Genomic DNA, 122,522 nt, shown 5'->3' with positions numbered 1-122,522 from the left:
TTTCCGAAATTCAAACCCCTAACCGTCCCAGGACCCGATGAGCCGCCCGGCCTGCGCACCAACCCGAGCCGAGCCCGAGTGCGCCCAGCCCGACCCACTGCGACCGAGTTGTGCGCTTCTCCGTGGGGGAAAGGACAAAGTGGCGCTATGGAGGCTGCGGCGGGGAGCTGCAGGACGTACGCCTCGCTTTTGGGGAGATGCGTGCTGGCCGGGGACAGCGAGGAGTTTGTCCGGCTGTACGACCGCTTGCGGGGGCAGGAGGGGCGCACCGAGGAGCAGGTGAGCCGGGGAAGGAGGGAGGGAGAGAGAGAGGCAGTGACTGTGGCTGCAGGGAACCGGCTGTGCCGCTAGAGGGCAGCACGCCATTGCCGTTGCCTCTGGTATGTCCACTGCTACCTGCTGCTCTCGGGGTCGGTCTGTCTGGTTTTGTTTGCAGTAGTAGTTATATAATGCACGCTTAATATAACACGGGTCTTCCTAGTGATAGTCACGCATTGGGCTGTTGTGTCTGTATATCTGTATTTTAGTGTGTGATTCTCTATGTATCTCTCTACCTGTCTATATGGTCTGTGTCTGTCAAGGGCTCTCTACATAGTCTGTCTGCCTGCTTCTCTATTAAAACCAAATGTATTAATCTAATATCTTGTCTTTAATGAAAAGGTATTATATTTTTTATTTCATTGTCATTTTAACATCTGTTGAGAGATTGAGATAGAAGACATAGAAACTGGAGCCAGCGCTGTGTGGACTGTAGTATAGTATAGTATAGTATAGTATAGTATAGTATAGGGGCCAGTATGGAGCCAATGCTGTGTGGAGTATAGTATAGTATAGGGGCCAGACTGGAGCCAGCACTGTGTGGACTGTAGTATAGTATAGTATAGTATAGTATGTATAGTATAGTATAGTATAGTATAGTATAGGGGCCAGACTGGAGCCAGCACTGTGTGGACTGTAGTATAGTATAGTATAGTATAGTATAGTATAGTATAGTATAGGGGCCAGACTGGAGCCAGCACTGTGTGGACTGTAGTATAGTATAGTATAGTATAGGGGCCAGTATGGAGCCAATGCTGTGTGGAGTATAGTATAGTATAGGGCCAGACTGGAGCCAGCACTGTGTGGACTGTAGTATAGTATAGTATAGTATAGGGGCCAGTATGGAGCCAATGCTGTGTGGAGTATAGTATAGTATAGGGGCCAGACTGGAGCCAGCACTGTGTGGACTGTAGTATAGTATAGTATAGTATAGTATAGTATAGTATAGTATAGGGGCCAGACTGGAGCCAGCACTGTGTGGACTGTAGTATAGTATAGTATAGTATAGTATAGTATAGGGGCCAGTATGGAGCCAATGCTGTGTGGAGTATAGTATAGTATAGGGGCCAGACTGGAGCCAGCACTGTGTGGACTGTAGTATAGTATAGTATAGTATAGTATAGGGGCCCGACTGGAGCCAATGCTGTGTGGACTATAGTATAGTATAGTATAGTATAGTATTGTATTGTATTGTATAATATAGGGGCCACACTGGAGTTTCTTGTCAGTAATTGTTCCTGTGTGTTAACTGTGTGTTAAACAGGTAGAGGAGATCGTGAGACAGACCAGAGAGATCTGCCGACTCTCTACCACTGAGCTGTCTGCCCTGGAAGCCGAGAGAGAGAGGGGGGAAGGCACAAAGAGAGAGGGGGAGAAAGAGAGGAAGAGAGGAGGACAGCGCGAGGGAGAGGGAAATTGCGGAGAGAGGGAGGCAAAGGCAAGGAGCGGCGAGGCAGAAGAGAAGGGTGCCCTAGAGGGAGAGAGGAAGGGGGGAGAGAGGGAAGGGGATGGGGCAGGGATGGGGGGAGGGACTGGAGGAGAAGCTGATAGAGAGACAGAAGAGGGGGGGGGAGAGAGAGAGACAGAGACTTGCGGCCAGAGACCAGGAGAGAGACAAGAGGCAGAAGAGATAGAGGTGACAGAAGAAGGAGGGAGGGAGGCAGAGGGAGGAGAGAGAGGAAGTGAGGCTGGGTGGGAGAGAGAGAGGAGGTCTGTACACATAGATACAGAGCAGTCTATACACACAGACATAGATCAACCAATACACAAAGATATAGACCAGTCTATACGCACAGACATAGACCAGTCTATACACACAGATACAGACCAGTTCATACACATAGACACAGAGCAGAGAATAGAAGATTGTACTGAAGACCGGCCTCAGGGGAGACAGACAGAGAGTGGCCAGAGACCTCCTGTAGGAAACTGTGGTGAGTTTTGCTTTTGTGTCTCCATCTGTTCGTCTGTCTGTTTGTGTGCCTGTCTGTCTATTTGTCTTTTACTTTGTGTGGCTGACTGGTGTGTGTGTGTCTAAATGGGTAATTGTATAGGTCTGTATATCTGTGTGTTCCTCACTAAGTGTCTGTGTGTATGACTGTGTGTGTCACTGTGTGTTACTGTCTGAGTGCGTGTCTGTGTGTCTTTCAGAAGAGACCAGCAGTAGCGCTGGGCCAGGGAGTGAGACAGGCAGACAGATTGACGCCCCTCAGAGAGAGAGAGATGGGGAGGAGGGGAGCGCAGAGGCAGAGAGACAGAGAGAGGGCAGGGGAGGAGAGCTGCCAGTCTGGGGGTGGGCACAGGGGAGGCAGGGGCTGGGGGAGAGGGGGAGAGGGAGAAAGAGGGATTGGAGACAGGAGAGAGGAGTAGGAGGGGGTAGGGTGGTTGAATTTGTGGTGGATTTCAGGCTGCTCCTCACTATGGAGCCCCCTCCCCTGCACCCTCACTGTAGCTCGCCTCTGACTAGGAGGTGCTCTAGAAGGGGGCGTTCCTTACTGGACATTCTAGAACGACGAAGAGGAGAAAGGAGAAGGGGGCTTTCCCAGAATTCCCTAGAGGGACAAGCGAGAGAAGGGGAGGAGGAGGGAGGAGAGAAAGAGAGACAGAAGTGGCCCCAGGAGAGAAGAGGAAGAGGGGGAGGGAGGGATGTATTGACAACATGCAACCTCAGTTTAGACGGAGAGAAAGAAGGGAGGCAGAAGATAGAGAGGAGGGGGAAGGCAGGGGGCAAAAGCAGGGCCCTCAAGGCAGGGCAGGGGCCATCGCAGAAGGGTCTAGAAGAACTGCCCAGCACAGCTCAGGGAGGTGGGGACAGAGGGAGGCCGAGGGTGGGGAGGGAGGAGAAGCGGGGGAAGAGAGGGGAAAAGGGAGAGGAGTGGGGATTGGACAGAGAGGGAGGGAGAGAGGAGGAGAAGGGAAAGGAAAATAAGAAGAAGAAAAAGAAAAAGAAGACGGGGAGTAGGGGTGCGACAGGGGGGTGGGTAGAAGAGGGCAGTGTAGAAGAGAGGGAGTCAAAGAGCACACCAACACTGCAAGAGGAGGGAGGACTGGGAGGGGGGGCTCTAGACCAGCCTGCGATACCAGTGCTTCAGGAACAGATAGAGGACGGAACAGGGTTACTAGCGGAGGGGGTTCCAGAACCGAGTGGGGGACAGGAGGAGAGCCAGAGCGACGTTTTAAAAGAGAGAGAGGACGGAGGGAGGGACGATCTCGAAGTTCTCGTGGAAACCAGCCCGGGGACTGGGAGAGAGACAGAGACAGGGGATAAGGAGTGGGGGGTGTTGTGGAGTGAGCTTCTGGAACTGCAGGAGGAAGATGCAGAAAGAGGGGCTTCTGAGGTTCTAGAACAGAAAAACGCTGGGCCGTGTCCCCAGCCAGAGATGTTCCAGACTGGCATTCCAGAAGAGAACAAGGAGGCAAGAGGCCCGGAAACATGGGATCCAGCTGAGAGACAAGTGAGGAGTCCTGACGTTCTAGAGCCAAAGAGCAGTGGGACAGACCTCTCTGCCGTGGTTCCAGAAAAGATATGGTGGGGAGATCTTCCAGAAGAGGAAGGGGAAGAGTTGGTGGATTTGTGGGAGGGCAGGGTGGGTGCCAGAGGATTGGCTGTGCTAGAAAAGGAGATCTGCGGCGGCGCGCTAGAAGCCAGACACTCCCACAGGGGGGATAGAGGGAGAGAGAGGGGGAGAGGAGGAATGGGATGGGAGGTGAAGCGGGAGAGAGAGAGGGAGTGGGAGAGATGGGGCCGGGCGAGGGGGCGGGGCGACAGGCAGAGCAGCCAATGGCGATGCGCGGGCTGGAGGGGCGAGCCAGTGAGGAGAGGGAGGCGGGACGTGTGGCGGCCAGACTGCAGCCCGGATTGGAGGAGCCGACGCAGGGGCGGAGCCAGAGGACAGGCAGGGGGCGGAGCCGGGTCTGGCAGGCAGAGACAGGGTGAGAGAGACTGAAGTTTGAAAAATAGAGCAGTTAACGGCAGCGAACGGACTGAATAATTCACTGTGCGCGTCAGGGTGGACGTCACGCCGCACACTATAACTAATATAGAAACACCCGTAAATGACACAAATCCTGCGTATCGGCCGAGTTGCTAACAAAAGCGACCGTTTATATCCAGCCAGTGAGCGGCGGCGTCTCCCCGCACTCGCATACCTCAGCAGGGTTTATGTAATCGTAGCGGAAGAGGCCCGAATCCCCGCCCTCGCCCGCTCCCTCCCGCCCCTCCTGCCGCTTCTATAACCGGGCGGAGCGCTGCCTCCCCTCTCGATTCCAACGCGGCTGCCCGTACCGCTCTGGCCTATTCCTCCGCTCCTCTCGCCGAGACGCGCACACCAACCGCAACAACACGGAATTCCCGGCCTCCCACCTCGGACCACAGAAACCCGCCAAGATGCACATTAAAGCAGGTAGCTACCGGGCCCGTTTGTTTCCCCGTCCGTCCGTCGGCCAGGCGAGTTGCGCCCGGCGGGGACGGGGTCGTGTGTTTGTGTGTCTGAGGCGGAGAGGTGACGAAACTTTTTGTGGAGGCTGTCGTCGGTGCGAGCGCTGCTGTGGCGGGGGTTTTATGTAACGTATAAAAGGACATGAACTTATTTAACGCGTCGGCCAACTTGCCGGCGCTGGTGTGTAGTGTTGTGTAATCTCTGGGTGTGTTTATTTGCCGTTCAACTTGGCCAGCGCATCGGGGACGCAGACCCCTCGCCCCGGGTCCGTTTTAATCCAGAGGCCGGCTCTGGAGTCGCGGACGCCCGAATGAAAACGGGATGAAAGGTGTTGATAAAGTGGCGCCGATGGCAGCGGCCGCCCGGCTCTGTGGGAACCAGCCCGGCCGCCTAACTTTTCTGGAACTCTCTGCCGGGGGTGAACTTCACTCGGGGCGGAAAAGCGCCGCCGCTTGGCCGCACTTCGCACCGGGGGACCGGGGAGCGAAAGGCGGCGGGGAAGTGACATTTTCTAGCGAGGTTTAAAATGGAAGCGAGTGGAGCCGGGGTGCTCGGCTGCGGTGTTACTGCCGCTCCGGCGCCCCCAGCCTGGCCGCCTGGGTCCTGTTACACGCTGTGTGGACGGCGGTGCGGTGGCTGTTGTGTCTTGGCACCATTTTGAGGCCTGCTTCGAGGTGGAGCTAGGATTGGTTTTTGGATCACGACCCCGAATATTATTGCGGGCCGCGTTTCTCGGTAAAGATGGACTTTTCGGTTTCTTTTTCCTGCTCTGGCCGAGAGGCGGAAGCGGTTTGTGTTTGTGGTGGTTTGTGTGGCGCAGCGCTGCGTGGATCTGCACAATCCCGCTCTCCCATTGGCGGAGCCGGCAGGTCTGCGCAGCGCGGTGTGTGCGGGGCTCTGGCGGCGCAGACGGGCATCGCCGCTCCAGTATGTAGGTCAGTGTACTAACCCCGGGCTCGGGTAACCCCGGCCTGCTGCGCACTGCAGTTGTGGTCGTGCCTGTATTGGGTTTGTTTTAATGAACAACTCGGAGTGTTTTTGGTGGCACAGACTAAAAACCACTGACGAGCAATGCGCCTTTTAAACTAATTAGAAACAATCGGGTAATTCTCATTTGTAATAATGGATGATGTTCAAATCCTCTTCTCCACATTGAAGTTGTAATCCAGTAAAGTAGGCTGACCGCAAATGTGATGCCACTGCCCGAAAAACAGACACGCCTCTGATTCATTGTGAATTAAAAATAAATTGCATCCCAGGAAGCCATTCCGCGTTTAAACCGCTGTGTGGACGGTTTCGAAATCGGGCCAAGGGTTTGTATCGATTACGTCCTGAGATGTGTCGTTTGTTTGTTGGTGTCAATGGGTTTTTCTCGTTTTTTGTGTAACTGCAGTCTGCCCATCCGATCCCCGATCTCTTTTGCTTTTAGGGCGAGTCGTGGTAAGTTTGTCAGCTCAGTTTGTGCCCCCCACCCCCCCAGACTTGCGAAAGATACCGTCCTGCACGATAACCACCTGGACGACCCCCTAATAGGTGACTGATTAATAGTGCTGCTCGATTCCAAGTGGAGTAAACGCATAGGGAAATAAATGTAACTCAATCTGTTATGGCAGGTTATTTTACTTGCTTTGCTTTTTTAACACGCATTGTCCAGAATACTCTCTCAATTGGGACAGAGGTTTGCAGGAGTGCATTGATATTTCTTGGTCAGTTTCGCCACAGTGCAGAACTTTGCCCCTTGAGACTTCACCCCAGGAGTCAAGCTGTTTTTCTCAGGGTACTGGGCAGCCCCAGGTGCACTTTCATCTACATGACATCGGTTTTGGGATTTTGCTGGGTATCCTGTTTAAATGGGCAAAGGGACCACAAGCAATAATGTATTATAATGAGTAGATTACACTAACATGACTTTAAACAGTCAAAGGAATGTTTTGCTTTGGTACAACATACTTAATTGTTTGGCAATTTATTAAGCCTTTTAGCTTCTAATTAACATGGGATTTTTTCCTGGTATCTGACTGTTAACTCATTACATTTTGACTTAGCCCTGCCCTCAGATCAAACGGCCCATACATCCCAGGTGGGGGTTTCTGGTGAGGTATTCAGTGTGGGCTTTCTATGTGCAATCGCACAGCAACAGCAAGGACACATACAGATTTACTTTGATCAGTTTATTACATTTTACATGTGCGTGTGACGCAGGGGGAAAAACAATAAGCGGCTGCTTGAGTAGAAGATGCAATCTGAGATTCTTGCGCATATACACATTTCTGCCCGTGAGTGATGCTCTTAAGGATCTTTGATTGAGCTGTAAATGGATTTGCTAAAAATACAATAGCACTGCTACAGCTAGCCTACTGCATATAACTGGTGCTAGTATTGATCACCATTATATCCAATCCTCTAAAACAAATCATGTGAGAACCCGGAATGATTCAATATACTTATTTATAAGTGGAAAGGCCTACTCCATAGCAATGTTAAACGCTGACGTGGAAACAATTGAACAAACCTGCGGGTCCTGCCCGATGCGCTCCTCGGGAGGGTACATTTTCAAAAGTTTCTGCATAGAAATTGCTGGAGTATATGCAACACCTTTTACACATTTGGCGTTTAACTCTTCCTTTCCTCCCATACAATACATTGCACTTTCCCACAGTTTAAAATGACGTAACCAGCCTTAGTGTGAGGAAGAAAATCTCATCTTTGGAGGTGGCTTGAATAAGGTCTGGAGTTTTTAGTTTTGTTTCCCCCACACCTAAAGAAGTTAAAGTGGCCAATTAATGGACAAAACTGCGCATAAAACTGGGTGGGGCTGTACCACTCGTCCAGGCTACATTGAAGAACTGGTTCTGTATCCCAGTGGGGGAGCTCTAACAGTAGTGGGTGGAAGGGAATGCTTCCATTTAAAGTCCCATTGCCACCTTCCTGCAAGAGGATACAATGGCTTTGAAATTTAAAAAGAGAGCAACAAGTGATTTATGTAGGCAAATATAGTGTGGAGTTCACTTCTACTGGCGTCTGAGTAATGTGCCTGTGCTCAGGGTGGCTCCAAATGCCAGGTGCTTGTGCTTGCATTTCACTGCAAACCCCTTTTATTATTCAGCCTTGGTTCTGGAGCCCCAGTCCACTCGGTTCTCCAGCTCAGCCCTTTCAGTCAGTCTGTATAATCTACAGCCTGGAAAACATGGGCCAGCGAATGAGTTGTGGAGCTGGAGGGGATTTGGGTTTGTATCCCACTGATCTGACCTATAGGACTTGAAAGTGATTTAATCGGTCTTCTACTGTGTTAGGGGGTGCTCTGTTTGGTGCTCAGTGTTGTGTGTGTGTGGGGGGGGGTCGTTGTGAAATGGCTGTATGGGGGGGGAGTTAATCGGCTGTCTGCCTCCCTTTGCTGCAGACAAGGCAGGAGGCTGCTGACGCTGTGGGAGTCCAGTACTGTTAGTGCCAGTAAGTCAGGGTGTCTATATAAACACAGTCAGTGTGTTGCCATGTCCAGTGGGTGTCTGCCCTGTTTTAACTCCCTCCCTCCTCTCCCTCAGGTGCCTGGGAGCCCAGTGTGTGTGACCCGGCCCCGGAGTTGGATCCCCTGTCCGACCGTGGCCCCCTGGCCCCGGCCGCCACCCCACACATCCGCAATCGCCGGCTCTCCCCGGTGGGGGGCGGCGGCGGTGGGGGATGCGCTGAGAGGGGGTCTTCGAAACAACACGGCTCGCCCCCCACCTACCCCCACAGACACCCCGCCGGCCCGCACACCTCCACCCGGGAAAGGCGGTGGGTGTACAGGGGCCGGCCCGCGGACAGAGGCCTGGAGAGACACCAGAGAAGAGGGCCCCCCCAGCAGCCTGCCAGCCCCCCGCCCCCTGGGACCCCCAAGAGAGAGGGCGAGATAGCGGTGGGGGGGACCTGGACCTTGCTAAAGCCCCCCCCCTCGTTCCCCGTTCAGGACAGTCCAGCCAAGCTGCAGCCTACTGTGAGCTACGCCTCCAAGGTGAAGGGGGCCGGACGAGGCGGGCAGGGGGAGCCTGCCAGTCTGGGGGCCCTGCTCCGTAACCAGTGGGGGCTCAGCTTCATCAGCGACGGCCCCCCTGCCCCCCAACCGCCCTCCTCCTCCTCCTCCCCCTCTCCGCCGTCCTCCTCTTCCTCCTCCTTCTCCTCCTCCCCCCCCAGCCTGCGCTCCTCCCCGGCTGCCACCCTTCCCCAGTTCGGCTGCGTCGCAGTCCCCGACACGCCCCCCGCCCCCCGCACCCCGGACTCTGACAGGCTGGCCCCGGCCAAGCCCCTGCTGCCCGTTGGCCGGCTGCCAGAGGAGGCGGGGAAGGGGGCCGAGAGCTCCGGGGAGCTGCTGCTGAGCTGTCGCCACCTGGTGGAGGCCCTGCGCTACCACAGCTACGGTGAGTCCCGTCCCCCGCTGGTCTGTGTGCGACAGTTGAAGCGCAGGTTGCTGTGTGTGTCGTGTGGTGCTGTGTGCTGACTGTGTGCTCTGTGTTTCAGAATGGGAGCGGGCCTGCACTGCACACAGGAGAGGTGAGTACACCGTCTGAACTGAAGCCCGCAGCCCTTCTCGCCCCCCACAGATCAGAGTAACTCGGTTTAAGATTGTGTGTAAGGGCTTAAAAACCAAACCAACACAATGCCGATGCTTACCGCATCCCCAGCTAACCTAGATATTTAGCAACGCCCAAAAACTAAACGCAGAATCGCACTGACTGGTCAGGTGACACTATGCCTTTCACTTCCCTCTCTTCAGCCAATCGGAGTTCACTGTGCTATGTGATCACATGCGTCTGCAGTAATCACTCTGTTTAGGAAGTACAGCCCGAATCGACTTCAAGCGACTGTTGTATAATGAGCTTATTACTTTTGCTGGAATTATTGAATTTCGGTATGTTACATTGTATAGTTGAGTATGCACAACTGTTTTAATGTACAGTAACTAAATATGCGTTGCTCCCAGGGACCACTAAGAGGGTGAAGTTTCTATTCCATTGTTCTAGTGTTGGCTTCCCAAGAAGAGTCTGTGGTACAAAATGGGTTGATCTGATCTCTGCTTCCTCCACAGATCCAGCCCGGGTACTGTGGTACCAGGAGCCACTAGAGAGGCCGGCCTAGCACACATACACATACACACACACACACACACAGATGCGCACGCCACCGACTGAACAACACTGTACCGACTGAGACGCCCACCTGAGTGATATGACGACACGCGTACCAAGAGTACGCACCGAGCCTGACGCTGACCAATGCCGTGCCGTACCGACGCACTGGCCATGTACTGTACACCCCGAATGGACAGACCGACACACACACACACACACATTCGACAGACGGTCCTAAACATTTGACACTGACACCCTCCTCCATATACAACCGACAGACTCATGCTCCCCCAACACACTCGCTCGAGACACTGAAATCTGCACCTGCACACTTTGGAGTTAACCCCCAAACCGAGAGAGGGATGAGAGGACGGACTGTAAGACCCGGACTGCGGTGTGTCCGGCGCACCCCACGGAGAGACTGCCTCGGACCCTGGACCGCTACTTCTGATGTAGAATGCATCCGGGCTTTTTTTTTTATTTTTTGGTTTTATATACTTATTTTCCCCTCCGTCTGTCCCTCTCTGACCGTGGAGTGATTTTTGACGACTCTGGGCCCTAGAGGTGTTGGCGACCTGAGGGTGGACCCCCACTCCAGTCTGACTCCTGGACCACCCCCCCCCCCCCCCCCCCCCACCACCATTGTACAGCAGGCTTTTTATCCAGAAATGTCCATAAATGAATAAATAAACTCAATCCCACGGTGCTACACTGCTGGTTTTCTAGCAGATTTCAGTGGCTGTGTCTGTTTTGTGCTTCAGCGTCTCATTGCTACGGGTGGTGCGGGAGAGAAGATATTGACCTCGTTTTTAATCATTTGGACCCGTCTGATTCTATTAAGGTCTCCAACCCATCTGAGACACTTAATTTTAATTGGGGTTTGTTTTGAGATGCATCAAACTCTTTCAGTTCATCTGCTCAATCAGTGATCCACACTTTGAATGCTGTATTCTTGTGTGTGTGTGTGTGTGTGTGTATATAAAAACACAATGGCTTTAAAACAATTCCATATGGGTAAGTGGGGGGGGGGGGACATGCAGGTAAACTGAATTTCAAACTCTTAATATTACAAAGTCCTTCTTCAGTGGGTGAGGAGAGTCCCTGTGCGGCCCTGTGGGTTGCAGAGCTCTGATTGTTGCAGTTGACGTTGGTTAGGACATTAATGTCTCAGTCCATGGTGCCGCTCGATTCTGCTTGGTTGCCATATTTGTCTGGATGGGAGAATCCCAATGCTAGGACTTGCAGAGGGCCACGGGCCAATTTCAGTCACTTGAGGCCGATCAATTTGATTAAGGCTGTGGAAGTCAAGCTGGAGGAGGGCATGACCACGGGGGGACGAGCCGGTACGTCCTAATCAAACCCACTTCCAGGTAGGGGTGCGTGTCTGTCCCACCATAAACTGCTAGAGCTGGATTACAATTGGCAGTAGTGTGTTACTTCCATCGTCCTTCACACTGCAATTCAAAACGAGCTTTATTGGCATGACGAGCTGGCACAGAGCACAGTAGCAGACTGTATTTCCTGTGCTATAACACGGTTAGAGCACTCGTCACTCTCCCCTATTGTCTTTCCTTCCCCTCCCCCCCTCCCTCTGAAGTCGGCCGCTCCGTTACACTACTCTCTCTGGCTCTCTAGCCACCCCCCCGTCCCTCCCCCACTCTCCCAAACAGCTGATCAGAAAGAGAAAGAGAGAGAATGCACGCCACATGATTAGAGAGAAAGAAAAACAGAAAGAATGTGAAGCCGAGCAGTCCGGCAATCCCTCAGTTTTAATCGGTGCGCTTTTTAACACTGTGCATAACCGGCACCTCGTCTGACTGCGTGTGTGCGTGTGATCTTTATTTGTCAGTGCAACTCACAACACACCAGCTACCATTGTTCCTCAGCGGGGCTCAGTGGCAGGTCCTATATGTCGGAAACGATCGCCGACTCCCGGAGCCGGTTTATCGATTACCCGGGACACGGGGGGACGGGCTCGGCGGCGGCAGTGTAGCGCACTCCCCGGCCGCGGATCTGTGCGGACGGTTCGGCGACCTTCATCATGGACCTCCGGGGGACGGGGTTTGTAGTGTAACCACGACATTGCTTGACAAATCCTGCCCGGGGTCTGCTGCCCAGGTTTGGGCTCGGTGTACGCTGATTAATTGGAGTATATTTAGTTTAATATGAATAAATAATCATAATGGCTTCTAACTGCGTGCTGGACGGCGGCTTCCTCCTCTGCCTGGAAAGCCGGCTGTGGTCTGAGTTCCCTGAGCCCGGTATGTTCTTCTAACAAAGCCCGGAGAGACCCGGACACTTTTCTCCCTCGTCTCCCTCCATCCTTCCCTCTCCGGATAGTCTACCTCCGCTCGGGTGTCGTTTCTTTCTGTCGCCGTGGGCCGCCTCGTCTTTTTCGGTTTTTTTTTTTAACTCGTTTTCGGCGGCCGCACAGCCCCGTCTCCGGCCGGGAGACAATGGAGCGATTTGAGGTCGCCGTGAGTCCGGCGGCTCCGCACGGCCACAGCGCCTACCGATGAAAATGAAAAACACCTTCTTTATTTTTTTTATTTTTTAATATTTTTTTTTGGTTGCTCTTTTTAAAGATTTAAGTTATTGTCGGGGTTTGTTTTCATATTTATGAATAGTCGCCGTCATAGAGAGAGAGAGAGCGGGGAGTCTTGCGTTTCATTATCTGAGGGTATTGGTGTTTGTTTTGTGTTTTTATTAAGTTTATTTTTGTGTTTTAATTTATCGAGGTTGCTGTTTTGTAACGTCTCCCCTGGAAGCTGGCTTAAGCTACCTCACATTGTGTCGTGAACGACGCGTTGTTTACATTTTATTTTTTTGAATAACTTTTCTTTTTTTAATGACCGTCTCCAATATTATTTTTTAAAATGGCTTTCCACGGAACAAGCCACCAGTCTGTTTGTGGCAACTTGTTCGGAGGCCCGGAGTTGGGCCCGAAATTCTTCTGTATACCGGCGAACGCCTCGACGGCGGGGGCTTCCACAGGCCTCAGCGCGACCCCGTCCTCGAGTGGGCCCAATGCCCCGGCCGGGACGCCTCGCCACCTGCCCGCGCTCGGCGGAGGCACCGGGGGTGGAGCGGCGGTTCCGCAGCAGCACAGTAACCCCGGGAGTGAGGTTCCGAGCCCGGCCGATGTCGAACCGGACCGTCCTATTGGCTATGGAGCTTTCGGTGTGGTTTGGTGAGTATTTAAAAGAACCGTGATATTTGCTGTAATAGACATCAATAACATATCATTGCATCGAATGTATTGCATCTTTTAATTATTAATAAGAATAATCCTAATAATATTACGTCCAGTCTTATTATATTGTTTGATGTTTCGGCAAACCAATAAGCTTTTTATAACGAAACTGTTGATACAAAAGGGAAATTAGATGTGTAGAAGAATTACGTGTAGTATGCGTGTTTACAGTAAAGACTGTGTGTGGGTACAGTGTGGGTACAGTGTGTGTGTGTGTGGGTACAGTGTACAGTGTGGGTACTGTGTGTGGGGGTACAGTGTGTGTGTGTGGGTACAGTGTGTGGGTACAGTGTACAGTGTGTGTGTGTGTGTGGGTACAGTGTACAGTGTGTGGGTACAGTGTGTGTGTGTGGGTACAGTGTGTGTGTGTGGGTACAGTGTACAGTGTGTGTGTGTGTGGGTACAGTGTACAGTGTGTGTGTGTGTGGGTACAGTGTACAGTGTGTGGGTACAGTGTACAGTGTGTGGGTACAGTGTACAGTGTGTGTGTGTGGGTACAGTGTGGGTACAGTGTACAGTGTGTGTGGGGGTACAGTGTGGGTACAGTGTACAGTGTGTGTGGGGGTACAGTGTGGGTACAGTGTGTGTGTGTGGGGGTACAGTGTGTGTGTGGGGGGGTACTGTGTACAGTGTGTGTGGGTACAGTGTGGGTACAGTGTACAGTGTGTGGGGGTACAGTGTGTGTGTGTGTGGGGGGGGGTACTGTGTACAGTGTGTGTGTGTGTGGGTACAGTGTGGGTACTGTGTGTGGGTACAGTGTGGGTACAGTGTACAGTGTGTGTGTGTGGGTACAGTGTACAGTGTGTGTGGGTACAGTGTGGGTACTGTGTGTGGGGGTACAGTGTGGGTACTGTGTGTGGGGGTACAGTGTGGGTACAGTGTACAGTGTATGTGGGTACAGTGTACAGTGTGTGTGTGTGGGTACAGTGTACAGTGTGTGTGGGTACAGTGTGGGTACTGTGTGTGTGGGTACAGTGTGGGTACTGTGTGTGGGGGTACAGTGTGGGTACAGTGTACAGTGTATGTGGGTACAGTGTACAGTGTGTGTGTGTGGGTACAGTGTACAGTGTGTGTGGGTACAGTGTACAGTGTGTGTGTGTACAGTGTACAGTGTGTGGGTACAGTGTACAGTGTGTGTGTGGGGGTACAGTGTGGGTACAGTGTGTGTGTGGGTACAGTGTACAGTGTGTGTGTGGGGGTACAGTGTGGGTACAGTGTGGGTACAGTGTACAGTGTGTGGGGGTACAGTGTGTGTGTGGGGGGGTACTGTGTACAGTGTGTGTGGGTACAGTGTGGGTACAGTGTACAGTGTGTGGGGGTACAGTGTGTGTGTGTGTGGGGGGGGGTACTGTGTACAGTGTGTGTGTGGGTACTGTGTGTGGGTACAGTGTACAGTGTGTGTGTGTGGGTACAGTGTGGGTACAGTGTGTGTGTGGGTACAGTGTACAGTGTGTGGGGGTACAGTGTGTGTGTGTGTGGGTACTGTGTACAGTGTGTGTGGGGGGGTACTGTGTACAGTGTGTGGGGGTACAGTGTGTGTGTGGGGGGGTACTGTGTACAGTGTTTGCGGGTACAGTGGGGGTACTGTGTACAGTGTGTGTGTGGGGGTACAGTGTGTGTGGGGGGGTACAGTGTGGGTACAGTGTACAGTGTGTGGGGGGGGTACAGTGTGGGTACAGTGTACAGTGTGTGTGTGGGTACAGTGTACAGTGTGTGTGTGGGTACAGTGTGGGTACTGTGTGTGGGGGTACAGTGTGTGTGTGGGTACAGTGGGGGTACAGTGTACAGTGTGTGTGTGGGGGTACAGTGTACAGTGTGTGTGTGTGGGTACAGTGTGTGTGTGGGGGGTACTGTGTGGGTACTGTGTGTGGGGGTACAGTGTACAGTGTGTGCTTGTGGGTACAGTGTGGGGGTACAGTGTACAGTGTGTGTGTGGGGGTACAGTGTACAGTGTGTGGGGGTACAGTGTACAGTGTGTGCTTGTGGGTACAGTGTGGGGGTACAGTGTACAGTGTGTGTGGGGGTACAGTGTACAGTGTGTGCTTGTGGGTACAGTGTGGGGGTACAGTGTACACTGTGTGTGTGGGTACAGTGTGGGTACTGTGTGTGTGTGGGTACAGTGTACAGTGTGTGTGGGGGTACAGTGTGGGTACAGTGTGTGCTTGTGGGTACAGTGTGTGCGTGTGGGTACAGTGTACAGTGTGTGGGGGGTACAGGGTACAGTGTGTGTGGGTACAGTGTACTGTGTGGGTACAGTGTACAGAGCATGTGTATGTGTGTAGGTACAGTGTGTGTGGGTACAGTAGTGTGCGTGTGTGGATAGGTACAGAGTGAGTGTGGGTACAGTGTGTGGGGGGGTACATTATATAGTGTGTGTGGGTACAGTGTACAGAGCATGTGTGTGTGTAAGTACAGTGTGTGTGTGTGGATAGGTACAGTGTAGTGTGTGTGTGGTTGTGGATAGGTACAGTGTAGTGTGTGTGTGGTTGTGTATAGGTTCAGTGTAGGGAGGGTGTGTGTGAAGGTGCAGTATAGAGAGCGTGTGCGGTCGGGTACAGCATGGAGAGTGCGTGCGCGGGGGGGGTTCACAGCGTGGAGAGTGCGTGTGCGTGGGGGGGGGTTTACAGCGGGGGGGTTTACAGCGTGGAGAGAGTGCGTGCGCGGGGGGGGTTCATAGCGTGGAGAGTGCGCGGGGGAGGGGGTTTACAGCATAGAGAGTGCGCGCACTGGGGGGTACAGCATGCAGAGTGTGCGCACAGGGGCGTACAGCGTGGAGAGAGCGCGTGCACGCGGTGGGGGTACACGGGGGTAAAGCGTGGAGAGTGCGCGCACACGGGGGGGTGGGGGGTACAGCGTGGAGAGAGTGCGTGCGTGCGTGGTGGGGTACAGCGTGGCGTGAGAGAGAGTGCGCGCACGCGGGGGGGGTACAGCGTGGGGAGAGAGTGTGCACGGGGGGGTACAGCGTGGAGAGAGTGTGCGCACGGGCGTACAGCGTGGAGAGAGCACGCAGGGGGGGTACAGCGGGCAGCGAGTGCGCGCACAGGGGGGTACTGCGTGGTGAGTGTGCGAGCACGGGGGGGGTACAGCGTGGAGAGAGTGTGTGCACGGGGGGGTACAGCGTGCAGAGAGTGCGTGCACACGGGGGTACAGCGTGGAGAGAGTGCGCGCACGGGGATACAGCGTGGAGAGAGTGTGTGCACGGGGGGGTACAGCGTGCAGAGAGTGCGTGCACACGGGGGTACAGCGTGGAGAGAGTGCGCGCACGGGGGGGGTACAGCGTGGAGAGAGTGTGTGCACGGGGGGGTACAGCGTGCAGAGAGTGCGTGCACACGGGGGTACAGCGTGGAGAGTGTGCACGCACGGGGGGGTACAGCGTGGGGAGAGAGTGTGCACGGGGGGGTACAGCGTGGAGAGTGTGCGCACGGGCGTACAGCGTGGAGAGAGCACGCAGGGGGGGTACTGCGTGGCGAGTGTGTGCACGGGGGGGTACAGCGTGCAGAGAGTGCGTGCACACGGGGGTACAGCGTGGAGAGTGCGCGCACAGGGATACAGCGTGGAGAGAGCACGCAGGGGGGGTACTGCGTGGCGAGTGTGTGCACGGGCGTACAGCGTGGAGAGTGCGCGCACGGGGATACAGCGTGGAGAGAGTGTGTGCATGGGGATACAGCGTGGAGAGAGCACGCAGGGGGGGTACAGCGGGCAGTGTGCACGCACGGGGGGGTACAGCGTGGGGAGAGAGAGTGTGCACGGGGGGGTACAGCGTGGAGAGTGTGCGCACGGGCGTACAGCGTGGAGAGAGCACGCAGGGGGGGTACAGCGGGCAGAGAGTGCGCGCACAGGGGGGTACTGCGTGGCGAGTGTGTGCACGGGGGGGTACAGCGTGCAGAGAGTGCGTGCACACAGGGGGGTACAGCGTGGAGAGCGCGCGCGCACGTGGGGGGGGTACACGGGGGTACAGCGTGGAGAGAGAGTGTGTGCACGGGGGGGTACAGTGTGGAGAGAGAGAGTGTGTGCACAAGGGGGTACAGCGTGGAGAGAGAGTGTGTGCACGGGGGGGTACAGTGTGGAGAGAGAGAGTGTGTGCACAAGGGGGTACAGCGTGGAGAGAGTGCGCACAGGGGGGTACAGCGTGGAGAGCGCGCGCGCATGTGGGGGGGGTACACGGGGGTACAGCGTGGAGAGAGAGTGTGTGCACGGGGGGTAAAGCATGCAGAGTGCGCGCACAGGGGGGTACAGCGTGGAGAGAGCACACGGGGGGGTGGGGGGTACAGCTTGGAGAGAGTGCGTGCGCGCGTGGTGGGGTACAGCGTGGCGTGAGAGAGAGAGTGCGCACACATGGGGGGGGTACAGCGTGGAGAGAGTGTGCGCACAGGGGGGTACAGCGTGGAGAGAGTGTGTGGGGGGTGTACCCTGTGTCTTTACTATATTAACTCTCTCTCAGGTCAGTGACTGACCCTCGTGATGGGCGCAGGGTGGCCCTGAAGAAGATGCCCAACGTGTTTCAGAACCTGGTCTCCTGTAAGAGGGTGTTCAGGGAGCTGCGCATGCTCTGCTTCTTCAAACACGACAATGTGAGTCACACACCCACCGACGCACAGAGAGGAGGCTGCAGTGTACCGGGCTACACACAGGCTGACTGGACACTGCAGTACACAGACACTGCACTGAGAGAGTCAAATCAGATTACGTTATTTCAATTCATACATCTAGACAAACAATATTTTGATTTGTTCTAACATTATTTGGCGTTAATCATTATGTTTCAAGTATGGGCGGATACAGAACCTCCAGGGTTGAAAATGCCCCGTTTAAAACGCCGGGTAAGATTTTCAGGCATATTCATAGCAACGGACTTCGCAGCATTCCATGCCCTGAGTTCTGCATGTGCCCAGCTCCAGAGCCCACGCGTCATCTTAACTGCTGTCGAGAGTTGGGCTTCATTAATTAAAGCGAGTGAAGGTCACTTTGACGTATCAGAAGCTGTGAATTAAAACTCTTTGGTGGTTGTTTTCACTCTAGCGATAATGACATGATGTGAAATATTTCAGTGCGTCAGTGCTCTGTGCTTGACTGTTCTTTCAGGGCTCTGTGCGTGACAGTGTTCAGTGCTCTGTGTGTGTGTTCAGTGCACTGTGCATGACAGTGTTCAGTGTTCTTTCAGTGCTGTGTGTGACCGTGTTTAGTGCTCAGTGGGTCAGTGTTCAGTGCTCTGTGTTCCAGGTGCTGTCTGCGCTGGACATCCTGCAGCCGCCACAGATCGACTGCTTCGAGGAGATGTATCCTCCTCAGACAGTGTGTGCAGGGCAGGGGGTGTGAAGAGATGTGTGTGAGTGAGTGTGTGCGGTACAGTGGGGTGTGTCCAGTCCAGTGTTTTCCTGAGCCCAGGTGTCAGCTATGTGATCACAGAGCTGATGCAGAGTGACCTGCACAAGGTGATCGTCTCCCCCCAGGCCCTCACCACCGACCACATCAAGGTCTTCCTCTACCAGATACTGAGAGGTCAGTGCTGTGCCAGGAACTAGGTGTCTTGATGTCAGTGTGTGCTGTGTTGTGTGTGTCCCGATGCATCACTGCGATAGGGTGGTTTTCAGTGTGTGTGTGTGTGTGTGTGTCAGTGGTGACTGCTGGTGTGTGTGTGTGTGTGTGTGTCGGTGGTGACTGCTGGTGTGTGCTGGTGTGTGTGTGTGTGTCAGTGGTGACTGCTGGTGTGTGTGTGTGTGTCGGTGGTGACTGCTGGTGTGTGTGTGTGTGTGTGTGTGTCGGTGGTGACTGCTGGTGTGTGTGTGTGTGTGTGTGTGTCGGTGGTGACTGCTGGTGGTGACTGCTGGTGTGTGTGTGTGTGTGTGTGTCGGTGGTGACTGCTGGTGTGTGTGTGTGTGTGTGTGTGTGTCGGTGGTGACTGCTGGTGTGTGTGTGTGTGTGTGTGTGTCGGTGGTGACTGCTGGTGGTGACTGCTGGTGTGTGTGTGTGTGTGTGTGTCGGTGGTGACTGCTGGTGTGTGTGTGTGTGTGTGTGTGTGTGTCGGTGGTGACTGCTGGTGTGTGTGTGTGTGTCGGTGGTGACTGCTGGTGTGTGTGTGTGTGTGTGTCGGTGGTGACTGCTGGTGTGTGTGTGTGTGTCGGTGGTGACTGCTGGTGTGTGTGTGTGTGTGTGTGTGTGTGTCGGTGGTGACTGCTGGTGTGTGTGTGTGTGTGTGTCGGTGGTGACTGCTGGTGTGTGTGTGTGTGTGTGTCGGTGGTGACTGCTGGTGTGTGTGTGTGTGTGTGTCGGTGGTGACTGCTGGTGTGTGTGTGTGTGTGTCGGTGGTGACTGCTGGTGTGTGTGTGTGTGTGTGTCGGTGGTGACTGCTGGTGTGTGTGTGTGTGTGTCGGTGGTGACTGCTGGTGTGTGTGTGTGTGTGTGTGTGTGTCGGTGGTGACTGCTGGTGTGTGTGTGTGTGTGTGTGTGTCGGTGGTGACTGCTGGTGTGTGTGTGTGTGTGTGTGTGTCGGTGGTGACTGCTGGTGTGTGTGTGTGTGTGTGTCGGTGGTGACTGCTGGTGGTGACTGCTGGTGTGTGTGTGTGTGTGTGTGTGTCGGTGGTGACTGCTGGTGTGTGTGTGTGTGTCGGTGGTGACTGCTGGTGTGTGTGTGTGTGTCGGTGGTGACTGCTGGTGTGTGTGTGTGTGTGTGTGTCGGTGGTGACTGCTGGTGTGTGTGTGTGTGTGTGTGTCGGTGGTGACTGCTGGTGTGTGCTGGTGTGTGTGTGTGTGTCAGTGGTGACTGCTGGTGTGTGTGTGTGTGTCGGTGGTGACTGCTGGTGTGTGTGTGTGTGTGTGTGTGTCGGTGGTGACTGCTGGTGTGTGTGTGTGTGTGTGTGTGTCGGTGGTGACTGCTGGTGGTGACTGCTGGTGTGTGTGTGTGTGTGTGTGTCGGTGGTGACTGCTGGTGTGTGTGTGTGTGTGTGTGTGTCGGTGGTGACTGCTGGTGGTGACTGCTGGTGTGTGTGTGTGTGTGTGTCGGTGGTGACTGCTGGTGTGTGTGTGTGTGTGTGTGTGTGTGTCGGTGGTGACTGCTGGTGTGTGTGTGTGTGTGTCGGTGGTGACTGCTGGTGTGTGTGTGTGTGTGTGTCGGTGGTGACTGCTGGTGTGTGTGTGTGTGTGTGTGTCGGTGGTGACTGCTGGTGTGTGTGTGTGTGTGTGTCGGTGGTGACTGCTGGTGTGTGTGTGTGTGTGTGTCGGTGGTGACTGCTGGTGTGTGTGTGTGTGTGTGTCGGTGGTGACTGCTGGTGTGTGTGTGTGTGTCGGTGGTGACTGCTGGTGTGTGTGTGTGTGTGTCGGTGGTGACTGCTGGTGTGTGTGTGTGTGTGTGTCGGTGGTGACTGCTGGTGTGTGTGTGTGTGTGTCGGTGGTGACTGCTGGTGTGTGTGTGTGTGTGTCGGTGGTGACTGCTGGTGTGTGTGTGTGTGTGTGTGTGTCGGTGGTGACTGCTGGTGTGTGTGTGTGTGTGTGTGTGTCGGTGGTGACTGCTGGTGTGTGTGTGTGTGTGTGTGTCGGTGGTGACTGCTGGTGTGTGTGTGTGTGTGTGTGTGTCGGTGGTGACTGCTGGTGTGTGTGTGTGTGTGTGTCGGTGGTGACTGCTGGTGGTGACTGCTGGTGTGTGTGTGTGTGTGTGTGTGTGTGTGTCGGTGGTGACTGCTGGTGTGTGTGTGTGTGTCGGTGGTGACTGCTGGTGTGTGTGTGTGTGTCGGTGGTGACTGCTGGTGTGTGTGTGTGTGTGTGTGTGTGTCGGTGGTGACTGCTGGTGTGTGTGTGTGTGTGTGTCGGTGGTGACTGCTGGTGTGTGTGTGTGTGTGTGTGTCGGTGGTGACTGCTGGTGGTGACTGCTGGTGTGTGTGTGTCAGTGGTGACTGCTGGTGTGTGTGTGTGTGTGTGTCGGTGGTGACTGCTGGTGTGTGTGTGTGTCAGTGGTGACTGCTGGTGTGTGTGTGTGTGTGTGTCGGTGGTGACTGCTGGTGTGTGTGTGTGTGTGTGTGTGTGTGTGTGTGTCGGTGGTGACTGCTGGTGGTGACTGCTGGTGTGTGTGTGTGTGTAGGTGGTGACTGCTGGTGTGTGTGTGTGTGTGTGTCGGTGGTGACTGCTGGTGTGTGTGTGTGTGTGTGTGTGTGTCGGTGGTGACTGCTGGTGTGTGTGTGTGTGTCGGTGGTGACTGCTGGTGTGTGTGTGTGTGTGTGTGTGTGTGTGTCGGTGGTGACTGCTGGTGTGTGTGTGTGTGTCGGTGGTGACTGCTGGTGTGTGTGTGTGTGTGTGTGTGTCGGTGGTGACTGCTGGTGTGTGTGTGTGTGTGTGTGTCGGTGGTGACTGCTGGTGTGTGTGTGTGTGTGTGTGTGTGTCGGTGGTGACTGCTGGTGTGTGTGTGTGTGTGTCGGTGGTGACTGCTGGTGTGTGTGTGTGTGTGTCGGTGGTGACTGCTGGTGTGTGTGTGTGTGTCGGTGGTGACTGCTGGTGTGTGCGTGTGTGTCGGTGGTGACTGCTGGTGGTGACTGCTGGTGTGTGTGTGTGTGTCGGTGGTGACTGCTGGTGTGTGTGTGTGTGTGTGTGTCGGTGGTGACTGCTGGTGTGTGTGTGTGTGTGTGTGTGTGTGTGTCGGTGGTGACTGCTGGTGTGTGTGTGTGTGTCGGTGGTGACTGCTGGTGTGTGTGTGTCGGTGGTGACTGCTGGTGTGTGTGTGTCGGTGGTGACTGCTGGTGGTGACTGCTGGTGTGTGTGTGTGTGTGTGTGTCGGTGGTGACTGCTGGTGTGTGTGTGTGTGTGTCGGTGGTGACTGCTGGTGTGTGTGTGTGTCGGTGGTGACTGCTGGTGGTGACTGCTGGTGTGTGTGTGTGTGTGTGTCGGTGGTGACTGCTGGTGTGTGTGTCGGTGGTGACTGCTGGTGTGTGTGTCGGTGGTGACTGGTGACTGCTGGTGTGTGTGTCGGTGGTGACTGCTGGTGTGTGTGTCGGTGGTGACTGCTGGTGTGTGTGTCGGTGGTGACTGCTGGTGTGTGTGTGTCGGTGGTGACTGCTGGTGTGTGTGTGTGTGTGTGTCGGTGGTGACTGCTGGTGTGTGTGTGTCGGTGGTGACTGCTGGTGGTGACTGCTGGTGTGTGTGTGTGTCGGTGGTGACTGCTGGTGTGTGTGTGTGTGTCAGTGGTGACTGCTGGTGTGTGTGTGTGTGTGTGTGTGTGTGTGTCGGTGGTGACTGCTGGTGGTGACTGCTGGTGTGTGTGTGTGTGTCGGTGGTGACTGGTGTGTGTGTGTGTGTGTGTGTGTCGGTGGTGACTGCTGGTGTGTGTGTGTGTGTGTGTGTGTGTGTGTGTGTGTGTCGGTGGTGACTGCTGGTGTGTGTGTGTGTGTGTGTCGGTGGTGACTGCTGGTGTGTGTGTGTGTGTGTGTCGGTGGTGACTGCTGGTGTGTGTGTGTGTGTGTGTCGGTGGTGACTGCTGGTGGTGACTGCTGGTGTGTGTGTGTGTGTGTGTGTCGGTGGTGACTGCTGGTGTGTGTGTGTGTGTGTGTGTCGGTGGTGACTGCTGGTGTGTGTGTGTGTGTGTGTGTCGGTGGTGACTGCTGGTGTGTGTGTGTGTGTGTGTGTCGGTGGTGACTGCTGGTGTGTGTGTGTGTGTGTGTCGGTGGTGACTGCTGGTGTGTGTGTGTGTGTGTGTCGGTGGTGACTGCTGGTGTGTGTGTGTGTGTGTGTCGGTGGTGACTGCTGGTGTGTGTGTGTGTGTGTGTCGGTGGTGACTGCTGGTGTGTGTGTGTGTGTGTGTCGGTGGTGACTGCTGGTGTGTGTGTGTGTGTGTGTCGGTGGTGACTGCTGGTGTGTGTGTGTGTGTGTGTCGGTGGTGACTGCTGGTGTGTGTGTGTGTGTGTGTGTGTGTGTGTGTGTGTGTGTCGGTGGTGACTGCTGGTGTGTGTGTATATGTGTGTGTACGTGTATATGTATGTGTATGCCAGTGCTTGACTGCTTGTGTTGCTGCAGGGCTGAAATATCTCCACTCTGCTGGGATTCTGCACAGAGACATCAAACCCGGCAACCTGCTGGTCAACAGCAACTGTCTGCTCAAGGTAAGAACTCTATCTGTCCCTGCCTGTCTCTCTGTCGCTCTCCCTCTCTCTCTCTCTCTCTCTCCGCCTGTCCCTGCCTGTGTTTGTCTCTCTCTCTCTCTCTCTCTCTCTGTTCCTGCCTGTCTCTCTCTCTCTCATGCATATTTTGTAAAGTATATATCGCAGTGCCCACAGAGCCTGTTCTCTCTGGCCACCCTGGTCAACCATTTTCAAGGGCACTGCATGCATTGTTCGGGGTATTTCTCTGCAGAACTCTTTCTGTGGTGTGCCTGTCCCGTTTTGTGTCCTCCTGCTTGATGATTGCCCCCTGCACCTCATTGCCCCCTCTCAGATCTGTGACTTCGGGCTGGCGCGGGTGGAGGAGCGCGACGAATCGCGTCACATGACCCAGGAGGTGGTGACGCAGTACTACCGCGCGCCCGAGATCCTCATGGGCAGCCGGCACTACAGCAGCTCCATCGACATCTGGTCTGTGGGCTGCATCTTCGCCGAGCTGCTGGGCCGCCGCATCCTGTTCCAGGCCCAGAGCCCCATCCAGCAGGTCAGTGCCGGGTACTGCTGCGACGGGGGCGTGCAGGGCTGTGTAATGCAGTCGGTGCGTCCGTATTGACACTCGCCTCTCCCTCCCTCAGCTGGACCTCATCACAGACCTGCTGGGGACGCCTCCTCTGTCTGCCATGGTGTCGGCCTGTGAGGGGGCACGGGCACACATCCTGAGAGGTCCCCACAAAGCGGTAAGGCAACACCTGAAAATTGACAATATTTTCTTCTTTGTCAGCGTTTATCAATGTCTCTAAGCATTTCTCTCCTCCTCTCTTCCCTATCTATCTCTTCCCCTGCCAGCCCTCTCTCTCAGTGCTGTACATGCTTTCGGATGGCGCGACCCACGAAGCCGTTCACCTGCTGTGTCGGATGCTGGTGTTTGACCCGGTGAGTGGGGCGGAGAGGAAGGGGTTAATGCACTATAGGCACCACAGACGTGTACAGCCGCCATCTTGTGTAGGTCTGTTGCCTTGTTGCAAATGTAAACGAACTACGCTGATGCAGGTCATAAAATAACAAAATCTGTGGCGGGTTAGCTACTGTGCTGTGTAGAAATAAACATTTTAGCTGTAAATGTTTTCGTTGTATATTATTAGTACGGTATTTATGGCACTATTGTTTTGTTCAGCTGGTTTGGACCCTAAATGCCTACACAGGTCACAGCTATTTTGAGATTATACTCTTTATTAATATGTATACATTTAATTTAGTAGTGTAAAGGACCCTTTTAATTCTGAACACCAAAACCTACAAACATTAGGCCTCTACATTAATGACACAAATGTCTAGAAAAATATTGATGGCTAGTTAATCGCAATGTATAAAATTTAAACTCCCCTGTAATTATATATCTTACTGCACAGGTACTCACAAAAAGCAGATTTTTCTTGTTTCTGTTAAATTCAATACCCCCCCAAAGACATCTTTGAATATTTATTATTGGTTTTCACCAATAGTGTTTATTTCTGTGAGAGAAAATTGGTTCTCGTTTTCTATACATTTGACTGGGTTATTTCTGTGGATAAAATGTTAAAAACATTGAGTAGGAACTGAAAAGCATTCGGAAGCTGAAGATTAAGGTACAGCCTTTTAAAACATTTGTTTTTCACAATTCACATTAGGGATATGGATACATCCATCGTTATACCTGTTGCTACCTATAGATCAGGGGTGGGCAATTTTCATAAGTGGGCCACTGTATGAATGTCAGTATGGCATCTCGGGCCACATATCTATTTTGTCATGAATTATTATTATTATTATTATTATTTAATTTTTTTAACATATTGTAGTGACCTTGCCTTTTGATGGTCCCTGTTGAAATAAAAGCAAAAGAAACAGAAGTCTTCCAAAACAAACTGGCGTTTATTAACCGTTTCAAAGAGGTACATCGACTTTCCTCTTTTTTCTTCAGATTGCAATAAACTTTTACTCATTCAATGTGAAGAAGAGGAGTCTCTCTTGGACATTAACCAGGGAGGTGAAGTCAGGTGTCAATTGCGATATTGCAATGTGCAGCACTGCTGCAAGGTGGGCGTCACTAATGGAGGATCTGTTCTTTGATTTATTGAATTTCATCACCGAAAATGTCTGTTCACATACCTAGGTTGAACAAAGCAGTACAAGCATTTTATGAGCGTGGGCCCCAATCTTTTGAATGGTCTGTTCATTGAGAGATGCATAAAACCTCAGTGGCGCAGATTTGAATTGTTCGCGAGCAGTGCGTCAGACTGCAAGTCCATAAGCTCAAGCTGGAGATCAATAGCAGCGTTGTCCACACTGAATGTGAAAGGGGACAGAATCAAAGCCATGTCATTTTCTAACATTTGAAAATCAATAAACCGGTGTGAAACCAGTGTGTCCAACACTTTCAGCACCTTCCCCAAACTGAGCCATCGGACATTTATTTGATAGGGAATATCCGTGTGCTCTGTTTCAGACTCCAGTAGAGAGACAAACTGCCTGTGGTTTAATGCTCTTGCTTGAATAAAGTTCACTAGTTGTGTAACTGTGTCCACAACATGGCTAAGTTTTAGAACACATTTGCAGAGAACCTCCTGGTGAATAATGCAATGCAAAAAATGTAATTTCTGTTCTGGGTTAGTTTCGGTCACTTGGTCTTGTATCCTTTTTAATAACCTAGCATTTTTCAAGTTTGGACACCCATCAGTGGTCACACCAGCCAATTTCTGGCAACTCAGTCCAAGTTTTGAGACACGCTCATTAACTTCGTCCATTAAATCCTTGCCTGTAGTTGTGTTTCTCATTGACTGCACTGACACAAGTTCTTCAGTCAATGTAAAATCTGTAGTAATGCCTCGTATGAAAATCAACGGCTGGTCTTCAACGTCACAGCTCTTGTCAAAGGCCAGAGAACAATAAGAGAAATTGTTTACCCTACCTTTCAACTGTCGTTCCAAGTTCTCCGAGATTCCTTCAACACTTCGCGTCACAGTACGTCTTGACAGTGAAAGTTTTTCAAGAAGCGCTTTCTTGTCAGGTCACAATATTGCAGCAGATTCAACCAAACATTCCTTGATGAATTCTCCCTCTGAGAATGGCTCGCTGTTTTTTGCGATTTTGTGAGCAACCACACAGCTTGTTCTGGTAATTCCATCTTGAGCTGAATAAAGTCTCATGAAAAAGCTTTGTTCCTTTTGCATTTGTGAAACCATCTTGTGCGATTTGTCTACCTTTCTCTTCCGAAGACATGCTCTCATATTTGGCTGCATGTTTCGTTTTGAAGTGACGTTTCAAGCTGTACTCTTTGAATACTGCTACAATTTATTTGCAAACTAAGCACACAGCTTTTCTTGTGACATCAGTAAAGAAGTATTTTGATGTCCATTCTTTCATAAACACTGTGTGTTCCGCATCTGTTTTTCTCTTCTTAGATAAGCTCATGTTGCAGTGGTAAATGTGCTGGTGAATGTGAAATCACTTCCCGCACTGTGCTGAACCATAGCCACGCATCACAGTAACCAATCAGAGGCCTGTGTCAAGTACATACTGATGAGGACTCTTACACTATTTTATTAAAGTTTTCACAAGCTACGTGAGTGTATATTATTCAAAATGATGATTTAGTCTGGAGGTCATAACGGGCTGGAGTGAGGTAAGGAATGGGCCGGATCTGGCCCGTGGGCCGTATTTTGCCCAGACCAGCTATAGATGCTTTACATTGCTAAAACAACACAAGATGGATACATATCTCCTGTTGCTTTGTCTGTTTGGTTGGTTGTCTTGCTGCAGTTTTTTCATACAGTATTTATATCAGTTATCAAAGAGATTGAAGTTGTCAGACCTTCATAAGATGGCGCCCGCTTGACATACTCTGGTCAGGAGCAGGATCGCTTCTAGAATAATGGAATTCTATGATCGTCACCATTCCATTCAATTCAAATGGTGCTTTATTAGCATGATGGGCATCCGTAGTGTTTTGCCAAAACCATTGCATATACACATGCATCAATGCACCGACTGACTAACTGGATACCTTTCTTCTGTCTTCACCCCCCAGTGTAAGCGTATCTCAGGCAGCGACGCCCTGTCTCACCCGTACCTGGAGGAGGGCCGGCTGCGCTACCACACCTGCATGTGCCAGTGCTGTTTCTCGGTGCCCAGTGGGCGCGTCTACACCCGTGACTTCGAGCCGCCCGCCGCCCGCAGCTTCACTGACCAGTACGAGCACAGCCTGGCCTCCGTGTGGCAGGGCAAAGGTGAGGGACAGAGGAGGGAGGGGGACCAGCTCGAGCGCAGCCTGGCCTCCGTGTGGCAGGGCAAAGGTGAGGGGGAGGGGAGCAGTGCGGGCACAGCCTGGCCTCCCTTGGGCAGGGCAAAGGTGGGGAGTCGGGCAGGGTGTCTATCCTTTATTAACCTCCTTCCCTCTCCTCTCCTCTTTTTATTCACTCTCCCCCCCTCCCCATCAGAGCTGATCCACAGGTTTATCTCCGAGCACCAGCAGGGTAAGAGAGTGCCGCTGTGCATCAACCCCCAGAGCGCCGCCTTCAAGACATTCATCAGGTACGGGGGGAGAGGGAGAAGGGCAGAAGAGGGAGAGGGAGAGCGAGCGAGAGAGTGGGGGTTAATACAGTAGAGAGACACTGACTGGACACTATTCCCTGGCTCTCTCCCTCTACAGGTCCACTGCTTGGCATTCCTCTAAAGTGTCCAGGAAAGAGGAGAGATGAGGCGGGAGGGATGGAGAGATTGAAAGAGAGAGAGAGAGAGAGAGAGAGAGAGAGAGAGAGGTGGACTATGGATGGGAAGAGAAGGAAAACTTAACATTCAGACACTGAAACCTGTGCCGAGTGAACGACGCAAAACCTCTGGAGAGAGGAGAGGAGAGGAGGAGGAGGAAGGGGAAAGAGGGAATCTAGACTCGCTTATGCTGCTGATAAACTTGAGAAACGATTAAAAGAAGGACGGACGGACGGAAGGAAGGTAAAAGATACGGGAAAAGAAACAAGAAGATTAAGAACAAACCCAGGATGCTGCCGCTCGGTGTCCGAAGCCTGGTCGTTTTCTTACTGTTTTGTTGTAGGTTTTATTTTGTGATGATGATGATGATGATGATGATGACGATGATGCTGATGATTTATTTGTGGTTGTTGCCGTTGCTGTTGTTCGATATTTAGGGCCCCGGTACATAGTGGTTGCTTAATTATTTCGCCTGACTCGCTAACGAGGTAACTTGTCTAATAAAGCACTGTAGACTGGGGCAGGGGGCGGGAATGGAGGCCCCACTGTCCAATCCCGGTCTCCCTATAGGACCACAGCCCTCCCAGACCACACCCCCTCTCCCTATAGGTCAACAGTCCACAAACTACACCCCTAGAGAACTGCACTATTTAACCACACCCCATTAAACCACACCCCATGGTCAAGTGCTGTCTCCCCATTGGACTGGACTGCCCACCCTGGTCCCTCCCCCTTATCACCAGCCCACCCCTCCCTCTCCCATTACTCTTCTCAGGTTTCCAAGTTTTGTTCTGATGTTTTTAAGCTGTTCTCAGTAGTAGTGATGTTAATAACTGTAGTAAGGCTTTGTGTCCGCAGTCCTCCTCTGCGAACCAGTAGGTGCTACACAGATGCCCTTGTCCCACCCCCATCCCCCCCCAACCAACTGAGCTCTGAGATGAAGGACAGTCTGGATCCCTGTAGTAAACGACACAGTCTGGGCCCCTATACTATACTATAGTCTTAGACAGTGCTGGCTCCAGTCTGGCCCCTATACTATACTATAGTCCACACAAGTAAAATAATCATGCTGAATCCCTGGTGAAACGGATATTCTAATATAGTGCGGTAGAATGTGGATTTGTGTAACTTCAGGTATATTATTTACAGAGGGTGGCGGAGGAGGGGAGGGGAGACCAGCTGCAGTCCCCCCTGGGCAGCTCAGGGGTCAGTCACAGCAGCTCCCCTGTCTCCCACCCGCCCAGCTGCTTTGCCCTGGGCTGTATTTGTCTTGCTGCAGACTCTTGACAGGATGTTATAAACGCGCCCGGTTTCGCCAGCTCCCCAGGGTGCATCACAACTGTAGTCAAAATAAAGGCTTAAAATAGGCCCATATATTCTGTCTGTGTCCCCTGCAGTCCTGATGTGGGAGTGTCTCTGCTCCCTGGGCGTTGTGAAGGCTCTGAAGTCCTTCTGTCACACCAGGCCTCATTGCCCAGGGACCCTGATGCCCACCTCGCTGGCCGTGCTGAAAGAGTGTAGGGGAATCCTGTGTAAACGCAGCTTTCTCTTCAGTATGTTTGCCTGGCTGAATTCCGCCTCTTTCCACGCAAATAATGATGGAGTCTGACGAGGACAAACTGCCTAGATGCATCCGAGGGGGTGTCTGTGCTGGAGACCGATCGCCCCTCACTTTAGTTGCGGAGAATTCTGCGGGATACGCGATCATTTTAGGCCTTTGTTTGATTTGACTACAGACCCCCTTTCACAGCTCTCTGTTTCAAGCCCACTGCAAAATCCAGCATCTCCCAGCGGACAAAACTGCCCAGGCTGACTTGTGATTGCGTTGTCTAATATGAATATGAAAACTGCGCTGTTGGACATTTGAGGGCAGCTCCTCTCTCTCTCTGTGAGCCCAAGGGGATCCCCCTCCGCACTCCGATCTGTCCGTCCCGTTCGCCCCACGCAGGCAACATCTCCCAGACTCCCCGGCTGCCTGGCTGGCGCTGGTGGATGACATCACTGTGGCGCCGGCGTGGGCGCAGTTAAGGGCTGGAGCGTTTAATCGACGGTTTTAGATCCAATTCTTCAGCTGTGTTTGGGGTTTCTCTCATTAGAGGACACCCTGGTCCAATATGAGAGAGAATGCTTCACACTCGCATACGTTCTCTCACACAAACTCACAGATGCGCACTCGCACGTTTATACTCACTCGCAAAAACTCGCGCACTTTATTTCAGCCTAGCAAATACAAAGGCAGTGACCAGGGTTTATTCTGAACCTGTGCTGTTCTGGTTGATGTCACTGGGGCGCCTTGCGAGTCGGCCTGGGAAGTTAGGGCTGCGGAATCCTGTATATGCAGAACGGGAGCGAATCTTTAAAATCGGCCGCTTGAGATAATCCTGTGAAGGGTGAGTTTTTCTTTTCTGCTTCAAACCATTTCAGTACCAGCTGTACTTATCCACTCTAGATCATTCCTCCTCTTTGTCTGCTTGGGACGTGTCCTGTCCCACAGAGGGGAGGATGAATCGTACACTTGGCGCTGAGCACTCCATGTCCCATGCACAGGCTTGCACTGATTTGTGTTACTTTTTGGAGGAACTGAAATGGTTTCTGTGATTGGGGAAGAAAGAAACTCACGCTGTCCAAGCTGCTGGTTTGTGTCTGTCTGTGATCGGGGGCCCATTCGGGACAAGGGGCGGTCTTCCCCTCAAGCTATTGGCCCCTGAATGGCCGTGGGGCGGGCCTCCAGGCCCCTAATGCAGCTCTGTGTTTGGCTGTCGCTGCTGGGTTGTCTCTGTAGGTCATGTGTGTAGAGCAGATGTAGTGAACAATGGGAGATACCACTTGTTTTTTTTTGCTGGGGGCGGGTGGGGTAGAAATTGGGAGAGATCATGTGTTATGATTTTCTGTAGGGGCGTTTTATATCTTTGTGAGAAAAATGTGAGATGGGAGGGGGGAGAGTGTGGTTTGGATAATGGTGACCAATTAGCCGTGTGTGTATGGTGTCCGAGTGAGTGAGTGTGTGTGTGTGTGAGGGAGTGAGTGGTGGATGTGTGTGCTGTCTGAGGGAGTGTTTGGCCTCATTGACTTGGTCCTGGTTTCTCAGTGTCAACCGCTTTTACTTTCACCTTTTTGGCTCTTCTGTTGCTGTGTTCAGTTTTTGTTTTTCGCTTTGTTTGTTTCCCGACCGATACTTGAATTTTTTCGTATGAAAGCGAGCGACTCGCCGAATAATTTACCTGATGAACGAATAGACACTGGAAAATGAAAAGTACCCTGACGTGTGCGTGTGGTTTTTGTGTGTGTTAATTGGGACACTAACGAGGTAGGAGGGAGGGGGCTGCTAAATCATTTATTCCCTCTTTTTTTTTTTTTTTGCGTTTTCTTTCTTTTATCTGACGCACACACCACAACACACCAACACACCACCCCCGACAACTGTGCTGTCATTTCTCTCTTCTGTCCCCCTCTCTCCCTCCACATGTCTGGCAGGAACTTAAAAAATACACCAGTAGCTGAGCTGACTAAGAAAAAATAAATTATGGTCTCAGTGATTCTGAACAGTTAAAGATTTTAAAACCAGGTGAGGAAAAGAGGGAGGGAAAGGAGAGAGAGAGGAGCAGGGAAAGATGGAAAGGGAGGAAGAGAGGGAAAGGGGAGAGAGAGGGAGATGTAATGAGAGGGATGGAGAGGGAAAGAATGGAGGGAATGAGAGTGGGAAGGAGGGAAAGAGGGACAGGGAGGGAAAGAAAAAGAAACTGAAAGAGAGGGGTAGCGAGAGGGAGGGAAAGAAAGAAAAAGGCATAGAGAGGGAGGGAAAGAAAGGGAAAGAGGGAAAGGGAGCGAGAGAGAATGAGGGAAAGAAAGAAAGGGAGAGGGTGAAGGGGGGAAAGAAAAAGGGAGGGGAGGGAGATGTATAAAGGACCTGTGCTCTCACTGCTGACTTCACTGGCTCTTTATTAGGGGAGTGCTGGGTGGGGGGTGTCTCTGTGATAAGGGTCAGTATTGCAGTCCCATCATGGCTGCAGTTCAGTCCTCCAGGCCCGGGGAGGCGCTGCTCTCTGGGGCCTCCGGCTCACAGACCTGCACCAGCGCAGAGCCCTGCCCAGAGAGGGAGCGGGAGAGAGGCTGAGAGAGAGGGTGGGGTTATTACAGTAATGGACACTGACTGACTGGACACTGCAGTTCACGGAGACTTAATAAAGTTCACAGACCAATAAAGTATGATGACTCTCCTCCTTTCCATCTGCCCTCTCAAATAAATCACGCAGTTCACAGTTCAGTCACTCTTCCTCTTTTCCTCTCCCCCTTTAGTTCCATCTCTGACTCTATCCTTCTGTCATCTCTGTGTACCTCTGCTTCTGTCTGTCTCACTCACTCTTACGATTTGGACTTGACTCCCGGTGAGCAGTGGGGACAACTGTCTCCCAGATGCCGATTGCCGTGGGGACCTGCGGTGGTTGGTGAGGTAATGGTTTCCGCCCAGCCGGGACTCCTGCCTGCGCACCGCCTCCAGCTGCGGGTGGCATGATGTCACTTCCTCAATGACTGAGCCCTGCACGGACGGAGGGAGAGATTGTCTGTCATTGCCACTGTCTCTATTGCAATGGACGATGCAATACACACACAGATCCAGACATCACCAAATTCAGAGAGACAGACGGACGGACTCACCGGGTTGCTCTGGGAAACTCCCGGGCCAATGATTGCTACTAGAGGAGGGTTCCTGCAAAAGAAACCAAAACAGTACTTTGCCATGTACAGGGGTTAGAAACAGTGGTCAATCATACATGTCTGTCTCCCTGTCTCTCTCTTTCTCTTTTCTTTCCTGAAAGATCACAGGCAGCAAACTTCCAGAGATGATTATACTTCTCTCTCTCTTTCCCTGTACTCACAGTCCTGGGTTGCTGGGGTCAATGTCCCTAATCTGCGCTCCTATAAATACAGTAAATGGATAAAGAGAGGGATTAATACGGCACAGAGACGCACTGACTGGACATTACAGTACAGGGACACTGCACTAAGAGGGGGAGGTGGAGTGAGCAGTGCTTCCCAGCTGAGGGCAGTGTTGCCACACTCATCCCTGCCCGATCCCGTCTTGGTGAAGGTTCGATGCCTACTGTGGTGTTGTGTACACTGTTTTGTAGAATATGGTACAGGGTGTTTGTGCTGACCTGCGGTGGCACTCCGGTATATGAGCAGCGTGTCCAGCAGCGACTCCAGCTGCAGCTGAGCCTCCTGACAGCGAAACAGACTCTGAGAGCACTGTAGCAATGTGCCCTGCAACACAAACACACACAAACGCTACACCACCGCTCACCGCACAACACCGCACTGAGACTCTGTGGCAGTGGCACCGACCTGGGCATCAGTCAGGGCCCGGCTGGCAGCGAGAGAGAGCTCCCCGATTTCCATCACCAGCTGCTCTGTAACCCTGTCCCTCTCCTGCTCTTCCAGCACACTGTCGCTGTCCCCCTGGCCTGGGTCTCCCTGTCTCTCCATGTCCTGCTGAAGAACAGAGACAAATACACTGGCACTGTCCCTCTGTCTGAACGTAGCAAAGCATACAAATTAATAAAACGCCAGGCACTACAATCCTCCATTTGTGGTATTTAGGGGGAAGGGGTCAACCTCACAGAACAGCCAGCACCTCTGGAAGCAGAGCTGCAAATATAACGTCTTAGTAATATGCCTGTTTGTTTTTTTATGAAATGGCTGTTTTTTTCCGAAGTCAGAGGTGGCAACTGTAAGCATAGTAAACTAAAATAATCTGTTACATATCACGTTTATTATTTAATGCAAAATCTGGATCACTGGATTATATTTCTTATATCTATTAATGTCCTTGCTTATGCTTATAATATGATTTGTCAGTATTAAACCATATAAGTCGCCTAGGATAAATCAGTGTGCTAAAATATGTCATAATTATAATAATCATTTAATTGATAAACAGCCATCATTCACCTTACCGTTATAGTTCGGGAGCTGAAAGTCTTCTCCGGGACCTCCTCTTGTTCCTCAATTGATTAGTACAAGTAAATACGACTTAATAAATCACCACCTGCACGCCGGGCGCTATAAACTGCGAAAATATGTTTGTTTTTAACACGGGTATGGAAACCGCTCGGACGTTCCGAAACGCGGCGAAACTGACGCCGTTCGGCCTCCGTTAACAGCGGAAAAAGTCACGTAATGAACAAGAGCGAGTTTTACTGTCTTTTATATAACTGTGGTAGATATGCAGTAGAATAGTGCTGTTCCAATAGGGGGCTGTAGTAATGGTGCAGTAGAATAGTGCTGTTCCAATAGGGGGCTGTAGTAACAGTGCAGTAGAATAGCGCTGTTCCAATAGGGGGCTGTAGTAACGGTGCAGTAGAATAGCGCTGTTCCAATAGGGGGCCGTAGTAACGGTGCAGTAGAATAGTGCTGTTCCAATAGGGGGCTGTAGTAACGGTGCAGTAGAATAGCGCTGTTCCAATAGGGGGCTGTAGTAACGGTGCAGTAGAATAGCGCTGTTCCAATAGGGGGCCGTAGTAACGGTGCAGTAGAACAGCGCTGTTCCAATAGGGGGCCGTAGTAACGGTGCAGTAGAATAGTGCTGTTCCAATAGGGCGCCGTAGTAACGGTGCAGTAGAACAGCGCTGTTCCAATAGGGGGCCGTAGTAACGGTGCAGTAGAACAGCGCTGTTCCAATAGGGGGCCGTAGTAACGGTGCAGTAGAACAGCGCTGTTCCAATAGGGCGCCGTAGTAACGGTGCAGTAGAACAGCGCTGTTCCAATAGGGGGCCGTAGTAACGGTGCAGTAGAATAGCGCTGTTCCAATAGGGGGCCGTAGTAACGGTGCAGTAGAATAGCGCTGTTCCAATAGGGGGCCGTAGTAACGGTGCAGTAGAATAGCGCTGTTCCAATAGGGGGCCGTAGTAACGGTGCAGTAGAATAGCGCTGTTCCAATAGGGGGCTGTAGTAACGGTGCAGTAGAATAGCGCTGTTCCAATAGGGGGCTGTAGTAACGGTGCAGTAGAATAGCGCTGTTCCAATAGGGGGCTGTAGTAACAGTGCAGTAGAATAGTGCTGTTCCAATAGGGGGCTGTAGTAACAGTGCAGTAGAATAGCGCTGTTCCAATAGGGGGCTGTAGTAACGGTGCAGTAGAATAGTGCTGTTCCAATAGGGGGCTGCAGTAACGGTGCAGTACAATAGTGCTGTTCCAATAGGGGTCTGTAGTAACGGTGCAGTAGAATAGCGCTGTTCCAATAGGGGGCCGTAGTAACGGTGCAGTAGAATAGCGCTGTTCCAATAGGGGGCCGTAGTAACGGTGCAGTAGAATAGCGCTGTTCCAATAGGGGGCCGTAGTAACGGTGCAGTAGAATAGCGCTGTTCCAATAGGGGGCTGTAGTAACAGTGCAGTAGAATAGCGCTGTTCCAATAGGGGGCCGTAGTAACGGTGCAGTAGAATAGCGCTGTTCCAATAGGGGGCCGTAGTAACGGTGCAGTAGAATAGCGCTGTTCCAATAGGGGGCCGTAGTAACGGTGCAGTAGAACAGCGCTGTTCCAATAGGGGGCCGTAGTAACGGTGCAGTAGAACAGCGCTGTTCCAATAGGGGGCCGTAGTAACGGTGCAGTAGAACAGCGCTGTTCCAATAGGGGGCTGTAGTAACGGTGCAGTAGAACAGCGCTGTTCCAATAGGGGGCTGTAGTAACGGTGCAGTAGAATAGAATAGTGTTTTTACGATGTACTGTTACAATAGCTTCTGTTTAAAAGCAAATGTCCACAGTCCCTATTCTAACAGGAGTAGGACTAGCTCATGTACAATACTGAACAAACATAAAAACTCAACATGTTAAGCACTGGTCCCATGTTTCATGAGCTGAAATGAAAGATCTCATAATTGTACCATACACACAAAAAGCACAAATCTCTGTTAGTGAACATTTCTCCTTTGCCAAGATAATCCATCCAACTGACAGGTGTGGCATCAAGAAGCTGATTAAACCACATGATTTCATTACACATCTTGTACTGGTACAATAAAAGTGTGTGATGGGCTGCTGACTGCAGGTATGTTCACATCAGCTTTGCCAAATAATGTAATGTTTATTTGTCTACCAACGCCTCCAACGTCACTTTAGAGAATTTGGCAGTATGTTCAACTGGCCTCACAACCACAGAACACGTGTCACCACGCCAGCCCAGGGCCTACACATCTGGCTCCTTCACCTGCGGGATCATCTGAGACCAGCCACCCGGACAGCTGATGTAACTGTGGGTTTGCACAGCCAAAGAATTTCTGCACAAACTGTCAGAAAGCGTCTCCTATGCAACTCATTGTCCTCACCAGGGTCTGGACCTGACGCAGCTCTGGTGGACATTCCTGCAGTCAGCAGGCCAAGTGCACACTCCCTCAATAAAATCATTAAAACTGTTTAATGTTGTACTTATATGTTTGTATTGTTACTATAGCCCTATTATGACATCACTATTCTACTGTACTTTTCCTGTTACCCTCTATTGTAACAAGAGAACGGGTAGCTGGAAGTATATCTTTGTACAACATTACCTGTATTATGAGTGAAGTACACAACACTTTCTAACACTATGGGAGGAATAGAACTGGAAGAAGTATCGCATGAGAAAGACCTAGGAGTCTATGTGGACTCCTCACTCTCCTCATCCAAACAGTGTGGGGAAGCAATAAAAAAGGCAAACAGGATGTTAGGGTATATTATCAAAAGTGTAGAATTGAGAACAAGGGCAGTGATGTTCAGACTGTACAATGCACTAGTTAGAGCTCATCTGGATACTGTGTACAGTTCTGGGCTCCACACTTCAAGAAAGATATCGCTGCTCTAGAGGCAGTTCAGAGGAGAGCAACCAGACTTATTCCAGGTCTGAAGGGAATGTCCTACTGAGAGACTGAGGAACTGAACCTTTACACCCTGGAACAGAGGAGACTACGTGGGGACTTGATCCAAGTCTTCAAAATCATGAAAGGCATCGACCACATCAAACCAGAGGAGCTTTTCCAGATCAGCAGGGACACACGGACCCGGGGACACAAATGGAAATTGGGCTTCAAGGCATTCGAGACAGAAAACAGGAGACACTTCTTCACACAGAGAGGCGTCACAATCTGAACAAACTCCCCAGCGATGTGGCTGAAGCTGAAAGTTTGGGAACATTTAAAAATAGACTGGATAGGATCCTTGGATCACTCAGTTATTAATGGACACCAAACAAGCACGATGGGTCGAATAGCCTTATGTTTTCATATACACCTGGACAGAGGGGACGACCTTCTCAAAATGGTGACTATCCTACGCCACTGCTGTTCCAGCGGCCGCCTTCTGCCCTCCCCGGAAACACACGCTCGCTGGTCCTGACCTTTACTTCCGGTTTCCGGTCGGCTCCCGCCCGCGCCGCCATCTTGAATTTCTGAACAAAAAAAAAAAAAAAAAAAAAAAAAAAAACGGGGGGAGAGAAAGAGAGAGGGGGAGAGGGGGAGAGGGAGAGAAAGAGAACTAGAAATATAGAAGCGGATGTTAAAGAAAAAAAACATGAAGGAAGCGAGGCAGCAGGGGAGAGACACCGCGCCCGAGACCGACAACACGGCGACGGTGTGAGAGAGAGAGAGAGAGAGAGAGAGAGAGAGAGAGAAGCCGAATTAACACCAACGAATTACGGAAGAGAAAGAGAGAGAGAGAAAAACAGAGCGACGGAGTGGGGGATATGTGAAGAGAAAGCGAGGCTCTCTTAAGTCTAAAATGGACCGTACCGACTGAGAGCGGCGAGAGAGAGAGAGAGAGAGAGACACCGAGGAGGAGAGCGGGGGAGAGGGAGAGAGATTGCAGGCGAGCGAGCTGGGGAGGAAAACTAAACCGCGGTGAGTCTGCCGAATGACGGCGTCTTTACAGGCACGGTGGGCGATATTTCATTGTTGGGCTTGTCATGTAGTGGATCGGGGTGCTTTATAGAATTACCCATCCGCTAGACGACGCTTTATACGTTTTTTTATTACATTTTTTTTATTATTAATATTCAATCATATGTGCTTTTAGATGCATGGAATGTTGACGAATAATCGAACGTGAATCGTTTTACGGGCGTTCGAATTCGACCATCTCTCCCACCCCCCCTCTCTCTCACTAAGCTGTCCTATTTATTGGGACCGGGGGGGGGGAGCTAACGCCTCTTATTGTATGTGTTGTGTTTGTATGTATCTGTATGTACACACACGCACACAAACACACCCGAGCCGGAGCCTCGCCTGGTATTTTAATGAGATTCCGTGTGTTGTCCAGTCTGGGGGAGGGTGTGTGTTGGGGGGGGTCGTCTTATTTCCCGTTAATTCCGTTCGGTAAGCGCGATCGACGCTGACAGCTGGTAGATCGAGAGCCCGCCGTCGTTGGCAATTAATATCTTTTCAATCCTAATTTGCATGGTTGATGATATAATTCTTCTTATGCTGCCATTGATCATGTAAACCGGCTTTGCATAGACATCCTATGTATAATGCATATAATTCTGTTTCTTCTCAAGCACCACAATTGGAAGTTGATTATTAGTATTATTAGTATTATTAATGATTTGCATTATTGGGCAGTGGAGTGGTTGGCGGATGGTTGTGATTCTGACGGCGTACCGTCACTTAACGGCGCTTCTTTGAGTACTTCCCCTTCCTCTTTAATATCTGTCATACTCCGTCTATGTAGCTCCCAGTACACACCGGTACTCACACCATTACACACACTGGCTACCACCCCCCAGCCCGGCCTGGGACTTAAGATGATCTGTCTGTGTCTCTCTTTCTCCCTCTCTCGCTCCCCCCCCTCCATCTGCCTGCCTGATTTTCTCAGCCTCTATCTGTTCTATCTGTTGATTTCTGTGCTTGAGATGCCCCCCCTCTCTCTTTCTCCCTATTCTATGTCAGTTAATTATATGTCCAGCACTCCGTCCATCTACAGTGTCTGTACACCTTATGTGCTGTGTGGAAGTGTTGAGTGCGGGTGTGCAGTGTGACTCCATGTTGTTGTGGAGGGGGCTGTGTGGATGTTCTGTAATCTGGCAGCTGCGGCCCCCTCAATGTACTGTATATATAATGAGGACACGTTGCGTTCCCTCCTTCTCTCCAACTTCCAGTCAGAAAAGTGCAACTTTGTGACTGGAGCGCTCCCTGTCTGTCAGTGGATCAGTCGCTGTCTGTCTGTTAGTGCATTCGTCTCTGTCTGTCTGTCTCTGACACACACAAAGAGACAGATCCAGTCTCTTTCACACTCCCTCTGTGTCTATCGGTGCGTCCGTCCCTCTCCCTCTTTGTCTGGCGCTGCGTCTGTCCCTCTTCCTCTGTGTCTGGCGGTGTGTCCGTCCTTCTCCCTCTGTCTGGGTGTCTGGCGGTGTGTCCGTCCCTCTCCCTCTGTGCCTGGGTGTCTGTTGGTGCGTCCGTCCCTCTCCCTCTGTGCCTGGGTGTCTGGCGGTGTGTCCGTTCCTCTGTGTCTGGGTGTCTGCGGGGCGTCCATCCCTCTGTGTCTGGGTGTCTGTCAGTGCATGTGTCCCTCTCCCTCTGTGTCAGGCAGTGTGCTTGTCAGGCCTCTCTGTGGTTGAGTGTGTGGGTCTATGTTTAAGTCTCTCTTATGAGTTTCACCTCTGTCTGGCTGTGCGTTTCTGCAGATCTGCTTCCTTGTTTACCAAGCTGTCCGCTGTCTGTCGCTGTCTCACTGTGAGTCAGTGTGTCTGGCTCTCATAACATCTCTGTGTCAGTTTTTCTCAGGCTGTTACGCTGTCTCTCTCTCTCTCTGCCTGTCTCTCTCTCTCTCTCTATCAATACTGCTTTACCTCTGTACCTGACAGTCACTGTAGTTGTTGATTAGCGTCTCAGTCTCTGTGTCTAGTCTGTCTGACTCTCTCGGTTAATCGGTCTTCCATGCTTTGTCAAAAGATCTCTCTCTTCCTCAGTCTCTGTTTCTTACTCTCTCTCTCTCCCCTCCCCCCAGTTTCTCTCTTTCTCTCTGCCTGGGATGGTCTTTTTCTCTGCCTACTTGTCCTCTGCTGATCTACCTATACATTTGTCTGTCTATACATCATGTCATTTGTCTGAAGGAGTTTGTCTCGCTGTCTTTGTCAATATAAGTCTCTCTCTTGTATTTCTCTCCCTGTATCAGTACATCTAACTGGGTCAGTATCATCTATCTTTGTCAATATATACACACACACACACACACACTCATCTTTGAGTGTGTAAGTCTTGTGAAGATCACTAGCTTTATGCATATGCAGTTTCCTGTCTCCTTGTCTGTGTGACACTCACTGCGTTTCCATGGCCACTAATATTTCACTAGAAATCACAGCACCGAACATCCTGAATGTATATCCCACCATGTAAGTGGCATTTTAGGAATGTGAATTGGGATAATTCAGCTCTCAATATTAGGAATATTGAGGGTGGGATAGTCCAATCTTTCCCGCTTGCCGTGTCAACGCCGAACATGGGGAGTTCTGACGCGCATTGTTGGAGCATACAGGATATATATTCCAACAACTTCAATTCCGAATGCCTCAAATTTCCAAATGCTTGGGCCATGTGAGCCTACTGCCTGAGAGCTGAGGAGACGCTGAGAAAAAAAGGACAAGTAGATGGCAGGGAAGAGTGAGGAGAGAGAGACATCATTCTTCATTTTGGGCCTGTCAGTTGTGGGGTGCCTAGTTGTTGTTGACCGTTGTTGTGCTGTGGGATTCCTTACTGCTGTGCGATTCAGGGCACCTGAGAAGTTGCTGTTGGTGCAGGGTGCTCAAGCGGTGGCACGCTGGGGTGAACCTGAGAGACCGGCTCCGCAGGCCCGCGTGTTCAGACAGCTCTGGAGTTCTGGTGTTTGTGCCGTCGGCGCTTTCCACAGAAACGCATGGGAGACATTGAAGGGAGGCCCATCCAGCCCCTGCCCCAGTCAAGGACTTGTCTGTGTCAGTCAGGCAGGTGTGTGCCCAGATATGAGAGTGGCAAAACCCCAAAATATCTCAAATTCCAAAATGGAGTGCTGCCTAGGCTCCCATTGGTGTCCAGGGACAAGACTCGGCAGACCTTTTGCTATTTCGTGGGTGTATCCATCACTACACTCATACAAGATCAACTGTGAACAATGTAAAATATCATCACCCTCCAACTACCAAATGTACTGGAATAAAATACATCCTGCCCTCTTCATGAAAATAATATAATTCCATGAGCCAGTTTAAATTGTATTTTAGATTACAGAGGAAATGATAAAGCCCAAAAAAAGGACACAGGCATTGGAAATGCACTTTAAGGACATTAGGAGTATGGATAGTAATAGTGCTTTAATAGTGGGATAGTTTTTATACAACAAACAAACCAGACATCAACAAAACTCTACACAAAGAAAGAGGCACACTTGGATTCCATTAATTTAACATTTGATCTAGGCTTAGACCTCATTCAGAATGATGACAAACTATAGTTACTGTACCCATAGCGAGGTACACCTGGAGTGTAACTGATCGATTGTCTGAACTAGACCTACCTTGTGCTCCATAGTGTAGCCACTTGCTTCTCCTCTTGTAGATTCATTGACCAGGCTTTCAGATTTATTTCTTTATGAAGTCCCCAATTTCAACATGAGTTGCCTCGCCTCCCCCGTTTGACCAGCGGAATTTATTTTTCATGACTATTTATTTTATTGTGAGGATGCACAAGCGTTGGTGATTGACACCAACAAACCACCTGACAGAAGAGATCTATATTGCCATACCTGATTGGTCCATAGTACAATGTAACTTTATGACAAATTGTGTCCTCAGTGCTGTTCCAATAGGGGGCCATAGTAACAGTGCAGTAGAATAGTTCCATTCCAATAGGGGGCTGTAGTAACGGTGTAGTAGAATAGCGCTGTTCCAATAGGGGGCTGTAGTAACGGTGCAGTAGAATAGTGCTGTTCCAATAGGGGGCTGTAGTAACAGTGCAGTAGAATAGTGCTGTTACAATAGGGGGCTGTAGTAACAGTGCAGTACAATAGTGCTGTTCCAATAGGGGGCTGTAGTAACAGTGCAGTCAATTACAATCCAGTTACTCCACTGCCATGCTTCATATGCTATGAGCACAGTTACCTCTCCAGGTTGCAGCTGCTCTCTATCCATCCCCACACACCCTGTAGTTGTCCACACCACTCTGTGTCTTGTCTGCTGGTTCAGTGCAGCTATAAGGCATCACTGGCCCTGAACACAACACCACTGTCAATGGAGTCCAGAGTGATAGAATTAAAAACTCCTGGAATTGTGATATGAGAGAGAGGGAATGAGAGAGATGGAGGGGCGAGATGGGAAGAGTGAGTGCTGGGCTGAGCTTTAGTGTTGGAGCCAGCACTGTGTGGACTATAGTATAGTATAGGGGTCCAGACTGGAGTCGGCAGCCTGAATCAAATTACAAATGTACAAATGACAGTACTTAACTAGCATGTGGTGAAGTTTCTCCGCTTTCCACTCCCACTCAGGGCAGCCACCTCATACCCAGAGAGATGCTGACACAGTGGCGGTGTGGAGATGCCAGCCGGTTATCTGGTTAGGGTTCATCAGTGCTAGGGAACCAGCTTCACGTGACCGGTCTGATGAAATTGTCTAATTAAGTTTTGTCTTAAATATTAGGAATGTTTTAAAATGCAAATTTGAACAATACAGTAACTGTTTCCAATTCTAAACCCCCTTCCCCCCCCCTCTGCTGCTGCCCGAGTGGGTCAGATCACCACTTATCTATCATTCATTTTTGTGCGAATTGTAAATGGTGTAATAAAAAAAACTACTGGGGGTGCACATGTAGCTGAATGAGCTGTAGGGACAAATGTAGTGGTCTTTCGTTTAGTGATGTTTTTATAAAATCCCAAAAATGACCTAACATTTATTGTGTCTAGGATAGATATATGACTTGTCTAGTAACAGTTGCATTAGACTGCAAAGGATCCGCCAGCATCGACAGTACAGATAACTTATTTACCTGAAGCTCTGGGGAGAACTTGTGAGCACAGCCTCTCCACAGTGTGGTGTCAGAGAGGATAGCGAGGTCTTCATAAATTGTTTCCCAAATTGTACTCAAAACATTAATTCATTTTACTGTTGCATTTTGATGTTATTACCATTTCTCCACCCAGGTCCCTTTTGGGTGCTACCCTAATAACAAGCAACCATGTTCGTTATCATGTAGAACGCTGGTCTCGATCTAGAACATCTAGACAAGGATCCATTTCCCCATCTCTAAGAATACTTCACACCTCAAGTCTAGGAGGCAGGGGCCCCATTGGTCTTGTTTGCATTTTTCATAATCGGGGACATTGTTCACGAATGCTAATCTACATGAAGTGATCAGATAAAGTACTTTCTTAAACATGTAAATCCATAACCAACTACTTCTTTTGTTGTACCAAATAGTCCTAGACAAAAGAGGTTCACCCAACCCATTTATACTCTTTCTGCACCAGATCATTCCCAACCCCCATGAACACGTTTTCTACAGATTCTGACACAGAATACCCCACTTGTATCACAGAATACCTCAAATATGTGTAGATAATGTAACTCCATTTTCCTTACCGAGGTGTCACTACAGTAATGGATTGTGTTTATGGTCTTGGGCTTATGGCTTCTGGATTCGGACTGGTCCCCGTGTGTCTGGTGTTTGTGACTTTCATTAGCTGCATGTTCGGAGAGTGACCTGTTTCGTGTGTATATGTGACTCGATGAGGAGAAGGTTTTGTGTATGGTTTTTGTAGGTCTGTCTAATTTTTTTTAGTCTACACTGTCTACAATCGGTTTTTGCACCGTACCCTGGCGGCCAGACCCCTCACTCCACAGTGCTACGATGTTGAGGGAGGCAGACATTTTCCGTTGAGGTTGAATGAGGTTTCGTAATGACAGTCTTTCTCTGTATGACTGATTGGCACCTGTCAGGAGGGCATGTCTGTACAGGGCATATTGTGAGTATTGGGAGCATGAGAAGTTGGCTATATATCCCGAACATTCTGTGTACGTGTGTGGGAAATTCTCCGTAATCGCGTGGTAATGAGAGGAACAAAAAGCAGGACTGCACGATCTCAATCTGTCTGCAAGTACGTGTTACATCGGTGTAATTTGCGTGTAAATAAATCTAGATTACTTGTACCGCTTCAATTTGTCTCTTCCTTAATGCTGGTAAAACCATGAGTGACCTTTCTGACAGAGGCTCAGAGAGAGGGAGACTGAGAGGTCAGAGGAGGAAAGACAAAGAGGAAGGCATAGAGGGGAGAGGAATCTAGTGAGAGGTGGAGGGAGTCACTCCAGCTGGAACATTTGAGCTAGTGGCTGTGCTGCCTCAGGTCAGACTGGTCTGGCAGTATTTACAACCGGCCAATCCTGAGCCTTTTTGTCAATGTGGGCTTGCTGTATGTTTTTTTGAGAGGGGCTACGTCGCTGTACCAGCTTTGCCATTAAAGTGTCATTTAAACTGTTGTGGCTGAACCTCGTCACGCCCTGAACACAAGTGTTTATTTTCCCTGTCTTCCTGCTGTGATTCTCACAGGAGTCAGCGCTGTTCAAAGCACCACTCATTCTGTGTGTCTGTACTGTATTAACCCTTCTCTTTTTCAGTTTAGTGTCCATTCATTCAATCAGTGTGTGCTGTATTAACCCCTCTCCCTCTTCCTCAGGCCCTGGCCATGCCGTCGAGCTCTCGGGCGGGCAGCCTGAAGGACCCGGAGGTGGCTGAGCTGTTCTACAGAGATGACCCAGAGAAACTGTTCGCTGACCTCCGGGAGATCGGCCATGGCAGCTTCGGGGCCGTCTACTTCGTACGTACTGTCCGGGGGTGGAGAGGGTTGTGCTATATTGTAATTTAATGGAACATACTGTAGTATACTGTAATATGGGTGTGGTTAATGTTGTCCGTGGGGGGTATATTTCCCAGTCCTACCAGCCACACTGGTTTCTGCTTGTTTATTACTAAGATTTATGGCTCCTCAATAAAACATGCGCTCCAGCTGAACGCCAGGTCAGATCTCGATGGGTAACGTCATACTGGAACAACAGAACAGGAACAAGAATGTGGACAAGTTGCACAGGGGTGTCTGAGCCTCCAGAAAAGAGGAAACGAGTGGCTGAGGTGCAGCAAATGCAAAGGGCCCGGAAATGCAATGAGAAGTCGAAAGTGGGTGATGGCTGGAAGTATCGGAATGGCGCGTTTGTGACGCTGCAGATGAAAGGGTATTGTGCTCTTGCAAGCCCTGGAGAAAACCTGTAAAATGCATCTCCAATTGGAAATTCAAAAAAATACAGGAAATATATTGGAATATATAGTTTTAAATGTATGGAATCTGCCGAGCCTGGACACCTGACCCTAATTTTGTCCCCCTCTCCTCCTTGTCCAGTCCTGCTTCGGTTTTGGTTTGCCTGAGTGCTGTTGGATTTTAACTATCAATTGATTTGTCACCTAAAACCAGACATTGGGCCGGTAAATGGCGCAAACGAGGGTGGCGCACCTTCACATTTCAAGATAAGGGACACGATTACATTCCCTTCCTAGGCTACAGCCACACAGTCAACGATAGTGTGTGCTAAAATAAAACTGTAAAGTATAGAAATGCAGAAACATTCCCCGCAATGTAGACGGGGCATCTCTGTATGTGTGTGAAATACAGAGGAAGTTGTGATTGTGTTACTGGAACACAGCTGCCCCGTTATCTCTGCTACATTTTCAGAATGATCTAGTACAAAACAATGTAAATATTTAGTCGTTCAAATTCAAAGCTATAGATTAAACATCCCCTTGTGTGGTGTACTGTAAGATTTTAATTAGATTAAAGTTGTTTGGTGAACCCAATAGTTCCTCCTTTTTTGTTTTGTGAACTTGGATACTGAAAAGTTCTCCTGCACCAGCCAAAGCGTCCGGTTCACCGAAAAGTACATTTCAGGCCCTGTAACACTGTCGTACTGTAGTGTAACTGTCTCTGGGGAGCTGGGCTCACGACTGCAGAGAAGCGGGAGTGCCAGGAAGGGGGGACAGGAAATGGGGAGAGGATAGGGGAAGAAGGAAGAGAAAGGAGAGAGAAACATAGACATGAGGAGGCAGGCAGACAGGGAGAAAAGAAGGCCCAGGATGTTTGCCTGGGGGGGCGTTCTGTTTGAAGTGTGGCAGATGAGGGGGTTGAGAGAGAGGGGTGGCATGGCTGTGTTATCCTGTATGTAGTTTTCACTTAGTGTGTCGGTTGTGTTTGGGTGCAGGTTTAACATACTCTGGTCAGTGTCTGCAGTTTTACTGTACTGTATTGCCTGTATTAACCCAATCTCTCTCTCTCAGGCTCGTGACATCCGCACAAATGAGGTGGTGGCCATTAAGAAGATGTCTTATAGTGGCAAGCAGTCGAACGAGGTGAGTCAGTCTGTCGGTCTGTGTGTGTAGACCCTGCTGTACTTCTCTTTCTCTCTAGGACCAGGACTCAGACCCACGCTCCTTCTCAAGTTGATCTCGTTTAAATCAATTTTTTTCTCTCTACAGAAATGGCAGGATATCATCAAAGAGGTGAAGTTCCTGCAGAAACTCAGACACCCCAACACTATAGAGTACAGGGGCTGCTACCTGAGGGAACACACCGCCTGGGTGAGTGAGCGCTGTGGCTGGGAGTCACCATCCATCTCTCTATCCTAATGTCTCGTCAGTGAGACAGTCTGTGAGTCTCTTCTCACTCTCTCTCTCTCTCTCTCTCTTGCTCTCTCTGTGTTGCAGCTGGTGATGGAGTACTGCCTGGGCTCAGCCTCTGACCTCCTGGAAGGTGAGTTGAGTGGGAGGGAGACGGCACTGTTATTCGGATACCCACTGACCGTCTGACTGGTACACTGACTGACTGAGTACAGAAGGGCTGTGGTCAAGGGAATGTGCTGGTAGACTACAGTTCTAGAATTGGATAGAACGGAAATAGAATTTAAGAGTGGAATGGCACATTCTGATCATCATAACATTGGAGTTGACCAACACATTGAGAATGGACCCCAACCCTGGCTTTGTGGGGGACGGATCTTCACGACTGTAGTATCAGGACTACCCTTGTACAGTGTGCTTTGTTGGTTTGTGTCTTATGTTTTCTCTCTTTTCCTCTCCCTCGCCACACAGTTCACAAGAAGCCACTACAGGAAGTGGAAATTGCTGCTATTACCCATGGTGCACTGCAAGGCTTGGCATACCTCCACTCTCATAATATGATCCACAGGTATATCAGTCTCTCTGTGTCCCTCTCTCTCAGTCTTTCTGTCTCTCGCTCTCATAATTATTCTGAACGTTTCTTGCTGGCATCCTGAGACCTGGCCGATTTTTACCCTTTGAATTTAATGGTGTCTCAGTCCCCCCCAGAATGTCTGTATAATAATCCACTCTGACACCGAATATCATTAACTAAAGGGGATCCCTGTATTAATCCCAGCATTCCTTGTCCTTCAGTGTCTCTGCTGCCCTCTGGTGGCCACTGAGAACCCCAGCGTGGGTCAGACTCGCAGGTGTGCTGTATGTGGAGGGTAGGCATGTGGAAGAAGTGTGTGTTGTGGGAGTGTTGCTGACGCCAGTTTGTGTGTGTGTCTGTGTGTGTTGTGTCGTGATGTGGTGTCGTCCTCAGGGATGTGAAGGCCGGGAACATCCTGCTGACGGAGCCGGGGCAGGTCAAGCTGGGGGACTTTGGGTCGGCATCAATCATTGCCCCTGCCAACTCCTTCGTGGGCACGCCATACTGGTGAGACTGCACACTTACACAGACCTACGCTACGGCAGCACCGACACACTGACATTCACGGAAACACTGACGCACTGTGACCTCTGACCCCTGCAGGATGGCCCCTGAGGTGATTCTGGCCATGGATGAGGGCCAGTATGACGGGAAGGTGGACGTGTGGTCACTGGGCATCACCTGCATCGAGCTGGGTGAGCGAGTGGCCCTTAGAGGAACTCCCATAGTGCACTGGGCCTGGAACATGTTTGTAGGGGTGGTGTGCAGGGGCTCATGGGAGATGTTAGTTTTAGCTTCCTGAACTCCTTTATTACTGCAGAGGCTCATGGGAACTATTTCTTTAGCACAGGAAGCACAATGTTTAGTTACCTCAGTACAGAAATGAAATGCTATTTTCCTAAGTGTTTATATTTTGTTTTAAGAAGGACAAGCTAATGATGGTTTCTCTCACATTTTCTTGTCCTCTTTCTATCTTTTCCCTTCCCTCATTTCCTTGTTTCTCTCCTCCCCCTCTCTTAACCTCTCACTCAATTTTTCTTGCTCTCTATAGCGGAGAGGAAGCCCCCTCTGTTCAATATGAATGCTATGAGTGCCTTATACCACATCGCCCAGAACGAGAGCCCAGTGCTGCAGTCCAACCACTGGTACGTGTGTGTCTGTCTGTGCGCTTGAGATTGGTCTGGTCTAGAGCGGCTTCTGTTTCTAGACTGCCACTGTGTTAGTGTTGTCCAGGCCGTCCCAGAGTCTCGTTCACACAGCCCTGGGACTGGAAACTCGCTGTTGGTAATATTTAATGACAGTTGGGGTGTCCGTGTGTCCTAATTGTCCAGGTCGGATTATTTCCGGAATTTCGTGGACTCCTGCCTCCAGAAGATTCCCCAAGACCGGCCCACCTCGGACGTCCTGCTCAAGGTGACCTCCTCCGTCACTCCCCCTTCCTTTGGTCTCTCGCTCTCTTTAATAGAAGTACTGTAGTGTCCATTGACTGTTCTGTGGTAACCCCCCCCTCTCTCTCTCTCTCTCTCTCTCTCTGCAGCACCGGTTTCTGATGAGGGAGCGCCCCCTGTCTGTGGTGATGGACTTGATCCAGCGCACCAAGGACGCGGTGCGTGAGCTGGACAACTTGCAGTACCGCAAGATGAAGAAGATCTTGTTCCAAGAGACTCACAACGGCCCCGCGCCCGAGGGCCAGGACGACGAGGAGGTACGGGTGCCCCCTTTCCCTCTCTCTCTCTCTTTGTGCCGTGTTGGGGCATGTATTGACAGCCTCTCTCTCTCTCAGGAGGTGGAGCAGTACATGCTGCGCACGGGCACAGTCAACAGCATGGAGAGCTCGCACTCGGTGCCCTCCATGTCCATCAGCGCCAGCTCCCAGAGCAGCTCAGTCAACAGCCTGGCGGACGGCTCAGACGACAGCGGGGAGATCGCCATGATGCAGGAGGGGGAGCACACGGTCACCTCCAACAGCTCCGTCATCCACCGGCCCCCGGTCAGCCTCCACACGTCCCTGCACCCAGCACACTGCGGGGTCCCTACACCATCCCCTCACACTGCGGGGGTCTTGTTAGTTGTGTGTGTGTTAACCCTGTGCGTGTGTGTGTTCACAGGGGCATGACAATATCTATGACGACCCGTACCAGCCCGAGATGGAGGCGCAGCAGCAGGCCTCCTCCGCAGCCCGGCGCCGCGCCTACTACCGCAACCGAGACCACTTCGCCACCATCCGCACAGCCTCGCTGGTCAGTGCCTCCACACCGTGACCCTCTCCCTCGCCGGCGTCCGCGTGTCCATGCTGTGTTAACACCCGTCTGTGTGTGTGTGTGCAGGTAACCAGGCAGATCCAGGAGCACGAGCAGGGCTCTGCGCTGAGGGAGCAGATGTCTGGCTACAAGCGCATGCGGCGGCAGCACCAGAAGCAGCTCATGGCCCTGGAGAACAAGCTGAAGGCCGAGATGGACGAGCACCAGCTGAGGCTGGACAAGGAGCTGGAAACGCAGAGGAACAGCTTTGGCGGAGAGGGGGACAAGCTGAGCAAGAAGCACCTCGCCATCCTGGAGAAGGAGGTGAGAGAGGTGGGGAGAGAGAGCGAGCGAGAGAGGTGGGGAGAGAGAGAATGAGAGAGAGAATGAGAGAGAGGTGGGGAGAGGAGGGGAGAGGGGAAGTGGATGGGAGAGGGAGAGGAAGACGTGAGATGGAGAAAGAGCACATGCTTGAGCAAGAAATGCCGGGCCAGAGAGAGATGGAAAGCAAAAAAGGAGAGCAGAGAGTGAGGGAGAGAATCCACAGCTTGTGTGGAGGGCTGTAGTACTGCAGAGGTGCATTGTGGGGCTTGTAGATATTTGGCAGTGATATGGTCATCTAAACACTACAGTATGATTAAACTGCCCGTCTCTCCCTCTCCAGACGAAGGCTGCGCTGGCGGAGGAGAAGAAGTTCCAGCAGCACATCCTGGGGCAGCAGAAGAAGGAGCTGACCAGCCTGCTGGAGTCTCAGAAGCGCCAGTACAGACAGCGCAAGGAGCAGCTCAAAGAGGTATACAACGCGCTGCACTACCCACACAACAGACACCCCCACACACTAGATTCACACGCCTGCCTGAGTGTGTGTGTGTGTGTGTACTGATCTGTGTGTGTTGACTGTGTGTCAGGAGCTCAGTGAGAACCAGTCGACCCCGAAGCGCGAGAAGCAGGAGTGGCTGATCCGCCAGAAGGAGTGTCTGCAGCAGCTGCAGGCGGAGGAGGAGGCTGGGCTGCTGCGCCGGCAGAGGCAGTACTATGACCTGCAGTGCCGTCAGTACAAGAGGAAGATGCTGCTGGCCAAGCACAACCTGGAGCAGGACCTGCTCAGAGAGGTACTGTGCTCTTACTAGTCTACTAGTCTGCTGTGCTCACACTCCTCTATATTGCTGTACTCATACCGCTGTGCCGTACTCTCTCATCCTCCTCCAGGAGCTGAACAAGAAGCAGACCCAGAAGGACCTGGAGTGCGCCATGCTGCTGCGGCACCACGAGTCCACCCAGGAGCTGGAGTTCCGGCAGCTGGGTACCGTGCAGCGCACCCGGGCCGAGCTCATCCGCCTGCAGCACCAGACCGAGCTCACCAACCAGCTGGAGTACAACAAGCGGCGCGAGCAGGAGCTGCGGCAGAAGCACGCCGTGGAAGTGCGCCAGCAGCCCAAGAGCCTCAAAGTGAGTGGCGCAGGAGGCGAGGGGGAGGGGGAGGGGGAGGGCATGGGCGTGGCCGTGGGAGAGGCCAGCGGAGAGGGGGACCTGGGGGGGGGAGAGGGGGATATGGAAGAGGAAGAGGAGGAGGAGAGCAAGGGAGAGGAGGGAGAGGAGGGTGAGGGGGAAGGGCTGGACACTGGAGAGGGGCAGGATGAAGGCTGTGAGGGGAGGAGGCTGGAGGATGCTGGAGAGGAGGAAGAAACGGGGCTGGGCTTAAATGACACTGTGCAAGAGCTGAGGGAGAGGGGCATTGCGGAGAGCAAGAGAGAGAGGGCATCGGAGGCCGAGGAGGTGGAGAGTGTGGGCCGACACTGCGAGGCCCGAGAGGCGGAGGAGGAGGGAGAGAAGGGGGAAGAGCAGGTTGGGGCGGAGAGGGAGAGAGATGGGCAGGGGCCTGAGAAGGAGGAGGCAGAGAGCGGGCTTCAGGGAGGGACTGGAGAAGAGGGCGGCAGAGAGGGGGAAGAGGAGAGAGTGCTGGAGGGGACAGAGTTCGACGAGTTGTGGGGAGAGGACGAGAAGAGGGAAGTGCCGCGGATGCACGGGGAGGAGGAGGACGAGGAGGAAGGGAGGGGGGTGGCGGACGGCTGCCCCTCCGAGCTCATCTCTGTGCTGGAGCGCAAGAAGGGAGCGGGAGTGCAGGAGAGCGAGAGAGAGGACGAGCTGTCCTCCTTCTACTTCCCCGAGTCCCTGGAGGAGCTGGAGAGTGCCTATCTCCCCGACAACCCCGCGCCCCCGCCCCCTCCCCCTCCATCTTCCCATTCCTCGCTCCCCTCCCTCTTCTCCCACTTCCTCTGTCTGGCCCTGTCCTTCTCAGCTGCCACCCATCCCTCCCTCCCCCTCCTCCTCCTCTTGCTGGTCTTCCTCCTCTCCCTGCGCCACTCCCCTCCCCTCCCCAGCCTGCCCTCCCTCCTTCTCTACTCCGAGCTGGTCCTGCTCACCCTCTTCCTCTCCTACCTCCTCCTGCGCTCCTGCTGCTCTGTCTCCCTCTCGCTCTACCTCTCCCTGGCCTGCTGGGGCTGCGGCCTAGCCTGCCTGGGCCTCTCCCTCAGCCTGGGCCTCTATTACATCCCGGCCACCCTAGTCTCCGCCTCCTTCCTCAGCTCGCCCTCCCTCTTCCTCTCCCTCTACCTGCTGGTAGTGCTGGTGGTGCGGCCGGCCAGGGGGGCTCTGGAGACGCTCCCCAGGAAAGCCAACAAGCTCTGGGTGCGCTTCCTGTTCCGCCTGCCCCGCCCTCTCTTCGTGGCCTGTCAGTCACTCCTGGGTGGGCTGACCGAGCGCAGTCTCTATGACGTCTTCCCTAAAGCAGGGCGTGGCTGGGGCCCCCGTCAGAGCCGTCTCCCGGTGCCCCTCCGCTCCGTCAGCCACTGCAAAGTCCGCCCTCTCCCCCCTGCCCTTCGGCTCGGGCGCCTCCTGGGACGGCCCCTGAGGGTCCTCGCCGACTGGGCCAATGCCCGGGTGCTCTGGCTGGCCAGTCGGGTCCTGACGGGGTTGCCCCACGGCTACCTGAGTCGGTTGCGCGCCTTGGGCCTGCTCAGGGAGGAGAGGCCCAGCCGCTTGCCCAAGCTGCTGCCCCGGGAGGAGCGGGAGCGGGACAGGGAGAGGAGGAGGAGGAGGGAGATGGAGAGAAGGAACAGGAGAAGGGAGGAGGAGGAGATGTTCAGGGCAGGGAGGGTGCAGGCGGCCTGGGTGACAGGATTGCGCAGGACTGCGTCGGGCAGGAAAGTGGTGCCCTGGAGATAGAAAGGGGGAGAGAGAGAGCGGGGGAGATTGAGAGACTAACAGTGGGAGAGAGAGACAGGAAAGAGATTGAACTGGGGAGTGAGAGAGAGGGCAGGAAAGATTTAGTACGTCAGAGTGACATTTACATAGATTGAAAGAGCAGTTCCAGTCCATACATGCATAGTCTCGGCATACAGGGCTTTTGCGCACATGAGTTGCTCTCCCCTCTCCGGTTTGTGTCAGTATGTAGCTCTGGGCTGCTCTACAGCTCAGTAGCAGCTCCAGTGTTATTACTGTGGATTCTGCTTTTTGTAAAAGTCTTCCTTAAACATTTGGCATTTTTAAACTAAATGTTTTATTATTACTACTGTTGTTATTGTGATTGCTAATGAAGTAATCCACATCGTGGGCGGGTGGGGAAGGTTTTAAGATTTTTCCTGTGTTGCTGCATTGCCAGTGTTTTATTTTGTGTGATTTATTTTATTATTTGTATTGTTAGGCATATGATTACTGTTATCACGTTAGTGTTACAAATGTGAACCACGCCCACTCCGAAGACCACACCCACTCCATATCAACACACCATATAGCCACTCCCACTCACACAGACTCCACCCATATCCTGGGGGTTCCAACTCCTGTAGTGCTACAGCGCCCCTCCCATTGAGCAGGCCACACCCACTACACCACCCCCCAAAGCTCTTCCTAGTGATGTCATGGTCTCGGCATTCAGGAGCCACACCCTACCCCTGCCTTCAGCAACGTCCGCTTTGTGCAATATTGAGCTCCTGCAGAGGCCACACCCACTACGAATAAGCCCATCCCCATCATGTGACATCACGGCCTCCTTAATCAAGAGGTGTGCCCACTACCACAAACTCGGCCTCCTCTGCCAGTGATGTCGCCCTTGTGCAATATTGAGCCATGTCTGAGGCCACACCCACTACTCAACCCCTCTTTTCAGCATTTCATCCAAATAACCCTCCCACTCTGAATGCGACTCGTCCTCTCTCAGCCCTACCCCCTTGCAGTGCCAGATTCCCATTTATCTACTCCAGTATTCAGCTCTAATGAGCTCTAAGTGAATATAAGTGCTCCAAAACTGGCTGTGCCGATGCATCCAGAACAGCGAAGTATTGAACTCAGGGCACCATTTTAACACTACTGTAGATAGACCACACCACACGTGCTATGGCCCAAAGTACTCAGTATTGAGTAGTTAGCACCCCCAGCCCTGACTCTTATAGTTCAACCCTCCTACATTTGAGCCCTCCCTGCTTCCTGTCACCCCCAAACAATTTATCTTAGTGACTTCTGTAGGAAGCCATGCCCACTGCCCATAGCCATTTAAGTACCAACCCCTTATATGGATAGCCCATCCTCCAATCAGCATCCATGCTTCTGGGATCTGGGTCTCCGCCATGACGAACGTCACTTTATTGTGAACTGCATTAGGTCTTGACCAAGGTTATAATCGCACTCCCCTTGACAATGATCCAGCAGTCTGACACACTGCAGACTGTGTTGCACCAGGTTGACTGATCTGATTGGCTAGCTAGAAGATGGCCTTGCAAAGAGGAGGATGGGGATTGGCCAGACAGTGGGAGGAATCAGGTGTGTGATTGGCCTGTTGAGAGAGAGTAGAGAGTGTTGTTTGAGCGGAGACCACACTGAAAGAGAGGAGGGGTGTGATTGGCCAGTAGCTACAGGACCGAAAAATGGAGCAGGGGTGTGATTGGCCAGTCAATAACAGCACGGGAAGAAAGGAGAGGGATTGGTCCGTTCTAATTTTCCTCAATTCCATGTGTTTTTTGTTTGTATTTTTTTGTTTTGTTCCTTTTATTTACTGGTTCACTGACATAAGGTAGATCCTTTGCAACATTGTCACTATTGTTATTATCCTTATTAATGATAATGGTAGGTGTAACTAGAAGTTGAAGGAGCTACTGTTCTTGATCTGTGATTTTGTGTTCCAAAGATTCACTGTTTTTGTCTTGAAGCCTCGGGTGTCTGTTTTCAAACTGTCCTGAGCAGCGGTCAGCGATGACCCCTCTGTGTTGTAAAGGCCAGTGGAAAGTTAGTTACTCGGCAGTTCTGCACATCTGATAACTGAATAAGTGATAATTTCAAGGGAGAGGGGCACATGAGAGTTGTTTACAGAGACAGTTGCCCCTCAATAGGACAGCGGGAGGAGAGAAGGGTAGTAGAGGGCGCTGGCAGAATGACATAAAGACTCGCTGCTCAGAGGGCTTGAGAACAGATACCTTGTCACCATGATTGTGTGACGTTGTTCTTTTTTTGTTCAGTTATGCTTTTGTGGGCTGGTGTGCAATGTGAGGAGGTTTATAGTTTGCCACTCTGAGAATCTGTTGCCCCTTTCATATATATATAGTTACATACATATATATATATATGCATGTATGTCTTGAGTAGGAATCCTGCACTCAGTAAAATAATTAGCCAATAACAATTCGTCCCACCCCTTTGCCCCTGGCCCTTTAACGATGGTTAATGCCCTCAGTTTAATTTCTGGTGGCACAGTGTCGGAGAGACAGACGGGGGGTAGAGAGAGTGAGTGAGACGGACATGGTGAGTGTGAGTGCGAGATGGACTGGAGTGAGACAGATGCGCAGAGAGACAGAGTATGTGAGTAATTAGCACACTATAGAACGAGAGAGAGAGGAAAGAGATCAAGGATCCCTCTGTAATCTATACCCCACAGGGGGTCTGGAAGCTGAGAGGGGAGTGAGGTTGATCAGTCGGGGTGGTTGACATTGCACTGTGTAGAGGGAAGAGGCGGGACAGATGGAGAGAGGAGAAAATGGTGTAACCCAGATTGACACTAAACATTTGCCAGTGTGTCCTGGAGTGCAGGATTGCTGCTGTTCTGTTTGGTTACACCAGTATGGTCCATAGTCCTGGTCTGAGACTCCTGTGTTTTTTCACTTTATCACAGCCCTAGATGACTAAATTGGCAGACTTGTACCGAGAGTCATTCAGTTCATCAGTAAATGTCTTAGTCGATCAGTGTCTCGGTCAGTCAGTCAGTATTCTGGCCAATCGGTCGATATGGGGTCCAGTCTAGGAGGCAGGCAGAGACGCACAAATCACAGCTGCAGGCAGAGTACAGTAATTAAGCCACTGGGGGACAGAGAATTCAGTTTGGGTCTTGGTAGGGATCGGCGCGGTTTTGACTCCTAGATGCACCGCTCTGTTCTACATTTATGTGGACCCAGTGCATTGTGGGCAAATATATGTACTGTACCTGTATACTGTACCCAGTGGGTCTTTAGTGTATGTCTGCTTCATCAGTGGGAGTTTGCTGTCCCTGAAGTACTATACTATCAATACCTGTTCCCCATCTACCATGAATGTATTTTTATTTTATTTTAGTTTTGTTCCATTATCATTTTTATTTTTATTATTTTTGTTTGGTGGAAAATTCATTTCATTCCTTTGTGTTACTGTAATTGTAATTTTTGTTTGTGTTGTTTTTCAGTTGGAATGGGAAAAAAAAATCTATAAATTATACACATATATATATATATATATATATATATCAAATCAATTATATTTGCAGTGTTTCCGTTTTTAGCATTTTTTCAATGTTTGTGTTCATTCTGTTAACCCTCCATCACTGTATATGTGTGTAATTTGTATTCACACATATAAGTTTTAAGTTTAAACAGTAATAAATGTGTTTTGTTTAATTCCTTTAGTTTTTCTTGCGTCTTGTTTTTATATTTTTTGTTTTTCAACATCGTCTTCTGTTGGTTTCAATTATGATTACTTTTATTATTGTTTTGTACAACTTCATATTCAGACAGCACAGTGATTTAGCAGTGAATATTTTAGGGGTGGTATTGGACCAATCGCCTCTCTCCTCTCTCCCAGTGCTGTCAGCAGACCAATCACCTCCCTCTCTCCCAGTGCTGTGGCAGCTGGCCAATGACATACCTCCTCTCTGCCAATCTTGTACCAGCTGGCCAATAACCTCTCTCCAGAAATCTTTCCTCGGTCATCTCTCTGTACCTCCCTCCTCCTCATACAGAATTTCAAAATTATGAAGTGGCCGATCACTGCTCTACTTCCTCTTTCTCTCATGTAACTTTCCATCCAGGTGCATCACCCCCTGCCCTATAGTCTTGTATGACCTGGCCAATCGCACACCTTCCTCTGTTTTTAACCAGTCAGCTCCTTCTAGCCCAGTTGATCTACTTTAATTTGGTTTGTTGATTATGTACATCTGCTTTCTTTGCTATAGTTGCAGAAATATTTGCTTCCTCCCCTTTTTATTTTATTTTTCTGAAGGTCGCAGTCATATTTTAGAAATGGAAAACTGCCACTCTTACAGTAAGTCTGTCCTTACTAGTGTTAATACTGTGTTCAGGTGTGGCTGCTATATACTGTGATCTGGAGCTCAACTTTGAACTTTTAAGCATGAGAGAGACACTCTGATTCTTTCTATCTCTCTGAGCTTCATCTGTAGGTGGTGTAGTATTGTAGCCACACCTGCACTGTGCTAACTCTAATGAGGACATACTGTTGAGCCTTAGTACAGACCCAGTCTGGTAGAAATTCAGTTCCTTATATTTGTTTATAGAAACTTTCCCGTCTCTCATATTTGACAGGGATGTCCTCTAAACACCGCTCACCTGAACACCGCTGTAGAGCAGGGTCTAAAACTGTAGCGTCGGCCCCAGTGATGACACGGGGGGGTAGGAATGGACACACACTGATATTTTTTCTGAACAGCTGCTGGGGCTTGTTTATAATTGACTTGTATCCAGAGATCCTGCTGTGTGAATGGGGGGTGGGGGGTATTCTCCTTTGAGTTTGAAAAGTCAGCCTGCTGTGACTTAAATGAAGGGAGAGCAGTGTGTCAGTAAGCATTTAACAAGCAAAGGGAAAATTAAATGACAATGAAAAATAATAGTGCAAGCACCCTCCATTGTACAATGCCTGGGCATCTCCTCCCATGCCAATGCTCACCCATCACACAGGGGAAGATGCACAGCTCTGCTCTGGCTGCAGGACAGTTTTTTTTGGGGGGTGGGGGTGGAGGTGGCAATAGTGACTTGGCCTACTGAGCACACCGCTGGTGATACAACACTGAAACGGGTGAGCCCTGATTAGCATGTGGCCAGGAGCGATCCCTGCGGCCTGTCTAGTGAAAATAACAACAACAATAATGATTATAATCAAAATTACTGCCAGCATTAATCCACAATTCAATGTAGAGTTCAGAAGTAATTTTCAGGTACAAAAAACTGCTTTTCTCCACGCTAGGGGTGTTACTGAATGAAAATGCTCATCTCCTCAGTGGGCAGGGGTAAGAGAGCACTGAAATAATTATAATTACTGACTCCTGCACTTAATGTGGTAAGGATGTGTGGTTTGAGGGCAGGTGTGTCGGGGAGAGAGAAGGGACAAAGAGAGGGGTTGTGCTCCTGGGAGGGGGGGAGGAAGGAAGAGTGAGAGAAATGTGGAAGGAGACATGGAGGTGGAGAGAGGTGTATCCACAATATCACTGTTCCACCTCCCTACAGTCTCTGTGTGTAAAAAAAAAAAAAAAAGAGCTTGGGGTCTTGAGAGAGAGAGACTGAGACACCAAGTCCCACTTGCACACAGAGACCCACAGCCACGCATATATATGGACCAATTGATGGAGACAGATGCAATCATAGACAGACCTAAAGAGAGAGGGAGAGAGAGAGAGAGAGAGTGACTGACTGACACAACTGAAATGCCCACAGACAGATAATGTGCACAGATGGAAAAACCTACATGTGGACAGAGAGCAAAACACACACACACATAAATCCACTGAGAGAGATGAATGGATACAGAGGAGACGGAGACGCATGCTTTATGGAATCCAGGGGACATAAGAATGAATCAATAGGATATTTATTGGGTAGTAAAATAATCTGCAGAGACCGGTGATTGAGACACAGGATCCTCTGACTCAGCAACGGCTTTGAGCCCCTGAGAATAATGGGTACGGTCAGTTACAGGTCCTGACCTCAGGAGAAGTCCATAGATGGGATCAAATTCATAAATCAATACATACTCATTAAATACTGATTCACATGCAGGTTTGTGAGATTAGATTGGCTACTATCAACAGTATAGATAATGAGTGAATATGAAGCCCCTCTGTCAGGTACAATTCCCCCTCTCAAGGTCTACAGGAAGGTTTGGTTTATTACCAGTTTACCAATATGTATACCAGTTTAACATCCCCTGACAGAGTCAAGGCCATTTCATGTTTGAGAGCTAGATAATCGAGTGTCTGCTATAGAGGCAAGACGCACGGTCTATGTCTGCCAATGTGAGCAATTTGGATTAACTCAAGAAGTACTGGTCTATCGTCTCATTTCTCTCAATGTGCACGTGGCAAGTCAAATAAACACAAAGACACACTGACAAAGTCGCATAAACACACTAACACAGAGAGACTGAAAAAGTCACACAAGCACTGAGACACAGAATCACTTTGAGAGAAAGTCTCACAAACACACAGAGATACACTGACAGGCATAGTAACACAAAGCCATGAGTACTGTCCCTGTACTGACCAGACTAAGCAGCAGGCCTGGGATCGGTCAGCTTGGGGGTGAACGTGGTGTCTCATAGGGGAGACCATAACCTCTTTTAACCTCTTCCTCTCCTCTTCCTCCCCCTCTCCCTGGCTCTCACACTCCCTTCTCCTCACCCACTCACTCTCTCCCCTCGTCCCCTGCTCATATCTCTCCCCACTCCCGGACTCTTCCACTCCCTCTCCTTCAACTCCTTCCCCTCTCCCTCCCAGTCGAAGGAGCTGCAGATCAAGCGCCAGTTCCAGGACACCTGTAAAATCCAGACCCGGCAGTACAAGGCCCTGCGCAACCACCTGCTGGAGAGCACGCCCAAGAGTGACCACAAGGCCCTGCTCAAGAGGTTGAAGGAGGAGCAGACGCGCAAGCTGGCCATCCTGGCGGAGCAGTACGACCACTCCATCAATGACATGCTGTCCACACAGGCTGTGAGTCAGGGAGAGAGGGATGAGAGGGAGGGAGGAGTATGGTCACTACATCCACCACATGCTCTGTGAGGGAGGGAGGCGGAGAGAGGGAATAGTTGTCCACACAACCCATCATGCACCTCTTCAGGGCACACACTGCATTTCCCACAACGTGTTTGATAGCTAAACCCCACCCCCTTGTCTGTCTCCCCGCCCCCCGCAGCTGCGATTGGACGAGACGCAGGAGGCCGAGTACCAGGTGCTGAGGATGCAGCTGCAGCAGGAGCTGGAGCTGCTCAACGCCTACCAGAGCAAGATCAAGATCCACACGGACTCCCAGCATGAGAGAGAGGCCAAGGACCTGGAGCAGCGTGTGTCCATCCGCAGGGCCCTGCTGGAGCAGAGGGTGAGAGAGGGAGAGTGTGATTGTTAAAATAGGTCATTCAGTCAATATCAGTCTGTGAGTCCATAGGCTGTACACGTTCCCGTAATCGGGGGTCCAAAAACTAACGCTTGTAAAATATTCTATTCATACTATTTAATGTTGAATCTCAAAGTTCTCCATGTGATTTCTGCCAGTTGTTTTTATTTTTTTAATTCCGACAACAATGTTGAACTACATTTACTGACTCATCACACTCAAAGCCCATCAGAGGGCTGTATTGATCGAGTTCTCCCATAGATCAGAGCAGAGATGGCTGTGCCCATGAGCCAGTATGTGCTCCTCCAGTCATCCCACTGCTATAGAGGACTATCCATGCCAAGATTAAACATAAATACACAGAGAAAAAAAGAAATAAATCTTGAAATAAATAGACATGTATTTATTCATTTCTGTATTTATTTATATATTTATTTCTCTGTGTTTATTTTTAATTTTGACATGGATTGTCCGCCATACACTGCTGGTGTAAAACTGGAAAATGCCAGCAGGGGAGGTGTTCATGCCTAAAGGCACAGGTTAAAGGCTAAAGGCTCTCCACGGTGTCAATGTGTGGATTGTGAAAATTGTCAAGATACTCCAGAGTAATTCCCCCTTGATTCTGATGATGTCAGTCTGACAGGTGAAAGTGACTGATTAATGATTGTGTTCATTCTAATGATCACTGTCTCAACCTTAACCTTGCTGATAATTCTGCCCTGCAAAATTGTTAAATCCTATGACCTATACACTTACAAATTCTTATTATGAATACTGTTAAATTAGTTTATTATACATTTGATAAGATAACTCTTTGTCTTATTTGTATAATAATTTGGGGTTGTTTTAAGCAAGTTCTGCTGTATACCTATATTGAACTCATGATTAAGATAATTGATAGTTTGGATTTCTAAAAGTAGTTTGAGTGATTAATAGATTAGCAGGCAGTTTATTTAAAGATTTAAACAAATTTAGGTAGAAGATGGTATGATGAAGTTTCAATTGTGCCTTTGAGATATTGCACAAAGTGTACTTTTACATTTTGCTTTATATTGTATGTAAAAGATAAGTCCCCCCCCCGTCATTTCATAGAAAGTACTGAGGTCTATAGCACCTTCAAAAATCAGCTTGTTAACTGAAGAGATAGTAAAGTTATGGGGTCGTGAAAAGTGATTCAATATAAATGATTGACCCAAAAGTATGAAGTTTGATGTTGTATTACTGAAATACTGGCAAGTTTCACATAGAGAACTTTTATTTCCAGCTTAAGTACATATATGAGGTCAAGAAACCATTGAGAGAAATTAGTCCCCATGCTGGTGGAACGGAACAATATTTCTAGCCACATTCTGAACTACAGCTTATGGCCTATGTGTGTCAGTCAGTCGGTCAGTGTGTGTGTCAGTCAGTGTACACAGCCCTGTCCTGACCCCCCTGTGTTCCCATGTGCCCAGATCGAGGAGGAGATGTTGTCGCTGCAGAACGAGCGCTCAGAGCGGATCCGCACCCTGCTGGAGCGCCAGGCCCGCGAGATCGAGGCCTTCGACTCCGAGAGCATGCGCCTGGGCTTCAGCAACATGGCGCTAACCGGCATCCCCGCCGAGGCCTTCTCCCAGGGCTACCCCAACCCCCCAACCGCGCCTGGCTGGCCCTCGCGGCCCGTCCCGCGCTCTGGCAGCCACTGGACCCACGGGCTGCACCCCCAGAACGCCGGGGGGGCGCCCCACTCCTGGAGGAGCCAGCACGGGGAGCGGGGCGATCGCGGCGAGCGGGGCGAGCGCGGCGAGCGGAGCGGCGGCGGGGGCAGCAGCAGCAGCAGCAGCAGCAGCGGGGTGGGCAGCAGTGTCAGCAGCAGCGGCCACAGCCTGGGCCTGGGGATGGGCCTGGGCTTCGGCAGCCACAGCAACATCTCGGTGGCCCGGGAGACAGCCTCCCAGCAGCCGCATCAGCACCACCATCACTCCCAGCAGCAGCAGCAGCAGCAGCACTACCTACCCCAACACTACCACCACCACCACCACCACCACCACCAGAGCACCCCCCACCTGTACCGGGAACGCGAGCGGGAGCGGGAGAGGGAGCGAGAGCGGGAGCGGGAGCGGGAGAGGGAGCTGCCCTGGGCCCACCTCCCACCCTCCCACTCCTCCTCGCAGTCCCTCTCCCTGCTGCCGCCGCCCCCGCCCCCGCCGCCCTGCTCCTCCTCCTCCTCCCAGCACTCGCCCCCATCCTCCTCTTCCTCGTCCTCCTCGCAGGGGGGGGGCGGAGGGGGCGGAGGAGGAGGAGGCGGCGGCGGGGGGCTGGGAGGCTTCGGAGGGGGCGGCGGCCTGGGGGCGGGACTGGGCGTGAGGGGCTCCAGCATGCTGGCGCTAAGGAACAGCCCGCAGCCGCTGAGACGCACGGCCTCTGGGGGGGGGGGGGGCGCGGGCGGGGAGGGGGGCCTGAGCCGCAGCACGTCGGTCACCTCGCACATCTCCAACGGCTCCCACCTCTCCTACTCCTAGGGAGGGAGAGAGGGAGAGAGAGAGGGAGAGGGAGAGGGGTGAACAGTGACAGTGAACTAGATACTCACTGACTGGTTACTGCGTTACATTGAGAGAGAGAGAGAGGATTAGTGCAGGACAGACACACTGACCAGACTGGACACTACGTTACACTGACACTGCACTCAGAGGTGGTGGGGGTTAATACAGTACAGACACACTGACTGACTGGACACTGCAGTGGGTAGAAGGACAGGGGCTTTAACACACACACACACCAACTGACTGGACACTACAGTACGAACGCACTACACACACAGAGAAAGAGAGAGTATGGGGTTGACATTGAATGAGTTGAAAATGTCAGAGAAAGGGTAGATCTGCACAGGGAAAAGAAGCACAGAAAGACACGACACACTGACGGAGGAGGAGTGCTGATAATCAGGCGAGAGAGAGCAGTCGGTGTCAGTCAATCACTATGGCCAATAGTAGTAAACACTAGAGACCGAGAGGCAGAGAGGAGGGGAGTATATACCGTGACAGAATGTGTGTTGGCGTCGGGAGGTCTGCCAGGGGAGTGTATGTATGTAAATAAATATATAGGTCTGTACTGGAAGACTTTAAAAATGCATCGTTTATTTTGTGGGGGAAACAAAGGACTTAAAACCTTTTTTTATTTTGTTGGATTTTTTTTTTTTTTTTTTTTAAAGAAGAGTTCAACACTGCCATCAAGTGGCAGGGATGACTAACTCCAACTCCAACTACCACCTTTAAGACCTCTTAAAGGGATGCTGCCATGGAGTATTATGTTGGCCTGACAATATATGTGTGTGTGTGTATATATATATATATATATATATATATATATATACACGTGTGTGTATGTTTGTATGTGTATGTATTTGTTACAGGCTGTTTATCAGTGGAATTGAGTGCTCTCTGATTTTGCCACTAAGGGGTGTAATGTAATTCACAGGGAGCAGAGAAATCTGAGCCCTATACTATACGATACTATACTATAGCCCACACTGCGCTGGCTCCAGTCTGAACTGAACTCCACTGACCAGCAGCCTCCAAGAGAGGATTGGCAACAGAACGCACCATCAAACTACTGTCACCCATTCCTGTGTGTGTGTGTATATATATATATATATCTATATATATATATATGTATATATTAATCTGTCTGTGTACAATATATTATATATAATTATATACAATTATATGTAATATATATTAACATTGGGCTTAACTTTAAAATACTATTTTTATATTATTATTATTATTATTATTATTATTATTATTATTATTGTTATTTGTGCCACAGTGGGCCCCAGGGATGGTTCCTTTCCTGCTATTCAGGGCTCACCCATTTCAGTGTTGTGTCACTGGCTGCATCTCTGTGTGCTCAGTGGGTCAGTTGCTGTTTTTATTCCCCGCAAGCCAGAGCAGAGCTGCGTACCTTCCCCTGTGTGATGGGTGAGCAATAGCAGGGGTGGGGTGCAGCTGCAGGCTGCCCAGGCTTTGTACAGTGAAGAGAGAGAGAGAGAGAGAGGATTCAGATGGAGACACTCTGTCTGTGCAGGGCTGTATGAATGTTAATCAGGGTTTTAGCTGTTACTATTACTGATTCTGCTGTGTTACATATCCATTATAATAATGATTATTATTATTATTATTATTATTATTATTATTATTATTATTATTATTATTATTATTATTATTTTAGTGACCCATATGGAATAGCACCTTCGAATCTGCAACCTTAGAGTAAACACACACACAGGCAAACTAACACACATAGACAAAGACAGTTGCATGCAGGCAGGCAGGATACAGAAGTCTCGTATCTGTCAGTATCTGCACTACAGAACTGTAACCCCCAGCTCCTTTCTGCACACAGGGACATTAGATGGGAGGTGCATTGTGGCTGATGTAGCTAGTGATCTGCCCTGTGTGACCCCCCTGTCTCTCTCTCTCTCTCCCTGCCTGCCTGTCGTGCAATACTGTGGCGTGGGTGTGGGTGAGCGTGGTGCAGCAGTGTGAGAGCTCAGCCCAGAGGTAGCAGGTCTCAGTGCAGTGAGAGCAGTGCAGGGACTCCACTCACAGCACTGCAGCTCTGACGCACACCACTGTGTCACTGCAGCTCTCACATACTCTGCTGTGCCACTTCAACTCTGCCATACCCTGCTGTGTCACTGCAGTTCTGACACACACCACTGTGTCACTGCAGCTCTCGCACACCTTGCTGTGTCACTGCAGCTCTCTAATTCACCTGCAGCTCAACACTTACACCTACCAGACTACTACTACTAGTACTACTAATAATAATAATAATAATAATAATAATAATAATAATAATAATAATGACGATAACATCACATACACCAGGTTCTGTAAATTGTGTTTAAAGAGTTTTTTTTAATATCATAATTTTGTAACTATTAATATTGTTATATTTATGTTTCACACTAATTGATATTTTTTTTCCTGTTACTTAAAATATGACCCACCTGTTCTTGCCAACGCTGTCCTCCAAAAAATGAGAGGGGGAGGGTGGGGGTGGTTGAGCCTGTTTTTAGTTTTTTTTTTGGTTTGTTTTTTTAAAGGTATAACAGGACTACATTTCCCAACATTCCCTGCTGGGCTCCAGGACAGGTGTCAGGGAGCACTGCATTGTGGGGGGTTGTAGTTTGTTACAAAGAAGTGTTATCGGGCAATAGTGGGGGGGGGGGGCAGGGTTAAAATATTAAGATGAGAGGCAAGGTGCCGAACTGACACTGTGTCTTACAGTCAGCTGAATGGATGACCTTCTTATGAAACATAGGACGGCAAGCTACATTCCCATATATATATATATATATATATATATATATAAATGTGTGTGCGTGCGTGTGTGCGCATGTATGAACACAATTGGAAGTCCTTGTAGCCACTGTTACACTGACGGACCACGGGCTGTAATAGCACAGTCCTGCCACAAGAGGTCAGTGCGTGTGGGAGGGTGGAGCTGGGGGGAGTGACAGGAGGAGAGGGGGTTGTTATAAACGGATTGTACAGAAACTTCAATAACAACAAAACTTAAAAGGAAGACTGAGCTAAAATAAAAAACGAGAAAAAAAACTGAAAAAACTAAAAACCCAAAAAATGGAACAGCAGCCGTTTTAAAAGTTAATGATTTTCTGTGAAACTCGTTGTAATGTTGATAATAATGTGAATAGCCGTTATAAACAGAAACAAAGAGAAGAGTTAATTAAAAAAATAATAAAACCACTAAGGATAGCCTGGTGTCTTCATTGCTTTTCAAAACTGGGGCTGCTCCCGTGTGTGATGTCATCAGGATTTGTAGCTCATATACAGTATGGCTGATTGGACACTGTTGGGACCTGTATCTGATATACAGCGGCTCTAAGAAGTATTCACCACCTTTTTAACTTTTTTTGTGTTACAACCTGAAATTATGTATTTAAATGGTGTGGTTAAAAAAACCCATCAATTACAAATAATAACCTGAAGTCTTCATTAGAGACGTATTCACCCCCCTTGCTGTGACAAATAAGCTCAGGTTCAACCAGTTGCCTTCAGAATTCAGACACTAAGTTGAATGGAGTCCATCTGTGTGCAGTAAAAGTGGTTCATGTGATTTAAAACTAAACTAAACTGCAAGAGCAGTGACTTGAATCCAATTGAGAATATGTGGCAAGACTTGCAGGTTGCTGTCCACCAATGATCCCCATCCAACCTGACAGTGCCTGAACAGGTTTGCCAAGATGAATGGATGAATACAACAATCCAGATGTGCACACCTGGCAGAGACACATCTGTACATGCTGCCAAAGGTGGTTCTACCAAGTGTTGAGTTAGGGGGGTGAATACTTCCTATAGCAACTGTACAGTTTACACCAGTATTTTCAGTCTTGATACCTGAGGTAAATTCCCATTGGATCCTGGATAATAAATAATAATAATAATAAGGCTGAAACCAAAAGGATTTCCACTCTGTAACAAGTAGATCCAAATTGCGCTTCTATTACAAGTAGTAAATCTGCAGGTAAAAGTGACAGAAATAAAATTCACGTTTACTTTATTATTTACGGTAGCCGGTGTGAACAACCCTTTGCAGATAGGGGTGAGTGACAGCACACGCATTTCTTTTTAATTAGCCGAAGCGTGAAACATCTATCACACGGAAAACAATCAAAACGTCACCCTGCTTTTAAGTTGGACTCGTCCAATAGCACAGTCAAGGTGAATCAACACTAACATGAGGAGGGGGGAGGTCAAGAAAACTTTAACTCAATTCCATAACACTGGTGAAATTATATTTCATATCAAGAAAACGACCGTTTTGAAGACATAGAAACTAACCAGGCCTCATATTTGACCGCGTATTACGATTCTCCCCCCCACCCCCGCTTCTTGAGGAATAGTACAGTCCTCCGAGCCGTGTGGGCGAGGGGTGTCTGTGACGTCAGCGGCCACTTAAAGGGGACGTCTGTGAGTCAGCTAGCGGAAGCGCCGTCTGCAGTCAATTTCGGACGGCGAAAGAAAAGTGCGCAGAGAGAGTGTCGCAGCATCCGAGCCGCCCGATCCCCCTGCGAGCCGTCCACAGACGCCATGGCGGAAGAAAACATCTTCCTCTTCGTGCCCAACCTGATCGGTGAGTGTGTCGGTCCAGGCAGCGCTTCTGCATCTTGATCGTGTCGGTCTCAGCTCCGTGAAGTTGCCCCTGCGCCCCCCCCCCCCGATTTAAACCTATAATTTGAATGAATGAAATGTCACTCGTTTGCGCCGTCCTTTGTAATGCATGTTTGTGCTCTCATGTCTTTGAAGATATTAATGTTAATTAACTGTAGGTGACGTCACTTAGCCCCCGCACCACGACACAATCTCGTCCGCGCCGGTGTAACCAGTGCGTCAGCTGTGATGGCTTTAACTTTAACTTTATTGATCGGTATTTTTTAAGCGGGTGACGTCACTCATTTGTATAACCGGTCAGCATACACAGGTAGTGGTCAGTAAATGAACAACAACATTGCAGGAAGCGCTGCTTAAATCAGATCAGAGCAGCCAGAATAAAACCATGAAAATAACAATATAGGTGAAAATGATACAAGACTGTTATTTCCCGTATGCTACACTGTAGCGCAGTGATCTGAATTGCACTGTACTGAGATTTAGTGTGCTGTACTGGACTGAGCTTTAATATGCTATACTTCTTACATTATACTGCAGTACAGTGTAACACCATACAGTGCAGTCCAGTTCAGCCTGACACAATAGCTGTCCCTGGTGCTGTTCGCCCTCCCCACACACCACTCATGCATATACAACACAGACACAGACACAGACAGACACGCACACGCACGCTGCACTCCCTTATTTGGGCACCAGCTGCTGTCCTGCCATTGAGAAGTGTGTGTGTGTGCGTGTGACTGAGTTGCTCTGTATGTTCGTGTATGAAGACATCTGACTTAATAACAATAATACTGCACTCTGTTGTGCCGTACTGTTCTAATGCAGGATACTACAGAAGCGTGCTGTACTGTGCTGTGCAGATCTTGTGCTTCCCTGACTAAGCTGTTCATCTTTAGTTATCAAATTGGAGATCGGAAGCCTTCATTTGCATAACAGGATTGCTGCAGTCATGGCTGACCACCGACGGCACACCTGTGTAGTCAGTCAGTGCATCTGTGCTGTACTAACCCTTCTCTCTCTCTCAGGATATGTCCGTATCGTGCTGGCTCTGCTGGCGCTGTACTTCATGCCCAGTAACCCTGTGCCGGCTGTGTGCAGCTACCTGCTCAGCACCTTCCTGGACAGCCTGGATGGACACGCAGCCCGTGCCCTCAACCAAGGTACTGACTGACACTCCCACTCTGACACACTGACTGATCACTGACTGACACTCTGAAGCACTGATACCCTGAGTGCTACACTGACTGACTCCCTCTCCTCCCCCTCCCCCAGGGACGCAGTTCGGGGCGATGCTGGACATGCTCACAGACCGTTGTGTGACCATGTGCCTTCTCGTCAACCTGTCCATGCTGTACCCCCAGTATGCCTTCCTGTTCCAGCTCAGCATGTCTCTGGACATCGCCAGCCACTGGCTGCACCTGCACAGGTACACCTCTCCCTGTACCCCAGTCCTCCTGGCCGTCCCTCTGTGGTGTCCAGTCAGTGTTTGTCTGTTAGCTCTCCTCCTTTCTTTCAGTGCAGTGTTGGTGTCCTGCAGTTTGTCTATATTAACTCTGGGTCTCCCTCTCTCTCTCTCTCTCTCTGTGTTCTGACTCTGTGTGTCAGTGTGCTCAGTGATTAACTCTGTCAGTGTGTATTAACTCTGTATCGGTGTATCAGTGTGTGTATTAACTCTCTCTCTCAGCTCGACGATGAAGGGCAGCGCGAGTCACAAGGCCATCGATCTCTCTGGGAATCCCATCCTTCGGATCTACTACACCTCACGGGTGAGCGCCCGAATGGCACCGCTTCACTATGTAGATCTGACTGTTTAGCACACAACTTTACAGTACAATGGAGAAATATATAATGTATATATCTATATATATCAATTTTAATACTGTACTGTTAAAAGGATCTCTTCAGAAGATCAGTGTTTTTCTAACCATGTTAATTTGCACTGTTGCTGATTCTCCCATAGAAACAACAAATCATTCCACAATTGAAGCTACCCCCTCCCCACGAACACGCATTCTCGCACTCTCTCTTTCACACACACATGTGCACCCTTTTGTAACGGCTGCTGTTGACCGTAAACGGGAGCCAGAGGCCCAGGCTGCCCCACATCACTGTGGGATGGTACATAGCGACACAGTGTGGGAAAATCTTGACCGGGACAGGGGCCTGTGCCCAGGGCTGGACAGTGGGGCTGCAGAGTGGGCTGCTCTCCGCAAGACACTGGCATAGAGACTGAGACACTGAGAGACCCTCGCAGAGACTGGCACACAAGCACGCACACGAGGAAACTCGGTATTGACTCTCTATCTCTCTCTCTCTCTCTCTCAGACCACCCTGTTTGTGATGTGCTCAGGCAACGAGCTTTTCTACTGTCTGCTGTACCTGCTGCATTTCATCGAGGAGCCACACGGTGAGACTCTGGATTGATCTCTCTCTGTCTGTGTGTGTGTGTCAAGTGTTGTATTAACCCTGTCTGTCTCTCTCTCTCACAGTGTCCCTGCTGTGGCTGCTGTATATCAGTGCTCCGATATGCCTGCTCAAGACAGGCATCAGTGTGGTGCACCTGGTCACTGCCTCCAGGAACTTGGCTGCCCTGGACTGTGCCGAGAGAGCGCAAAAGAGGCTGGTGCACAAGGACTGAGGGAGGGAGGGAGGGAGGGAGGGTAGGAGAAGGGTTGAGAAGTGGGAAAGGGAGAGATAATTGACAGAATTTAACATCTATTTAAACCACACATTTATTTATGGATTGTGAAAGACTATCAGCCATTTTTTTTTTAAATTATTATTATTATTATTATTATTATTATTATTATTATTATTGGGGCTCAGGAGACAAGAGATTACCCACCCTCAACAAATACCAATACTGTAATAATAATTTTAGTTTTTATATTGTACTGTTATTGTTCCGTTTTATAAATTGTTATTTTGACACTGGTTTTAGTTTTCAGTGTAACTATTCTGAAGCTTTTAAATGGGTTGTGAAACTCTGTGTAATTAGTACAAGTCCACTCAGTGTACGGCTGCAGCTCCCTCCCCTAATTCAAAACCCCATTAGTGAGTGAACTTTGCTCCTGCAGCTGTATACTGTGCTTTAGTAAGTGGACCTATTACAGTGCATATCATATGTAGGGACCAGTCTTCTCTACAGGGGCCGTTGTTCCATCACTCGCCGTGTTCTGTGGCCAAAACCACATTCCGTCCCCATCGCCCTGGTTGTCAGTCTGAAACCTCACGCGTTGAATCGGGCCAGCTCCCTGAGAGAGATCGGAAACTGTTCAAGCACTTGCTGTGGTCGGCGGCCAAGACCACATTCTGTCACCACTGCTTCTCCTACGGTCTTTAATGTGGCCAGTTTTCCGCAGGACGTATCAGAAACTATTCAGGCAGTCCAAACCACATCTGTGAACAAATGAGGCTGTAGCTCTGATCTATAGATATGGCTGGCCTGACTGCGGGAGGTTTTTCGCACTGTAAATCCAGTTGGCTTGCTCTCTCCAGCTCTGTAGTGCAGCTGGACGGACCAGACCGACCATCTGTTCCTAATAAAGTGGCCACACCCCTGTGTAGCAGCTTTGCTTTGCAATCTCACGCCCTGCGTTGTGCTTGGAGATCGAAAACATAAATATATATGAGATAGAGTATTTTTGAGATGGGGTGTTACATGTCTGTTGAGTTGAATACGATGTATGACAATGAAAGGAACCAATAAACTCGTGTGAGTGTGATTGTCGACCAATCCCAGTGTCTGAGCATTTCTCCACTTCTCCTGTCCCTGTGTGTCTCCATTTCTCCATAGCTGTCCGTCTCTCTCTTTTTCGTTTGGTGTCGTTCTCTGCTGTATCTGTTTTCCTGTGTCTGTTTCTCTTTCTCTCTCCCTCTCCATATCTGCCGGTCTATATATAAGCTCTGTTTCTCTCTCCCTGCCCCTCTGTCATTCTCTCTTTCTCTCCGGCTGTGAATTTCTCCTATTTGTCTTCAGATGTTTGTCTGACTGATGACTGTCACTATCTCTCCATCTCTCAAATTCAACAGCTCTTTATTGGCCATGACCTGTTTCTTTGGTATAGCTAAAGCATGTCTAATACAGGTGCAACCCCACAAAGCACACGCATATATGTAAATAAATAAAACATAATAAATATCTTTTTGTGTGTATGTGTTCTGTCTCTCTGTAGTCTTTCTGCAATCTCTCCCTCTATACACAGAGATTGTAAACATTACTATAAATGTCATAATTTAGCTAAAACACAATGATTACCGTCACCGGCGTAGCAACAATAATAACAACACGGAATTCCATAAAGGAACTTTGATCATCGTCGTCATCACGCAGGGCAGCGCGGTAAGATGACGTAAGACGCGCCTGAACGGCCCGACGTCGAAAAGCAACGCCTGCGTTTTGACGTCGCCGGGCCTTTGCCTTTAAGACGTCCGCGTCTGCATTAACCCCTCTCGGCCCCGTCTCCGCTCCCTCTCTCGGTGCGAGTCTGCGGCGCGGTCGGAGCTGATGAGTTGCCGAGCTGTAGGGTCCTGTTAGGCGGGGTGTCAGTTCCCCTCTCTCCGTTTTTTTTTTTTCCGCAGCATTATCTCGTCGGCTCAGACTGGATAGAAGTGGGAGGGGGGTGGGTTGGGGGGAGACGTGTAGACCTTCCCTTTAAGGACGAGGGGGGACTGGAGCGGAGAGAGGGAAAAAAAGAGAGAAAAAAAAGAAAAGAAAGAAAGAGAGAAAAAAAGATGGCATCTGGCTATTTTATCAGCCGAGACGGAGAGACGGTCGACACCCGGCCGAGGGCGCTCTAGCGGCGGCGGGGACCGAACGCGACACCGCGGCTTCAAAACCGGAGCGTCGGCCTGACTGAAAAAGACCCCTCTTTTTACAACAATAATAATAACAATATTTACCACCGCCATCATAATAATAACAACAATAAAGCAGACGCAGGGATCAGTGGGCTCAGCTGGGAACAAGGCGAGCAGGGGATCAGCAGGAATGTGAAAACTTGCGGCTCTTGATCTCTCCATTAGTAACCTCTGTAGATCAGTGTTGCTGTAATCATAATATTTCTGCAGCGGTGCTTCACTGCCGTTTAGTTGGATGGGATTTTCGATTGAATGCAGAAGTTTTAAAACTGAGTAGAGAAATCTGCTTTTAATACTAATATGCATTGAAGAATACAATAAATACATCTGATCACAATTAAAAAAATAACACACACACACACATAACCTGGCTAACTATAGTATAGGAGTAGTTATCAGTAAAATGCATTGATTTGTGATGGGCTGTTCTTAAGCACAGCTTCCACGATCGGTCATCAGAAAAGTAGTTATTATTTTTGATTTTTATAATAAAGTGGTGACCTACATCGCAGTTTTCTCTTTTAAAAACAACACTCCGCTGCCTTTTGGCACCGAAACGCGCCCCGGTGCCCACTGCCAGCTTTGTGTGTCTTCAATTACAATGCGCTGCCAGCATTTATTTCCCGGTTGCGGGTCTTGTGTGCGGCCGTGGACGTGTATCCGTTAGCGGGGCCCGGCTGGACTGTAACCGAGAGCACTGGCGGAGAGAGAGATCAGCCAGACGACTTTATAGCGCCTTTACACGGGACGGGGTCGCATTCCCCCCGAATCTTTGTTGTGTTTGTTGTTGTTATTATTATTGTTGTAGTTATTATTATTATTATTATTATTATTATTATTATTATTATTATTATTCGGGATGGACGCTGCCTGGGGTAGTTTCCTCTTCCAGGTAAGGACAGTCGGAGGTGTTGTTTGTGGAAAGTTGATCTTGAATATCCTGGATGTTCAACAGTGTGTGTGTGTGTGTGTCTCTTCCTCTCTAGTATATATGAATACATCCACCTACCCAGCTGTCTAGAATGTGTAGAGCAGTCTGGTTTTATATCTCTGTATCTGCCTAGTCACTTATTCTTCAATAGGATGTGTGCTGCATATCTATCTGTCTGTCTGTCTATCTATATGTATGTACTCGTGTTTTGGCGTTATATAATATCGATATAGCATGATTTTTTTATACTGCAGACCCCGTCCACGCACGGTCAAGTGGAGGGGCACCTCCAGTCAGATCTCCTCCCGGACCTGGATGGCTCCTCCCAGGCGCCTCCCGCACAGCACATGGTCCCGCCGCCATCGACGGTGGACACGGCGGCTCTGAATGAAGACCCCATACCAGGTAGAGACAGAGAAGTGGGGGAGGGAGTAGGAGAGCACAGGAGAGAAGGAGGGTTGGGAGTGGGAAGAGAGGGTGGGAGGAGAAGGAAGAGAAGGAGGAGTGCGGTGTCTTTACGGTATTAACCCCACCCCTCTCTCTCTCTCTCTCTCTCTCTCTCTCTCTCAGTGAAGCCCCTCAGGGTGTCCCGAGTCCTCCATATCTGCTCCATCTGCTCCAAGCAGTTTAAGAATGGCTACAACCTGCGGCGCCACCAGTCGGTGCACAGTGGAGCGAGGGAGCGCGAGGGAGGGCGGGAGCGGCAGGCGGGGGGGAGGGTCCCTGTGTCCCTCCTCCACCTCTCCTCCCCTCTTCAGTCTCCTCCCACGCTGCCCCCTCCCCCGCCTCCAACTCACGCCCCCGTCCTGGCTCCTTGCGCCAACGCTTCCCTCATCGGCAACAGCGACCACAACCACAGCGACAGCAACCACGACGGCCACCTGGCCGGGGGCACCGGGGGGGCAGCAGCCCCCGGCCCCGCCATCAGCACCATGGCGACCGCTGCCGGCATCACCGTGGCGACCACTGCTCAGCCGTTGCTCGGGGGATTGGGGCAGGTCAGTGAGTCTGCTGTACGATATTAACAACCCCCATCTCTCTCTCTCTCTCTCTCTCTCTCTCTCAGTCTCTCAGTCTCTCAGTCTCTCTCGGTTTAAAGTGCACTTAAAACAGGGGACACTAGCTCACACTTTTCCAAATCACACTTTTCTAATTCATTGCCAGTGTAATAATCTCCACTCTTCCCATCTGACAAGACTCGAAGCCCACAAGAAGTGCACTCATAATAATGATTTTTCCGATATTTGCAGATTATTCTGATAGTGATAGCATTGGAATATGAATAGAACTTATAGAACACTGTGTTCTGTAGTGATCTACCTTTTCTCTCTCTTCTGAAGCCACAGTCTTATGTATACTAGTTGTCAAGGCTCTCAGGAATTTTAAAATGAGTTCAGGCTGGAGGAGCCAGCGCTGCTGGACGTCCGCTTTGTCCGCCGATTTGATTTGAGATGATCATCAAGTGTTGAATTCCTTGTGTGGCCGGACTGTGTTACAGACAGTACAATAAATACTGTGCCCCCGTCCCACTGTCCCCTTGTGTGTTCAGCTGAGTACATTCCCAACTTTTTCATCTAACGCTATTTGGTCTAAAACATCTCCCCATTTTATACCTGTCTCTATGGGTAACTGATCGTGTTGGCAAAGTTAAGCAATTTAGTTTTGTCCCTCCTATGACAGTAATAGCAGGTCTAACAATACAAAAATACATAATGGAGATCGTTGAAATAAGGTGGCTACAAGTGAATATAATGCAAAATTGGCCCTAGTTACTTAATTTAACATTATTGACAACATGTGGTTATATATGGTACAACTTTTTTTGTGTGTGTTTTTTTTATTTTAAAAAGTGGCTTATTCTGTGGAATTCTGCGGAAGAGGGCAAATTCTGTGGCAAATGACAATAAACCCTCTCACAGTATTTTAATGGTTCGCACTTCTGCACCGATCGATTCTTTTCTCGGCCTCCTAACTACTGAAGTACCCATCCTCACCACTCTCAAACTCCCCTGTGTTCTCCTCACCTGGGCTGGCAATTTGAGCTCTAAATAAAATCAAGACAGGATTGAAGCACCTATAACAGAGTGACAGCTGTGTATTCCACCCCCCAGTTGTCTAGTCATTCAGAACATAAACGCACAACGCCGCCAAGTCCCATCACGCAGCGCCGCTTCATGTATGCAATAGGGTTTTGTGAATCTCTCAATATTAATACAATATGAAGATTCAGTGGGAGGCGATGTGTGTAACGTGTGTATGGCTATGGCCGGCAATGCCTTTCTCTCTCTCCATTCTTCTCTTCCCCTCTATCTTGACCCTTTTTCTCTCTCTCCCTGTCTCTTCCTTTCTCTTACTCAGTTCAGTGTCAATGTCTTGTACAATATTAACCAGCCTTTCTCTCTCTATCCCCCTCTCTGTCCCTCTCTCTTTCAGGAGACGTGCAGCAGCAGTGTGGCAGGCATGGGCGTGGTGGGGCTCGGCGTGGGCCTGGGCGTGGGCCTGGGCGTGGCAGTCGGGGCGGTGCCAGGGGTGGCTGTGGCCGGAAGCGACAGGCGGGTGCGGAAGAGCCACGCGTGCGAGGCATGTGGGAAAGCTTTCCGGGACGTGTACCACCTGAACCGGCACCGGCTGTCCCACTCAGACGAGAAGCCCTTCTCCTGCCCCATCTGCCAGCAGCGCTTCAAGCGCAAGGACCGCATGGCCTACCACGTGCGATCGCACCAGGGTGGCGTGGAGAAGCCATACGTGTGCCCACACTGCGCCAAGGGCTTCTCACGGTGAGGGGCGGGGGGAACTGGGTGTGTACAGTGTGGTTACCGTGTGGATACAATGTGTGTACCATGTGGGTAACGTGTATTTACAGTGTGTTTACAGTGTGTACAGTTTAGGTACATTGTGTGTACAGTGTATGTGCAGTGTGAGTACAGTGGATACATTGTGTGTGCCATGTGTGTATATTATGTGTACCGTGTGTGGGTACAGTGTGGGTACAGTGTATTCCACTACCCCTCATTCTCACACTCTCTCCATCTCTCTCAGGCCTGATCACCTCAACAGTCATGTGAGACAGGTCCACTCCACTGAGAGACCCTTCAAGTGTGAGGTAATGTGTCTGTCTGTCTGTTCACCTGCACCTCTGCCTGCGTATTTCTGTCCATCTCTCTACCTCTCTTCCTCTCTTGAGTGCAGTCAATCCAGCCTCTCTCTCAGTGAGATGTCCTACAGGGTCCACTCAGTCACTCTACTAACCTCCCTCTCTTTCTCTTTCTCTCCCTCTGTCAGAGCAATGTCAGTGGCCAGTCAGTGTGTCTGTACAATATTAACCCCTCTCTCTCTCTCTCTCTCCCCAGAGGTGCGAGTCTGCGTTTGCCACACGTGACCGTTTGCGCGCTCACATGATCCGCCATGAGGAGAAAGTGCCGTGCCACGTGTGTGGAAAGCTGCTCTCCGCCGCCTACATCACCGATCACATGCGGGTGCACAACCAATCGCAGCACCACGTGTGCGAGATCTGCAACAGGGGTGCGTGACTTCACAGAGTGGGGCTGCGGGGATAGTTCCTGGACTGACACACCTCTCCCTCTCCTTCTCTCTCTTGCTCTCTCCACTCGCATCCTCCCTCTCTTTCTCTCTCTCTCAGAGCAGGGTTAAGGCACTGTAATGTCCAGTCAGACAGTGTGTCAGTGTGTCAGTCAGTCAGTCAGTGTATCAGTCAGTCAGTGTCTCAGTCAATCAATCAGTGTGTCAGTCAGTTTTTAGATACTCTGTACATTTCTGTAATAACTTCCTCTCTCTCTACCTCTCCCACTCTCTCCCTGTCTCTCCAGGCTTCACCACTCTGGCCTACCTGCGAGTCCATGCCCAGAAGCACCACGGTCAGGACTGGCGGGAGATGGGGGTGCTGCGGGGGGGCGCGGGGGGCCCAGGAGGGGGCGTGCTGCTGTGCCAGCTCTGTGGGGTGCACTGCAAGACGCCCACCCAGCTGCAAGGCCACATGGGAACTCATGCCAACAACGCCAACCAATCACAGCAGCAGCAGCAGCAGCAGCAGCAACAGCAGCAGCAGCAACAGCAGCAGCAGCAGCAGCAGCAGCAGCAGTCAGCCCCGCCCACCCTGTCTCACCCTGGGGGTCTGGTCTCAATGGGGACGGGCGGGGGGGACCCAGGGGCGGGGCTCCGGCTGCTGGTCCCCGACTCCCTGTCCCTCTCCTCTGCCGCTGCCGCCGCCGCCCAGTCCGGCCTGGCCAATCACAGCGGCCGGAGTTAGCGACAGGGGGCGGGGGGGAAGGGCGGGGGGGAGGAGCCTGGGAGAGACGGAGACGAGCGCGAGAGGGACGGAGATAAAGACAGGTGATGCGCTGATATAGTTACTGACTGACCGACTGACACAGTGACTGCCTGACTGACTGCCTGACACACTGACATACTGACTGACTGACTGACACACTGATATACTGACTGACTGACTGACTTCCTGACTGACACACTGAGACACTGACTGACTGATTGACACACTGACTGAGTGACTGACTGACTGACACACTGACACACTGACTGACTGAGACACTGACACTGACTGACTGACTGACACACTGACTGACTGAGACACTGACACTGACTGACTGACTGACACACTGACTGACTGAGACACTGACTGACTGAGACACTGATACTGACTGACTGACTGAGACACTGATACTGACTGAGACACTGACACACTGACTGACTGAGACACTGACACTGACTGACTGACTTGACACACTGACTGACTGAGACACTGATACTGACTGACTGACTGACTGAGACACTGACACACTGACTGACTGAGACACTGATACTGACTGACTGACTGACACACTGATATACTGACTGACTGACTGACTTCCTGACTGACACACTGAGACACTGACTGACTGATTGACACACTGACTGAGTGACTGACTGACTGACACACTGACACACTGACTGACTGAGACACTGACACTGACTGACTGACTGACACACTGACTGACTGAGACACTGACACTGACTGACTGACTGACACACTGACTGACTGAGACACTGACTGACTGAGACACTGATACTGACTGACTGACTGAGACACTGATACTGACTGAGACACTGACACACTGACTGACTGAGACACTGACACTGACTGACTGACTTGACACACTGACTGACTGAGACACTGACACTGACTGACTGACTGACACACTGACTGACTGAGACACTGACACACTGACTGACTGAGACACTGATACTGACTGACTGACTGACACACTGACTGACTGAGACACTGATACTGACTGACTGACTGACTGACTGACTGAGACACTGACACACTGACTGACTGAGACACTGACACTGACTGACTGACTGACACACTGACTGACTGAGACACTGACACACTGACTGACTGAGACACTGATACTGACTGACTGAGACACTGACTGACTGACTGACACACTGACTGACTGAGACACTGATACTGACTGACTGACTGACTGAGACACTGACACACTGACTGACTGAGACACTGACACTGACTGACTGACTGACACACTGACTGACTGAGACACTGATACTGACTGACTGACTGAATGAGACACTGATACTGACTGACTGACTGACACACTGACTGACTGAGACACTGACACACTGACTGACTGAGACACTGATACTGACTGACTGACTGACACACTGACTGACTGAGACACTGACACACTGACTGACTGAGACACTGATACTGACTGACTGACTGACTGAGACACTGATACTGACTGACTGACTGACACACTGACTGACTGAGACACTGACACTGACTGACTGACTGACACACTGACTGACTGAGACACTGACACACTGACTGACTGAGACACTGATACTGACTGACTGAGACACTGATACTGACTGACTGAGACACTGATACTGACTGACTGACTGACTGAGACACTGACACACTGACTGACTGAGACACTGATACTGACTGACTGACTGACACACTGACTGACTGAGACACTGATACTGACTGACTGACTGACTGAGACACTGACACACTGACTGACTGAGACACTGATACTGACTGACTGACTGACTGAGACACTGATACTGACTGACTGACTGACACACTGACTGACTGAGACACTGACACACTGACTGACTGAGACACTGATACTGACTGACTGACTGACTGAGACACTGACACACTGACTGACTGAGACACTGATACTGACTGACTGACTGACTGAGACACTGACACACTGACTGACTGAGACACTGATACTGACTGACTGACTGAGACACTGATACTGACTGACTGACTGACACACTGACTGACTGAGACACTGACACACTGACTGACTGAGACACTGATACTGACTGACTGACTGACACACTGACTGACTGAGACACTGACACACTGACTGACTGAGACACTGATACTGACTGACTGACTGACTGAGACACTGATACTGACTGACTGACTGACACACTGACACACTGACTGACAGAGACACTGATACTGACTGACTGACTGACACACTGACTGACTGAGACACTGATACTGACTGACACACTGACTGACTGAGACGGTGATTGACACACTGACTGACACACTGACTGACTGGCACACTGTGTCCCTGTACTGACTCTGTCTCTTCCTGTTTGCCTCCAGCCAGTTGCTGTTGTCCAATCAGATCGCGGCAGCAGGCCGTCAAGGGGCCGGGCACAGAGCGGGCTGGTCGCCGTGGAAACTCAGTCTCCACCTCCCCTGCCTGCTTCCTCCCGGCAGAACGAGCAAGAGAGAGAGCGAGAGAGACACTCTAAGCCCCGGCCTCTCGCTGTGTGGGTACAGCAGTGAGGTGCCGTCTGGCTCCAGATTGGCCAGGGGCCAGCGCCACTCAGGACATGTCTCCACAGCAACAGGATGCTGTAGTGCAAGAGGAGAGGGGAGAAACGAAGGACGGAGAGGCGGAGAGAGGGAAGAAAAGGTGGACAGAGACAATGGGCAAGCAGAGAGAACTGTGCAGGAGAAGTGGATAAGATTGTTGAGTAAGGGATCAGGGCATAGAAAGTGGTGTTCCAAGGCCCGTGAAAGAGAGGGAGGAGAGAGGCTGGAGGGAAAATGGGAGAGGGATGGAGAGAAGGAGGGAGAATGGTCAGGAGGAGTGTAGGGAAGATTGCATGGGAGAGGGTGGAGCAGTGTGTTGGGATGGAGCGAGTGAGAGAGGAATGAGAGACAACAGAAAGAAGGAGAGAATGGGAGATTGGAGAGGAGGGGCAGGGGCAAAGTGGGTAGTTAGTTGATTAATTAGTTAGATCATTAGTTTGTGTTTCGTTAGCAAGTCTGCTTCCATATCAATTGCTGATCCCAAGACAAGGAATTAATGACGAACCTAACATTAAAACCAATGGTCTGTAAATGATAAATGTATTATTATTATTATTATTATTATTATTATTATTATTATTATTATTATTGTTATTATTATTTTGTAATTTTGTGAAAATTGCAAGGAGCTGTAAAATTATGTAAATTCCTGTAAAATATCTATATTGCTTGACCTGGTTTTCTGTCTGTGTGTCTGACTGATTGTCTGTCTGTCTGTGTGAGTGAGTGTGTCTCTCTGCCTCTCTGTGTCTGACTGAGTGCCTGTGTCCTTTTGTGTGCTGTTCAGTCTGTCTGTGTGTCCAACTTAGGTCTGTTCTCCACTCCCCCACCCCTCTCTCTCTGTGTATGTGTGTGTGTGTCAATGCCCCCTCCGTGTGTGTCAACAGAGCCCCTCTCTCCGTTTGTGCTTGTGTGTCTGTGTGTATGTCAGAGTCCTCTCTCTCTCCGTGTGTGTGTTTCAGAGCCCTCTCTCTCTGTGTATGTATGTGTGTGTGTGTCAGAGCGCCTCTCTCCCTGTGTGTGTGTGTGTGTGTGTGTGTGTGTCAGAGCGCCTCTCTCTGTGTATGTATGTGTGTGTGTGTCAGAGCGCCTCTCTCCCTGTGTGTGTGTGTGTGTGTGTGTGTGTGTGTCAGAGTGCCTCTCTCTCTGTGTATGTATGTGTGTGTGTGTCAGAGCGCCTCTCTCCCTGTGTGTGTGTGTGTGTGTCAGAGCGCCTCTCTCCCTGTGTGTGTGTGTGTGTGTGTGTGTGTGTGTGTCAGAGTGCCTCTCTCTCTGTGTATGTATGTGTGTGTGTGTCAGAGTGCCTCTCTCCCTGTGTGTGTGTGTGCGTGTCAGAGCGCCTCTCTCCCTGTGTGTGTCAGTGCTGTGCTCTCTGTATTAACCACTGTAAGTACAGAAGCCTGCGACCACTGTGTCCGTTTCTCTTTGTCAGTGCTGGTGAAACCTATAAATACCTGTAAATACAGACATATACGACTAAAGGCAAGGATGTTTAATTTTGTCCGACTGTTTGGTGTGAGTTTGTATAAGATGTTGTGTGTGGGGGGTGGTGGGCGGGGGCTGATACAGTGATACTCTCACTGACAGTGGAGCCAGCAGCCCCACATCGCCTCAGTACTAGGGAGGATGTTTTTATGGTTCAGAGAATTGAATGTTTTATTTTGTGGAATTGTGGTCCTTGCTGGAGACTGTGTGTGCAGTATTTTTCACTGAGTCATTGCACAGGTGTGAGCTGTGAGTTTGTATGCATTTATTTATACAACAGATGTGAATTCTGTAGCGATGCACAAGTAACAGCAAAAACACACAAATTACACATTAATAACTCATGAATAACAAGTGCAAACCACAGGGATACCTGGGGAACAATGCAGAGATAGCGCAGTAATAACATTTTAATAACACCTCAAGGCCTCAAGGGGGGACTGCAGGGTGGAGCTTCATATGTTGAACCGAGTTGGGGTCTCCTCTCTGCCTCGTGCCGCTGTGTGTTTTGTGTGTTTTTGTTCTGTGCTGCCAGTAGTTCTGTTCACAGAGAGGGATGGGGGAGAAGTTGGAGGTGGGAGGATGACCAACAATAAAATTAAATCTACAGTGATTGGTGATCATGCCGCGTCCCAACTCACCAACCTGCATATCCTCTCGGAATTTCTTTGTCCTTTAATCTCACTTGGTCGCCCCTTTTCTTTAATGGTAACCAGGCAATCTGTCGGCTTGGGCTTCAATTTTCAGGTACGAAAGGCTCCTTCTCCCAGCTGGGGTGTCCTTGTACAGGATTGTCCGCCCCTGTGCCAGGCTGAGTCCCCTCTTCAAAAGATGCCGCGCTTGTCCTTCTCTTGCAGGTAAGGGCACCAAGACTGAGGAGCAGCAAGTGTGTTGGGTCTCCAGAGTAACAGATCAGCAGAGATTAAATACACAAAACAAGGGGATACAAGAGAGGGTCACATGACACACAATAAACTAAGTTGCACAGCTATTGGAAATGTATACGCAAATCAAAGTGCAGTCAGAGAAAATGAAATGTATGACTAAACCAATCATCTTGTTACATCTATGCCCTGCACTCCCTGATCAGCTGACCCAGCCACCGCTTTACAGTGAGCATGACTCTCACTGATCTCTCTCTCACTGGCTCCACCTTCTCTTCAGTACTGATACACTTTGCTTTCTCTCTCTCTCTCAGTTGGTGTATCTGCTCCTGGTTCTGGGACACAATGACAGGTGAGTCCCTCTGTCCAGCTGGTCACCTGTGCTCTGGTTCTCTTCCCAGCTCTGTCTGTCCTGTCTGTCAGCAGTGTCTTTCTCGGGCTTTTCCTGGCTCTGTGCTCTCAGTGTTAAACTCTCTCTGCTCTGGGCTCTGTGTAGACGGAGGACCTGTATGGATCAAAACCCAACAGACACTTGGCTTTAAAACAGCCTGATTAGAGAGCTGGAACAAGACAGTCTATATTGTCTCTGTGAATGAGAAGCTGTTACACACAGCAGTGTGTGAATGAAACGCTGTTACACACGGAGCACATCTTGGTGTAGTAAGTACTCTGTGTGTAATAGCTTCTCATTCAGCCTGAAACAATATACACTGTCAATATACTGGCTGTCAACACCTACACTGTCCTCTCTCTCTCTCTCTCTCTGTCATATATACATCCTGTCCGCACACTATTTTCAGAAAAAGACAAAGTCCACAAGAAAATGTATTTTCATTGAAACCACATCTAATTTATTTTCTTTTTGTATTTCAATTTAATTTGATTACTCATTTATAATTATTAATTATTGTATCATTTAACCATTATTGGTATTAATTACAATTTTGTTTTGTTAATTAAGAATATAAGAACATAAGAACGTTTACAAATGAGAGGAGGCCATTCGATCCATTGTGCTTGTTTGGTGTCCATTAATAACTGAGTGATCCAAGGATCCTATCCAGTCTATTTTTAAAGGTTCACAAATTTTCAGCTTCTACCATATCGCTGGGGAGTTTGTTCAGATTGTGACGCCTCTCTGTGTGAAGAAGTGTCTCCTGTTTTCCGTTTTGAATGCCTTGAAGCCCAATTTCCATTTGTGTCCCGGGTCCGTGTGTCCCTGCTGATCTGGAAAAGCTCCTCTGGTTTGATGTGGTCGATGCCTTTCATGATTTTGAAGACTTGGATCAAGTCCCCACGTAATCTCCTCTGTTCCAGGGTGAAGAGGTTCAGTTCCTCAGTCTCTCAGTAGGACTTTCCCTTCAGACCTGGAATAAGTCTGGTTGCTCTCCTCTGAACTGCCTCTAGAGCAGCGATATCTTTCTTGAAGTGTGGAGCCCAGAACTGTCCACAGTATCCAGATGAGCTCTAACTAGTGCATTGTACAGTCTGAACATCACTGCCCTTGTTCTCAATTCTACACTTTTGACAATATATCCTAACACTCTGTTTGCCTTTTTTATTGCTTCCCCACATTGCTTGGATGGAGAAAGTGAGGAGTCCACATAGACTCCTAGGTCTTTCTCATGCGTTACTTCATCTAGATCTGTACCTCCCATAATGTAATTATAGTGGACATTTTTGTTACCTGCATGTATTACCTTGCACTTGTCCACATTGAATTTCATCTGCCAGGTGTCGGCCCACAGCTGACAATTATCTAAGTCCCTTTGAACAGCCTGTGCTGCTGAGATTGGATCTGCTGAGCCACCTATTTTAGTATCATCTGCAAATTTGACAAGTTTGCTAACTATCCCAGAGTCCAGATCATTAATATAGATTACAAAAAGCAAAGGCCCTAGTACTGATCCCTGTGGAACTCCACTAACAACCTCACTGCAGTTAGAAGCAACTCCTCTAATCGACACCCTCTGTTTCCTATACATCAACCAGTTCATAATCCATCTACTTACATTACCCTGAATGCCTACAGCTTCCAATTTGAGGATCAGTCTTTGATGTGGAACCTTATTAAAAGCTTTTTGAAAATCTAAGTATATCATATCATATGCTTTCACATGATCTACAGCTGCACTTGAATGAAAAAAATATAATAAATTAGTAAGACATGATCTGCCTCGTCTAAACCCATGTTGACTATCTCCAAGAATATGGTTTTCATTGAGATGCTCCTCTATTTTCTGTCTAATTATTTTTTCCAACATTTTACAGGTGATGCAGGTGAGACTGATTGGTCTGTAATTTCCTGGCTCAGTTTTATCCCCTTTCTTGTGGATAGGTAATTAATTATATACATTTGTTTTGTTTCTGATATAACAGCTAATTGCCAAATTGGTTTTGCACTTTTTGCACTTTAGACCCGATTTCAAAAATAAATGTGGTTTCAGTGAAAATAAAAAAATAGTGTGTGGACAGGATTTTTCTGTTTCTTAATTCTATTCTTCCTCCATGCACCTGTAATATGGGATTAAACTGTTTTGTTTAATTTGTTGTTTTGATTTTGTACATTTTGAGAACTGTTATTACTATTTTTGATATCTATATATACACAGCAGACTTGTAATGACTCAAGTCAGTGACTCGAACCGGGTCAGACTCGAGTAATTGACTTGACTCAAGTCACTGCAAGAAAGACTCGACTCGAGTCAGTGCTCAAAATCTGTGACTCGACTGGAGTCAAAACACAAGTCTCCATCTGACTCGAGTCATTGTCTTTATGTAAAAAATTATTAAAACAAAAACGCCCCTTCTCTACACGTAGTCACATAAACAGAACAGACTTCTGCAGTGATTTGCAAGACTGTTGCTATGGAAATGCTTTCCAGCCTTTAGCACAGCTCTACGATCATAACGTCAGCAAATGCAAGGGTATTGTGCAAAATCTTCCAAGAGACTGTGAATTGGTTAAATCGTCAGATTCTGCGCAGATCTGCATAAATCAGCGGTACCAGAAAGCAACCTAATATGCAGGCAGGGAGAAGATGTCGGTGTAAGGTAGTGCTAAACTGTACATTCAACAATATGGAGAGCCACACCCTAACAAATATGAACATTAAACTGCATGTGTGCGCATAATGCATCTGCCTATTCTCCCATTTTTATTATTTTTTAGTTGTTTAGTATTCATCCAGAGGTCACAACAGTACAGTACTGCATTGGTTAATCCAGTGTCACACAGTTAATTACGTTGGAGCTGAATCCGAAATGTTAGCTCGTTTTGTGTGTTTGTTTTCAGGTTAGATTAGCAAACACACTTATTTTATTTAATGTTGATGTCCCATGCCACAAGTGCATTGGCAGGGGAAAAACCAAAACCCCCATACATTTTAAAATCTTGACTACACCACTCTGATTTGTAGTCAGAGAACTCAGTCTGCATGGTTGGATCTTGGCACACCAACAGGACACCAGGTTCAATCAATGTACATATTTATTCAAGGACCACAGATCCATAAAAGACAAACAATCACAATACACAGAAGGACAATTCTTAATTTCTAAAACCGTTTTAAAATGCCTTTACTGGCCCGGGCCATAGCTATAAAATCCCTAACCTAATCTAAACCAAAATACAAAAAATATAATAATCCTAACTAAAGCTACTCCCTCTCTCATCAATAAAGTGACTGTGCACACATGTCCTGGGCTTGTCCCCACAGACAGCAACACCACACACTACCACCACTAAGTAAGCGTGATATCGGGGCTACGTTGGATTTTATCTTCGCAAACTGATTACCTGATTATTTCGTTGCTTATCTCGTCCAGATGTAGTCCAACCAGATGGCGCTCTCACCACCACAGGTGAATGCCTCCACCTGGCACCATAATCTAAGGGTCAGGAACAAAATGTGCAAATACGCAGTTTTTTTACATGTGCAAAAATATGCAATCTTCAGGGGAGGCAGCAAGGAGAACTATGGGAGGCACTGGCAGTGGCTTTTCCCATTTATAATCCAAACCATTGGCATGTTCCACCCCGTGTCAGGGATTGTCGTCTTCTGACCATGGGTTCACGCTTCTCAGAAGCCACTCTCCACCTGCACCAGGAATTCCCGTCTTCTCATCACGGGTGTGCCATCCACTGTAACAATAAAATCAGTCCTCGCCACCGCCGCCACATGGCCACCTCCCGTCTCGTCCAGGTCCCATGCACTCCGCTCTGCTACCTTCACCCTGGCTCCTGTTCAGTCCACGGCACAAGCTTGCTGCCAGCTGGACTCAGCGCTCTCTCAGCTGGGGGTCTGCAGGCGCAGAGGGGAGAGGCAATGCGACCCCGGGGTCTGTGACTCCTTCCCCCGCTCGTCCCGAGCACCCGAGCTGATGGGGCCCTGGGGCTGCCCATCTTCCACCCGTGCTGCCACAAGCTTCCCCGTGGACGGTCAGGGCACGCACCCACCTTTGCTCTACCATCTTCCATCCATTTGACTCCCGGGCCAGGTCACTCACCCCCTTCTTTGGTCGGGTTGCGTCTCGTCTCGCCTTGTCTCGACCTGCACATGCCCTTTTTCCGTGAGACTTCCAAAGTGCCCTTTTTCTCGAGCACCTGCCCCCCGGACCGCACTTCAGTGGCTTCTGAAAAGCACCTGTCAGATGTCCCGAAAGGGCTCAAGCTCTGTCACAGGAGATCTCTGTGATGTGGGAGAAATGAGCAATATGACTAGTGGCCGACGAAGACTCTCGAGCAGGTTTCTACTCGGGGTACTTCCTGGTGCCAAAGAAGGACGGAGGCTTGGGTGCAATTGGGCCGCATTCTGTTGCGCAGATTTCCACAGCTCTGCGCACCGGGATCCCAAGCCCACTGGTGGAGCAGCTCAAATCTACTGCACTACACCAACATGATGACCGAGTCTGTGTGTCGCACCCCATGTAAACACGCTGACAGAGTGATGTAATCTTGGCATGGTAGTTTTCTTTTGGAAGGCATGTATGATTATTATTGGACCGTAAAACTGCTCCCTGACCGCCTCGCAAAATACTGTAATTTATATCCATTAGTCGTGTTGAATTTTCATTTCGTCATAAAACCCCTGCCCAAGGGAAATGAAGGGAAATATAAATGAATAGATATAAAAAAAGAAAATACACAGTAAGCAAAAGTGACAAGATAAATCACCAATATAACCAAAACAACCAAAACTCAAACCATAATAATCTAATCACACAGTGCATGAATCTCAAATCAGTGTAAATATTGCACACACACTAACATTTAACACCAATGAGCACAAAGTATATCATTGATCACATAACAAAGATCACACTGGGTCAAGCGGTCACTACCAAGCCGCAGGTGGAATACAGAGTGAAAAACTTACACCGGTAACAGAGGGCTGCCACAGGGCCTGCCTGATCCAGCTATGAGCTGCAATCTCTACCACTACAAGCGTGCCCACGACCGCCTGTCGGTCACATTGGGTACCTCCTGCCACTGTATGTATCACAGTATACCTGCAAATCACCCTGCTCTCTCCTTTCTCCACCACTTTTCAGCCTCCAAAGTGGCATCAGCATTGGGTCAGGCGGTGCTGGGAGCGGTGGCAGGTAGAGAAAGCCGGCCAGGGGCCCCTGCTGGGTCAACTGGGCAACATGTCATCAGCCCTGGGACGCATTCAAGCTGCAATGGAAGTGGTGCTCATGTGGACAGTCACTTCGCTGGTCACGCTGGTGGTGGGGGTGGTGCTTGGAGCAGAAGCGATGGTGGCAGTGCGCAGGGTGGGCCACGCAGCCCAGTGGGAGATTGGGCCCTTACAGACACTGGAAGTTGCGGGAGCTGTAGCAGTGGTGGGCACAACAGGGGTAGGGGCGGGGTTGGGAGCCTTACTGCTCCTCGCGGGAAAAGACTTGGTGCTTGGAGTAGCTGGGCTGCTGGTGATGGCAGGACTAACCGCCATAGTGACGGCAGTCACACCAGGGGCAGAGGCGGTACGAAGGGTGTTTCTGAGGGTGCAGAAGAAATTAATTGTGGAAATGGGTCTGATCACAGTGCTAATGCCCCTGTGGACAAATATGATGTGGGGGGGGGTTACATTTGAAGTGGCACAAGGCGCAATGTTGGGAACAATTATGCTATTGTTAGCGGCAGTGCTCGTGGCCGTCGCAGTGGGCCTGGGGGCAAGGATGGCGGAGCTGATGTTAGGAGGTTCAGTGGTGCTGGTGGTGGCAGTGGGGGGTGTTGGAGTCGAGATAGCACTGGTAGCAGGAGGGATGGCGCTGGCGATGCTGGTGTGGCTTGTGAGAGCTACGGGAGAGGTAGAACTGATTGCAGGAAGCCTGGCAATAGCTGTAGTGCTTATAGAAACTATAGGAGCAGTGCTTATGTTGTGTCAAGTATTTGTATGGACGACCCAACACGCTCTGATTCTGGGAGCTGGGATAGTCAGCAATAACAGACAGACAATAACAGAACTAAAGTTGGAGTTCAACTTTGTACTTTCTTCTGTAATGTTTACAATGTCCTACACATGGATTGGATTAATACTGGTATATGTAGTCAGCTTCCTGTTGCCAGGGCAGGTGTCAGGAGCAGCAAGAGCAGCAGGGGAAGTCCTAGTGCTGAGGGCAGCGGCTGGTCCAGCCCTGGTGACCGCATTGGCAGCAGGAGCGGTGCTGGGACCCATTGCCAGGGACGAGCTGGGTGGAGGGGGAGACACTGTGAAAGTGGTGCTGGGGGCGGCGGTGGCAGCCAAGGTTGTGCAGGACGTGGTGGTGTGGGGGGCTGGGGTGCTGGCAGAGATGGCCAGGGCAGGGGCGATGCTGGGAGCAGTGGGGGCAGCAGGGGCGGCAGTGGGAGTTACATGGGTAGCAGTATCGTCCGTTCTGGGGGCAGCGGGGGAGGCAGGGGCAGCTCTTGGTGTAGCAGGAGGGGTGCTGCTGGGGGGAGCATGGCTGAGGTCACAAGGGGCAGAGGTACTGGCGCTGATAACAGCAAGAACTCTAATCATATTCTTATTATTCAAAATCCGATTGTGAGAATTTCTAGTATTGATCAGCAACTATATTTAACTTATCATATTAATTAATTTTCGCTCATACAGGGCCTGTGTGCACCTGCTTTTCTGTCTGTGTCTCAGTTCTAAATACATTCAATTTCCCTTGCCTTGACACTTTAATTCAGTGGATTCAGCAATATTGTTGATTATTCAGTAGCCAATCCGTTAGATTTGTATATTAATCAGTATTTAAGGCATATTAATTGATTCCCATATTTACAGTTGTATTTATTCGCTTTCGGCCTCATTTTGCTGACAGCGTTTTCTCCTGTAAGAGTGTGTGTGGGGGGATACTGACAGTTTAGTGGGGGCTGATGGTGTTTTGTCAGACTGTTTGACCGCCGTTACTTCATAACCTTATTATTTTTAGGGGAGTTTAGGGTATTCTCTGCCACTACTGACTCTTTGAGTAAACTGGAAAAGACATAAATATGAAATGTATCTCCCCTCCCTTCCCCTGGTGTTATCCGAGATGCTTTATGATGTCATTACTATATTATGTATGTGTTATTACAAAGTTATCCCTGCATTGTCCATGATCGTTGCAACCCAGTCTCATGAGAGAAACGTCAACAGGCTGACGTTTAGTCACTGCACTGTTTTCTGCTCAAAACGTCAACTGGATAACGTTTTCACTTTCAACCACAATGCCTTGCGGCTGTTTCTACCACAGAGATGGAATAAATGCAGAATGAAATAGAAAGCTACATAAACCCACCAAAAAATTAGTGGAGGAACATAACTGTCATGGTCCCCTAGCGCTCCCCCTCTATCCCCACTAGGGGTCACCATTTCTCTGACTCCCTGCTCTCATCAATCAGTCTATTTACATTCCGGTCAACCATGTGCACTCTTGCTTCAACCGTCTGTTCCCATTCGCCCTGCACCTCCCAAGCCTGGTTCCTGCTCCCCCTTATAAACACCTCACTGCCTTCACTCAGGGCGAAGTTTTGCCAGCGCTATCTGCAACGAGCCCTGTTCCTCCGACCATCGCCTGTGACCACGACCACGTCTCTGCTTAGCCTCTATTGTCCTGATCCGCCGGTACCCGAGCCACGCCTGTCCGACCATCCTGCAATCCAGCACTGCACTTGGGTCCCCTGTTCCTGAGCCCCTGAGGCAAACGTGACAGAAAACTTTGCCGCTAAAAGGACCCAGCGATGCTGACCACCTTCGATACCCGGGGGGCCATGATAGGGGAGAATACGCGGCTGCTCCAGGGGCTTATTGTCAAATTGAACCTGGTGCTTGAGCGCCTTCCCGTACAGTAACCTGCCCTCCCGGTCGCCCAGCCAGAGTTCCAGGCCCTGACTCTGCCCAGTGGCCTTTTTCCAGACCTCCAGACCCTGTCCTAATCCTGTGGCTGCCTTCCCGGCCACCGGACCCCGCTCCCGTGCTGGGGCCACCTCCTGGACCTCCTGACCCCGCTCCCGTGCTGGGGCCACCTCCTGGACCTCCTGACCCCGCTCCCGTCCTGGGTCCACCTCCTGGACCTCCAGACCCTGTCCTAATCCTGTGGCTGCCTTCCCGGCCACCGGACCCCGCTCCCGTGCTGGGGCCACCTCCTGGACCTCCTGACCCTGCTCCCGTCCTGGGGCCGCATTCCCGGCCACCGGACCCCACTCCCGTGCTGGGGCCACCTCCTGGACCTCCTGACCCTGCTCCCGTCCTGGGGCCGCCTTCCCGGCCACCGGACTCCGCTCCCTTGCTGGGGCCACCTCCTGGACCTCCTGACCCTGCTCCCGTCCGGGGGCCGCCTTCCCGGCCACCGGACCCCACTCCCATCCTGGGTCCACCTTCTGGACCTCCGGACCCCACTCCCATCCTGGGGCCGCCTCCTGGACCTCCTGACCCTGTCCTTATCCTGTGGCCGCCTCCCCAGCCACCAGACCCCGCTCCTGTCCTGTGGCAGCCTCCCCGACCTCAAGACTTTCTCTGTCCTGTGTCCTGTCCTATAGTTATTATTTCAATAAATGTGAGGAGCATCGCTGAGGTGAAAAAGAAGGCTGATGTTTTAAACTCTCTGGCTGGTATGAAGGCAGATATCATCTGTTTACAGGAGTGCGGCATCCCGTTCCAAAAGGAATACAAAGGTCTCCGGGACACTTGGACCCTAGGAGAATCCTTTTGGTCGGGGTCCAATGTGTCCCGAGCGGACGGGATTGCCGTACTCCTGAAGAACCCATTTATACAAGTAAAAAAATGTAGGGTGATAGAGGTGGGCAGGTTGGCCAGCCTCGACTTTAAATACAAGGGGGCTATGCCCCCACCAGCCAGAGAGAGAAAGTCCTCTTTCTCCCTCAGCTACGCCCGCTCCTGATCGGCACCTTACCAGTTATCATTTCAGGTGATTTCAACCGTGCTCTGAGGGATGATCTTCTTTTCAGACCAAAGGCTCCTGATGACAGAGGTGCTCATTCCGAGCACACGGGAGTCGGGGCCTGGGGTCTGGAAGCTCAACACCTCTTTTTGATTCTCCCATAGAGTGGTGGGAGATGGTGAAGAAAAGGACCAAGGGCTACTTCATTCAGCTGGGGAAACGGAAAACTCGCGAGAGGCGGGCGAGATATTCCCATCTAAACGCCCGCCTCCTGAGTCTTTTACAGCTCAGAGGCTTCGACCTAGCTGAGGAGGTGGCCGGGTCAAACTGGGTCTCTCCACCCTCTATCGGGAGGAGCAAGAAAAGATCAAAGTCCTTTCCAGGGTCCGCATCATGGAGGACGATGAGAAATGCAGCCGCTTCTTCTTCAAGAAAACGAAGGAGAGGCGGCCTGCAATGTCTTCTGTGATCGACTCCTCGGGGCAGGAGGTGGAGGGCAGAGAGGCTGTTGAGACAGTGGTGCGGGATTTCTACAGGGAGTTGTACGATCAGAAGGTGGTGGATCAAAATCTGATCCATCACTTTCTGTCCCTGTTGGAGTCCCGCAATGAGGGGGACGAGGAGGAGGAGGAGGATCCTGAGATCACCACCACTGAACTCTCCCAGGTGATAAAGAGTCTTAACTCTGGAAGGACACCGGGTCCCGATGGGATCCCTGCTGAGTTCTATAAGATCTTTTGGGAGGTGCTTAAGGAAGATCTGGCTCAGGTCTTGGGGTCGATGTACAGAGAGAGTAGACTGGCCCCTTCTATGAAGAGGAGTATCCTCTCTCTTCTTCATAAGAAGGGAGATCCAAAGAATCTGAGGAACTGGCGGCCGGTCAGCCTCCTGTGCACCGACTACAAGATACTGGCCAAAGCACCGACGCTCCAGCTGCAGCAGCCACTCCCTCAAGTCGAGGGTCCCGACCAGGTCTGCGGTGCCCGGGGGAGATTGGCGGCCGACAACGCCATGGACCAGGAGAAAGCCTTCGATAGAGTGGGCCACAAATACCTGCAGCTCGTTATGGAGAGGATGGGTCTCGCTCTTGGCCTGAGGAAATGGGTTAAGATAATTTACAGGCCCTGTGGGAGGGATGGAACATCTGTCTGTTCAACAAGCAGCTGCTGGACCCAGTCGTCATCGCGTGGAGGGGCATGGTACTTGTAAGGGACTACGTCAATCTGGAGGTCCACCAGAGGGGCAAGGAGGAAGCCTTTAAGAACTGGCAAATACAAGATCTGGGGGAGCCCAGGATCCCGTGATGGGACCCACCTCCGGGGACGACCATCAACCCTTGCTGGAGCCCGAGTTCAAGATCTTTTAGCCTCTTTTAATGAATGACTGTTTTTAAAAATGCATTTAAAAATGAATTTTAATTGCTTTTAAAGAATGTCTTGATTTTAAATGCACTAGTTTTGTTTGTTTTTTTTGATTGTTTTGTTCTGTTATTTTGTCAAATGATTTTAATTTCAAATGCATCAGATTGTTTTGGTTTTGTCTTTATTTTATTGTTTTATTTGTTTTATGATTTATCTGATGCATTTCCAGTTAATTTAAATGCATTTGACCTTTTTTGGTGGTTTGGCAGTTTGCCTTTTATCACAAGTTTATTGTTTGATTGATTTATGCACATGTTTAATTGAGTTTATGTATTTAGGTTTAATTTAATCACGTTAAAATTAAAATAATTTAAAAAAGTGATTTTTGAATTGTTTTAATTTTTTTTTAATCATAAGTATTACAATTTTGAATGTCTTTTAAATTTGAAATGTAAAATACTTCCCAATAAAACAGTATCTCTCTGTCCTGCGCCGAGCGTGGTGGTGGGGGTACTGTCAAGGTCCCCATGATCCAGCACTGCACTTGGGTCCCCTGTTCCCAAGCCCCCGAGGCAAACGTGACAAAAACGAATTCAGATGCCTCCAAACAGGTTTACTGCATGATACAATTAAGCAATTAACATCCTATCATGCTCTGTGGCATGTATAAAAATTCTGAGCAGGCCCAGTTTACCTCGATTTTGGATCAAGATGGCAAAAGGAAAGGATCTAAGTGACTTTGAAAGACGGGTCATTATTGGGGCACAAATGGCAGGAGCTTCAGTCGCAACTGGTAGTGTTTCAATAGGAACAGTGACTAAATTTACATCTGCATTTAGATCTATGGGAAAGACATCAGTAAATAGGGTTGTGTTTGAAAGCACACATTGGTGAAACATTTCTGTCCTGATGGGAGTGGTCTCTTCCAGGATGACAATGCCTCATCCACAATAGTACTATGACACATTTTGTGTTGTTTTCTACACAATATGTGCAGAGCACAGTTGAAATGTGTTATTTATATTGAACCACAGTCCTCTCCATCTCAATCCCCTTGGAGTTCTCTCCCTCTTCTTATGCTAAGAACCTAGCACCCTCGATCCTGAGCTCTCCTACACATCACCATGCTGACACGCACCTGTAGATTCTTCCTGAGCAACATACGCCGGATCCGTCCCTTCCTCACCGACTTCTCGACTCAGCTGCTCGTCCAGTCCCTGGTCCTCTCCCGCCTGGACTACTAGCTCTAGCCCTAGCCCTAGCCCTAGCCCTAGCCCTAGCCCCAGCCCCAGCCCCAGCCCCAGCCCCAGCCCCAGCCCCATACCTGTCACTTTGCCTAAGAGCAGAAACTGGGGCAGTGTGTTAAGGGTGTGCAACACAACATCATTAAAACCATACTGTAAAGCACATTGTCGTTCCCTCAGGGTTTCTCAGAACTGATTATGTGGGGTTGGTGAAGATTAATTATAATAAGGGCTGAAAGACATCTTGAGTCTGAACCAGAAATCATTATTCAAAGAACAATAAGCAGTGAGGAGGAAGACATGGCTGTTCATGTGCGTGTGTTTTTGTTTTTTTTCCTGGTTTTGCAGGGTTGGTCTAAAGGGGTGTTGGTGGTGTCCAGGGGAGTCCTGCTGTGGTTACAGAAGGGCTGAGAGGAACATGGATAATATTCTGGTGCAGGTGGTAAAGTTATTGGTATTAATTAATTGGATCCATATTTTAGAAGTTATTGTGAGTTTGATAATTGGTTCTGTGCTAGCAAAGGGCATTTTCAATTGAGATACAATTGGTTTATAGAGAGTTGTGGGGGATACCCTCTCCTGGAAATTTTGTAAATAGAATCAAATATTTGATTGTATCCTAGCTGTTGCATCATGTGCCAAGCCCGAGATCCGATTCGATTAAATCAACCCTGTTTTTCCACTTCTGACAAATAAATTCATGCTTGTGTAGTATCCCAGGCAATGGAGTGACTACACGACACTGATTTAATAGAGTCGGGGACCTCCCAACACCCTCCCCACACAGGATGTATTGGATCTTGGCACACCAACAGTTACATACAATGAAAATAAAAAAAGATTTGAAAAGGCTGAGCAGCAGGACATGAAGTCTGGAGCGAGCCGACAATTATATAATCTAAAAAGACAATATATAATGAGACCTATGCTAAAACCACCTTTAATAAAACTGGGCTATCATACATAACCTAAAACTAAAGTATATTAACGCCGTGTGATTCTCCTCAGGTTTCTGATAAGCTTTGTAGGGCACCCCTGCTGGGAGCACAAGGAACAGTTATGTAAAGTTCAAGGTCCCGATTTAAACAGTAAGCATTATTTTTTAATAGCATTCATTGCAATCTCTTTTCCTCTTCTTGTAGGTGTAATAGCAGAGGAAGTCCACCTGGAGGGAGCAGAGCAACAAAGATAAGTACTAATTGGTTTTACATTTAAGTTCACATAAAAGTTTTTAACCAATAGGTGTCTTTCCGTGGAGCAGCGGATCAGCCACAGGGAGGAGAAACAGACATTGTATTTTTACTGTAAAAATAAAGTATTTATCCTATCAAAACATACTGCACCTCTTTACTTCTCTTCATAATACTTCAGTGCAGTAGGTCACCTATCTCACTCTTCCACTGGACCTCTGCTGGGCCACTGCCATAGCGACTCCCCTTCCTATACCATCTCACTGGTCCACCTTCAACGGGTTTAAGTCTTAAAGAAGCTTGTAATTTCGCTGCTTGGCTTATACAGCTCATTTTGTCAATCAGTCAATCAGTCAATCAGTCAATCAGTCCTCTCCCCCAGCTACAAGCAACTGCGGTGCTGTTGCTTGGTGGAGCTCAATCTGCTGATCCTCGGCTGTGCCTCGCTTATATGTTCAAGTGGGAGCAGGTGTAAGCAATTGAGCAGCACTGCTGGGTGACCAATCCAAAGCGATTGGTCTCAGGTGGGGTAAGCTCAGGTCAAATCAAACAACAAACCATGTGCAAATAATAATTACATTCGTGAATAATAAACAGATAATACTTAATAATAATAATGATAATTATAGTAATAATCTCCCTCTACATCAGGAATGAAAATAAAAGAACATATCAAATAAACAGAAAAAAACATGTATATAAAAATGTTATGTATGCTACAATGTCTGCTGCGGGTCCATGACAATTCATCGCCACGTCAATTCATCCCCATCATTATACACTCTCCACTTGAGCATTTGTAACCACGAGTGCATTCACTTATTACAGAGCCACAGAACACACATATGTGTATATATAGTAGGCAGGCTATATATATATATATATATATATAAATACACACACATACACAACTCTTTTGTATTATTTATTATACTGTACGTTTTTAATTTATACATTCATTTGAGACTATAACCCCAATAATTAAGTTTTATACAATTATTCATGACAGCTGTCAGCAACAGCTAAAGGCTACTTAAAATAGGTTTCATGTTAAAGTTGTATGTCAGTTGGCACAGTGGCAAGAATGAAGAAAAGGAAGCTTGGTCGGTGGGAGGTTTGGGTTTGGTGTGATGGGAGAGGAGGGGGGAGTGTTGAAGAGCCCCCTTGGAGGAGAAGAAGGAGGCAAAATCATCAGCAGTGAGAGATGGGGGAGGAGGAGGGGGAGGGGGGCAATGAGGGAGGAGAAGGTGGAGAAGAGTTTGCGGGGGTTGTTGACAGTGGATTCAAAGAGTGATTGGAAGTAAGACTTGAGGTTGAGTGAAGAGGAGAATGTAGACAGTAGAGAGCGGTAGACTTCGAGGGCAGCTGGGAGTTTGGACCTTTTCCACTTCTGTTCGACGGCAGGCAGACTAGTTCGGGTTAAGTGGAGAACAGCAGAGAGCCAAGGCTGAGGAGGGGAGGAACTGGCAGGACGAGACGTGAGAGGACAGAGAGAGTCAAGGGAGGAGGTGATGGAGGAGAATAAAGAGGAGGTAGCACAGTTAACAGACAGATGGGAAAAACAGTCAATGGAAGGTAAGAGAGTGAGGGCAGTGGAGGCAAGGGTGGAGGGGGAGACAGAGCGGAGATTATGGCGGAAGGTGACGGAGGGAGTGGGTGGAGTGGGGAGGGAGGGGAGGGAAAGGGAGAAGGAGATGAAGTGGTGGTCCGAGATGTCCATGGGTGTCACGGAGAGTGTTGAAGGGGAGCAGCCTCTAGAGAAGATGAGGTCTAGCTGGCGGCCTGCCCTGTGAGTGGGGGGAGACAGGGAGAGAGAGAAGTTAAAGGAGTGAAGGAGAGGAAGAAATCCTGTTTCTCTGATTTCACAATGGCATTATCAATTAAATGAAGTCCGTCTTGGAATGGGGTTGGTCATGCATTTGTAATATCAGTCTTTGACCATGCATTTACAATAGCGTTTGACATTTGAATTTCCATTTTGTCCAGAAAACGGCGTAAGAGCTAGGACATGTATTTGCAAATACATAATAATTTGAATAAAGTCCACCATAAAGCAGGGATTTTTTTAAACGTTTTTGATAATGCAATTGCAATTGACTTTTGCATTTATATTTTAATAGTGTCTGCGAATGTGCGTACTAGTATATGAAAATGAAAATGAAAATGGGACCAGTCAGGGTGTCCATGCTGACCCCTGTCCACTGCTGAAAGCGCCTACAATGGGCACGTGAGCATCAGAACTGGACCACGGAGCAATGGAAGAAGGTGGCCTGGTCTGATGAATTACATTTTCTGTTACATCACATGGATGGCCGGGTGCGTGAGCATCGCTTACCTGGAGAACACATGGATGCACTATAGGAAGAAGGTAAGCCGGCCGAGGCAGTGTGATGCTTTGGGCAATGTTGTGCTGGGAAACCTTGGGTCCTGCCATTCATGTGGATGTTACTTTGACACGTACCACCTACCTAAGCATTGTTGCAGACCATGTACACCCTTTCATGGACACGGTATTTCCTGATGGCATTGGCCTCTTTCAGCAGGATAATGTGCCCTGCCACAAAGCAAAATGGTTCAGGAATGGTTTGTGGAACACAACAACGAGTTCAAGGTGTTGACTTGGCCTTCAAATTCCCCAGATCTCAATCCAATCGAGCATCTGTGGGATGTGCTGGACAAACAAGTCCGATCCATAGAGGCCCCACCTCGCAACTCACAGGACTTAAAGGATCTGCTGCTAACGTCTTGGTGCCAGATACCACAGCACACCTTCAGAGGTCTAGTGGAGTCCATGCCTCGACGGGTCAGGGCTGTTTTGATGACAAAAGGGGGACCAACACAATATTAGGCAGGTGGTCATAGTGTTATGGTTGATCGGTGTATATGTTTACATATACATATATGTACCCTTTATAAAAAAAGTCCCAGACAGAAGACAAACTTAAAAAAAATTACACTACAACAAAATACAATTCGGTCAAAATCAATAGAAGGAAAAAGCTAATCAAAACAAAACAATAAAACACTAAAATACAAATTGAAAAGTCATTGCACACACCCCCTGTTTACATGCGTATTTATAGGTATAAGTAGAGGGGAAAACACTATAAATCTCTTGTTGCTCTGTCCTGTAAAATGCAGTGCTATCAATATAAAATGAAGAAACCAAAAGAAAAAAGTTGTTGTAAGGCACAGATCAGGGGAGGAAGACATTGAATATCCCTTGCAGCACAGTCAATTAGATCATTAAGAAGTCAGTAGAGTGTAAAGTTATTGTCAAAAGTGTAGAATTGAGAACAAGGGCAGTGATGTTCAGACTGTACAATGCACTAGTTAGAGCTCATCTGGATACTGTGTGCAGTTCTGGGCTCCACACTTCAAGAAAGATATCGCTGCTCTAGAGGCAGTTCAGAGGAGAGCAACCAGACAACAAACCAGACCTGAGAGAGAGAGAGAGATGTGTATATGTATACGTGTGCATGTATACATATGTATGTTTGTATGATTTAAGTCTGTATAAATACGCATGTTGGTAGGTATGCATATATTATATAAATACTGTCAATATATTTGAATTGCCCTATCCCACTTCCCTGTGAGGAATGTCCATAGTGTGTATAGGTGTCATATTTATTGTGATTGTTGTTGTCTGTATATATATAATTGCTTTGGAAATACAACAAATGTCACTGATGCTGACTCCTCTCACTGGCTCACATACACCCCGCTGTCAGGGTATATTGTTAAAAGTGTAGAATTGAGAACAAGGGCAGTGATGTTCAGACTGTACAATGCACTAGTTAGAGCTCATCTGGATACTGTGTGCAGTTCTGGGCTCCACACTTCAATAAAGATATCGCTGCTCTAGAGGCAGTTCAGAGGAGAGCAACCAGACTTATTCCAGGTCTGAAGGGAATATCTTACTGAGAGACTGAGGAACTGAACCTTTTCACCCTGGAACAGAGGAGACTATGTGGGGACTTGATTCAAGTCTTCAAAATCACATCAAACCAGAGGAGCTTTTCCAGATCAGCAGGGACACATGCACCCGGGGACACAAATGGAAATTGGGCTTCAAGGCATTCGAGACAGAAAGCAGGAGACACTTCTTCACACAGAGAGGCGTCACAATCTGAACAAACTCCCCAGCGATGTGGTAGAAGCTGAACGTTTGGGAACATTTAAAAATAGACGGGATAGGATCCTTGGATCACTTGGATATTAATGGACACCAGACGAGCACGATGGGTTGAATGGCCTCCTCTCATTTGTACACTTTCTAATGTTCTTGTGTTCTTATGTTAATTTTATTGGAATTATAATTGGAAGTAACCAAGCACAATCTCATTTTAAAATGTTTAGCCAGAGTTTAGTTTTTGGTATCAAACTAAACCTCATATAAAACATTGAATACAAATTTGTACTTGAACTGAATGGAATCAAAACTTTTTTCATCAAACTTTATAATACTTTCCACTCACTGTAGTTTTAGCCTTTTCATTTCTGACAAATGTTGTCACCCCTTTGCCTGTCAAACAGCTCCCCGTCCCGCCTCCAGAGGTTAGGGGAAAGTGAGGAGAGGGAAGGATATTAAGGAAATGGGGATGTTTGCATTGGCAAAGTGCAGAACAGCTATATATAGATTTTCTTATTTGCTTGTTTTAATATTACTCATGAATGTGGTTAAGTTTCTCTCTCTTCCTCTCTTTTGAGACCAGGTGTGTGGAGCAAAGCTGGGGCAACAATTATTAATTTCCACTTCTCCAGTAGCTCCTCCCTGGGCAGATGTGATGGGCTGGGGCCTGGGCTCCCAGTTGGACTCCCTCACTGATGCACTCCTGATGTTCCCGCAATGCAATTAATAGCTTTTGTATCGGACAGGAATCGTGAACATATTAACAAGTTGTGATTGACATTCTAATGATCTGTGCCACAAAGGAGATTCCATTTATGGTCACACAGAGAGGATCAATAAGCTCTAAATGAAGTTAATTCAATAGCGAAATACAAATGTATCACAGACACGACTTCTTATATTTACATCTGTTTTTGTTGCACATATAAATCACTATTTGATTTGCTTAATTTACACACCTTTTTCCTTTATGACAGTGTGGATTAAAGGAGCACTCCTGCAGACACTTTGCATTCCTTGCCAAAATGTTTTATTTTGGATCTCGCAATATATTACTCAGAACACTTTACAGGAATGTGTGAGTTGCACCAAGAAATCTGACAAAAAGATCACATACATATTTTCTCATGCAGGTAGTTATAAATAGATTTGTAGGAAAGGACATTTTCCCTTTCAAGCACTGGGTAGAGCAGTGCATGAGATATGGATAAAGACTGAACTGTTTATGTGATAGATTAGATGCACGTTATGCAGTTAACAATATATGCCGTAGGCTACATGTTAGTTATTTAGTAAATTAATATTACATGCAAATAATAACTTTTTTAGATAATTCATGTGTGAAGTAAAATGTAAGAAATTTAGTAAGTCTTTGAAAAGTTAAAAGATGTTTAATAAGATTCAGAAAGTAAACTGTGAGCATTCATACTGGTTTTCCCAAAAGGATAATTTTTCTAGATTGTCTATCTACTTGTAGAGACTAATACATCAGGATTGATTACTTATGCCTGCAAGTATGCAGTAGGGTTTTCCTCAGTCATGATAAACCCTTTGTTGAGGATACATTTCTCAATCCGGCTTCCGCACAGCTCAGAGACGGCTCTCCTGGCTGTCATTGACTCCCTTCAGCTGTGCTCGGGGGCGGCCTCCCTCTCCTCAGTCCTCATCCTCCTCGATCTCTCCGCAGCATTTGACACTGTCGATCACTCCATCCTCCTCTCCTGCCTCACTGACCTTGGAATCTCTGGGACTGCTCTCAGCTGATTCTCCTCCTACCTCAGCGACCTGTCCTACCAAGTGACATGGCGATGATCTTCGTCCACACCTCAACCTCTCCTCACAGGCGTTCCCCAAGGCTCCGTCCTGGGCCCCCTCCTGTTTTATGCTTTTCAAACTGTTTATAATGTTCCTAAAACGTAGCAAAACTGTTGATAATATTTTAAGTGATTTTTTCATTGAATGGGTATGAAGGACTTTAGAATGTATTTATTTAAACATATATTTATTTATTTCAATATATAAATGTATTTCAATATTTATTTATTTATTTAATCCTTTCATTCAATAATAGACAATGCAATTACTATTGGTTTGTAGGGAAGCAGATTCAAATCTCCAATACAGTTAGGCAAGATGTTATTTGGTATCGTGTGGACAACCTTTTGGAAAGGGACTGGGTAAAAACCTGGAATGCTGGACAAAATTACAAAGATGTCAAAACAGACAAAATATATATTGTAATACATATTGTACATAATATTAAAAATGTACTTTAATAATAATAATGTATACATATTTTCTACAATTTGTTAAACTGAACAGAATTTGTAAAAGTAATAGTAACACTAAGGTACAATAGTGCTACAATACAATAGTGCTCTTTCCTCTTTCTTCTCCCTTCCAATTTCTCCCTTATCTCTGCCTCTTATCTTCTTTTCTCTCTCCTGTCTCTAAACTGAACTCTGCAGTAAAAAATACAGTAACAAAATTAAGCACCACCAAAGACACATTTAGTAAAATTATTGATTTGATTATGTTTCATTTTCAGGAAATGTTCTATATCTGAATAAGAAAAGTATGCATATCCTATTCTCATTTTCCTGTCGTTTAGTCCCAATGTCCACTGCAGTGGACTGCAAAAAATACAAAAGAACAAAAGAACAACACAAAACAAAAAACAGGAAATAAAAAAAACTCACAAAATAGTAAGAGATTTAAGCAAACCCCTACATTTTGTTTAAGCCTCATTTCTAGATAAGACTGATACTGGGAAGAACAGAAAGCGTTTCGGGCATTTAAAGAGATGTAAACAGGTGAAAGATATCATCCATAATTAATGTAAGCAGTTAAATCCACTTCAGTCAGTGTAGATGAAGGGGAGGAGACAGGTTAAAGAAGGATTTTTAAGCCTTGACACAAATGAGACACGGGTTGTATGTGTGCCATTCAGAGGGTAAATGGGACAAAAGATTGAAGTGCCAGGTGTGCTGGTTTGAGTGTGTCAAGAACTGCAATACTGCTGGGTTTATGGTCAACAGTTTCCCTCGTGTATAAAGCTTGGTCCACCAGCCAAAGGACATGAAGCAATGGCAGGGCTGTGGTCGAAACATGTCTCATTGATGAAAGAGACCAAAGAAGGCTGACACGAATTGTGCAGAGCAACAGATGGTTAGTTAACTGACAGTCTAGCACAACACTGGTCCTGACAGACCCATAAAAGAAGCAACATGGGGCAGCATCCCTGTGGAATACCTTCAACACCTTGTAGAGCCCATGCCCTGATGAACTGATGAACTGAGGCTGTTCTGAGGGCAAAAGGGAGTGCAACTCCAGCAGACGTTTATTTGGATGTATCACTGTGTTAATGTTAATGTTGTTTTATATATTTTAAAGTTAAATATTGTTGCACTGTCATGTGATGTTTATAGAGTAGTCATGAGGTTGTGTTTGGATTGGTGCATTCCTCTGGTGTGACCTATAGAGCACTAAGGAGAGAGGCGGGGGGGATAGTTGGAATTTGATTTGTGGTCAGGTGTTTATTGTATGAACGCCTGCAGGAAAGTCAATATTACTTTATTTAAATCCATTTTGGCGGATTTTAGTTCACTTTAAAACTGGGAGACAAAGTGAACCAAGAAGCAGAAGCAGAGGCAGAAGGAGGAGGAGAACTAACCACCCTTTCAGCAGGCAGTTGGCCGGTGAGTCATACAGATATAACGATAATGATACCACGTTTACCGGATTAAGCCCCTTACTTCTCCAGCAGTCACTGTGCTGTAGTGATTTGAGCAAAACGGCCTGTCTCTTAATTTAATCACACATGACAAAACCAAAGTAAGTAAAGTAAGTAAAAGTAATCATTTAGATGTAAAGTTTTGATTTAACTTTTAGGTTTAGATGTTAAATGTGTCAAACCGCCAATACTTCATTTTCAAAATGGTGATTTGGGATTTATTTCAGTATGTATATATTGAGTTTGAGCTATTTAAAATATTTTGAGGAAAAGTCTAAATTATTTCTTAAATCTGGAGAAAAAAAAACACGACATTAAAGTTAAATCTGTGAAAGTACACAGTATTTTACTCTTGATGACACATAGTAGACGACAAACTACTGATGCGCTCTCTCTCTCTCTCTCTCTCTCTCTCAAAATTATCTGGAACAAAAAACTCTTAAACGAATTATCCAAATGTGAAAAAAAATATATATTGTAGCGACCCGGCCACAGCACTGTAAGGAGGGAGCCAGAGTAGTCTAGTACTGTATTTTGTGCAAAGTAGTCTAGTACTGTATTATTTCAGGCGGAGGCCACGGCCAAAAGTAGCTGGAATTGCTTTAAATGTAAATATATGAAACATGATAAAAATAAAAAAAAAGATTCGAAATGTGCTTTTCATTAACCCTTTATGCTCCCGTGCACTACATATCCATGTTCAGCAGAAAGATAACTATTTTTTAACAAGTTTGAACAAAGAAAACAATGCAAATGCAATATACATTGTTTTTTTTTTTTAATTTACAATGTTATACTTTATAATAAATAACGGTTTTTTCTAACAATAAAAACAATACACTAAAATACAAATAAACATAATAAACAAAACGCTGAAATACAAATACAAATTATACCCAATACACTGGAACTCATATGAAAATAATAATACACTGACGCAAATTAAAATAATACATTAAAACGCTGTAATTACATACACTGAACAGTATTTATTAACTAAAAACTCAGTCACTATCAAAACCTACGCCATCACCGGCTTGCTCTGTGCCGTTTATTGAAATGTTCAATACAGTAAACTTGGCAGACTGCGACGGATCTGGCTGCGCAGACGTATTCAGCACTGTTTTCTGAACGTGTTTCGTCACAGCACTGTATAGATTTTGTCAAAAACAGGTTCAATTAATATTGAACTAGCAATAATAATATAAAACTATATATTTGTAAAAGGTGACAGGATTGTCGCAATAATAGTTCTAGACGCACTCAGGAACAGTGGCAGCTCTAAATGACGTGAACGGATCTTTGGGATTGAAACGTAAAGCGCTGGACTGAGAGGCCGCTAATAGAATAAGAAAATGACATTCACAGTATACGCCATGGTACTGTGTGAGTGTTTCATTTCAAGTACGTCATGGCGTTGAAGTGGTTAAGTGGTTTTAGAATTTAAACGTCTGCTTTGAAGTCAGACTTGAAGACCAATGTTATCCTCTGTTCTCAGAAGGAGTGACAATATGGAGGAAGAGGGACCTAACTTCTCCCAGCAGCCCAGAGAGCAGAGCTCACAAGATCAGCCCTCACAGCACAGGTTCACTGACAGCCCGTCTCACTCCACTCACTGCAATATTACACTGCTTCTGGGTTTGTCTATGTTAACCCATCTCTCTCTCTCTCTCTCTCTCTCTCTCTCTCTCTCTCTCTCTCTCTCTCTCTCTCAGTGTGAGTGGGGATGTTGAACAGGGGGATGGAGCGGACCTGGGGCAACACCGTGATGGATCCACTCCCACTCATATGCCCCCCGAGCCACAAACCCCCTGTCCAATAAGACCTGACAGGGGAAATGTTTCTCTCTCTGTCTCTCTCTCCATCTCCAGTGCCACTCTGGACAGACCCGCTGGACTGATGCCTGGCTTCCTAGGCTCACAGCTGCCCCTCACAGCTCCCTCCCTCCCTCCCTCCCTCCCTCCCTCTCTCTCTTTCCTTCTCCCTCTCCCTCTCCAACCCACTGTCTCTCTTCCGCCCTTCCTCTCCCATCCTCCCCCTCCCTCTCCCCCTTTCCCCCTCTCAGGGCAATGTCAATATATAACCTTAAACCATAACAAAATACACCAAATAATACAAGAAATATAAGATTTCTTACATTGCTTATTATTATTATTATTATTATTATTATTATTATTATTATTATTATTATTATTATTATTATTATTATTTACATTAAGGATTGCAGTGTGGAGAATTGGTTAGGGCTAACGTGATATCTTGTAATAATTGTTTCACCCTGGATATTTGTGTCTGCTAAGAAAACAAATTATTAATAATAAACTGCCACGTAGATTTTATAGTATACTTGTAATTCCTTATGAAGTGCTGCCATCTAGTGTTTAAATGCATGTGTGTGTGTTAAATACAATATAGACATATAGATGATCAATGTCTCTGTAAGCAAGCAATCTATCCAGTTACCATCATGAAGTGTCAAGTCTGCAGCTCATGGTTCATAACTACAGTCACAGACAGACTCCTATATTTTTAATTATATTTCACAATGTAAAGTTCCCCCCTCAACAGCGTGGAGTTTGGTGTGTAGATTAGTGGAAATAATCCTCAGTTAAATGCCTGAAACTTGGAGCCACTGAAAAACATTTGTTTGTAGCCTATCTATATGCACTGTATTAATAGAAAGAGAGAGATTTATGCCACTTTGGTGTTTTTGTGAGACCAAACATTTTTTATGGTGTAATAACTCGGAAATATTTACCTTCAAAGTGAGGTTTGTTTTGCACATGAAATCCACCAGCCCTGAATGTTAGCTTGTGCACTGGAATTGTATTAATGTTCTTACACGTTAGTTTACAGTTATTTATGATGTCCTCCAAATGGTTTCTAATACATTTGCATTACACTCTGTCAGTGACATACTGTATTAGAGCAGTTTGAGGTAGTAGTTTGGTTTTATTTTAGTTCTGACAAAGAAGAGGTGAGAGAAATGCTGCACAAATGTGTCACCCTGAGCACACGCTGGCGCTGATGTTCTCTGTTCGGCAGATAATAACGGTGTCTGACCTCCGTGAAGTTGGCACCCCATGTGTTCAGAATATGAATCAAAATATATGCATTAATTTGTGCTGCATTTGTGCTGGTTTGTGCCGCAAAAATCATCGCTTGTGCCGGTATGGTTCCCGAGATATTAAAGATTATATTTTATGAGCTGTGACGTCACTCAGCACCTCATCAACGTCCAAATCGCACCAAAATAGTATCTTTCGTTTGTGTTACGTTAGTGCCGGTGCCGTATTTGTTTTCATCAGTGCAGTTATAGTTTTTTAGATATAATTTTTTTAATTATCAGCGATGACGTCACCTAGCACCCCATCAAACTCCAAATCGATCCGAAGTGATGTCATTCGTTTGTGCTATGTTTGTGCTGGTTTGTGCTGCAAAAATAATTGTTTATACCAACATGATTCTGGAGATATACATTATATTTTGTGCCGATTTGTGCTGTAAAATGCATGAGCTATTTTGGATGTTGATGGGGTGCTGAGTGACGTCACAGCTCATAAAATATAATCTTTAATATCTTGGGAACCATACCGGCACAAACGATGATTTTTGCGGTACAAACCAGCACAAATGCAGAACAAACGAATGCATATATTTTGATTCACATTCTGAACACATGGGGTGCCAACTTAACGGAGGTCGTTGACCTCATGTATTGGAGGACCATCGCTGGAACCATACACATAATGCACAACTGTGTTGATTCATAGGCATGTATACAGTATACTTTGTTACATTATTTTTATTTTATTCTCCGTTAGATATTGTTTTGTCTCAATGTAGTTATTGATGTCAATGCATAATGTTTTTTTAGAATGTCTTGAATCTCTTTGTGGGCCACCTTCCCAGGCTTCGGGCTTCTCCTTGGCCCACATGAATGAAGGGGTGAATGCATTATCTGTAGCAATGCTTTATCTCATGAAGATGCATAGGAATATAAAGCATGTCATCTAGTTACCTGTGCTTAATGACATATTTTTAATATTATTTTGGTTTATTTGTTTCACGTGTCTGTTTATTTTCAATCGGTAAAGTGAAAAATTTCTCTCCTGATGGGAGTGGTCTCTTCCAGGATGACAATGCACATCCACAGGGCACGAGCGTCACTGAATGGTTTGATGAGAATGAAAATGAAGTGAATCATATGCTCTGGCCTTCGCAGTCACCAGATCTCAACCCAATTGAACACCTATGGGAGATTTTGGACCGATGTGTTAGACACGCTCTCCACCACCATCATCAAAACACCACACGAGGGAATATCTTTTGGAAGAATGATGTTCATCCCTCCAGTAGAGTTCAGAGACTCGTACAATCTGTGCCCAGAAGCTGTTCTGGCGGCTCGTGGTGCCCGACACCTTACTGAGATTCTTTGTTGGTTTTTCCTTTAATTTGTCACCTGTCTGTATATATATATATATATATATATATATATATATATATATATATATATATATATACACTCACCTAAAGGATTATTAGGAACACCATACTAATACTGTGTTTGACCCCCTTCCGCCTTCAGAACTGCCTTAATTCTACGTGGCATTGATTCAACAAGGTGCTGAAAGCATTCTTTAGAAATGTTGGCCCATATTGACAGGATAGCATCTTGCAGTTGATGGAGATTTGTGGGATGCACATCCAGGGCACGAAGCTCCCGTTCCACCACATCCCAAAGATGCTCTATTGGGTTGAGATCTGGTGACTGTGGGGGGCAGTTTAGTACAGTGAACTCATTGTCATGTTCAAGAAACCAATTTGAAATGATTCGACCTTTGTGACATGGTGCATTATCCTGCTGGAAGTAGCCATCAGAGGATGGGTACATGGTGGTCATAAAGGGATGGACATGGTCAGAAACAATGCTCAGGTAGGCCGTGGCATTTAAACGATGCCCAATTGGCACTAAGGGGCCTAAAGTGTGCCAAGAAAACATCCCCCACACCATTACACCACCACCAGCAGCCTGCACAGTGGTAACAAGGCATGATGGATCCATGTTCTCATTCTGTTTACGCCAAATTCTGACTCTACCATCTGAATGTCTCAACAGAAATCGAGACTCATCAGACCAGGCAACATTTTTCCAGTCTTCAACTGTCCAATTTTGGTGAGCTTGTGCAAATTGTAGCCTCTTTTTCCTATTTGTAGTGGAGATGAGTGGTACCCGGTGGGGTCTTCTGCTGTTGTAGCCCATCCGCCTCAAGGTTGTACGTGTTGTGGCTTCACAAATGCTTTGCTGCATACCTCGGTTGTAACGAGTGGTTATTTCAGTCAAAGTTGCTCTTCTATCAGCTTGAATCAGTCGGCCCATTCTCCTCTGACCTCTAGCATCAACAAGGCATTTTCGCCCACAGGACTGCCGCATACTGGATGTTTTTCCCTTTTCACACCATTCTTTGTAAACCCTAGAAATGGTTGTGCGTGAAAATCCCAGTAACTGAGCAGATTGTGAAATACTCAGACCGGCCCGTCTGGCACCAACAACCATTCCACGCTCAAAATTGCTTAAATCACCTTTCTTTCCCATTCAGACATTCAGTTTGGAGTTCAGGAGATTGTCTTGACCAGGACCACACCCCTAAATGCATTGAAGCAACTGCCATGTGATTGGTTGGTTAGATAATTGCATTAATGAGAAATTGAACAGGTGTTCCTAATAATCCTTTAGGTGAGTGTATATTATGTTTATCTCCCTCCTCCTTGAAGTGCTTACAAATAAAAGAAGAAGGTGATTGTCCGCAATAAAAAATTACTGACAAGCATTTTCTGCAAAAATTATTGACAGTTACTCCTCCCATATTCCAATATCTCTGGGTCTGCAGCAATACCCTACTCTAACAGCATTGCAGATTTGAATCTGGGAATGGGACAAAACCTATGAACCAATATTAATGTCATGGTCTATTATTGAATGATCGACAATGAAAAGATTAAATAAATACATATATATTGAAATAAATATATGTTGAAATAAATAAATAAATGCATGTATACATTTCAATACATATTTTAACATTTATGATTTATTCATTGATTTCAACATTTATTTATTTATAATTTTGGCAAGGATAGTCCTTTATACCCATTCACTGAAAACATCACTACCAACAGTTTTGCTAGATTTTAGGAACTTTATAAACAGTTCAAAATGTATAAAATACCTGAAAGGGGAGATGATTGTCAGCACAATGTATTATTATAATTTTAAAATAATATTTCTTAGCAGACGCCTTTATCCAGGGCAACTTACAAAATATAAGAACATTATAAAAGTGCAATCCGTGCATTGACAAAGCAGACGAGCCGCAGAGTTCTGGATGAGCTGGAGTGGTGGGTAATAGTTGCAGGCAGGCCGGCCAGGAGGGAGTTGCAGTAGTCCAGGCGGGAGAGGACCAGTGACTGGATGAGCAGCTCAGTCGAGTAGTTGGTCAAGAAGGGACGGATTCAGCATTAGTTGCTCAGGAAGAAACTGTTGGTGTGTGTCAGTGTGGTGATGTGCTGCGTGTAGGAGAGCGCAGGATCTAGGGTGACTCCTAGGTTCTTAGCAGACGAAGAAGGAGAGAGTGTTGTGGATTCTGAGGGGACTGGGATGGAGAGATCAGCAGAAGGTGAGGAAGAATGAGGAGGTCAGATTTGGAGAGGTTGAGCTTGAGGTGCTGTGAGTGCATCCAGGTGGAGATAGCAGACAAACAGGAAGAGATGCGAGAGGGGATGAGAGGGTCGGAAGAGGGAAAAGACAGGAAGATCTGGGCATCATCAACATAGAAGTGGTAGGAGAAACCATGAGATGTGATGAGGGGGCCCAGGGAGCGAGTGTAGAGAGAGAACAGGAGCGGGCCCAGGACGGAGCCTTGGGGAACGCCTGTGAGGAGAGGTTGAGGTGTGGATGAAGATCATCACCATGTCACTTGGGGCAGTTGTGTGGAGTAGTGGTCTGGGCTCTGTACTCAGGAGCTGAGGGTTGTGGGTTTAATCCCAGGTGGGGACACTGCTGTTGTACCCTTGAGCAAGGTACCTTACCTAGATTGCTCCACTAAATGCCCAGCTGTATAAATGGGTAACTGTAAAACATAATGTTATATCTTGTAACAATTGTAAATCACCCTGGATAAGGGTGTCTGCTAAGAAATTTAGTTAAGTAATAATGTAAGTGTCCCAGTATGTAGTGTATGCATCTCAGTATAGTGTATGTACCATGGGGTGAATTATGTCCCTACTGGTGACTCATAGTAGTTTGCAGGGTATCTGTTTCATCCTACATTCCTAATTCCAAAAAGTGAATGTTAGGTAAATCTGATTGAAATTTGAACTGCAAATTACAATTAACTGAATTAATATACCCCACAAACTGATCAAGTTGTACTTCTGATCCCGACCAAGTTAGCAGAACATAATCTATATATCCTCGCCATAGATTAATATGTGGTAAGAATTCATTCTAGTCACTACTGAGATTTTTTTTCTTCCCAATATCTTCATTACCTTCAATTGCAAAATACAAATTAGCATCAGATGGTCTTAAATTAAGATAGCGTGTAACGGCTTCTATGCTTTCTGCATGTGGGATATTGGTGTATAAACTGGTCACATCCAGACATACAAGAATACTTGAACATTCAACTTTGAAGTCACAAATACAATTCAATACACTGTGTGTATCAGATAGATAAGATGGAAGTTTAGAAACAAAGGGTTTTAGAAATAAGTAAATTAAATGTCACTAGGCAGTTGAATGCTGGACAGATAGGGTGATTCACTTTTAAGAAGTCATATTCAGCCTTAGAAATCCATCTATTTTTTAATGTTCCGTCCAAAGTATTGTATATTCTCTCCTCAATTGTCATTGTAGGATTAGCTTTCAGCGGGGCATAGAACTGTATATTACTAATTTGTGATAGTACCTCAGATCTGTATTTCTCCTTCTGCATAATGACAATTGCCCCTCTTTTATCTGCAGGTTTGATGCAATATCTTTATTCAAGCTCAATTGTCTCAAAGCAGATTGTTCTTCTTTAGTAAGATTATAATATTTCGGATGGGGTTTTGTTTTGATTAATGCATCTATGTCTCTATTCACCAGATATGTTCAAATTTATATTTGGGAGAAAATACAATTTCTTTTTAAAAGTTGTTATTATGTCTTCATTTAATCCATCGGCTGTATTAGTTTTAAGCAACTTAAAATGATTATTTAAATGAAACAGGTTTTCTCTTTGTGGCATTGAGACCACTGGAAAACGCGTATACCTAAAGCTATATCTCACCCCGGATGATACGAGATCACCTCTGGGTTGAGACTGTGTTTACCTGTGGATTGCATGTGTTATTCATTAGATATTATTATGTAATTCATATGTTTTTGTGCTTTGTTGCTTCAATACAATTCCACCCTTGAGTGGCTGCATTTTAGCAGAAGCTCCTGGCAATAATAGGTTGCCAGTGGAGTTCTCCAGCTGGTCCAGAACTCAGCTGCACAAATCATTTCTAGAACTCCCTCTATTGAACACATTTCACCTGTTCTTCAACATTTGCATTGGCTTCTGGTTAAGTACCGAATTGATTTCAAAATTTTGCTTCTTACATATAAGAAATTACATGCCTATGAAATAAATAAATAATAATTTATCTTACTAAATAATCTTACTCCCTCATACCTTTCTGATCTTTTTCATACCTATACATCTACTCGTACTCTTAGATCTTCCTCGTCAACTCTTCTTGTTATACCACGTATTCATTTGAACACTATGGGGTCTAGAGCCTTTAGTTATACTGCTCCTTACTTATGTAATTCCCTACCTCTGCACATTCGTAACAGTGAAAGTTTTCATATTTTTAAATTTTGTCTTAAAACTTACCTTTTTAAATTGGCTTTTTTATGATTGTGTATGCATTGAGTTCATATTTTGTATTTTCCAACGTTTTATTGTATATCATAGTATTGTTTGCTTAATGTTGTCATTGTTGATGCTTTCAATAAAATGTATTATTATTATTATTAAAGGCAAGGATGTTTAATTTTGTCCGACTGTTTGGTGTGAGTTTATATAAGATGTTGTGTGTGGGGGGTGGTGGGTGGGGGCTGATACAGTGATACTCTCACTGACAGTGGAGCCAGCAGCCCCACATCGCCTCAGTACTAGGGAGGATGTTTTTATGGTTCAGAGAATTGAATGTTTTATTTTGTGGAATTGTGGTCCTTGCTGGAGACTGTGTGTGCAGTATTTTTCACTGAGTCATTGCACAGGTGTGAGCTGTGAGTTTGTATGCATTTATTTATACAACAGATGTGAATTCTGTAGCGATGCACAAGTAACAGCAAAAACACACAAATTACACATTAATAACTCATGAATAACAAGTGCAAACCACAGGGATACCTGGGTAACAATGCAGAGATAGCGCAGTAATAACATTTTAATAACACCTCAAGGCCTCAAGGGGGGACTGCAGGGTGGAGCTTCAGCTGTTGAACCGAGTTGGGGTCTCCTCTCTGCCTCGTGCCGCTGTGTGTTTTGTGTGTTTTTGTTCTGTGCTGCCAGTAGTTCTGTTCACAGAGAGGGATGGGGGAGAAGTTTTCTTTAATGGTAACCAGGCAATCTGTCGGCTTGGGCTTCAATTTTCAGGTACGAAAGGCTCGTTCTCCCAGCTGGGGTGTCCTTGTACAGGATTGTCTGCCCCTGTGCCAGGCTGAGTCCCCTCTTCAAAAGATGCCGCGCTTGTCCTTCTCTTGCAGGTAAGGGCACCAAGACTGAGGAGCAGCAAGTGTGTTGGGTCTCCAGAGCAACAGATCAGCAGAGATTAAATACACAAAACAAGGGGATACAAGAGAGGGTCACATGACACGCAATAAACTAAGTTGCACAGCTATTGGAAATGTATACGCAAATCAAAGTGCAGTCAGAGAAAATGAAATGTATGACTAAACCAATCATCTTGTTACATCTATGCCCTGCACTCCCTGATCAGCTGACCCAGCCACCGCTTTACAGTGAGCATGACTCTCACTGATCTCTCTCTCACTGGCTCCACCTTCTCTTCAGTACTGATACACTTTGCTTTCTCTCTCTCTCTCAGTTGGTGTATCTGCTCCTGGTTCTGGGACACAATGACAGGTGAGTCCCTCTGTCCAGCTGGTCACCTGTGCTCTGGTTCTCTTCCCAGCTCTGTCTGTCCTGTCTGTCAGCAGTGTCTTTCTCGGGCTTTTCCTGGCTCTGTGCTCTCAGTGTTAAACTCTCTCTGCTCTGGGCTCTGTGTAGACGGAGGACCTGTATGGATCAAAACCCAACAGACACTTGGCTTTAAAACAGCCTGATTAGAGAGCTGGAACAAGACAGTCTATATTGTCTCTGTGAATGAGAAGCTGTTACACACAGCAGTGTGTGAATGAAACGCTGTTACACACAGTGTATTTGTATGTATCTATATAGAAATAGAAAAATCCTGTCCACCCACTGTTTTTAGAAAAAGAGAAAGTCAACAAGAAAATGTACTTTCAATGAAACTACATTTAAATTGGTTTTCTTTTTGTTTTTCTATTTAATTTGATTATTCATTTATAAATGTGTTTGTTATTATAATCATTTAACCATTATTGGTATTAAATACAATTCTGTTTTGGTTAATTATGTTAATTTGTTTCTGATATAACATCTAATTGCCACATTGGTTTAATGAATGTCTAATTACCTGATTATTGAATACAAGTTTCACCTGTATGGATAACTTTAAAAAGATCTTTTTGAACTGTGATACACAAGCTCTGAAGAAAACTGGTGAAATGTTTGCTGCTATTTTCATTTGTGCACTTTTGAGCACTTTAGACCTGATTAAAAAAAATTAAATGTGGTTTCAGTGAAAATACATTTTCTTGTGGACTTTGTCTTCTTCTAAAAACAGTGTTCGTAAACGCTTTTTCTATTTCTTCATTCTATTCTTCCTCCATACACCTGTAATACAGGATTAACCTTTTAGTCTTTATTATTTTTGATTTTGTACATTTTGAAAGCTGTTATTTCTATTTTTGATATGCATCTATATATACACAGCAGAGTTGTAATGACTCGAGTCACATTTCTTGATGACTCGAGTCATTGATACCAAAAGACTCGACTCGAGTTTCTGCAAGAAAAGACTTAACTCAAGTCAGTGCTCAAAATACTTGGCACATGCATTTTTGCAATTGTATTTTGTTTAATTTGTAATTGTTAACTGTATTTAGCACTTTTGTATGGCTCTTGTATCCTGTAATCCTGGATTAGGGTCTCTACCAAGAAATAAATAATAATAATATTAACAAACACACATATACTGATACACACGCACAGTAACAGACACACATGCACACACAGTAACAGTCTTGTACATCACGTTAATAATGGAGAAGAAGTTTGAGAAAAATAAAACATGCAGTCTATGTTAATTATGTTTACATGTACATTACAACCCTGTTATTTTATTTTCCTCCTTGCCTCAGTTTTTTGTCATCATATGAAGTTAAATACCACCAAATTTCCTTTCATCTGGGATCTGAAACAATTATAGGGTAGTGTCACTTAGACAGTTAGACAGTTTTTGTTTAATTTTAGTATTATTCATTACTGTACATCCAACACAGTTTAGCACAAATATTTGTATATATATATACAGTGAGGGAAAAAAGTATTTGATTCCCTGCTGATTTTGTACGTTTGCCCACTGACAAAGAAATGATCAGTCTATAATTTTAATGGTAGGTGTATTTTAACAGTGAGAGACAGAATAACAACAAAAAAATCCAGACAAACGCATTTCAAAAAAGTTATAAATTGATTACAATCATAAAGTGTCAGTGTGTAATAAAGTGTCATGAAGTGTCATAAAGTTGCAGCTCAGATTCCTATATATCAACAAATTCAGAGCTCGTAATCTATTAATTGCTGTGGGGTACTGTGAGAGCTTCTGAACTATATATAGACTATACTATATTTACAGTTTCTAAAGAAAGTCTACACCTCCTTTCAAAGTATGCATGTGTCAACAATATCCCCAGCACTCCACTGATCTGGCCTGTATGGGACAGTGGCAAGAGGGAACCATTACTCAAGAAAGCCCACCTGAAATGGGATATTCTGTAGCCATGTGGCAAAACGTGTTGTGGTCTGACGAAACTAAAATGGAATTGCACATCACCCTCAGATCACCATCCCCACTGTGAAGCATGGTGGTGGCAGCATCGTATTTTGGGGATGTTTCTCATTAGCAGGGACTGGGGCACTCGTCAGGATAGAAGGAGAAATGAATAGAGCAAAGTACAGAAAAATCTTGCAGGAAAATCCGCTGCCTTCTGCAAGAAAGCTGAAACTAGGATGGAAGTTCACCTTTCAGCATTACAATGACCTGAAGCACACTAGCCAAAACACTAGGCTAAGGAATTAAATGGTAAATGTCCTTGAGTGGCCCTGTCAAAGCCCCCCAAAAAAGGACTTGAAGACCCAATTAATTTGACAGAGCTTGAACAGTGCTGTACAGATCAGTGGTCAAATATTGCCAAATCTAGGTGTACAAAGTTGGTAGGGTCCTATCCCAACAGACTCATAACTGTATTTGCTGCCTAAGGTGCTTCCACCATGTAAGAATTTGAGGGGGTGGAGATTCATTATTCATTTTTCAAAATGGAAACTTTCCCCCTCAACAGTGTGAAGTATGGTGTGTAGATAAGTGGAAACAAATCTCAGTTAAATCCATGACATTTGGAGGCACTAACATACGTTGACAAACGTTTGTTGTGTAGCCCTTCTATAGGCACTGTATAGATAGAGAGAGATTTATGCCACCTTGGTGTTTTGGTGCAACACAAACATTTCTTTACAACTTAATAAATCTGAAAAAGAAAATAATGTATGTTTGAATATCTGAGAAACGTTTACATTCAAAGTGATGTTTATTTTGCACATGAAATCCACCAGCTCTGAATGTTAGCTTGTGCACTGGAATTGTATTAATGTTCTTACACGTTAGTGTACAGTTATTGATGATGTCCTCCAAATGGTTTCTAATACATTTGTGTTGCACCCTCACAGTAACATAGTGTATTAGAGCAGCACTGCTGTGACAAAGCAGCAATTCTGTGATAAACTAGTAATACTGTGATACAGCAGGCACAGCCCGCTTGCTGAATGTGTGTGGGAGAGAAATGCTGAGCACACAGGGGCACTGATGTTCTCTGTTCGGTGCATAATAACATCTGCATGTATCATGTATCGGAGGACCATCGCTGGAACCATACACATCAAGTGCAACTGTGTCATTTCATAGGCATGTATACAGTACATTACATTGTTACATTATTTTTATTGTATTCTCCATTAGATATTGTTTTCTACTCAATGTAGTTATTGATGGCAATGCATAGCTGTTTTAGAAAATTTCTAATCTCTTTGTTCTGTATTAATTGTACTGCAATGTTGCCAATATGTTATTTGCTTAGTTGGGAAGTCACTGTAGCCACAGCAGGGGAGAGGAGGGGTTGATGGGGTAGAGGCCAAAGATTTTGGGACACCTTCCTTCCTTCCCCTCCTTGGTCCACATGAATGAAGGGGTGATGAGAACAGTGAATGTAGTACCTATAGCAAAGCTTTGTCTCATGAAGATGCATAGGAATATGAAGCATGTTATTTAGTTACCCGTGCCCGATACATTTTTAATATTATGGTTTATTTGTGTCATGTGTTGGTTTATTTTAAATCGCTAAAGCGCTCTGTGGCTTCCCAGCTAGGGTACTATACTAAATAAAACTGGATTGATTGATTGATTGATTGACGTTATGGTGCAGTAAATCAAAGGACAGCAAATCAAAGTCATAAGCAAATGTGTTTAGATTATCAGTGGGCCCTGTCTGTCTGAGTAGGAGGCCCCCGTGACCTGGGCTGTGGCCCTCTGTCTGTCAACCACAGCAACACACTACTGATCCTGTTGCTGGACTCACTACCCTGCTCCTCGGTCTCCAGAACTGCACCTTCTCCACTCTCGTCCCCCCCAGGTCAGAGCAAAGTGACCCCCTTCCAGCTGAGCTCTGTGTGACCTCACCGACACCCTCATGGAGCTCAAACCTGGTTCAGATTGCTGTTTATTATTGCGTAACTTACAGCACTTCAGATTCAGGAGCCTTATATCTTGTTTTATTTCACTTGTGGTAACAATGGTTACTATGCTCACACAGCATACACACACACAGGATATACAGACGGGTGACAAATTAAAGGAAAAACCTGAATACATGAGTGTAGATGCCTCCAAACTGCATGATATAATTAAGCAATTAACATCATATCATGATCCGTGGCATGTATACAAATACTGAGCATGCCCAGTTGACCTCAATTTTGGATCAAAATGGCAAGAGGAAAGGATCTAAGTGACTTTGAAAAAGTGGTCATTATGAGGGCATGAATGGCAGGAGCTTCAGTCACACAGACGCTCAATTGGCTAGTGTTCTGGACAAGTGCATGTGTGATGACACCAAGAGAACGGTACAGGCCTGACTGCTTGACCCCTACAGTGAGGGGGGAAAAGTTATTGAAATGTTGGAGATGTCAAGTTCCATCTACAGTTTCACATTTAACATTAACTCTACAACTGTTTAAAATAATTTAAGATCTCAGATTAGGCAGCTGATTAGTTAAATAAAGGTCCCTACTAGTAATTAAGTGATTGAGAGCTCAACTAGAAAACAAAAACATCAGGGCATGGGCTCCCCAGGACCAGGATTGAGAACCACTGATCTATGCCAAGGCACATTGAAGCTGTTCTGCCCAACACCTTACTGAGACACTGTGTTGGTTTTTCCTTTAATTTGTCACCTGTCTGTATATATACACACACAGGATATATGTACACACACACAATACATACTGTAGCAGTTTTAGGGGTTGTTGGACATTATATGCCTGCCAAGTATGTCTTTTCTGACTGACAGGACCACAGACAGCACCAGGCAATATTCCCCAGAGTCAGGACCATGGACAGCTCAGGGGACAATTCCACACTACAGCAGAGCAGAGCCACCTCACCCAAATCAGCCTAGCCTCTACTTAACCACACCTGTGCTGTCTTTGCTTGTCTTGTATTGTAGCAGGAGAAGAGCAGCAAGAGCAGCGACAAAGCTTTCAAAGCTCTTGTACCTCGACTGTATCGAATGATCAGGGAGTTCAAAACCAATTCGACACTGCCAGATGCTGCTGTGACGTAATAACACTTTGTTTGCAGTGATCACATGGTGTCTGGTAAGGTGTCGCCAGACTTTGATACATTGTGCTTCGGAAGTGGTGGAACCCCATCGTGAAGCCTGCTTCAAGTGTAACTTCACTATAACTAATATTTGTCTCGACAAATTGTCCAGTTGCATAATCATGTCCCTCCAACACATTTGCCTCTTCAACTTTACAATCACTATTGTTGTTTACACAAGCACATACGTCTCTCTCCACTTCCCCAAATATGGTCTTCTGTTGCCCTCTGTTATATAAACCATCACTCTTCCAGTTGCACAAGCATATAAACAAACAAAATGTAGGCTATACTCTATATATACACTCACGTAAAGGATTATTAGGAACACCATACTAATACTGTGTTTGACCCCCTTTCGCCTTCAGAACTGCCTTAATTCTACGTGGCATTGATTCAACAAGGTGCTGAAAGCATTCTTTAGAAATGTTGGCCCATATTGATAGGATAGCATCTTGCAGTTGATGGAGATTTGTGGGATGCACATCCAGGGCACGAAGCTCCCGTTCCACCACATCCCAAAGATGCTCTATTGGGTTGAGATCTGGTGACTGTGGGGGTCAGTTTAGTACAGTGAACTCATTGTCATGTTCAAGAAACCAATTTGAAATGATTCGACCTTTGTGACATGGTGCATTATCCTGCTGGAAGTAGCCATCAGAGGATGGGTACATGGTGGTCATAAAGGGATGGACATGGTCAGAAACAATGCTCAGGTAGGCCGTGGCATTTAAACGATGCCCAATTGGCACTAAGGGGCGTAAAGTGTGCCAAGAAAACATCCCCCACACCATTACACCACCACCACCAGCCTGCACAGTGGTAACAAGGCATGATGGATCCATGTTCTCATTCTGTTTACGACAAATTCTGACTCTACCATCTGAATGTCTCAACAGAAATCGAGACTCATCAGACCAGGCAACATTTTTCCAGTCTTCAACTGTCTAATTCTGGTGAGCTTGTGCAAATTGTAGCCTCTTTTTCCTATTTGTAGTGGAGATGAGTGGCACCCGGTGGGGTCTTCTGCTGTTGTAGCCCATCCGCCTCAAGGTTGTACGTGTTGTGGCTTCACAAATGCTTTGCTGCATATCTCGGTTGTAACGAGTGGTTATTTCAGTCAAAGTTGCTCTCCTATCAGCTTGAATCAGTCGGCCCATTCTCCTCTGACCTCTAGCATCAACAAGGCATTTTCGCCCACAGGACTGCCGCATACTGGATGTTTTTCCCTTTTCACACCATTCTTTGTAAACCCTAGAAATGGTTGTGCGTGAAAATCCCAGTAACTGAGCAGATTGTTCCTAATAATCCTTTAGGTGAGTGTAGATGTCCACATTGCCTGACACAAACAGACAGTTATAGTTGTGAGAGGTGTACTATGAAGGGGGAGCACGTCAATTCGTCCCCGACAATTCACCCCGGTGACAATTTTCAAAAGCCTTCTAATTGTTATTTCTACTCTGATACCGTTTAACTCCAGGATATAATAATGTACAAATGAGAAAACAAAAATACTAATCAGGAATTGAATCCACATTGCCAGCACTGTTCTCTAACCACTATCCCAGCAGGCAAAATACATTAGAAACAACGTTGTTTCAACGTAATATTTCAACGTTGAATATACATTGAAAATTGAATGGATTTGCAAATGGAATCGACGTGGAATTTTCAACGGTGCATCAACGTTGATGATTCAACGTTGGATCAACTTGGAATAATCTACGTTGATTCACCGTTGGAAATTCAACATCGATTCCAAATTTAGCTGCAAATTGGTTGGATTTGCAAATGGAATCAATGTCAATTGTCAACATCAATTTAATCAGCAAATGCAAACAACCACAGAAAGGGAGAGTGAGTGATGACAGAGTTAATCTGGGGGAGAAGAAAAGAAAACAACTAAATACACTTTCTTGGTGTTAACTATACAAAAACAGTAGAGGAAAAAACACTGTACATTGTACTTCAGGATGAAAGAATGAAAACTCCAAACATCGTTTTTTTGGCTGAAATTTATTTTCATGTGTTAGAAGAAAGACCGTACTCTGCACATATTGTGTAGAAAATAACACAAAATGTGTCATAGGACTATTAACACGTTATTTGTGAAGAATTTCTTCACATCTGAAAAACAGATTTTAAAAATGTTAACAATCTTTTTAAAACGAGTTACATGCAAGTTATGGTTAGAGAGCACTTTTATACACACACACAGTTTTTCCAATGTTTTATGTCTCCAGTTGAATTAAAGTTGAAGTAAAAAAACAACAACTATGCACTGACATTTTTCAAATTTCAAATATCATCAACGGTCACTGATAAAATATTTTAATTGTAGTTACTATTTTGGTAATACATTCGATTAATGCACACGTAATACAGTTTTGTTATCCTGCACTGAAATATTTTGCTAGTAAAATATTGAGTTAAACTAGCCGTTAATTACATATTTAAATTAACGAAACTCACAAATATTTTCCATTAGAGGAGTGTGCTTAAATTCTAATTATATACCTTCATCAATGTCTACAGTATATAGCAGTTAAACATTTAAGCAGCAAAGACCGTTTAAATACTGTTTATTGGGTTAAGTATTTTACATTTCGTAAATAAAAACAATTCAATTTTTAATACTTGTGATTAAAATGTCAATCCTTAAAATCACTTAAAAAAATTTAAAATCTTTGTGATTTTAACACAAACTAAAACAATTAACTTTAAAATAAACGTGCTCAAATCAACAAAACAAACGTGATAAAAGCAAAAACTGCACACCAACAAAAGGGTCAAATACATTGAAAATAACTGAAAATGCATTAAACAAAATAAAGAAACAATTAAAAGGAAAAAATAAAAAACAAACAAAAAAGGTCTAATGCATTTTAAATTAAACCCAAAACGGTCAATGTATTTGACAACAAAATATAACAAAACTATACCAAAAAAACCCTGAACAATGTGATTTAAAAACAACTAAATCTTTAAAAACAATTAAGATTCCTTTTTCAAAATCTTTTTAAAACAATCATCCTTAAAATCTTTAAAGGTCTTGGACTCGGGCTCCAGCAGGGGGAACTAACCGTCCCCGGAGGTGGGTCCCATCATGGGATCCTGAGCTCCCCCAGATCTTGTATGCGCCAGTTCTTAAAGGCTTCCTCCTTGCCCCTCTGATGGACCTCCAGATTGACATAGTCTTTTACAAACACCATGCCCCTCCGCGCGATGACGATCGGGTCCAGCTCCTGCTTATTGAACAAACAGATGTTCCGTCCCTCCCACAGTGCCTGCTTCACTGCGCAGACGACACGCCACCAGCACCTCAGGGTAGATGAAGAAATTCCCTTGGCCGGACCATACAGGATCTGCTGGGCGGTCGCCCGCGCAGGAACGGCAAACCTGTGGAGGAACGGAGAAAACAGGAGCCAGACCCTGTGGGCGGAGGGGCACTCACTAAAGATGTGAGCCTCCGTCTCCTTCCCCAGGCAACCCTTATAGGGGCAGGTGTCATAAGGAGCTATGCCCCTTCTGTGCATGAACACTCGGGTGGGGAGACACCGACTCACAGCCATCCAGGAGACATCTTTCTGCGTGTTCGTGAGGCAAACGTGCGTAGCGTTAGCCCAGATAAACCGGCAGGTTTCGGGAGGGAAATCTTCTATCCGGCTGGTCTCCTGGGTGGATCTCATCTGACTACAGATGGTCTTATAATCCCAGGAGGCCAGCACGACTTTATGGAGGCCTACTTCGAGCGCAAAGGCTCGGAGCGCCCTGTAGAACGGCGGGGGATCCCACGAGTGCGGCCTGGTGTTATCCATGGCGCAGAGGCCGAATGGTCTCAGGCTGCTGGCAAAATAAAAGCGGTTCATGAAACTCACTTTCTTGCCAGCAGCCTGG

At 47.7% G+C, this 122,522-nt stretch overlaps 7 protein-coding genes across 14 annotated transcripts; 6 read left to right on the top strand and 1 right to left on the bottom strand.

Moving 5' to 3' along the window:
- Positions 1–4,262: 4,262 nt before the first annotated feature.
- On the top strand, positions 4,263–10,592 carry LOC136767904 (uncharacterized). Its single transcript, XM_066721975.1, has 4 exons — positions 4,263–4,721; positions 8,300–9,151; positions 9,252–9,284; positions 9,820–10,592. The coding sequence occupies exons 1-4, from the start codon at positions 4,706–4,708 to the stop codon at positions 9,867–9,869; spliced, it is 951 nt and encodes a 316-aa protein (XP_066578072.1). The 5' UTR covers positions 4,263–4,705; the 3' UTR covers positions 9,870–10,592.
- Positions 10,593–11,534: 942 nt separating this feature from the next.
- Positions 11,535–31,193, top strand: nlk1 (nemo-like kinase, type 1). Of its 2 annotated transcripts, none has more exons than XM_066721821.1 (11): positions 11,535–13,052; positions 17,557–17,686; positions 18,336–18,391; positions 18,508–18,614; positions 23,109–23,194; positions 23,526–23,735; positions 23,827–23,928; positions 24,038–24,124; positions 27,258–27,456; positions 27,667–27,760; positions 27,879–31,193. In XM_066721821.1, the coding sequence occupies exons 1-11, from the start codon at positions 12,739–12,741 to the stop codon at positions 27,925–27,927; spliced, it is 1,434 nt and encodes a 477-aa protein (XP_066577918.1). In that variant the 5' UTR covers positions 11,535–12,738; the 3' UTR covers positions 27,928–31,193. The 2 variants fall into 2 exon arrangements, with proteins under 2 accessions (XP_066577918.1, XP_066577917.1); XM_066721820.1 differs by having other exon boundaries at positions 27,258–27,522.
- Positions 31,194–31,856: 663 nt separating this feature from the next.
- Positions 31,857–34,045, bottom strand: LOC136767929 (uncharacterized). 5 transcript variants are annotated; one of them, XM_066722011.1, is made up of 7 exons: positions 33,892–34,045; positions 33,281–33,427; positions 33,094–33,199; positions 32,815–32,854; positions 32,594–32,645; positions 32,298–32,474; positions 31,857–32,047 (listed from the first exon to the last, which is right to left on the bottom strand). In XM_066722011.1, exons 2-7 carry the CDS (start codon positions 33,419–33,421, stop codon positions 31,949–31,951), a joined length of 615 nt encoding a protein of 204 aa, XP_066578108.1. In that variant the 5' UTR covers positions 33,422–33,427; positions 33,892–34,045; the 3' UTR covers positions 31,857–31,948. The 5 variants fall into 5 exon arrangements, with proteins under 5 accessions (XP_066578108.1, XP_066578110.1, XP_066578112.1 ...); XM_066722013.1 differs by having other exon boundaries at positions 32,304–32,474; XM_066722015.1 differs by having other exon boundaries at positions 31,857–32,020; positions 32,304–32,474.
- Positions 34,046–37,333: 3,288 nt separating this feature from the next.
- On the top strand, positions 37,334–65,780 carry taok2a (TAO kinase 2a). Of its 2 annotated transcripts, XM_066721678.1 has the most exons (20): positions 37,335–37,801; positions 44,598–44,738; positions 46,244–46,315; positions 46,442–46,543; positions 46,670–46,715; positions 47,054–47,150; positions 47,550–47,663; positions 47,760–47,851; positions 48,208–48,301; positions 48,488–48,569; positions 48,694–48,861; positions 48,940–49,146; positions 49,265–49,396; positions 49,484–49,720; positions 50,061–50,189; positions 50,305–50,508; positions 50,606–50,845; positions 59,415–59,627; positions 59,830–60,012; positions 61,482–65,780. In XM_066721678.1, exons 2-20 carry the CDS (start codon positions 44,607–44,609, stop codon positions 62,526–62,528), a joined length of 3,591 nt encoding a protein of 1,196 aa, XP_066577775.1. In that variant the 5' UTR covers positions 37,335–37,801; positions 44,598–44,606; the 3' UTR covers positions 62,529–65,780. The 2 variants fall into 2 exon arrangements, with proteins under 2 accessions (XP_066577774.1, XP_066577775.1); XM_066721677.1 differs by having other exon boundaries at positions 37,334–37,801; positions 48,694–49,146.
- Positions 50,870–56,310, top strand: LOC136767775 (serine/threonine-protein kinase TAO2). The gene has a single exon (XM_066721770.1). The coding sequence runs from the start codon at positions 50,888–50,890 to the stop codon at positions 52,619–52,621; it is 1,734 nt and encodes a 577-aa protein (XP_066577867.1). The 5' UTR covers positions 50,870–50,887; the 3' UTR covers positions 52,622–56,310.
- Positions 65,781–67,009: 1,229 nt separating the features above from the next.
- cdipt (CDP-diacylglycerol--inositol 3-phosphatidyltransferase (phosphatidylinositol synthase)) lies at positions 67,010–70,941 on the top strand. The gene is made up of 6 exons (XM_066722009.1): positions 67,010–67,167; positions 68,231–68,365; positions 68,478–68,631; positions 68,890–68,971; positions 69,531–69,612; positions 69,695–70,941. Exons 1-6 carry the CDS (start codon positions 67,125–67,127, stop codon positions 69,841–69,843), a joined length of 645 nt encoding a protein of 214 aa, XP_066578106.1. The 5' UTR covers positions 67,010–67,124; the 3' UTR covers positions 69,844–70,941.
- A 672-nt stretch (positions 70,942–71,613) lies between these two features.
- On the top strand, positions 71,614–81,386 carry LOC136767785 (myc-associated zinc finger protein). 2 transcript variants are annotated; one of them, XM_066721785.1, is made up of 8 exons: positions 71,614–72,957; positions 73,230–73,401; positions 73,567–73,994; positions 75,430–75,773; positions 76,036–76,099; positions 76,347–76,518; positions 76,824–77,346; positions 79,670–81,386. In XM_066721785.1, exons 1-7 carry the CDS (start codon positions 72,925–72,927, stop codon positions 77,261–77,263), a joined length of 1,653 nt encoding a protein of 550 aa, XP_066577882.1. In that variant the 5' UTR covers positions 71,614–72,924; the 3' UTR covers positions 77,264–77,346; positions 79,670–81,386. The 2 variants fall into 2 exon arrangements, with proteins under 2 accessions (XP_066577882.1, XP_066577883.1); XM_066721786.1 differs by having other exon boundaries at positions 71,615–72,957; positions 73,251–73,401.
- The last annotated feature ends 41,136 nt before the right edge of the window (positions 81,387–122,522 follow it).

The sequence above is a fragment of the Amia ocellicauda genome, chromosome 14 (genome assembly GCF_036373705.1).
Source record: "Amia ocellicauda isolate fAmiCal2 chromosome 14, fAmiCal2.hap1, whole genome shotgun sequence".
Classification (NCBI taxonomy): Eukaryota; Metazoa; Chordata; class Actinopteri; order Amiiformes; family Amiidae; genus Amia; species Amia ocellicauda.
This window is presented reverse-complemented; position numbering and strand designations above follow the sequence as displayed.

Coding starts and splice junctions, on each gene's coding strand:
- LOC136767904 (XM_066721975.1), top strand. Junction 9,152..9,251: donor CCTGCGCTACCACAGCTACG/GTGAGTCCCGTC, acceptor TCTGTGTTTCAG/AATGGGAGCGGGCCTGCACT. Junction 9,285..9,819: donor CTGCACTGCACACAGGAGAG/GTGAGTACACCG, acceptor CTTCCTCCACAG/ATCCAGCCCGGGTACTGTGG.
- nlk1 (XM_066721820.1), top strand. CDS start 12,739: ATGGCTTTCCACGGAACAAGCCACCAGTCTGTTTGTGGCAACTTGTTC. Junction 18,392..18,507: donor ATCGACTGCTTCGAGGAGAT/GTATCCTCCTCA, acceptor CCCAGGTGTCAG/CTATGTGATCACAGAGCTGA. Junction 23,195..23,525: donor ACAGCAACTGTCTGCTCAAG/GTAAGAACTCTA, acceptor GCCCCCTCTCAG/ATCTGTGACTTCGGGCTGGC.
- LOC136767929 (XM_066722011.1), bottom strand. CDS start 33,421: ATGGAGAGACAGGGAGACCCAGGCCAGGGGGACAGCGACAGTGTGCTG. Junction 32,855..33,093: donor ATACCGGAGTGCCACCGCAG/GTCAGCACAAAC, acceptor CTGTATTTATAG/GAGCGCAGATTAGGGACATT. Junction 32,048..32,297: donor GTCAAGTCCAAATCGTAAGA/GTGAGTGAGACA, acceptor CCTCTCTCTCAG/CCTCTCTCCCGCTCCCTCTC.
- taok2a (XM_066721677.1), top strand. CDS start 44,607: ATGCCGTCGAGCTCTCGGGCGGGCAGCCTGAAGGACCCGGAGGTGGCT. Junction 44,739..46,243: donor GCTTCGGGGCCGTCTACTTC/GTACGTACTGTC, acceptor TCTCTCTCTCAG/GCTCGTGACATCCGCACAAA. Junction 59,628..59,829: donor ACATGCTGTCCACACAGGCT/GTGAGTCAGGGA, acceptor CGCCCCCCGCAG/CTGCGATTGGACGAGACGCA.
- LOC136767775 (XM_066721770.1), top strand. CDS start 50,888: ATGGGCGTGGCCGTGGGAGAGGCCAGCGGAGAGGGGGACCTGGGGGGG.
- cdipt (XM_066722009.1), top strand. CDS start 67,125: ATGGCGGAAGAAAACATCTTCCTCTTCGTGCCCAACCTGATCG. Junction 67,168..68,230: donor CTTCGTGCCCAACCTGATCG/GTGAGTGTGTCG, acceptor TCTCTCTCTCAG/GATATGTCCGTATCGTGCTG. Junction 68,632..68,889: donor CACTGGCTGCACCTGCACAG/GTACACCTCTCC, acceptor TCTCTCTCTCAG/CTCGACGATGAAGGGCAGCG.
- LOC136767785 (XM_066721785.1), top strand. CDS start 72,925: ATGGACGCTGCCTGGGGTAGTTTCCTCTTCCAG. Junction 73,995..75,429: donor TGCTCGGGGGATTGGGGCAG/GTCAGTGAGTCT, acceptor TCTCTCTTTCAG/GAGACGTGCAGCAGCAGTGT. Junction 76,519..76,823: donor GTGCGAGATCTGCAACAGGG/GTGCGTGACTTC, acceptor CTGTCTCTCCAG/GCTTCACCACTCTGGCCTAC.